General features: G+C 41.3%; 5 protein-coding genes across 5 annotated transcripts; 3 read left to right on the top strand and 2 right to left on the bottom strand.

Moving 5' to 3' along the window:
- The first annotated feature begins 947 nt into the window (after positions 1-947).
- On the top strand, positions 948-2,249 carry LOC134802635 (uncharacterized). The gene has a single exon (XM_063775270.1). The coding sequence runs from the start codon at positions 948-950 to the stop codon at positions 2,247-2,249; it is 1,302 nt and encodes a 433-aa protein (XP_063631340.1).
- A 34,163-nt stretch (positions 2,250-36,412) lies between these two features.
- LOC134802634 (collagen alpha-1(I) chain-like) lies at positions 36,413-44,202 on the bottom strand. The gene is made up of 14 exons (XM_063775269.1): positions 43,899-44,202; positions 43,025-43,236; positions 42,382-42,488; positions 41,877-42,003; positions 41,116-41,231; positions 39,834-39,936; positions 38,902-39,008; positions 38,321-38,476; positions 38,049-38,165; positions 37,777-37,893; positions 37,505-37,621; positions 37,233-37,349; positions 36,961-37,077; positions 36,413-36,805 (listed from the first exon to the last, which is right to left on the bottom strand). Exons 1-14 carry the CDS (start codon positions 44,033-44,035, stop codon positions 36,413-36,415), a joined length of 2,043 nt encoding a protein of 680 aa, XP_063631339.1. The 5' UTR covers positions 44,036-44,202.
- A 531-nt stretch (positions 44,203-44,733) lies between these two features.
- Positions 44,734-75,198, top strand: LOC134802867 (protein ERGIC-53). The gene is made up of 12 exons (XM_063775602.1): positions 44,734-44,948; positions 59,193-59,347; positions 60,135-60,307; positions 60,559-60,674; positions 63,264-63,428; positions 66,564-66,676; positions 67,237-67,365; positions 69,739-69,837; positions 70,711-70,802; positions 71,396-71,539; positions 71,943-72,068; positions 72,429-75,198. The coding sequence occupies exons 1-12, from the start codon at positions 44,789-44,791 to the stop codon at positions 72,463-72,465; spliced, it is 1,509 nt and encodes a 502-aa protein (XP_063631672.1). The 5' UTR covers positions 44,734-44,788; the 3' UTR covers positions 72,466-75,198.
- On the bottom strand, positions 74,444-91,217 carry LOC134802633 (aldo-keto reductase AKR2E4-like). Its single transcript, XM_063775268.1, has 9 exons — positions 91,155-91,217; positions 88,552-88,647; positions 87,207-87,383; positions 86,234-86,341; positions 78,212-78,328; positions 77,607-77,774; positions 77,292-77,489; positions 76,844-77,233; positions 74,444-76,266 (listed from the first exon to the last, which is right to left on the bottom strand). The coding sequence occupies exons 1-9, from the start codon at positions 91,194-91,196 to the stop codon at positions 75,946-75,948; spliced, it is 1,617 nt and encodes a 538-aa protein (XP_063631338.1). The 5' UTR covers positions 91,197-91,217; the 3' UTR covers positions 74,444-75,945.
- A 1,589-nt stretch (positions 91,218-92,806) lies between these two features.
- LOC134802782 (aldo-keto reductase AKR2E4-like) lies at positions 92,807-101,831 on the top strand. Its single transcript, XM_063775489.1, has 8 exons — positions 92,807-92,966; positions 94,141-94,248; positions 94,765-94,872; positions 95,119-95,190; positions 95,422-95,538; positions 99,949-100,116; positions 100,777-100,980; positions 101,602-101,831. Exons 1-8 carry the CDS (start codon positions 92,922-92,924, stop codon positions 101,788-101,790), a joined length of 1,011 nt encoding a protein of 336 aa, XP_063631559.1. The 5' UTR covers positions 92,807-92,921; the 3' UTR covers positions 101,791-101,831.
- Positions 101,832-106,804: the final 4,973 nt, after the last annotated feature.

The raw sequence follows: 106,804 nt of genomic DNA, 5'->3' as shown, positions 1-106,804 counted from the left end.
TAGGCATTTTCGTCCCATTAGTAATAACCAAGCTGCTGCTACTAGGTATAGGAAAAACAGCTTCATATGCAGGGCAGGCATGAGTTTAAATAAAGTTCTTACAAATTGTGATATTGACATATATAGTCATAGCATACCAGTAATAAAAAATAAATTAATTAGATACTTCATGGGTGACAATAATTCTGGCGCAGGTCAGGGCTCGGTACATTATTAAATGTGTACTATCCGTAAAAGGTTTTCTTCTCTTTATTTATTTTTGTAAACATAGATCATATACATATAGATCATCTGTTCTTGTGCTTTGTGAACTTGTATGTGTAACTAAGTTGGGCAAAAACTTTCTATAATTTATTATATTTCTATAAGTGAGAACCTATAATTGGCTCTGTGATTCTATTGTAATTTCTGGATATATATAGCGCTGTTGGTTTTCCATGTACTAAAATAAAATAAATAAAATAAAATAAATAAATAAATAAATAAAACAACGCCATTTAGGGTTGACTAATTTGAACGCCTCAGCTAACGCGGACAATAGCTGTAGCAGCGGTAACGGTAATGACAATCCTAAGAGCGCGCGGAATAGGGCAGTTCTCCCTAAAGTCAAACTTCCTACCTTTGCGGGACAGGTGGAAGAGTTTGTTCCCTTTATGGAATTGTTCCAATCTTTGGTGGGCAATGATACCACTTTGTCGGATACTGAAAAAATGTATTATTTGGCGGGGTCGCTTTTAGGTGAACCAAAGTCCCAGCATTTGTCGGTCACAGGGGACAATTTTTCGGTTGCGATAGATTTGTTAAATGCACGGTATAACAACAAAAGGTTGTTGGCGGATCGTTTGTTGCACAATTTGTTAAGTGCACCTCATGTCACCACTAAGGGGGCAAGTGGTTTAAAAATGTTTTTAAATACTTTGATTGAAAACACAAAAGCCTTGGAAAAGATGCAGTTTCCTGTTGATTCGTGGTGCTATTTGCTGTTTTATATTAATTTTCAAAAGTTAGACGGCAACTTGAAGAAACATTTTGAAGACAAGCACGCCGATAAAGAGTTACCCACATTCTCGGACCTTATAAAGTTTTTGGAAACCGAAATACGGATTTTGGAATCCAGTGCGGAGCCACAGGCCGGTACGTCAGCGGGAAGGCGTAGTGGAAGTGGACAGAGCCATGCGGTAAAGGCTCATGCGGCATTTGAGGGTGCGGGTTCGACGTCGTCGTGTCGACTGTGCGGAAAAAGCGGACACTTCATTGCTAGGTGTGAAAAATTCTTGGAAATGAAACCTGCGGCTAGGAAGCGTGAGGTGGTATCTCTTAGATTGTGCTTCAAGTGCTTGAATGGTCACAACATTAACCAGTGCACTTATAACAAGAACTGTTACAAGTGTAATTCGGCTAAACACCATTATTTATTACATTTCGATCTTCCGGCAACTGGTTCAGATCGTGAGCAACGTTTGACTTCAAACAATGTTGCTACAAGTGGGAAGGCTCACAGTGCTACCTCGTCCTCTCCGAGTGCTCCTATTGTGAGTGCACCTTTGGCCAGCGACAATCCAGGAAGTGCGGTCCCTAGAGTCACCGTACTAGTGGCATCACAGGTCAACAAACCTGATATGTATCAGCGGAAGGTGCTACTTGCGACGGCAGTAATAAGAGTACTGGACAGCAGCGGAAACTTCCAGGAGGCGCGGGCCTTACTGGATGGAGGAAGCGAGAGCACATTTATATCGGAGTCTTGCGTGCAGAAGTTGGGCTTAAAACGGTTTAAGTCTGACGTCTCAATCGCAGGACTGAACTGTACTCCTATAAGCGGTTGTAGGGGGGCAGTTAATTTAACCATGGCACCTAGGTTGACGGATCAGCCTGTGCTAGTGACCACGGCTACAGTCTTAAATGAAGTTACCTATAACTTGCCTGGATATTCGTTGCCGGCCCAATTAGCGGATAATTATCGAGGACTGAATCTTGCGGATGAACACTTCTTTGTCAGTCGACAGATTGATATTTTAATAGGCGAAGATCTACTTGGTGATATTGTACTCAGCGGACGCATTAAAATCAACGATCACATTCCACGGGTGACGAAAACGGTGTTCGGCTACGTGCTGTCAGGTCCAGCCACTATAACGGCTTCTTTATCGGATGCCCCGGAGAATGTAAATACTGTACCATTAGCCACGAAGCGGTTCTTGGCTATGGAAATGCGATTCCTCGCGAAGGGGAATCGAGTTCACCAATTGTGAATTGCGGTTTAGATAGCCTGGAGACATTTACCTTCAGAAATGAACCCTGCTGATGTCGCGAATTGCAGTTGTCATGCATCAGTGCTCCTTGAGCACCCTTTATGTTGGGGTCTTCATTGGTTGTCAGGTGATGCGGAGACCTGGCCCAGGAATAAAATGGATAATGCGCAAGATCCATTGCCTGGATTGCGGAAGATAAAGGTAAATGTTCGGGCCTTAGCTGGAATTGTTGACGAGGATAATATTTTTACGCGGTTTAGTCGGTTGAATATGTTATAGGCGGTCGTAGCATATTGTTTCCGGTTTGTCAGCAATGCCAGGAATTTGTCTGAAAGTCTGATATTGACAGAGCGACGGTTCGCTTTGCAGCGATTAATTAAATTGGTTCAGCAGGAGGACTTTGCGGATGACATCCACTGCTTGACCAAGAATAAGGTTTTCTCGCGGCTTTGACGCGATTCACATTTCGACGCGGTTTGCTGAGTGTGATACGTTCAGATTGCGGAAGTAATTATTTGGGTGCAAATAAGTATTTGGATTATGTGCAGAGATACAAATATCTCCTGAGAAGCCAAAGCTTCTCAGGAAGTACAGCAAGAGCTTAGCGACGGCGCCGCCAAGCTGTCTCATTTCGGTGGTCTATTTGAGGCGACCGTAAAATCGGCTACCTATATCATTATTGCGGCGTGTCATAGGTCACAGGTTTTGACGTTCTACGAATTGGTAACGGTATTTACCAGGTTGAGAAGCGGTTCTTAATTTTTTTGTCGTCCGTTATGCCCGTTGTCCCAAGATCCTCATGAACTTGAGGTGTTGACGCTTGCTCATCTATTTATAGGTAGACCTTTGCTTTCGGTTCCGGAGTACAATTTGAGGATATTCCAAACTCGCGGTTGAGTCGTTTTAATGTCTCAACGCCTGTGAAGAAAATGGAGTAAACAATATCTACATTCTCATCAAAGGCGTATAAAATGGACATCTCCAACTGATCCGCCTAAGCTGGGCGATCTAGATTTAGATTTAGATTTCATTTATTTGCAAAAAGACTTGGTACAGTGGTTCTTATGCTATTGTTATTAGGTAACACATGATTAACTACATAGTAGAATGCAAATTTACACTTTAAACTCTAGGACATACAACACATTAATCAAAATAGACAGGTATATACAACACAATTCAAATGTCAATTCTAAAGCTAAGAGATTTTATTAATTAAAGGAACCGTCAATTTAAAATTTCATTAATATTATACAAGGTTTATCCATGTAGCCATTTATAGAGCCTTGGTTTTAGTGCTTTGGCATTCAACTCTTTAAGGTGATCAGGCAATTTGTTAAAAAGCTTAACACACATTTTGAGACAGATTTTACTGTAGAGTGCTAGTTTTGGAGTAACATCTAATACGAGCCTGTTAGGGTCTCTACGAGGACGCTGGTTCAGGTCAGCTGCCTTTTTAAAGAGATGCTTATTTTTGCTGACTAACATACATATTTCGTACATATATACTGCGGGTAGCGGTAGTAAGCCAAGTTGATTAAAAATAGGTTTACAACTTTCCCAAGGTGGGAGGCCGCAAATTGCTCGAACACATTTTTTTTGGGCGATAAATAGCCTATCCTTATCGGTGCTATTGCCCCAGGCTAGGACACCATATCGTAGCGTGGATTCTACGTATGCTCGGTATGTTGAAATTGCGGTAGCGACGGTTGTAACTTTCCGTACCTGTTTAAGTGCGTAAACAAACTTATTGATTTTGCTACATACGATTTGTACATGTGCCTTCTAGTTCAAGCTTTCATCTATTGTTACACCTAAAAATTTTGTTTTTCTCTATTCGTGTAACATTCAGATGAGGTATATTTTTGTTGAACATGATATATTTTGATTTACTCAAATTGATAATGATGTCTAAGTTGTTAATATAGAGCCATTTAATAATTACTTCTATCGTTCTGTTAATGTCAGATTCATGTTCTTCTATTGTATTACTATTAACTATACTATTTTGGGATGTCACAATTACAGATATGTCGTCAGCAAATAAGATAAATTGATGATGAGTTATTTCAGTTATGTCATTTACGTATAACAGGAAGAGTATAGGGCCCAATATACTCCCCTGTGGTACGCCGTGCTTATTTAATTTGTATTCGGAGTTGTAGTTCCTTTTTTCATTATTTTCGTCATCTTTAGATATTTCAACACATTGCAATCTGTTACTCAGATTTGAGGATATCCACTGGAGTGGCAGCCCTCTTAATCCATATTTTTCTAATTTTTTTAAGAGCAGGTCCTGAGAAACGAGATCGAAGGCTTTCGATAAATCAAAGAAAAGCCCTGTGGTTATTCTGTTATTATTTATACTATTTAATATCGACTTGATCAGGGAATAGATTGCCAGTGTTGTTGACTTATCTTTCTGAAAGCCAAATTGATGTTTATTGATGATTTCAAACTTTGTACAAAAGTCTAAAAGTCGTTTATACATACATTTTTCTAATATTTTAGACAATATAGGTATTAGAGTGATAGGACGGTAGTTATTTATACTATCTTTCTCATTTTTTTTAAACAATGGCTTTACAATTGATAATTTTAATACATCTGAAAAGGTTCCAGAGGCGAATGAAAAATTGATTAAATAGGTTAATATTGGAACTATTTCATTGATGCATGACTTTATAATTTTTGTGTTGATAGTTCTTATAAAGGAGGAAAACTTACCTCCTCTTAAATCGAAGTTAGGGAGAATAGAGGAGTTGCTACCCGGCAAAGACGGCATTGTTAGGGTAGTACGTTTAAAAACTCCAACAGGTAGCCTCACGCGGCCGGTTGTTAAAATTTGTAGGCTTCCTTTGGAAGATTAAGCGGAGGTAGCGATACCAAACTGTTTTAGTTTAGTTGTAGTTAGAGTTTAATTTTGTTTGTTGATAAAGGCTTTCTCGGGCGGGGGAATGTTTAGTTTTTAATACCACCATTATCACCTCATTTCATTCCCACCTTTTTATATATATATATTGTCATTTGGGGAAAAAAGAACAATATGTGTCAATGGAAAGAAAACGATCGGTGCGGACAATTTTACACGAAAACTTATTTATTTCGGAAGAACTGCGGAATACATTGATTGCGGAGGACCTGCACCACGGCACAGGGGGGTGAGTGTAGGGTTCTAATTTATTTATCTTATATTTTGTGTTTTTTCCGCCCTTCATATGAAACGAGTGTCGATTCGGCGAGGCCATTGAACCAGCGCAAGGCATAAGTCAAAATCCACGCCGAATCATTAATAATAATCAAACTAAAAAAATAACATTTATTCTTATTAATTCAGAAAGATCCCTAACTTCATTAGTTAAGTTTTCGAATCATCAGTTTTATTTGTTGCTTTAAAACCATGCAATAGATCTCAAATGTGAAATAGGTCATTAATAATCCTAAAAGTTTATTATTTTACTTTTGATTAATAAAAAACATGGTTTAAATACGAATAATTCTTATAAAACTAATTCCCGTGCCAGAAAAATCCAATTCCCATGGACAGAAAAATTCCCGTGCTCTGATAAATTTTCAAACTGAAATATTTTTCAAAATTTCATGAATATGTGTACCCTGAAAGTAATATTGGCTTTATTTTATTTTTCTACGAATTATCACACCACATTTTGTTATATCTTATCAATATTTCAAAATTCCATGGAAATTAGATAAAAATGCTCGTTTGGTGAAATTGACCCATTTCCACCGTAAGGGATGCTGATTAAGGACACAAAGGACATCAAATCCTGCTAATACACATTTCGCTCACATCACCTTTACCGGTGAACGGCACACCGCGATCTCTTACCCACAGCGCACTCTTACCCCGAATGACTCTATATGGCTCCTATACAATAGCAATATCACTTGCCCCTCTAATGCATAAATGCGTCCCTTGGATTGGCCGGCGTTGGCCATTCGTGTAGAGGAGCCAATACATGTTTTGTGTAGTGCCAACCCTTGCATTTCATTTAAAATTTTACCACTGATAACGGGGTCTGCTGATAAGCAATAATGTGTCAAACCACATCCATATTGCAATAGGATGTTAACTCAAAAAAATTACGCTTAAAGTTAACATTTTCTTGAAAAATTAAAGTGGGTTGACACATTTCTGCTAAACGGTATCCAGTTTCAATGATGGTGAACCTTAAAATAAAATTAATTTAATGAATACTTACTTCCGTTTCCAGATTTTACTAATACTCTCGGATTTAGCATCCGTATACGACACATTTGGGTGGTATAAACATATGTTGTGGAGGTCCACCTACAATAAAAGCATTAGGGAAGCGTATCCGTCGGCGTGGCCCGAGTGCCCCACCACGACGACCACCACCGAGACACCCTCACGCTCCTTGGCGCCACACAACCTGACCGGACAAACTATAGCCAAGGTAATGGCTCCTCTACACGATGGGCCAGCGCCGGCCACTCCAAGGGACGCAGCCATGCGGTAGAATGAGATAGCAATATCACTTGCTCCCTCTAACGCATAAATGCGTCCCTTGGAGTGGCCGGCGCTGGCCCATCGTGTAGAGGAGCCATAACATGTTGCACAAATCCCGAGTTCCACTAGGTACTGCCAGGGTTCAGCAACAGCTCTGTATTGGGTACTACTCTCCCAAGTGCGCATCAAGATGAGTTGGATGACTAAAACATCGTATGCCTATGTTGCACCAAACCTGAGTTCCACTAGGTACCTACAGCCAGGTTGAATAGACAGCCAGTCAGCCATGCAGATTGAATGTTCACTTATCATATAACATATAACCAAACCTGTGATAACTCGGGGCACATTCTAGGGATTTGATATCGATAATAAAAACTTTTTACAAAAAAAATGAAACCGACTTCAAAAAGAATGAAATAAAATATCATCTTTTTTTATGTCTATGCGTTACCAACTGATATGTTTGAAGTCGGTGCCAAGCCAAATTTTGAAGCATACCATGACTTTGGTGCGATTCGATAAGGATTTACCTACGTTAGATTGCCTTACACGACGACAATGAACGTACTTTCTGTAGGTACAGTCGACGTTAAAAATGTTTACACTTTTCGCCTTATTACAAAGGAGTAAGGTGCAAAAGTGTAAACATATCATTGACGTCGACTGGACCTAAGAACACACCTCAGAACACACGATCAAACCTTCTTGGCGCAGTCCGTACCATGTTTGTCGGCACATTAATGTAAATATAAATGCATTTTTTTGCCGTCGTATTTTTTAAAGAGCATTTCTTACTAATGCTCGAACAGTCTATAGCACGCAAGTGTGGGATTGGGACTAAGTTATTTCCCGTCCCTTATCCAGAGGACTACATTTCAAAATATAAAACAATTCAAGGAATTTACCTTCTTGCCAAATTTCACCTAAAGCGGTTCAGTTGTTTAGCCATGAAAAGGCGACAAAGAGGCAGACAGAATTCTTTACACATTTATAATAGTTATCAGTACAGTTCTAATGGGATTTATAGCCATAAAGCTGATTATTTTTGACTGGTATTGTTACTACTTGGCTTGGCACCGACTTCAAACATATCAGTTGGTAACGAATAGACATAAAAAAGGATAATATTTTATTACGTCCTTTTTGAAGTCGGTTTCATTTTTTTTTTGTAAAAAGTTTTTATTTTACCATTTTTAGTTTTAACGCATTGTTAAGAGCGCGACGCATGAATGAAAAACAAGATCATGTTTAACACTAAATTCGTGTACCTATTACTTTAGTAAATATGTAATCAGGAATTTTCTCGAGTCCGTCTGGGAAATTATAATTCCTGTCAACTAAATCCATCCGCCCGCCCCGCCACTGACCCAATCCCTCAGCCCCCCGATCACTCAACCTCACAGCACATCAACCCCTGATCCAGGAACTCCTCGATCCTAACCCTTCAACCGCCATTACCCGACCCCTTAATCCCTGACCCCTTAACTCCAAACCCTAACCCCCGATCAGTAGCCTTACCAGCTTACCACGAGTTTGACATTGATATATTCGCTAGCATGTGTGTAACTTACTTCCTATGCATCTCGCTCGTACTAACCTTAGTGTAAGCGAGATGCATAAAAAGTTACATTTAGATGCATAAGACGTTAGCGAATATGTCAATGTCAAACTCGTGGTAAGGCTACAGTTGCAATACATCAAATTGGTGGTTTTCGGAAGCAAATGCTCGAGTTACTTTAGAAAACCCCGAAACCACATAACACGTGCCTTTAAAAATTGAGGAGTTCCCTCAATTCCTCGTGGATTCTATCATCAGACCAGAACCAAAAATAATACGGAAACATCTTGGAGGTAACTTCTTCCAAACAAAAAAAGAATTACTCAAATCGGATCACAGGTGCCGGAGTAATCGCTGAACATACTTACATTTAGAGAAATCATCATCATTATCATCAAAATAATCATCATCACCTGATTCATCAAATTGATGGTTTTCGGGAGAAAATACTCGAGTTGCTTAAGAAAACGCCCAAAACACCATGCATGTGCCTTTAAAAATTGAGGAGTTCCCTCAATTCCTCATGGGGGATCCATGATCATCAGAACAGAACCAAATTAAAATGGGACCAACTCGGAGGTAGCTTCATTCAAACAAAAAAAGAATTACTTAAATCGGACTACGGATGTCGGAGTAATCGGTGAACGTACATAGAAAAAAAATAGCCACAACCGAATACAGAACCTCCTCCTTCTATGAAATTGAAGTCGGTTAAAAATGATGTCTAACTATACTCGATATGGAATAATACATGTGAAAATTCTCGATTACTATAATAAAAACTTTTACAAAAAAAAAGGAAACCGACTTCAAAAAGGATGAAATAAAATATTATCCGTTTTTAAGTATATGCGTTACCAACTGATATGTTTGAAGTCGGTGACTCGATAAGAATGTACGTATAAGAATGTATGTGTGTATGTACGTTGGATTACTTACCTTACACCACACGACAGCAATGATCATACTTTCTGTAGATACCTAAGAACACACCGTCAAGCCACCTTGGCGCAGTCCGTACCATGTTTGTCGGTACTAGTATAAAACCAATGCGATTGCCGATATGTTTTTTAAAGAGCAATTTTTACAAATTTTCGAACTGTCCATAGTACTCTGGTGTGGGATTGGGACTGAGTTATTTCCCGCCTCTTATCCAGAAAACTGAGGAGTGCGGCAAGGAGACCCCCTGTCCCCAACAATCTTTATAGCCATATTAGAAAACATCATTGGTAAACTAGAATGGTAAAACCAAGGCTTATTTATCCAAGGCAAATATCTAAGCCACCTCAGGTTTGCAGATGATCTGGTGATACTAGCAGAATCAGCCCGCAGTCTACAATACATGATCAAAACTCTCCACAATAGTAGCAAACAAGTAGGCCTTGAGGTAAACATAAATAAGACAAAAACCATGTCAAATTATAAAAAAATTAATATAACATTAGATAGCAGACCATTAGAATATGTTGATCATTATATATATTTGGGGAAACAGATCGGTTTCAATAGCACAAACAACGAACTAGAAATAGAGAGGAGAGTCAAAAGTACATGGAACAAATACTGGAACTATAAAGAAATATTCAAAAGTGAAATGCCAACTACATTAAAAAAGAAAGTTATGGACACATGCATTATACCAAGTTTAATATACGCATGCCAAACATGGAATTTTACCGAAAAGGTAAAAAATAAAATAATCACATGCCAGCGAGGAATGGAACGCAGCATGCTGAATGTGAAAAAGATATATAAAATAAGACACAGCACAATAAGAGCAAAATTAAAAACAATTGATTCTCTTGCTCAAGCAAGGAAATTAAAATGGAGATGGGCTAGACATGTCGCGCGTCTGAAGGACCGCAGATGGACAAAAACAGTCACGTCATGGAAAGGGCCTGATGGCAAACGCTGAAAAGGAAAACCAACTGCACGCTGGGATGACGACATTAAAAAAATTGCCGGGCAGAACTGGCAGAAAACTGCTCAGGACCGAGAAAAATGGCTAGCTTTGGAAGAGGCCTTCACCGGAGGGGTTCCTGCTTATTAGACTAAGAGTAAAAATACTAACAAAAATCAATTTTAACTAAAAAACAAATAAGTACTAACCAAATCTAACTAACCAAACAAATCATGTACCTATCAAATAGCAGGCCCCAATTTCACATCGGTGACAGGTGCGACGAATTGTAAAATCACTGTTGCTGACGTCACAGGCATCCATGGGCTACGATTACCACTTACCATCGGGCGGGCCGTACTCCTGTTTGCCACCATCATTGTATTATTTAAAAAAACTTTATTATATCGGATAAAAACAGATATTTCTCTTGCGAGGTTTCTGACAATTGTCAAAGATTTAGAAGAATTGTAGGTAATTCTTGACAGGTAATGAGTTATATGTCGGAATTTCGTGACAATTGTAGTGTTTCTTGTGACAATTGTCAGAAACCTCGCAGGAGAAATATCTGTTTTTATCCGATATAATAAAGTTTTTTTTAATAATACAATGATGGTGGCATACAGGAATACGGCCCGCCCGATGGTAAGCGGTAACCGTAGCCCATGGATGCCTGTGACGTCAGCAACAGTGATTTTACAATTCGTCGCACCTGTCACGTTGGTGAAACAGGGGCCAGAAATAAAAGGCTTTTTATTTTTATTTTATTTTTTATTATATTATTTATCCAGAAAACTTGATTTCAAAATATAAAACAATCAGAGGACCATCTACAACAGGGCTTTAACTTTTTACCTGCATGGCAAATTTCACCAGTTTACATGGCAGTTGTTTAGCCGAAAAGGTGACAAAGAGACAGACAGAATTACTTTCACCATTATAATATTAGTAAAGTTGTAATGTGAATTATAGACATAAACCTGATTATTTTTGACCGGTATTGTTACTATTTGTCGTGGCACCGACTTCAAACATATCAGTTGGTAACGCATATACTTAAAAACGGATAATATTTTATTTCATCCTTTTTGAAGTCGGTTTTCTTTTTTTTTTGTAAAAGTTTTTATTTTTCAATTTTTAGTTTTAAGTCATTGTTAAAAGCTTATGAGTGACGTGTGACGCATGAATGAAAAGCATAATAATGCGTATCACTAAATTCGAAATTATTCCTGTCACTACACAAACACAAAATCCATCCTCCGCCCCGCCACTGACCCAATCCCTCAACCCCCCAATCCCTCAACCCCCCGATCACTCAACCCCTGATCACGGAACCCCTCGACCCTGAGCTACCAACCTTTCAACCGCCATTTCCCGACTCCTCAGTAGCCTTACCATAAGTCTTACACTGACATATTCGCTAGCGTGTGCGTAACTTACTTTCTATGCGTCGTGCTATACGTCTACCATCAGTTTTGACATTGACATATACTCTCACGTTTACGTAACTTACTTTCTATGCATCTCGCTCGTACTCGCATATTAGTGCAAGCGAGATGTACAGAAAGTAAATTACGTAGACGTGAGCGTTATGTCAATGTAAAAACTGATGGTAGACCTACTGGCATCCTATTAGTGCGAACGAGATAGTTACGAAGACGTTAGCGAATATGTAGTAGTGTCAAACTCTTGGTAGGGCTACAGTTGTACTTCATCAAATTGGTGATTTTCGGGGGGAAATGCTTAAGTTACTATAGAAAACAACGATGTCGCCATACTCGTGCCTTTAAAAATTGAGGAGTTCCCTCATTTCCTTATGAATTCCGTCATCAGATTAGAACCAACAATGTTATGGAAACACCTTAGAGGTAACTTCGTTCAAACGAAAAAAGAATTACTCAAATCAGACCACGGGTTTCGGAGTAATCTACATTTATAAACTCATCATTATTATCATCAACAATCATCATCATCAGGTCCACTCTATCAAATTAGTGATTTTCAAGAGGGAATGCTTGATTTGCTTAAGACAATACCCAAATTACCATACATGTGCCTTTAACAATTGAGGAGTTCCCTCAATTCTTCATGGATCCCATCATCAGAACAGCACCAGATTAATGTGGGACCACCTTGGAAGTACCTTCTTTCGAACAAAAAAAGAATTGCTCAAATCGGACCACGGGTCTCGGAGTAATCGCTGAACGTCCTACATTTTAAGAAATCGTCATGATTATCATCAAAACAATCATCATCATCAGGTCCACTTCATCAAATTGGTGCTTTTCGAGAGAAAATGCTCGAGTTGCTTAAAGAAAACACCCAAATCACCATACATGTGCTTTGAAAAATTTAGGAGTTCCCTCATTTCCTCATGGATCCCATCATCAGAACAGCACCAGATTAATGTGGGACCACCTTGGAAGTACCTTCTTTCGAACAAAAAAATAATTACTCAAATCGATCCACGGGTCTCGGAGTAATCGGTGAACATACATAAAAAAAATATATATATATAGCCACAACCGAATACAGAACCTCCTCCTTCTATGAAATTGAAGTCGGTTAAAAAGGTTCGATGTCACACCTGATATCAAGTCTCTTAAGATAATAAATGTATGCAGAAGTCATTTCAAACAAAATTACAATTTATTACTGTCAGTGGCTCATATGCTAGAGTAGAATAATAGCTCTCAGTGTCAGTGTGGCTGGGGTCATTTTTGGAAGGTAATTTTCTATGGAGAGCGATGTCTATATATATTCCGTCGCTGGTCCAAACATAATAGCTTCCGGTGATTATGAATGTGTGTATGAATCCTCGAACATAATAGCTTCCAGTGATGATGAATGTGTGTATGAATTAGTGATGTGCCGTTACCGGTAAAATACCCAAGGTGGTAAAATACCCAGTAATGTTACCGGTAAGATTACCCAGAATCAGTAATTTACGGTAATATTCATATTAAGTAAATGTCAACATAAGTTGTTTTACATTAAATCATTACTTGTCAACAAATGCATCATACGAAGTGCAAAAAATCAACATAGGTTTACTTTTCTAGTAAATTCCCAAAACTACTGGTAATTTTCCCAATGTTACTCGGTATTTTACCAATATTACTAGGAAGTATTCTACTTGTCTGGGCAAGTGGGCATAGTCAAAACCAGTTCCAGTCAAAACCACTCAATGAATAATACTAGAATTTTAGTAAAACTAAAACGAGAATGTAAAAATCACATTGATTTAATAATAATCATCACATCTTTATGAGTAGGTATAGTTGAATTATCGAGAAGATGGAATTGCATTTGTAGTGGTTGTATGCTGATAGTACAAGAAAATAGAAAATTCAAATATGCCTGTAAACAAACAATACTACTACATATGCAATTCCACGCTCTCGATGATTCAACTATAAGGTGTAGTACAATGACATTGTTATTATACGTAAGTGGTAATTTTTTATAGCTTAATTGATATAATTATATTCTTATTTTGAGCGTGTATTTTTTTATATTTATTTTATTTATTTTATTTATTTTATTTATTTTATTTATTTTATTTATTTTATTTATTTTATTTATTTTATTTATTTTATTTATTTTATTTATTTTATTTATTTTATTTATTTTATTTATTTTATTTATTTTATTTATTTTATTTATTTTATTTATTTTATTTATTTTATTTATTTTATTTATTTTATTTATTTTATTTATTTTATTTATTTTATTTATTTTATTTATTTTATTTATTTTATTTATTTTATTTATTTTATTTATTTTATTTATTTTATTTATTTTATTTATTTTATTTATTTTATTTATTTTATTTATTTTATTTATTTTATTTATTTTATTTATTTTATTTATTTTATTTATTTTATTTATTTTATTTATTTTATTTATTTTATTTATTTTATTTATTTTATTTATTTTATTTATTTTATTTATTTTATTTATTTTATTTATTTTATTTATTTTATTTATTTTATTTATTTTATTTATTTTATTTATTTTATTTATTTTATTTATTTTATTTATTTTATTTATTTTATTTATTTTATTTATTTTATTTATTTTATTTATTTTATTTATTTTATTTATTTTATTTATTTTATTTATTTTATTTATTTTATTTATTTTATTTATTTTATTTATTTTATTTATTTTATTTATTTTATTTATTTTATTTATTTTATTTATTTTATTTATTTTATTTATTTTATTTATTTTATTTATTTTATTTATTTTATTTATTTTATTTATTTTATTTATTTTATTTATTTTATTTATTTTATTTATTTTATTTATTTTATTTATTTTATTTATTTTATTTATTTTATTTATTTTATTTATTTTATTTATTTTATTTATTTTATTTATTTTATTTATTTTATTTATTTTATTTATTTTATTTATTTTATTTATTTTATTTATTTTATTTATTTTATTTATTTAGTGACATAATTAAGCCATTTCTACATGTTTTAAATTAAATTAATTCATTTATAACGTAAGCGTTCAAGTACGAGTATATTACCCGCTTTTGGGAATATTACCGGGAAGAATGGTAATTTACTGGTAATATTCCCAAATGGTAAAATACCGGTAATGGTATTTTACTCTCGGCACATCACTAGTATGAATCCTCGAACATAATATCTTCCAGTGATTATGAATGTGTGTATGAATCCTCGAACATAATAGCTTCCAGTGATGATGAATGTGTGTATGAATCCTCGAACATAATATCTTCCAGTGATTATGAATGTGTGTATGAATCCTCGAACATAATAGCTTCCAGTGATTATGAATGTGTGTATGAATCCTCGAACATAATAGCTTCCAGTGATTATGAATGTGTGTATGAATCCACGAACAAAATAGCTTCCAGTGATTATGAATGTGTCTATGAATCCTCGAATAAGTATAAAGGTGATGGAGTATTTTTGTTTTCTTCTCATTGTAAACAATTTTAAATTGATAACTTGCTGCTAATGTATAAATCAGGGATGTTGCGGATGCAGATTTTTTGACATACGCGGATGTGGATGCGGATGCGGATATTTAAAGCCTCACATCCGCGGATGCGGATGCGGATGTCAAGATTTGGTACTTAAAAAACGTCAAATATGACATTTTTAGCATTATTTATTTAAGCAAGAATATAGGTGCGTTTTATTTAATAAAGGCACGTATTTAACCGGTCAACTAATTAATCGAAATTGGGTAGTTTAAAAAAATAGATATGGGTACTAAAATTAATAGATTGGCAACAAAAACGGAGCCTTAAAATATATCAATATGAGTTGTATTTTAATGCCGTTACAGCTTCTGATTATTTTTAGGCAGATACCAAGTATTTATTTGGCAACTGAATTATTATATTGGAGACCATTTATGAAGCACATTTTAAAAAGGAAACGGCAATCTATTAATTAAAAAATTAAGTTCTTTTAAAATATTTTGTTTGGTCACTACACGGTCAACCTAACACGCTCCTCCTCGCTTCGCTCGTCGTCGCACCTATCTTTTGACTCTGGCAGAACACAGTGGTAACTACTGAAATTAGTAATTAAAAATTAACTTGGCCGATTTTTCGGGATCTAGACGATTTCGTTATATATAATGACGAAATTACCTAGCACTTACGCCGCCGGCGCCGCAGCTAATACGTTCCTGTTACCGACTTAGTCGACATCCGCATCATGCGGATGCTCCGCATCGATTTTATGCGGATGCGGATGCAGATGCGGATGTTGAAAATAATACGGATGTTCCGCGGATGCGGATGCGGATGCGAATATTCGCAACATCCCTGATGGTATAAATATAATATATTTTATTCTACACGTATACTACATAATTAATAATAAATATATAATATTACTGAATATCAAAGAAATATTGTGAATGCTACGATATATTTTGATTTTTAGTTATACCGGTAACGGTCCCTGGTTTAAATATGAATTAGTCTCATCTACCGGCCAAATGTACAAAATTACCTATTGATGGCATTTTATTGACACATATTCGTGACCATGGTATAATAATATACTCCGCCTGGTCTCTCTTCCCGTCTTTTCGTGGTCACGTGACTGACAAAAGCCTACGTCATCATGCGACAGCGCTATATGATAATATATGATAGCGCTATATAAAGTGGCAATGTTATTGTGACGTAGGCTTGTGTCACTCTGGGAAGAGAAGACCATGTTTTATTAGACTATGCTCGTGACTATTTTTTCTTTGCTATTCCTCGTATAATTTTATCTGTCAAATCTCATGTCAGTTCGCGAGATTCTGGAGGAAAGTTTATTTTCACATCACCTATTCTAAAAAGGCCTTTTTCTTCCCCGCTAGGAGGGATCAAAGTGGCACTTTTCTTCCCTGCTAGGAGGGATCAAAAAGTTGTACTTTCCTGTTCTAGGACACGATTTTTTCTTTTTTGCATACTATTTTTTTTTGGTCAAATAATACATATTTTGGAACATAACAATTTCCTCATAGTTGATGTGAAAAGCAGTATGTGTCACACGGTATCAAAATTATTTCGTCTTGATCGTTAACACTTCAATACCTCATTACGCTCAGGATTTTACTTGTACTTGTAGAATCCATCGCTTCATTCAGGATTCAATGTACGCCCTTGACGGAAATATATCATTTTATCCCTTGTAACACAAACTACTATTAACCAGTATTTGTCATAAAATTCAACATGTCTCATCATCCCAAATGTCGGCAGTGTTTCGTGTGCGGAATGCTTGATGATGGCATCCCGGACAACGACCACATTTGCGCAGACTCTTTCCTGTCCCACGCCTACAGGAAGCACTGCAAGTTCCTCAACAGGCAAGTGAAGTGTACTCGTATTGTACTGTGCTGTCGTCAGAGTCTCGTGTGCGTGTGCGAGCTACCTGTCTCACTCCGACAGGAAGCACTGCAAGTTCCTCAACAGGCAAGTGTACTCGTATTGTACTGTGCTGTCGTCAGAGTCTCGTGTGCGTGTGCGAGCTACCTGTCTCACTCGGACATGAAGCACTGCAAGTTCCTCAACAGGCAAGTGTACTCGTATTGTACTGTGCTGTCGTCAGTCTCGTGTGCGTGTGCGAGCTACCTGTCTCACTCCGACAGGAAGCACTGCAAGTTCCTCAACAGGCAAGTGTACTCGTATTGTACTGTGCTGTCGTCATAGTCTCGTGTGCGTGTGCGAGCTACCTGTCCCACTCCGACATGAAGCACTGCAAGTTCCTCAACAGGCAAGTGTACTCGTATTGTACTATTGTACTGTGCTGTCGTCAGAGTCTCGTGTGCGTGTGCGAGCTACCTGTCTCACTCCGACATGAATTACTGCAAGTTCCTCAACAGGCAAGTGTACTCGTATTGTACTGTGCTGTCATCAGAGTCTCCTGTGCGTGTGCGAGCTACCTGTCTCACTCCGACAGGAAGCACTGCAAGTTCCTCAACAGGCAAGTGTACTCGTAAACTTCATACGCCCGTGCTGTCATCAGTGTCTCGTGTACAATTCCTATCAATGATGTTGAGTAGGACCTCGGCGAGTTCTCTCGGAGATCCGATATTTGCTGAATGGTCCATGACCGGTTATTACCATTCTTAATCTTGTTGCTAGCCATTATACATTTCAATGTTTGGGTGTATTTTCAACGCATTGCTAATTCATATAAGTATAAAGAAACGAAACCGAAATAAGGTTTTTTTTTATGGCTGTTTCAGGGATGGATGGCACGTAAATGGTTCTGGAGACTTCTACATGTGGGGCCGCTGGACGGGCGGCTGCTCGCTCCGATACGTCGATATCAGCAGTCAGTATACTACAGCCTTTGATCCGTTTTTTTCATTGTTTTTCTTTAAAATTTCCCTTAATTTGTCCTAAGTCAACATAAAACTTATAGTTTTATATAAGTACTTTATAAAGCCGGTGTTTTCGTAGCGTGACCATTTAAGGGTTAATTTATTAGAGTTAATGTTATCAGCATTATTTCTGCTTTGGGAAAACTTGGATACCTTTAGATCAGGCACCGCAGTTTCCTAGCACGACCGTACCAATACTTTTGTACAATGCCTACGTACGTAGTAAGCTCGAATTCAGTTCTATAATATGGGACCCTGTTGAACTGAATTATAAGCTCCTACTTGAACGGGTTCAGAAAAAATTTGCTCGACATCTCTACAAAAGGCAGTACGGATATTATCCTTTCCTATATCCGTCACTTTTTGTAGGAGATATGGTCGGACTCGAGACCCTCAGTTTTAGACGCAAGCTGCATCTTGCCGTTCACTACAGCCTTCTGATAAGAGGGAAAATAGACAACCCTGTGGCGTTGGAAGGTATCCGTCTCTTTGTGCCCGAGCAATACGGACGAGCGGGACGCCGCCGCCGGGCGCTGTTCGGGGCGCCGACGACGGGGCCTCGCACGCGCCGTGCCGGCAACGCGCCCGGCGCTCGTGCGCCAGCGCTGCTCAACCAACTCGTTTTAAGCCAGGATGCCGACGTGTTCGCCGATGGCTGGCACACTTTGATTAGTAAAATACACTCATTATGTAATGAATTCATTTAAAATTTAAATATGCACTAATGTTACATTAAATGTGTTGTTAAATACTGTTGTTAGCATTATAGGCGCTTTGGTATTACTGTAAGCTTATAATTGTAATTGAATAAATAAATAAATAACCACTTTTAACTTCTTTTAGTTCACTGTTAATTTTGACTCTAATGATGGAAAAACACATCATAAAAAAGTCTTGATAAGTCATATGTAGATGGTTCATTATTTTGTAAGTGGGTAGTTTTTGGACAGTGTAGTTTTTCCTCAGTCGCCCGTTGACCACGAACACGGCAGCCATAGCAGACGGGTCACAGTATAATGATCTTATGATGGCAGTATTTTAACTAAGGTAAACGCAGCTATCAACGCCCCACCAAAAATCTGCAGGTATTGCCGACCTATTGAACTAATTAGATATGTTTTCGTTGCCTGAACTATTTCAAAGGTAGGTAGGTAAACTTCCACAAGCGTTTGTTCCTTGAGTATCGGGTGCATTTACGTTAGTTTGAGTGGTAGTCCGAAAAAAAGATAAAATACGCCAATCAAGCCGCGGGAGGCATGTACGCAAGTCTTGTCATACTGGCGCTTGTACCTTCAAGTAAGTACGTGACTTTTCTGTTTAAGACATTTGTTTTAACAATTGACTTCTGTAATTTACCTTTTATTACTAAATGTGTTCTTTCTATTGTAAATTCTTGATTTTGTATAATAATTTATTTAAAAATAGTCATTTACAACCTTAAAACATTAAATTTTAATTGGACGGTAATAGCTTCATTACTTTTAGTTGTAGCAGCTATCAACGACCCGTAAGTCGGTAATGACCATAACATAAGGTTTAGTTTTTCTTCCTTTTATATTATTATATCACAACAAAACAATTATTTTAATTGACCCGTTCAAATCTAAATAATTATTCATTTTAAAAATCTATTACCGACATACACGTTATTATATCTAGTTTTCTTCTTTCAACGTTGTAAAATTACGCAAAGATATGATATTTTTGGAGGACCGATGTTGTGTAGTAACAAGATTCATTAATAACTTTTTATTGCTTAAAACTGCATGTTAGTGCTTATATTTTTTAAGTCACATAATCACAAAGTGTTTTGTTGTCACAAGGTCAATTAAATAAAAAATATTAAAAAAAATTGGGTCGGTACCTAATACATTTTATATTCGTACTTACATATTTTATCACCGACTCATAGGAATCGGTAATAGCAACCATAAGAAAAGGTATTACCGATCATCGATATTACTATACCTACTTAATTCAGACTCTGCAAGAGAGACTGATAGTTAAACGTCGAATCTTTTATAGCAGTGAGTCTGAAGATGAATATATTTTTTAAGTAACTTTAGTTTTTAGATTCGGAGAGGAAGTTGCAATTTATAAATTATAAGAGGTGAACCCAATTATAAATAGTAAAGTAAGTCTGGAAATTCATTTATTATTTATTGAGATCATAATAAATTCATGTTGATTATTTCTTAAAAGTAAAATAATAGAATGATATATAGAAGCAAATATTTGCATTTTTATTTTGTTTCACCACACCAGCCTAGGTATGTGTCTCACTGCTGGGTACATAATACCTTCTCTTATACACGATCGGAATTAGCAGCTTAAAAATCGTTAATAACTTCACAGCCATTTTTATGGGTCGGTAATAGTAACAATCGACTCAGTAAGTTTATAAATTACTTTTTACATTTTAATCCTTTATTTATGTACAGGCAACTTAGTAATTACCTTTTACAAACACGATATTAGCATATAAAAATGGAAAAGTGAATTTGAGGGCAACCTGTATACTTAAAAACTATGGTCGAATTTAAAACTGCCTTAAGGGGTGCGTTAATACCTTCATTTACCTTAGACCGTTCATCATGCGTACTTTTACCCAATAGCTTGCGGAATTTTACCCGCACGGCGGGAGAGTGAGTGCCAACCCTAGCATTTCAATAAAATTTCACCACTGATAACGGGGTCTGTTTATAAAGCTATTAAAGCGGGAAAGTTAAATAATGTGTAGAATTGATTATAATTAACTAACCCCCTTTACTGTGATCAACAGGGTAAAAACCGGTAGTGACCACCGAATCGTAAGAGGCTCACTGAATATCAATATTAAACTTGAGAGGTCCAGCCTGATGAAGTCTACGCGCCGACCTACTCGAGCCCATGTTCACAACCCCGAAAGCTTTCAACTCGAGCTCACTAACCGCTTTGCTTGCCTAGAGAACTTGGCTTCAGTGGACGAAATCAACGACGGGCTAGTGAAAACTGTCCACACAGTAGGGTCTAAGTTTTTTAGACCTCAGAAATTGACCTAGCAAACCTTAAACCTCATCGCTGAACGACGCTTGGTACAGGTGCAGTCTCCCGATGACGCGAAGTCATATAGGCAGCTCAATAGACGTATATCTAAGTTCTTGCGACATGATTTGCGTCTGAATACGGTTAGTATTAAAGAGACTCTTGAGCGAAACCAAGGCTCCAAAGTGTTCGCAAAGGACAAGTCTATTGGGAAAAGCCAGCTGACAAAGCTGAAACGGGAAGATGGCAGCATAGTGTCGAGCAAAGCGAGGTTTTAGGCGAGATCGAGAGGTTCTATGTACAGTTATACACTTCGATCGCAAAGCCCGTTGACAGCTTGGTAGGAGATCCAAGAGCCAAGCTGTCCCGACATTATACCGAAGATATCCCGGACATCAGTCTGTACGAGATTAGGATGGCCCTGAAGCAGCTTAAGAACAACAAGGCGCCGGGCAAAGACGGAATCACTTCAGAGTCAGAGCTTCTGAGAGCGGGTGGAACACCGGTACTTTAAGTCCTCCAGAAGCTCTTTAATTCCGTCTTGTCCGAGGGCAAAACGCCTGAAACATGGAATAGAGGCGAGGTGGTGCTGTTTTTCAAAAAAGGTGATAACAGCCTATTGAAGAACTACAGACCCATCACGCTTCTGAGCAATGTATATCTGCTGTTTTCAAGGGTCATCACGAACCGTCTCGAAAACAAACTTGATGACTTCCAGCCTCCCGAACAAGCCGGTTTCCGAAAAGGCTATAATACCATAGACCACATCCATACGCTGCGGCAAGTTATACAGAAGACCGAAGAGTATAACTTGCCATTATGCTTAGCGTTTGTGGACTATGAGAAAGCCTTCGATTCGGTGGAAACATGGGCGGTGCTTGAGTCTCTTCAGCGATGCCATATTGACTATCGGTACATCGAAGTGTTGAAGTGTTGGTATAGTAACGCCACCATGTCGGTCCGAGTACAGGAGCAGAGCACGAAGGCGATTCCATTGCGAAGAGGCGTAAGGCAGGGAGACGTTGTCTCTCCGAAACTGTTTACTGCCGTAATGGAAGACGCCTTCAAGCTCCTGGAATGGCAAGGACTTGGCATCAACATCAACGGCGAATACATCAGTACCTTCGGTTTGCCGACGATATCGTAGTCATGGCAAAGTCGATGGAGGAACTCAGCATGATGCTCGATGACCTCAACCGAGTTTCACAACGGGTGGGCTTGAAAATGAACAATGGACAAGACAAAACTTATGTCAAATGCCAATGTTGTGCCCATCGGACTAGCAAGCGCAGCGTAGGACGTCCACCCACAAGATGGACCACGGAAGAAAGAATGAGCGCGCCGCGCTCTGACGGGAAACGGCATGTGCCTGGATTAGTATGGAAACCTATGTCGCCAAAACGCTGTCACAAAAATTGGCCATATTTTTCTTATTTCGAAAAGGATTCTGAGCCCTCGCCCATCTCAATAATTTGAACTTTACAGCAAAGAAAATTATGTCGAAAATGCACTACGATTTTTATTTTTGTAAATTGACATTTATGCTCTTTTGCTTTTACACTTGCATGGCTTTTCCAAGAGTGAATGCGATAGGATAAAATATTCGACTATGAGGTTGACACATGCGATAGGGATGTGCATGATTCGGTGTGATATCGATAAACGCTTATTAAAGATTAGTGTACACGTAAACTACTCAGGTTTTTTATACATATGTATTACTATATTTTCTGGCGACGATTAGGTACCTACTTACTTTTTAATAAAAAAAATGCTCGTATTGAAAGTAATCAAGCCACCAACCACGCATATAACTGTAAGCGAGTATATAATAAAAACTGTTACTCCTTAGCACACTCCGCGTGATGTCCGCGTCCTCAGTTACGTGCTACATGTCGGGCAACCATCATCTTCCTTCTTCCTAGCGTTGTTCCGGCTATTTGCCACGGCCCGTGAGCCGGCCCGCGTCAGGCACGGAGCCTGGGGTCTGCTTGGAAACTTATCACAAGAATTGGCTTATGCACTCTTTTGTACAAAAGAGACTGTCATCTGACCGTCCAACTCCGAAAGGAGACTTTACAGCCGTATTCGAACAATGAGATACGTCAAATACTAAATATTGAAACGATATGGGTCAAACAAGTGTCAAAAGTCTAGTCAAAGGTCGAATGTGAAGACCGCTTTAAGATTTGTCCAAGAGTGTGGAGCGGGCTTTAGACTGGCCAGCAAATACCCGGCAGTAAAATTATGTGACAGCTTAAAACTGACACCTTACCTACTCGTATTTAATATACAAAATTGACAAATATGTATCCATGGATGCAATACTATAAGAAAAACTTTAAATCAAATAATCCATTGAATAGCAATAAATAGGTAAGTAAGAACATATTTTGTACATAATATAAAATGTGCATAAGCGACGACTTTTTCAGAGGCAAAACAAAAATAAATTATTAAGAACATGTATGAACATAAACAAATCGAACTGTGTATTTATACGAACATCGACATCGATAACATTTTTGATATGGTCCTCGCACTGTGGCTGAATAGCGCACCCGTACATGACTTTGACGCTAAGTAGATATCAACCTTATCTCATTTACATAAATTTGATTTTTGCACTAAACAATCCAAAAATCCTTGCGGAAACCGAAAATGTAAAAAATATTGAAATATTACTTGAAATAATACTTACCGGTGATATGAAATGCCTCCATATCTAACATTTATTGTTCGGCTAGCGTTTTTACACTCCAATATGGAGCAGCGCGGCATATTTGTAATTATTTCTAATTTTTCCTGGAATCGTTTTCACATCTGACATCTCAAAAGCGCCATACTGAATTGACACACGACTGACAATAGTCTGTGGTGAAACTGAGTACAATAAGGCTTAATCATGCCACACGCTATAGATGTACGTTTCACTTCTATTACTTCTTTGTTTTGTGAGATGGACAGATGACCTTGTTAAGGCCGCCGGAAGACGCTGGATGCGGGTCGCTTCCAACCGGTACGAATGGAGGTCCAAGGGGGAGGCCTATGTTCAGCAGTGGACGTCTTATGGCTGAGATGATGATGATGATGAACCCCCTTTAAAACCTCATTAAATATTGATCGTAGCGAAAAAGTGTACAGAACCTTTTTTGTGGACAGTTTTATGTTCAATATTTATGTATGATATTTTTTTGCAACGGGCCACCGTTTGCGAGTTATTTACGAAAAACTAAAAAAAGTGACCTCTGAACTGATTGTAATTAACTTTTTTCCTTTTATGTACCTAGATTATTTATTCATAAAACCTATTTTGCTATGGGACACCGTTTTCGAGTTATTTACAAAAAAATAAATTGGGACTTTAAAATTGATTATAATTAACTTACCCGCTGCTTTGTCTTTTTAAATGTTGATCCTAGCTAAAAGTTTTCTTCATGTTTCTTGTAGGAAATTTTATGTTTATTATTTATGTATAAGATTAATTTTGCTATGAGTCATACTTTTCAAAATATTAACGAAAAAATAAAAACAAGGAACCATAGAATTTATTATAATTAACTTTCCTTCTTTATTATCTTTTTAAATATTGATCCCTGCGATAAGTGTACTGAATCTTTTTTGTACAAAATTTTGTGTAGATTATTAACGTTTAACAACCAACAAAAAAGGGCCCTTATAAGTGATTATAATTAAACTTCCCGCTTTAATATCTCTTTTAATATTGATCCTAGCTAAAAATTGTACTGAATCTTTCTTGTAGGCAATTTTATGCAAATTACTTATGTAATTGAACAGTTTTTGCTATGCGCCACCGTTTAAGAGTTATTTACAAAAAACTAAAAAAGGGACCTTTAATATCAAATATCTCACTTCCGGTCAAGATTTCGATCGGATAACCGGCAAATTCGGATACAGCGGTGTTTAATTAGGTTAAAAACCCCGGTTGTCAAAAAGTAATATGATTTGCCAGTCGCATCAAGAAGGAGAGCTATTTTGAATTTTTTAGGGTACGGAACCCTATTACTAAGACTCCGGTGTCCGTCCGTCCGTCTGTCCGTCTGTCACCAGACTGTATCTCACGAACCATGATAGCTAGACAGTTGAAATTTTCACAGATGATGTTGCCGCTATAACAACAAATACTAAAAAGTACGGAACCCTCGGTGGGCGAGTCCGACTCGCACTTGTCCGGTTTTTTTTGTCTAGTCTAATATAAACGTTCTTGACTTCGGTTGGCCGAAATGGGAGTTTTACGATTTTTCCTCATTTTACCTCCAAGATGAGGTTGATCGTTAGCGCTGGAAAGCTGTAATTTGGTATGGATATATAAATCAATCAATCCGACAAGGTGGTAAATAAAATCTCTAATCTTTAAAAAATATATCTAAGGTAGAAGCTTTATTATAACTTCTACATTACCTATACTATATAGCCCAGAGGCCTAAAATAACGGTCCAAACTCCAAGATCCCAGAGCTACCAGACATTACTTATTTCGTCGTGAAATAAATGTATGGGATAAATTAGTATTAGTATCCAAACTTAAAACCGCCTAGGGATGCGTGGTACGGACGGTGCTCTGAACACCGTAGCCTTGACTTCGTTTTTATTATATACTATCTTGGGGTATTACAATCCTTAATGTATTTTCATTCAGCCGTGTACCACCAGCGCACGTGTCGGGACAACATCGTCCCGGCCCTGGGGAGCCACTACGTCAGTCGACGGATGGCCAAGCTGGAGTACGCTCTCAAAGTAAGTCTTCAGCGGGGTACCACCAGCGCACGTGTCGGGACAACGTCGTCCCGGCCCTGGGGAGCCACTACGTCAGTCGACGGATGGCCAAGCTGGAGTACGCTCTCAAAGTAAGTCTTCAGCGGGGTACCACCTGCGCACGTGTCGGGACAACGTCGTCCCGGCCCTGGGGAGCCACTACGTCATTTGACGGATGGCCAAGCTGGAGTATGCTCTCAAAGTAAGTCTTCAGCGGGGTACCACCAGCGCACGTGTCGGGACAACGTCGTCCCGGCCCTGGGGAGCCACTACGTCAGTCGACGGATGGCCAAGCTGGAGTACGCTCTCACAGTAAGTCTTCAGCGGTGTACCACCAGCGCACGTGTCGGGACAACGTCGTCCTGGCCCTGGGGAGCCACTACGTCAGTCGACGGATGGCCAAGCTGGAGTACGCTCTCAAAGTAAGTCTTCAGCGGTGTACCACCAGCGCACGTGTCGGGACAGCGTCGTCTCGGCCCTGGGGAGCCACTACGTCAGTCGACGGATGGCCAAGCTGGAGTACGCTCTCAAAGTAAGTCTTCAGCGGTGTACCACCAGCGCACGTGTCGGGACAACGTCGTCCCGGCCCTGGGGAGCCACTACGTCAGTCGACGGATGGCCAAGCTGGAGTACGCTCTCAAAGTAAGTCTTCAGCGGTGTACCACCAGCGCACGTGTCGGGACAACGTCGTCCCGGCCCTGGGGAGCCACTACGTCAGTCGACGGATGGCCATGCTGGAGTACGCTCTCAAAGTAAGTCTTCAGCCGTGTACCACCAGCGCACGTGTCGGGACAACGTCGTCCCGGCCCTGGGGAGCCACTACGTCAGTCGACGGATGGCCAAGCTGGAGTACGCTCTCAAAGTAAGTCTTCAGCGGTGTACCACCAGCGCACGTGTCGGGACAACGTCGTCCCGGCCCTGGGGAGCCACTACGTCAGTCGGCGGATGGCCAAGCTGGAGTACGCTCTCAAAGTAAGTCTTCAGCCGTGTACCACCAGCGCACGTGTCGCCCAACTGTAAGGAGTTAGTTCATAAGTCAGCAATAATGCAACCTTGCTGTTTTTACTAGCTTTTATTTAGTTTCACCTGACCGTTGTCTGTCTGTAATCAAATCTTGCAAGTTAAATTTTCCGATTGAGCTGAAATTTTGCATGCATGTATAAATCAGATGACAATATAATATTATGGTACCATCGAGCTGATCTGATGATGGAGACAGGAGGTGGCCATAGGAACTCTGTGATGAAACAACGCAACCTAATTATGTTAGGGGTTTTTAGAATTGTCTCGATGAGTATTAGTTGTCTGTCGTTAAGAAAAGTACAGTCAGCGATAAAAAGCTTGTACCAAAAATTACATTTTTGCCAAAAACTTATTGTAGCTATAAATTACGTGTTTATTGAATAAAACTAGTCTTTAATCTGCATTCACTTGTTTAATTGCTCCTCCAACTTCCCGCACCACATGGCGACCCTTTTCACACCGAACACTTTTCTTATATCGACAGAAAGAGGACGACGCCTGTATCTCCTCCCCGACGGCATCTCTCGTCCCTCTCTCTCGTGGCATCTCGCTCTATTCACGTTTCCATGTATGCGTGTGCTCAAAGAACTACTGCAATCGTGCCGAGCGACTTTATACCGTGTTTCAGTGGAATACGGTCGCTTGTGCATTGATAATACTGATTTATGGTGAATTAAGAAAATTAAGTAATTGACAAAGAAAAGGCAAAGAAAATTAAGTATTTGACTTGGTTGATAATGTTATATATTAGCTTCGATGATACTGAAATATTAATATGTACGTTTACCTTGCATTCGAATAGGTATTAATTAATGTTGTAATATATTGTACCGAATTTAGTTTTATATTATGATAAGTACCTATTGTTAATTTTAATATATTTACTTATACTCGTAGCAATGTTTTTTATTACCTGACAGTGTCAGGTTCAGGTACCTACTTAAGTCACATTTTATGTTTTGTCTCTATTTATAGATTTAGATACTTATTCTCATAATAAAGAGCGCTGGTGGCCTAGCGGTAAGAGCGTGCTGCTTTCAATCCGGAGGTCGCGGGGAAACCGGACTAATCCCAATAAGGCCTAGTTTACCCTCTGGGTTGGAAGGTCAGATGGCAGTCGCTTTCGTAAAAACTAGTGCCTTCGCCAATTCTTGGGATTAGTTGCCAAGCGGACCCCAGGCTGCCATGAGCCGTGGCAAAATGCCGGGACAACGCGAGGAAGATGATGATGATACTTATTCTCATTATATAAAATTATAATATAAAATAAATGATCCTAATCTACTTACACGGATTGAAATTATGATCGTCAATACATATTTTAATTTACATTATTTAATAAATTCATAAATATCTAAATCTACCAACATAGAACGGTTAATACAGGTACTTAAAATAGTTTACGTACTATATAAAATCAGGGTTGCCCACTAAAAGTGCGAGATTACGAAGAAATGAAGGCAAATTGGTTTGTTTACATTGTTTTCTTTTTTATTCCACTCCACTTTACACTTCGGGACTTTTGGGTCACGAAATACCGCAGAAGCGTTGAATGTTAAATCGATAAAATTCAAAATGGCTGCCGGCGCGCCCACCTGTCGGATCCTGCTTGTTATTAAACGACCTAACATAATCGCTCTTTGTATGCAGTTACGATATTTTAGAATGCCCTAATGCAGCTACTACTGTTTGTAAAGGTCGTATCGTCTTTGCTTCTGTGAATGGAGTTAAGTCATTTTGGAGTGGTGAATAAGAGTGGGTCGCCATTGGCGCGCGCACCTGAATTTTATATTACCTATGTGTTAAACTATATAACCGCGTAGGTATACAGAGTGGGGGCTGAACTAATAGTACATTATTGTCGAGGCTCGGAAGTAGCTACTTGCAGGCTGAGGATTCGTTTTAAACGGACGACCTTGGGAGTCCGTTTAATTGAATCCGAAGCCAGCAAGTAGCCTTCCAGCCGAGTCATATATAGTGCTTTTCTCAAAAATGGTGCAAGAAATATAAATATCATAGAAATATTTTACAAAAGCAACTTTCTTACGTATATATTTTCACAGAAAAAAGTAGAAACAATTGAAAAAATTAGCTTTGCCGCCTTTTTATTTTTTTAATAAAAAAATAGATGTGTATTTTTCTGCCGAAAATACGCCAACCTATTTGAGACAGCTAAATAGTCGCGGTACTAATCATCTGTTTGGCTGTTTAATGGGCCTGTGCCTTCATTTGATATGGCCATTTCAACTTTTAAAAAGTTTGGAACTCGACAAATAATGGAATTTGTATGCAACATTGCAGTCCCAAAATCGAGACTGCAATGTTTTTAACTTTTTAATTTTTTGACTGACCATAAACTACGCGCTTCGCAACCTATTTTTTAAACGGCAAAGTCGACTTTGCCGTCCATTTTTGAGAAATAGTACATTATTGTCGAGGCTCGGAAGTAGCTACTTGCAGGCTGAGGATTCGTATTAAACGGACGACCTTGGGAGTCCGTTTAATTGAATCCGAAGCCAGCAAGTAGCCTTCCAGCCGAGTCATATATAGTGCTTTTCTCAAAAATGGTGCAAGAAATATAAATATAATAGAAATATTTTACAAAAGCAACGTTCTTACGTATATATTTTCACAGAAAAAAGGTGAAAGAATTAGCTTTACCGCCTTTTTATTTTTTTAATTAAAAATTAGAAGTGTATTTTTCTGCCGAAAAAACGCCAACCTATTTGAGACAGCTAAATAGTCGCGGTACCAACATTATAATTATATTAAGTACTAATCATCTGTTTGGCTGTTAAATGGGCCTGTGCCTTCATTTGATATGGTCATTTCAATTTTTAAAAAGTTTGTAACACGACAAATAATGGAATTTGTATGCAACATTGCAGTCCCAAAATCGAGACTGCAATGTTTTTAACTTTTTAATTTTTGACTGACCATAAACTACGCGCTTCGCGACCAATTTTTTCAACGGCAAAGTCGACTTTGCCGTCCATTTTTGAGAAAAATATTTTCCACAGGCAGGGCGAATATCTATGTGTTTCAGAAGATTGAGATATCTATTTTAGCATATTGGGAAACTACTCGTACTGACTGATTGAAACTTTAATGATTTTATGCCTAATTACTAATTAAAGTAAAACGGGACGGGATGACAATAGTAGTTTGTGTTACAAGGGATCAAAATGGTATATTTCCGTCCAGGGCGTACATTGAATCCTGAATGAAGCGATGGATTCTAAAGTAGAATCCTGAGCGTAATGAGGGATTCTAGTGTTAACGCCCAAGACGAAATATTTTTGATACCGTTGTGATACATACTGCTATGAGGAAATTGTTATGTTCCAACATATGTATTATTTGACCAAAAAAAATAGTATGCAAGAAAGAAAAAATCGTGTCCTAGAACAGAAAAGTACAACTTTGATCCCTCCTACCAGAGAAGAAAAGTGCCACATTGATCCCTCCTAGCGGGGAAAAAAACCCTTTTTCGAATAGGTGATGTGAAAAGACAATTGTTGATCTCGAAACTTAATTCTTAATCTTTATCTTTACATACGCGTTAATAATACCTAATTTGGGAGAAAATCATAATTATACCCGCTTCATTATACAGTGAATCCTAGACAACTGGGACTTCAAGGGTCCTGCAAATGCCCATGCACTGCCCGCTGCGCTACAGACAGAGTAGCGGTTACAGAGCCCTCTACTGGACATAACGATATACCCAAAGATATTTATAACTCCGTATAAGATAAAATATCTGGGAGACCGAGCTTTGCTCGGAAAACATAAAAAAACCCAAAATTCGTGTTTTCCAGAGATAAGACCTAGCTAGATCGATTTATCGCCACCGAAAACCCCCATATAGCAAATTTCATCGAAATCGTTAGAGCCGTTTCCGAGATCCCCGAAATATATATATAAATATACATATAAATAAATAAAGAATTGCTCTTAAATTAAGGTGTCAAATAAATTAAATTTATTTGACACCTCTCACACCCACCGCTGAACAGCAGCCAGGCGCCCGGGTTAATGATTAATGATAGTATGGCACACTAACTACAGGGATTTCGTTGCTCTATAAATTGCAAACCTATTTCCGTAGCTAGCTCTTAGACCAGTGGAGGCTGGGGACGCCACCAGCGTTGACACGCTCGCGCCGTCCCGCCTACATACAGGCGACCTCCGTCAAGGCGGGAGCGGCGGCTACAACCGCTGAGCAGAACAAGCGGCGCAAATATGTTGTCCTCGGCGAGGGCTACATATTTGCGCCCTTTGGCGTAGACGTTGGGACCTTGGGGACCTAGCGCAAAAGCCTTTTTCAAGGAAATGTCCCAGCGCCTTACTGACACCTCAGGTGACCGGAGGGGCCGGACCAGCTACCTCTTCCAAGGGATTAGCCTGACATCCAAAAAGGTAACGCTGCCAGCCTTCTGGGCACCATAACGCATGAAGGTGACCGGGAGCATTATTTATTAATAAGTTTAGTTTAATATTTGTAGTAGATAGTTTCGTTTTATTTTAATGTTTAACATATCCGTGAAAGAACAAGGATCAAAGTCAAATGGCGTTCTAAAAGTCTTGTGTCGAAAGATGGCAGTAAATTTACTGTGACTACAATTTACTTTGACAATACCTACACCTCTATTCGGTTTGCCTTGCCTATTAAACGACCTCTATATTTAAGGGCATCAACTACAAAGTGTTTGTAGACAATACAAAATAGTTCACCCTCCTGCGTGAAGATGTCGCTACTCTTCAGCGACATCTAGCAATGTTTGGCGGCACTATAGAGACCGCGCGTGTTGGAGGGGCGGCCTTATACAGCTGCAGGTTATGTTATATTGTTATAATGACTATAGGGGCCGTGCGCGTTGGAGGGTCTGACATCTTGTGGCCTGAATCGGAAACATATGTGCTCATGTACATTGCCAAAGCAAGTGCTACCATCTACCGTTCTCGTCGGTACGTTTCCTTCTGCATAGTAGATTCTGCCATCTTGTGGGCTACATCGGACGCATAAACGACACATTTACGCTTCGCGCCAAAAATCTGACGGCTCCTATGCTGTCCCCTATATAGTTCATGCACGGGGCCTTTACCCAATGAATAGTTAATTTAGAACATATAAATATGTATTACCAAAGATATAGGTACATCAAGATAAATGTATGGCAGTAAATTTACTGCGACTACAAAATTTACTTTGACAATACGCCTCTATAGCCTACTAAATTCTGTTTGGCATAACGGAACAGATTAACATACATACATAAATAAATACCGTTCAAAGACGAAAACACCATACAATCTTGGTATGATCCAACTGGTGGACCACAGTGAACTTCAGCGTGCTATTCAATCCACTGGTGGATCGAGATAGTGAATCCTACTGGATAGATGGGTAATGCGACATGCAACGTTCACCCCACTTGTAACATCTGATGACAGCGTCTATGCACCTCAAATGTCCTCCTTTATAAAACATATGGCAGAAACTATATCTCAACGGTGGAACCGTTCTCTAAGCACCATACTGGGCTGGCTGAGATGCAGGATCAGTATCGCCGTTATACGCGCCACCAGCATGTGTATCCGAGGCACACGCCACCGGTTTAAGTCCACTGCCAGGTGGCTTGGGTTCGACGGCGGTGCCGCCCTTCGACACATCGATTGAAACCCCTTTTCTACCCTACCTATTTATTACCTAATCCTTTATATGTATGTTTCTATGTATTACTTATGATTGTTATAATAAATGCTTGATATATCATTCAAATTCATAACCCTCCTTTTGCTTAGGTATTGAAATCGGGTAATAAAAGCCACAAGAGTTTTTCAGATCCATTTTTATTCATATTTTTATAGCAATCAGTCTGTTAGTATCTAAAATACAGATACCCAACCCATACACTCGGTCCGTACTGGTCACAATAGAATAATTTGAGGTAGATCACATAATAAGTAATAGTACTACCTTACAGAAAATAAACTTCATACAAAACCGAAGTTTGACAGCGATTCAGGGACGATGCGACGAATCATGCTGTCCCTGTGTATTTTGCCTTCATAACTAGGAATGAGAAAATAACGATTCGTAAACTATAATTGTATATAATTAAAAAAACTTAATACTAACATTTTGAACACATTTAGGAACCAACGTTTGGCATTATATTTAATTATAGCACTTAAGGTCACCTAGGGCATTCACATTTCACAGCATAACATATGGCATTATTATGAACATCAGGAGGACATCAGGAGTTATCAATAAATGGCGATGTTTTAAAATACTTATAAGGTTTAATGTCAATGTGGGGAGACCGTCTGTGTTATACTATGCACCCCACCACCCTGATGCTCACCATTACCAAAGATAATTGTTTGTAATAGAGACGTAAAGTCTAAGAAAAAAACGTTCCCCTTTAGTTTGACATCCAAAACAGATGGCGCTGGACTGCGCCATTTGTTTGGCGGTCACTAAATTGTCAAACGTCAACTTTTGACAGTTAGAGTTACCGCAAAATGTACGGAGCTGTACAGCGCCATCTCGTCAAATTCGAAACGAAATTGTCCTAGATTTTACGCATTTTACTCAATCAATATCTTTGCTTACACTAAATATTTAGTTATAAATTTCTCAAGTTAGGTTTGTACAAGTTTCAAAATAATTCTATCAGATTCGTATTAACGCGGTTGCTTTTTAAGCCTAAACAACGATTTACAAAAAGCACAGCTATTATAATAATACATTAATCTCGCAACGAGTGGCGATAAATTAAAACACGACCGAAGGGAGTGTTTTAAATCGACGCGAGTTGCGTCATACCTATTCGCACATGTATCGTACAACGTTTTACAGTCACATAATATACGGCCCTTTAAATTTTCGACATAGTTACCTAATGTGCTAATTATCGCACTAGTCCTTACTTGGGACAAAAATTTACAATTTTCCGTCGGGTTAAGAAAATACCATACGTATTCGTAACTCATGGGAAGGACATACTTTAAGGGCATACGTTGAAATTGCGCTTATTATGTACAGGATGTGGAACTCTATCTGCTGAATTTTATCTAAATCTGACGATATAAAAATAGTATTTTATACAATCGTGATATAATAGAGAGTTTTTCAGTCGAGCACCGTGTTTAGGGAACGAAGCTTGCCGAGTTGCCTAAGTGTGGTACGAAATTTAAAAGCTTGATTATATCACTATTGTATACAATACTTTTTCTATGAGTCAACAAAAATAATACTTGTAGAATCATACAAACAAACCAAACCAAAAGTATACAGCTAAGATTCGCGAGCAGCCGCGATACCTTCATACTGGTACGCGCCCCGGCCGCCGCATTGGTCAACGACACCTTCTCGTAACTCATGAGGCCCTGGTACTTGCTCCGCGCTAAATTCAATTTTTAGACAGTTGTTTTTATCGATTTTGGCCACCGTAGCCTATGGAGACTAACAAGCAACACTAAGTGGTTTTCGTAGTCTATGGATGTAGCTATATTAAGGGTGTCACATGCGCGTTTCTGACATATGAACCAATTGTTTCTACTATACAACCTAAAATAAATAATTAATTTGAGCTATGGTTTTGTTTCGTCCTCTTGATCGCGGCGAGCTGTGATTGATTAATTTCATTATAGTTGACTAAACTGTATCGAAATGAATATTATAGTTGAGTTGGGAGCCCATACATTAGAAATACCCAATTGCAGTTTGGTATAAGAAATCTTAATTCAAGAATTACAGTCGACGAGTAGAAAATAGTTATTTACGATACAAGTGCGAAAAATATGAAATTCGCAACGAGTGGCAAATTTTAAAACACGACCGAAGAAAGTGTTTTAATTCGACACGAGTTGCGAATTAGCTATTTGCACGTGTATCGTACGACATGGCACTTTAAATTTTCGAAGCAGTCACGTAATGAGCTTACTTAGCACAGGGTGTCGTAATGGAGCACGGGATGTACTGTAAGCCAATATTCACAACCTGCAGGGGCGCCCCATGCGGACCCCGACCCGAAGCCGCCCGCGCCCCCGCCCCACCTCACTTTGCCCCTGAAATAAAAAAATATATATATTATATTAGTGATGTAGCGACTATTGATTTGGCCGACTAGCCGACTAATCGGCGCTCGAATTGCCGATTAGTCGGCCGACTAGTCGGCTAGTCGGCCAGATCATTAGTTTCGTATAAGTTCTGGTGAAAAACAATCGTTTTGCTCCTTTGGTTGCGCTATTCATCATATTAGCTTGGCTAAAAGGTGTTCTCTACAGGTTCAAAGACCTATCACAAGAATACTCGTTCAATTTCTGTCTTTCTTTTATTTTGAGATCCTGAGCAGACCGTCAGTACAGCTTGAAGGAGGTATTTCCAATGTTCTATTTCCCGTACGTAGTCGCCATTTAAGAACCTATCCCCTATGGTTAGCGTCTTTACGAGCAACATACCCTGTCCAAATTTTGCAATAAGATTAATAATAGTTCCCCATGGCTCCACCATAAAAAACTGAATAATAATAAAATTATTTTACTATCGAACTTGCCCATGAAATTACACGAGAATCAGCTGAGATCGACCTGTAGAGGAAAACACCAGCCCACCAACATATTATAACGATCAAACGATCAATTATATGAACAAAAGTTTTTGTTTGCACCCTGAATAGGCATTTTAGTCATAAAACATATGGTAAATATTGACTGTTGATTTCTTTTTTTCGGTTTTTTTTTTCACTAATAAAGTGCCGACTAATCGGCCATTTTTGCCGACTAGTCGCCGACTAATCGCCGACTACAAATGTGGCCGGATAGTCGGCTTTCCCGACTAGTCGGCGACTAGTCGGAACATCCCTAATATATATAAAGCGGTGGTGGCCGAGTGGATATGACGTCCGACTTTCAATCCGGAGGTCGCGGGTTCAAACCCCGGCTCGTACCAATGAGTGTTTCGGAAATTATGTACGAAATATCATTTGATATTTACCACTAGCTTTTCGGTGAAGGAAAACATCGTGAGGAAACCTGCATACATCTGCGAAGAAATTCAAAGGTGTATGTGAAGTCCCCAATCCGCATTGGGCTAGCGTGGGGACTTCAGCCCAAACCCTCTGGTGCTTGAGAGGAGGCCTGTGCCCAGCAGTGGGACGTATATAGACTAAATTATTATATTATTAAAATATTCTGTAGTAGGCGACGAGACAGGCCGAGCGGGTATAGTGACCCTGCCTATGAAGCCCCGATCGATCGGGGCACCCGCAGCCGTCTCGCCCACCCTCAGCGAGAGTGAGAGAAGAACACTAACCTACGGGGCCTTAAGCTAACAGAATGTATCCAAAGTACATATTATACCTGTCCAGCTTGCCCCGTCTGCCCCTGCAAGTCCGCGGTGGTCCGGTACGAGCCGGCCACGATGGGGTCGTTGAAGCGCAGGGGAAGGTGGTACTGCGAGGGCCCGGGGTCGCGGATCTGTGGTGCAACATGTTACCTGTCCAGCTTGCCCCGTCTGCCCCTGCAAGTCCGGGGTGTTCCGGTACGAGCCGGCCACGATGGGGTCGTTGAAGCGCAGGGGAAGGTGATACTGCGAGGGCCCAGGGTCGCGGATCTGTGGTGCAACATGTTACCTGTCCAGCTTGCCCCGTCTGCCCCTGCAAGTCCGGGGTGTTCCGGCACGAGCCGGCCACGATGGGGTCGTTGTAGCGCAGGGGAAGGTGATACTGCGAGGGCCCAGGGTCGCGGATCTGTGGTGCAACATGTTACCTGTCCAGCTTGCCCCGTCTGCCCCTGCAAGTCCGGGGTGTTCCGGTACGAGCTGGCCACGATGGGGTCGTTGTAGCGCAGGGGAAGGTGATACTGCGAGGGCCCAGGGTCCCGGATCTGTGGTGCAACATGTTACCTGTCCAGCTTGCCCCGTCTGCCCCTGCAAGTCCGGGGTGTTCCGGTACGAGCTGGCCACGATGGGGTCGTTGTAGCGCAGGGGAAGGTGGTACTGGGTGGGTCCGGGGTCGCGGATCTGTGGTGCAACATGTTACCTGTCCAGCTTGCCCCGTCTGCCCCTGCAAGTCCGGGGTGGTCCGGTACGAGCCGGCCACGATGGGGTCGTTGTAGCGCAGGGGAATGTGGTACTGGGTGGGCCCGGGGTCGCGGATCTGTGGTGCAACATGTTACCTGTCCAGCTTGCCCCGTCTGCCCCTGCAAGTCCGGGGTGTTCCGGTACGAGCCGGCCACGATGGGGTTGTTGTAGCGCAGGGGAAGGTGGTACTGGGTGGGTCCGGGGTCGCGGATCTGTGGTGCAACATGTTACCTGTCCAGCTTGCCCCGTCTGCCCCTGCAAGTCCGGGGTGGTCCGGTACGAGCCGGCCACGATGGGGTCGTTGTAGCTCAGGGGAAGGTGGTACTGGGTGGGCCCGGGGTCGCGGACCTGTGGTGAAACATGTTACCTGTCCAGCTTGCCCTGTCTGGCCCTGCAAGTCCGGGGTGTTCCGGTACGAGCCGGCCACGATGGGGTCGTTGTAGCGTAGGGGAAGGTGGTACTGGGTGGGTCCGGGGTCGCGGATCTGTGGTGCAACATGTTACCTGTCCAGCTTGCCCCGTCTGCCCCTGCAAGTCCGGGGTGTTCCGGTACGAGCCGGCCACGATGGGGTCGTTGTAGCGTAGGGGAAGGTGGTACTGGGTGGGTCCGGGGTCGCGGATCTGTGGTGCAACATGTTACCTGTCTAGCTTGCCCCGTCTGCCCCTGCAAGTCCGGGGTGGTCCGGTACGAGCCGGCCACGATGGGGTCGTTGTAGCGCAGGGGAAGGTGATACTGCGAGGGCCCAGGGTCCCGGATCTGTGGTGCAACATGTTACCTGTCCAGCTTGCCCCGTCTGCCCCTGCAAGTCCGGGGTGGTCCGGTACGAGCCGGCCACGATGGGGTCGTTGTAGCGCAGGGGAAGGTGATACTGCGAGGGCCCAGGGTCCCGGATCTGTGGTGCAACATGTTACCTGTCCAGCTTTCCCCGTCTGCCCCTGCAAGTCCGGGGTGTTCCGGTACGAGCCGACCACGATGGGGTCGTTGTAGCGTAAGGGAAGGTGGTACTGGGTGGGTCCGGGGTCGCGGATCTGTGGTGCAACATGTTACCTGTCTAGCTTGCCCCGTCTGCCCCTGCAAGTCCGGGGTGGTCCGGTACGAGCCGGCCACGATGGGGTCGTTGAAGCGCAGGGGAAGGTGGTACTGGGTGGGTCCGGGGTCGCAGATCTGTGGTGCAACATGTTACCTGTCCAGCTTGCCCCGTCTGCCCCTGCAAGTCCGGGGTGGTCCGGTACGAGCCGGCCACGATGGGGTCGTTGAAGCGCAGGGGAAGGTGATACTGCGAGGGCCCAGGGTCCCGGATCTGTGGTGCAACATGTTACCTGTCCAGCTTGCCCCGTCTGCCCCTGCAAGTCCGGGGTGGTCCGGTACGAGCCGGCCACGATGGGGTCGTTGAAGCGCAGGGGAAGGTGGTACTGGGTGGGCCCGGGGTCGCGGACCGGGATTTCGTCGTAGGTCGGCGCTTCCTTTGAAGGTATCTGTGCGGTGAAAAATGTAATTTAGCAGCAAAACATGGCGAAGCTTAATAATTATAGATGAGTAAGTACTAAGGGTCAATATCACGGGCGCTTCAACCGCTTAATTTCTTTGGATACATTTTTGTCGAAGAGTCTTTTCTGGTGGTCAGGGATGATGAATAGTAGTCAAAAATGTCAAAAATATCATTAAAATAGCAACTTGTCAAATGGATGCTTCCCCTACTTTTCCCCATTTTGATGTCCCATTTTCCGGTTTTTCATTGTTATTAGAAAAACGGTTGAAGTTATACATAAGTTCGTACCCTCATACTGTAGGGGCACGATGAGACTATATGCATATTTGCCGCTGTGTACCTGTTGCCGGCGGTGTGCCCTCACACTGTAGGGGCACGATGAGAGCAGTATGACGAGGTGGGTAAGTGTACCTGTTGCCGGCGTTGTGCCTCGTGCAGTAGCTCGCGGAGGGCAGCAGTGTGTCGAGCCACAGCCGCGGCCAGCGCGGGGCCTGTTAATGCGGTCGCTGGTTCTGGGCCTGCAAGGTAATAAGTGGTTAAGGATACTACTAGGGAACTAATCAATTATTTAGCATAAGTGCCGATCACCATAAGGTACCTTTACCCGTGGAACGCAACGTATATACATATATAAATTCTAAACTGAACTCATAGGCTTTCGACTGCGTGACTCACAAAATTTAACTGAGCTGGATCACATTGGGATACGGGGAGTTGCCTTAAGATAATAGAAACCTATCTTGATAAAAGAGCTCAAGTCACCGTATTAGATTCATATGACAGGACTACTAAAACAGTAAAAAGAGTACAGTCAAATTGTGAAATAAATCGACAAGGGGTACATCAAGGCAGTGTGCTGGGACCACTATTATTTCTGGTATATGTAAATGAATTCCCCTTGATGATGTCACTATCTTTGTCTCTGAAGAGAACGGGTCAGATATAGCCAACGAACTACATAATACCTTAACTCATGTAATTGATTGGTTGTCGACTTTAAATCTAAGTGTAAACCTAGAAAAACCGGCCAAGTGCGAGTCGGACTCGCACAAGAAGGGTTCCGTACCATTATCTATAAAAACGGTCACCCATCCAATTACTGACCCCGCCCGACGTTGCTTAACTTCGGTCAAAAATCACGTTTGTTGTATGAGAGCCCCACTTAAATCTTTATTTTATTCTATTTTTATATGTATTTGTTGTTATAGCGGCAACAGAAATACATCATCTGTGAAAATTTCAGCTGTCTAGCTATCACAGATCACGAGATACAGCCTGGTGACAGACGGACGGTTTTACCCTTTGGGTACGGAACCCTAAAAAACGAAAATGGTCTGACTCACCGAGCAACAGGTCGATCTGTGTAGAATGCGGGGCGAGCGCGGCGCCGCGAATGAATTCGCTGCTCGCCACCGAAGGCAGGCTGTCGCAGCGAGACACCGAGCTCTAACACAATAACAATATTCATTCATTTACAAAGGTAGGGATTTCTATTAAGTTTCATATTTTTAATACGCAAGTGTGTCGAAACATTGGAAACTCGACTAAACAAACTTACATGGGTAATTCACTCCAGCTAACACTGAATATAGTTGAATTATCGAGAAGATGGAATTGCATTTGTAGTGGTTGTATGCTGATAGTACAAGAAAATAGAAAATTCAAATATAGAATGCCTGTAAACAAACAATACTACTAGATATGCAATTCCACGCTCTCGATGATTCAACTATACTAATTAACGTTCAAAATATCCTGACTCGGTCACAGAATAAATAATAGTACTAGGTACAGAGGGTTCACTCTCTAACAAAACGCGTCTGTTACGACAGACATGACCGCAAGGTGGCGCAAGCGCGAGCAGGCGTCCGTTCCGTAGAGGTGCGCGGCAAAATTGGTGTGGACCGCATGCACTTGTAGCGACACGACGAAATCGTGGAGTGAGTCACGCCCGACACAGTTCACCGCCCTTTCCCCAGGGCCGTCTTAAACTATGCTGGGGCCCTCGGGCACATAAGAATTTGGGGCCCTTTTGGAAAGTAAAGAAAGCTAATTAAACTAACATTTTTTCACATCACCTATTCGGAAACGGGCTTTTTCTTCCCCGCTAGGAGGGATCTAAGTGGCACTTTTCTGTTCTAGGACATTGTTTTTGTTATTTTTTGCATTCTTATTTTAGCTTGAATAATATTTTGAAACATAATAATTTGTGTCATCACTAAGATTTTTTTATTTTCCTCATAGTTGATGTGAAAAGCAGTATGTGGCACACGGTATCAAAATTATTTTGTCTTGGGCGTTAACACTTAAATCCCTCATTACGCTCAGGATTCTACTTTAGAATCCCTCACTACGTTCGGGATTCTATTGTAGAATCCATCGCTTCATTCAGGATTCAATGTACGCCCTTGACGGAAATATACCATTTTGATCCCTTGTAACACAAAACTACTATTCTACTATGATCTTCTATTTATAATGGGTAATCAAATATATTGTTATTGTGTCCTTCGGGGCCCCGTGAGGATGGGGGCCCTGGGCACGGGCCCCGTGTGTTCTTATGGTAAAGACGGTACTGACTTTCCCTCTCCCCTACCATTCGCTCGGTGACCGGTGTGGACTCACCAGGTCGCGCCGCCAGTCCCCGTCCACGGCGTCCTCCCCGCCCGGCCCGCCCCCTCCTCCCCCTCCCCGGCACACACCCCCTCCCACACCACCGCACACACCCAGCGCCGCCGCCTCTGCACACAACACAACGATTCAGTTAGGGTTCATCCATTAATTACGTCACACGATTTTCTAGGTTTTTTTAAAGTTTGTGACTCCCTCCTCCCCCTTGTCACAACATGTCACATTTTCTTAACCCCCCCCTAAACGTGTGATGTAATTAATGGACGACCCCCTTACTCACTATAACAACCGACTTCATATTTGTATAAAAATAATATTTATTTATATGTATGTATAAATATGACGACCATAATGATCATTATATTCACTTTCTTTTATTTCAATATAATGAAAATACCTACAGACAATATCGGTTCAAAAGTCCTAAAACCAGAAAATATTAAAACAATTGACTGGCCTGTACTTTTTCTAAATGTCGTTTCAAAAATAGCAGAAAAATCCATTGTTAATATGAAAATGAATTTAACGAAATCAACCAAAACTAGCACTAAACAAACATTACAAACAAGCTATAGATGGTCAAGCAAATCTTGTCAGTAGAAAAAGGCGCGAAATTCAAATTTTCTATGAGACGATATCCCTTCGCGCCTACATTTTTCAAATTTGCCGCTTTTTTCTGCTAACAAGATCTGCTTGACCAACTATAATAATAATATTATTATTTAGTTAGAATATAATGATTGTTATAGCCGTACCTGCCAGCCACCCCGGCTCGCTCCACGCCGCGCCCTCCCCCGCGCACCACTCCCGGTCATCCCACTCCTTCCCCACATTCATCTCATCATTCTGGGGCACAAATGCCTCATTGTGCCCTCTATGGGGCTGGGGCACATCGAGGTCTTGGTAGCACGAGTTATAGTAAACCACACTTGCATATTTTGGGTCGAATTCTGTATGTTTTGTGTATGTGGGGTAATTTGAGTCATAAGTAGGGTAGTGTTGAAAGTTTTGATTCGAGTATAAGTCTTGCTGTATTTTATTGTAGTTGTTATCAAAGATAGGACAATTAGCGTCTTGAAGGTTTTTTTGAGGGTATGTTGGAGAGTTAATGCCTAGATTTTGTAAAGGATGTATTGGATCATGTGTAAGACAATTGCGAGTGGGGCATGGTGGATCAAACGTGGGACATGATGGATTAAAAGTGGGGCACGGTGGATCAAACGTGGGGCACGATGGATTAAAAGTGGGGCATGGTGGAACTTGGGTAGGTTCAGTGTTCCAGAGGCGGTGGCGCTCCGCCCAGCGTTGGATGGACCAGCGTGGCGAATAGGGGCTCCAGGGGGGCTCCGATTGAGATGAAGGCTTTCCTGTGGAGGATAATAAATGAATTTTGTATTAAGCAGAAACATCTGTGAACAGGCCTCCATAGGTGAGTAGCAGCGGGGAGACACTCTTGACTTCGGGCAAACTCGGCTCCAGTCGGCTTAGCATTGCTCCGAGCAATTATCAGGGTTGACACCACTTGACGTCCTTTTGCGTGCACAACTACAGATAAGATAATGACTTGAATTTTGACAACCCTTAATAGCCAAAAGGGATAGTGCCATATATTAGAAAGGGATAGCATGATTCGTCCCTAAATTGCTGTCAAACTTTGGTTTTGTAGGTAGTGACTTTTCTGTACCATAGTACCATTATTTATTCTGTGTCAGTAGGTAGCAGCGATCGGACCGGTGTCCTGAATGGTCGCCAGTTTGAGTCTTGCAGTTCATGGTGAATTTTTTCTATTAATATAAAAAAATAATTTAAATTAAATTTGCTAGTAGTAGCGCTCTAGTAGTGCGAAAAAACATAATGAATTAAAAATAAAAACTCTTCCATATTCATAGCCACTTAAGTATACCTGTCTCAGTTTTAAGGACATCTTTCAAGATATCCTGCCCCTCCACCGGGGGCTCGTCCGACTCCGAGGCTGTCCCAGTCTCCGCCTCCACAAACGCTTCATTCAGGTTCTGCTGTTCCTCGGGCTCTGCAGGTTCTGGTGCTGCTGGGACTGGTTCCGCTTCTGGCTTCTTCGGTGCCGGTGCAATGTTGTAGGTCTGGTTCAGTTTTGCACTGAAATGGGGTTGATACTTGTCAAATATTTTATAGATCAGGGGTCACCAATTAGTTACTTCAGGGGTCCGGTTCTTAAAATAAAATGACTATCGCAATCCGTTTCTCCTTTGAGTTTGTTAAATAAATTAGGTCTGCAGTCCAGATGCGGACTGCGGTCTGCCATTTCGTGACCCCTGTTATAGATAGTGTCAGCATAGGTTTTGATTGTTTCTATGAGATTTGGCTTAACCCTTCATGTGCCAGGATTTTTTCACTTAGTTTCCTCGTATATGACCTTGGCATATGAGGGCTTAAAGGGCTAGCATCTCGGCCATAAAGAGAAAATAAAACATAATGTGACACCAGCACTCTTGGTAGGAGGGGTAGCCCTATGCCCTTTGCCCCCCCTACTCCCAACACCCTCTCCAAATCGACTGTCCATATAGGCTAGGGGTTATAATTGTTATAGGGGTTATGTTTCAGTTCATGTTGTACATGTGCTGTAGGTGCATGGACATTTCGAGGAAATCTAAGTTTTGGACCCAGGATATAAGGAATAGAATTCGCTGGCCCAATCTAGTATGAAACTATGTTACGCAGCATTTCATAGCCAAAGTTTATGCTATTTATGTATTTAAATGTAACTAGACCTATTTATGACTCTCAGTCTAACCACTTACTTGGTACTTTTACTACGTTTCTTATTAGAATCCTTCGCTTCACGTTTCTGGGAGCAAAACTTCCAGTTTTTCTGTTTCCTGTAAAATTCAAGTTTACAAATAGCCACCAACTCGGTTTTGGGCTTTTTTGAGGTCATTTTGTGAAAAAATAACTCTTAGAGTTGTAACAGAACACGCTAAATCTAGATATCCTATTAGAAGTTGTGGGTTTCGTGACTTTGCGTGTAAATTTTGTTTATTTTTGCCGGTAGATTTTTTCATTTATTGACAATGCTGAATCGAACCACAGATGATAAAAAAGACGGTGAAAGGCATGGTGAAGGCATGTGAAAGGTGACCAAGGTGACGTTCAAGAAAATCCTTATTTGTGGGAAAAAAACTATTTTTTATTATCTGCCTGTCTCAGAAGGAAGTACAATAGAGAGGCTGATAATAAAATTTTGATTTACATTTTTCGCGATAGACCCTCAGTACATAAAAAAATATATTTGATTAAACTCGCAGTTGGAACCCGTTTTAGACCACTCTATTTTTAGGGTTTCGTACCCAAAGGGTAAAAACGGGACCCTATTACTAAGACTCCACTGTTCGTCTGTCCGTCCGTCTGTCTGTCACCACAGATGATTTACTTGTGTTGCCGCTATGTTGTGTTTTTGCGTTAATAAATAAATTGAAAATTGAAATTGAACCCCATTTAAGTGGGGGCTCCCAATACAACAAACGTGATTTTTTTGCGTAATGGTACCGAACCCTTCGTGCGCGAGGCCGACTCGCACTTGGCCGGTTTTTTTTTTCTGACAACACTGTACTTCCACGTTCTCTTGACAATGTCACGACAAACTTCACTCGGTTCAGTTTTGACGTGACACGAACTGGGTTGGTCGACGAAAATGTTCTCAATAAAACTATTGTTCTGTGCGTTATTACTATGCTTCACAGTGCGTGCCAACAGCCAGACGGTGCATAGACGATTCGAGTACAAATACTCATTCAAACCACCTTATTTGGCCCAGAAAGATGGATCTGTTCCCTTCTGGGAGTATGGAGGCAGTGAGTATTCGACCTTTCTCATCATTTTTACTGTTGCATGAGGATATTTAGCCTTTAAAGTGAATGTAACTTGTAGTCCAATCATATTTCTAGCTTTTACTTAAATATTTTGTGTCACAAAAGCGTTTAAATAAACATTTTTCGTTTATTGTTACGCTTGTTATCAGATCAGTTAGACACGTCAGTAATATCTGTCAGTGATGACAAGGACGGTCATATACGGGCAGTGCAAAGTGCGAGGGAGATAGCGGACTGTCAAAAATCGTGTTTTTTGCCTTCCAACTCGACAAAGCGGCAGGGTGTGAAATTACCCGCTTCTTGTATGAAAATGAGGCTCATTTACTAAAATACAGTGTTTCTAAACGCGTACGGAACATGGTAATACTAGCCGTCACGAAAATGTGCAAACATTTCTGTACTTTCACATTTAAATTTGAATACTTTGGTGATTTATTTATATTACTCCTGATTAAATGCTAGATTGGACTATTATTAATTATAATTAACAATAATTATCATTATTGTTAATTTTCAATAATGATAATTCAAGCGAGATCATATGAATACACTGCATCTATTTATCCTATGCACAACCCCATGGGGGCTCACAAAGCTCCTATAGCTATTACACTTCTTAAATAGCTACAGGAGTTCCTAGTCATATTGGAAATTCACCAGTATCAGCTACCCCATACTTAGTCGTCGAAAAAAATGATGAGGAGGACTATACAAAATATGTTTCTGCTTAACCCTTTGAGAGGCAAAGACAGCCAAAGAGGCTTCATTCATGATCGAGTTAGCATTTTTGAGACTGAATGCCGCAGTGAGCTTGTCAAAAAACGAGATGAGCTTAAGGCTCGGTCGGCCGCCAACCTCAATTTCCTACAACTATATTGGTACTATTAGAAGTATTTGAACAGATTAAATTATTTTTCAGAAAAATATTTTAATTTGTTTTTATCAAGTAGAAACACTACTATATAAATTATAAACTATATAGGTGGTGTGCTGACGTGCCCAAAATGCGCTCGAGTATTTAGCAAGAAGATAGTTGGTCAGGAGAGCATCATCATAATAGGCATGGCGTCCTAGGATTAATGCAAAAACTTCGTATCTTCAGCTGTACATTGTTTAATTAAAAGTTTTAAGTTTAAACATCTTAGCAGCCAACCATGAGTAATTGATTTTCTTTGCAAGTTCATAACTTCATAATTTAAAACAATGCAGTCTGTAAAAGTGGGTTATTCATGGTTTTATATGTAGTTGGAGTAACGTAAGAACTAAGTTAAGTTTAATGAACCAACTGCCAACTGAATAGGCCAGCAACCGAACTGGCTAAGGTCACTCACGAGCATTCCTGCACAAGTGTAGATGGATAGAGTCTCCAAAGGACGATTGCAGGGCTCCTGTGCAGGACATCGAGTACATCATTCAGTACTGCCCAATTAGCAAATACGACGGAAACCCTGCAGACTTGTTTACCCTCAACAGTGACATAATCCCATGAATAGTATGGATACAGAACGATTAGAACATCTTTATAAACAACAGAACAATTAAGCCATACGAATAAACAAATAAAAGTTTAATGAAACAATGATACAAAAATAACCCTTTAATGACAGACAATATCATCAAATGATTTATTCAGCATAAAGTTTAGAATTTTAGTTGAATAAATAACGATTATGCAAGAAAGTCATAAAGGGCTTGTGTAACTATAAATTCATTGATTTGACTTTCCGTCACAAATTTTAAATATCAAATACATTCTCATGTGATGCCAAATACTTCAGAATCTTTTGTCTTGCTATTTTCGTTTTTAGTGCACCTTCAGAACTCCACTAGAGCAAAGTCAATAGGCTACAGTGTCTGCTTTACACCAAGTGCTTGTTTGCCACCATTATGGTATAAAAAAACCTTGAGTAGTCTACACCAGGGCTCGGACCCCTTTTTTTTTTAAACCCCGAAATAGCCCAATATTTTGAATTATTTTATGCTCTGTACGCAGGACTGGATCATGTATTTAGGTAAAAACTTCGTATTATTAGATTGTCCCATTAAAAATGAAATAATAAACCAAAGAACGAAAACGAACGTAATAATACCGGTATTTTTGTATGGAGCAAATACCGGTTTCCGAGCCCAGCCCTAGTAGCACGGTCGCATTTTTATCATTTGTCACCATGCCTGTCACGTTCTAACAAGTATGTAAGTACGAAAGTGACGGGCATAGTGATAGTCGATAAAAATGGAACCATGCTGAGCCCGCTGGTCTATACAATGCATGCAAAGTTAATTATCATAAGAAATTACGCATTTTGGCCAAGCGTATAAGAAAAAACTCCACAGCAGAAAGTAATCAAACTAAATTGAACATTGTCCAAACATGCATTTCTTAATAGGTTATTAAAACTGATGCCGTTGCAAAATAAGCTTTATTGATTAAAATCAGTGTGAAATTTTCTTTGTAAGCATACAGTATGTGAAATAAATGGTAATTGAGGCCTGACACCAAAACCGACGTGCATTTTACGCCATCATAGCACTTTGGCGTGTCCTCATTAAATACAGTTGTTGACGAAGCATAATGTACAGTCTTTTGGCTCTTGGTTCTATCATAGTTACCTACTCTTCGAAAGCCGCAAAAATATGTGGCACGCTCTTATGGCTCTACAAATAAGATCGTGTCAGATATTTTTGCAGCCTTCGTTGTGTAATATATTATTCCAGGTGACTGTACACTTGTACAGTGCGACATAAAATAGTAGAAATTAAATGAGGGCGCCACTTTCTACGTAACTGTCACATTTTTGATGTAAAAATGCTTAAACATGGCAATAATTTAGTATGGAAATATTTTGTTCCATTTTATTCAATTTCTACTATTTTATGTCGCACTTTAGGTTGTGTTACATTTATATTCGAATCAAACATCATTTATTTTTTGATAACTAAGGCCCATAGATAGACCTTACAGACATGATATAGGTACTTAAAGTCTAATTGTTATTCGAAATGATTATTTATTTATTAGGTACATTTGATTATTGATGAGGAAATGGATATTCCGATGTAATACTATCTACTTCTTTTGTTACTTATGCTTTTTTTTGACATTTAGATTTTATTCTAGAAATTCTAGACTAGTATTTTTTTATACAATCTTTTTAATGTTTGACGATTCTTTTGTGAAATTCTTAGTGTTAAATTTGATATGTATAATAATCCAATTTTATTATGGAATAATATTAACATCAATAAATTGCTCTGATAATTAGATTAAGATTAATTACGATTCATAAGAGCTTGTTGCTAGGCCTACATGAATAAAGTATATTTTTGATTTTTTGATTTTGATAATGTCAAAAATTTTCAAATGAATGCCTGCAAAAAAAAAACTAGAAAATTTACTATGTGATACTAATAAAAATTAAGTAAGCATGTGCTTCATACTATCTTTACTGTACACTTGTATTAAACTAAATGTATTTGAGACTGTATCTCCATGACAATAAAGTTTAAATCAGGATGTCAACATATTTCATAGTTATTCCATGTTTCGGCAGTAGCCTTCATTTCATTTATGGCCACGATTAGACACACACTGTAAAATGATTACTTTGATAAAGGTTATAAAGATTGAATACTAACTTAGTTATCTTTTTTAGGGTTCCGTACCCAAAAGGTAAAACGTCCGTCCGTCTGTCTGTCACCAGGCTGTATCTCACGAACCGTGATAGCTAGACAGTTGAAATTTTCACAGATGATGTATTTCTGTTGCCGCTATAACAACAAATACTAAAAACAGAATAAAATAAAGATTTAAATGGGGCTCCCATACAACAAACGTGATTTTTGACCAAAGTTAAGCAACGTCGGGCGTGGTCAGTACTTGTACTAGTACGTGGTGACCGTTTTTTTTTTGCATTTTGTTTTTCGTTTTTTTTTTTCATTATGGTACGGAACCCTTCGTGCGCGAGTCCGACTCGCACTTGCCCGTTTTTTTACTGAATTTTAGACCTTACTACATGATAATAAGAACTAACAATAGGTGTTATAGTAGTTACGTTGGCACTATCGATATAGGTTTTTTCTATTTAATATTGTATACTCATCTATTTGATTACATTTAAAATTTTGCACTGCTCAGCTAAGATGTCAACAGGCCTCATGGCTACCAGCGCAAAAAATATTACAGGCAGCGCTCGGTAATCCGGCACCCGATTTTTTCCCACTTTGCCGAATTACTGGAACTGCCGGATTATTGGATTTGTAATCCTGCACACACTTATATTTTGGAAAACCAACACTTATATTTTTTAATTAATGTTACAAACCCTTGCTATACTCAGGATCTTATTCGCCAACTACTTTATTATATCCCACACAAAATGACAGTTTGATAGGCGATAGCAATTCGTCAAAAATCAGGGTTGGTAAAAGTCTATAGTCTGTATCTTTACTTTAGGTATTTAAATAAACCATTTTTACATTTTTGGGTAGTTATAACATTTATTGGTTCTCTCTCCAGAACCAAACTCACAGATTCCCTTCAGCATGCATTGAGACTCAAATGGAAATGGGCAGGCCACATTGCTCGATTTAATGACAAAAGATGGACACTTAAAACAACAACATGGTCAGGGCCTATAGCACAAGGAAAAAGGAAACCAGGCAAGCCACGAAGGCGTTGGGCAGAAGATATTCATAAGGTCGCAGGTGCAAGCTGGATGGAGTCAGCCAAAGACCGTGAAAAATGGCATGGGTTGGAGGAGGCTTTTACCCAAACGGGGTCCATATAAAACTATCATCAAATAATATATTTATAAAACTGTTAAAACTATGGAAGTAATAAAGCTTTATAATAATAATAATAATAAATGTCAAAAAAAAAAAAAAAAAAAAAAAAAAAAAAAAAAAAAAAAAAAAAAAAAAACTTGACGCCGTCAACGTCAGACGCGTTTTTTACTAAATTTTCCTTTTATATGCGATCAAATATGTTTTTACTGGCTTTTATTACATTTTAGTTGATTTTTTTTTGTGGAAATGTTACCTTCACAATAATGCGACACTTCGCAAAAGGATACGTGACCGCAAAAAATGTAACTGTACGAAACTAGCCGACAAACAATGGTTGAATGACAAAGGAAAATGATTACACGAAGTAAAGCGCGTTCACAAGCGTCTACCACAGCCAACGCACGCCCACCACCCTCGCCCGTCTCGTCCGTCTCCTCACAATCATCGGGCGATGAATTCGCCACTGCGCCCGATACCAGCGAGTCGAGCGACGAGTGCGGGCCGCCGCCGCCGCCGCCACGACCACCAGCGCGACGCGGGCGGCCACCGCTGCCGGCACGCTTGGGGCCTGCGGGACATCTTGCTCCGCCCACGGCTCCCGCTGCCGGTGGTGTAGTGCGTCGCATGAGATGGTCTCAAACCATGAATGAGAACGTCATGCGCGCCTACTATGGGGCTACAGAGGGGGGAACCGACTTATGCGCGTACCGTGTCCGAATGCTTCCACTGTTTCAGACCCTCGAACCAACCATCGACGTGACTGCGCAACGGCTATCGGATCAGGTGCGAGTCATCCAGCGGCTAAAGCGGTTGGATGACTCGACACTTGATCGGCTTCGCCTGGAGGCTCTCTCTGCTCGCGCAGCCTCCACCTCGGTGCGAGACCCGCCCGCCACATCGCCGGATCCGGTGCCGGCACCCGACCAGGCACCGGAGGCGCCGCGGGTAGATCTCTGTGCCGACGAGGAGGAGTTCGCGCAGAGTGTGAGTAGTACAGCCAATGAGCAACTGAGGAGGACTTTGGATGAGGCGATTACGCAGTATCGCTCCACACCCAATACTAGGCCACGATTACCACGTTTGCCTATGAATAGACACAATCTAGCGCTAATGGGAGCCCTAAACGCTTTACTAGAGCCATATTTGCGGACTAGTAAAGATTTAGATGATACGCACGCGATCATGTATTGCGGAGCCATCGCGGCGTGCCGTGTTGCACGAGTCAAGTTTCCGGACTCTGAACGTGCACCTAGGACCGCCGGGGGTGCCCCCGCATGGCAAATACGGATCGAGCGACGTATCAGCTCTTTTAGGACTCTTATCGCAAAGCTGATCTGCTTCAGGGGGGGCAACAATCGCCCCCGAGTAATGCGCTTTGTAAACCAGGCATTCGCGGGGACGGATATTAGGCCCCGCGACTACATGGCCAACATTACGGAGCGCATCGACTTTCTAAAGCAGAAAGTCTATGCATGGGCAAACCGTATTCGCCGCTACAGAGAGCGTGTGGACCGATTCCAGCAGAACCGTCTTTTCCAGAGTGACCAAAGGAAGATGTACCGAAAGTGGGAGGAAACCAACCCTCGTGCGTCCGACTCGCAGCCACCGGATGCTACTGTCATGAATGACTTCTGGCGTAGCATCTGGTCAGTGCCTGTCGGACACACCGAGGGGAGTTGGATGAGTGTTGTCGAGCGTGAGTGCGAGTCCATCGAACCTATGGGGGCAGTCACCATCAGCCCCGATGACGTAAGTTGTGCCATTCGCACGGCCCAGAACTGGAAAAGTCCTGGGCCGGATGGATTGCACAACTTCTGGCTAAAATGGTTCCGATGCTCACACTCCTGCTTGGCAGCACAATTTCAACAAGCCCTCGAGCTTGGTTTTCCCCCACCTTCCTTAACAACTGGTGTCACCTTCCTGCTCTATAAGTCCGGTAGTACCACGGAAGCGAAGAACTACAGACCCATCACATGCTTGCCTACACTCTACAAGCTCCTTACATCCATTTTGAGAGCAAAAATCAACGCGCACATTGTCGCAAACAATATTTTGGCCTCTGCTCAAAATGGATGTAGGGTTGGGTCCCGTGGTACTAAAGAGCTCCTCCTCATAGACATGACCATCTGCCAACAAATCCGGCGGAACAGGGGGGCCCTCTCAGCAGCCTGGATTGACTACAAGAAGGCCTATGATTCGGTGCCTCACTCATGGCTGGAGAGGGTCTTAGAGCTGTATAAAGTTGATACAGCTTTAAGAGCCTTTCTAAGCGCGTGTATGAGGCAATGGACCACAGTCCTTCGTCAACCAGGAGGCGGGGATGAGAGCCCTGGCCCGCAGGATTTTATAAGGATTGAGCGAGGAATATTTCAGGGTGATAGTCTGAGTCCTCTGTGGTTCTGCCTAGCTCTGAATCCTCTCAGTACCTTGCTGAAGGATTTAGAACTAGGTTGCCGGCTTCGGAGAGGGGGTGAAGTCATTTCTCACCTTCTGTACATGGATGATCTCAAATTATTTGCACCAAATAGCCAAGACTTGGTGGATCTACTGAAAACTACCGAAGTCTTCAGTAATGCCATCAACATGGAGTTTGGTGTCGATAAATGTGCGGTTATGCATGTACAGCGGGGGAAAGTTGTAAATTCAACAAATTTACAACTTTCTGAGACAATGTCTTTCAGATCCATCTCTGAATCAGAAACCTATAAATACCTTGGCATGTCACAGTCGTTGGGTATTGAGGAAGAAGGTATTAGACGGTCGGTGAAGGAGCGCTTTTTCAGTCGGCTCACAAAAGTCCTTAACAGTCTTTTGTCAGGAGGCAACAAAGTGCGCGCCTTCAACGCCTGGGTAATGCCCCTACTCACATACTCCTTTGGCATACTAAGGTGGACTCAGACCGAGCTGGACGCCCTGGATCGGAGGGTCCGGTCACTGCTTACCACACATCGCATGCTACACCCACGCTCGTCAGTTATGAGATTGTACATCCCACGGAAGTGTGGAGGCCGAGGCTTCCTAAACGCCAAGGATCTCCACAACCGCGAGGTGTACAATCTCAGGAATTATTTCCTTAGCAACGAGTGTGGGATGCATCGTGATGTGGTGGCAGTAGACAGGAACCTCACGCCGCTCTCCTTGGCAAACGAGAACTGGCGCAAACCTGTGGTACTAAGTACTGCGGATCGCAAGGCGGCATGGGAGAGTAAGGTGCTACACGGGCGGTTCTACAAGGCCCTCACGGGACCCGATGTGGACCTGCTCGCGTCGGTGAACTGGTTACGATTCGGGGACCTCTTCGGAGAAACCGAGGGTTTTGCCTGTGCAATTGCGGACGAAGTGATGATGACGAACAACTATCGGAAATATATCCTGAAGGACGGTACGGTCGACATTTGTCGGGCATGCCGCCGTCCCGGAGAGTCACTCAGGCATATTATCTCCGGTTGTTCTCATCTTGCTAACGGCGAGTACTTGCACAGACATAACCTCGTAGCCAGAATTATTCACCAGCAGCTTGCCCTCCTATACGGCCTTGTGGACCGCGAAGTGCCGTACTACAAGTACTCACCTGCGCCAGTTCTCGAAAATGGTCGTGCCACGCTCTATTGGGATCGATCTATCATCACTGACAGGACTATTGTAGCCAATAAGCCTGACATCGTGCTGATAGATCGATCGCAGCGCCGGACCGTGCTCGTCGACGTCACCATCCCCCATGATGAGAATCTCGTGAAGGCCGAGAAGGACAAGTCCAGCAAGTACCTAGACTTAGCCCACGAGATAACCGCTATGTGGGATGTTGACTCGACGATCATTGTTCCTATAGTCGTGTCAGCGAACGGTCTCATAGCGAAGAGTCTCGACCAACACCTAGAGAGACTCTCGCTGGGTGGTTGGATCAAGGGTCAGATGCAGAAGGCGGTAATTTTGGACACGGCGCGTATAGTACGTCGATTCCTCACTCTGCGGCCCTGACCACCGGCAGCTTGGACCCTGCCCCGCTGCCGGCGGCACCCTAGGTTAGGTTTTTTATAATGTGTTTATATATTTTTGTTATGTTTTGTAAGTGTTTTTATATTTTACTTTTATACTCACATTGTAAAACCCTAACCTAAGACCCTAATTGAATAAAGAGAATAAATGTCACAGTCGTTGGGTATTGAGGACGAGGGTATTAGACGGTCGGTGAAGGAGCGCTTTTTCAGTCGGCTCACAAAAGTCCTTAACAGTCTTTTGTCAGGAGGCAACAAAGTGCGCGCCTTCAACGCCTGGGTAATGCCTCTTCTCACATACTCCTTTGGCATACTAAGGTGGACTCAGACCGAGCTGGACGCCCTGGATCGGAGGGTCCGGTCACTGCTCACCACACATCGCATGCTACACCCACGCTCGTCAGTTATGAGATTGTACATCCCACGGAAGTGTGGAGGCCGAGGCTTCCTAAACGCCAAGGATCTCCACAACCGCGAGGTGTACAATCTCAGGAATTATTTCCTTAACAACGAGTGTGGGATGCATCGTGATGTGGTGGCAGTAGACAGGAACCTCACGCCGCTCTCCTTGGCAAACGAGAACTGGCGCAAACCTGTGGTACTTAGTACTGCGGATCGCAAGGCGGCATGGGAGAGTAAGGCGCTACACGGGCGGTTCTACAAGGCCCTCACGGGACCCGATGTGGACCTGCTCGCGTCGGTGAACTGGTTACGATTCGGGGACCTCTTCGGAGAAACCGAGGGTTTTGCCTGTGCAATTGCGGACGAAGTGATGATGACGAACAACTATCGGAAATATATCCTGAAGGACGGTACGGTCGACATTTGTCGGGCATGCCGCCGTCCCGGAGAGTCACTCAGGCATATCATTTCCGGTTGTTCTCATCTTGCTAACGGTGAGTACTTGCACAGACATAATCTCGTAGCCAGGATTATTCACCAGCAACTTGCTCTTCTATACGGCCTTGTGGACCGCGAAGTACCGTACTACAAGTACTTACCTGCGCCTGTTCTCGAGAATGGTCGTGCCACGCTCTATTGGGATCGATCTATCATCACCGACAGGACTATTGTCGCCAATAAGCCTGACATCGTGCTGATAGACCGATCGCAGCGCCGGGCCGTGCTCGCCGACGTCACCATCCCCCATGATGAGAATCTCGTGAAGGCCGAGAAGGACAAGTCCAGCAAGTACCTAGACTTAGCTCACGAGATTACCGCCATGTGGGATGTTGACTCGACGATCATTGTTCCGATAGTTGTGTCAGCGAACGGTCTCATAGCGAAGAGTCTCGACCATCACCTAGAGAGACTCTCGCTGGGTGGTTGGATCAAGGGTCAGATGCAGAAGGCGGTAATATTGGACACGGCGCGTATAGTACGTCGGTTCCTCACTCTGCGGCCCTGACCACCGGCAGCTTGGGCCAAGCCCCGCTGCCGGCGGCACCCTAGGTTAGGTTTTTTATAATGTGTTTATATGTATTTTTTATTGTTTTGTAAGTGTTTTTATATTTTACTTTTATATTCATATTATAACAAACCTAACGTAAGACGAAAAATAAATAAAGGAAATAATAATAAGAGGCGATTACGCAGTATCGCGTCACAACCAACTCTAGGCCCCGATTACCACGTCTGCCTATGAATAGACGCAATCTAGCGCTAATGGGAGCCCTAAACGCTTTACTAGAACCACATTTGCGGACTAGTAAAGATTTAGATGATACGCACTCGATCATGTACTGCGGAGCCATCGCGGCGTGCCGTGTTGCTCGCGTCAAGTTCCCGGACACTGAACGTGCACCTAGGACCGTCGGAGGTGTCCCTGCATGGCAAGCGCGGATCGAGCGACGTATCGGCTCGTTTAGGACTCTCATCGCAAAACTAATCTGCTTCAGGGGGGGCAACAATCGCCCCCGAGTAATGCGCTTTGTGAACCAGGCGTTCGCGGGGACGGATATCAGGCCCCGCGACTACATGGCCAATGTCACAGAGCGCATCGACTTTCTAAAGCAGAAAGTCTATGCATGGGCAAACCGTATTCGCCGCTACAGAGAGCGTGTGGATCGATTTCAGCAGAATCGCCTTTTTCAAAGTGACCAAAGGAAGGTGTACCGAAAGTGGGAGGAAGCCAACCTTCGTGCGCCCGACACGCAGCCGCCGGATGCTACTGCCATGACCGACTTCTGGCGTAGCATCTGGTCGGTGCCTGTCGGACACACCGAGGGGGGTTGGATGAGTGTTGTCGAGCGTGAGTGCGAGTCCATCGAACCTATGGGGGCAGTCACCATCAGCCCCGATGACGTCAGTTGTGCCATCCGCACGGCCCAGAACTGGAAAAGTCCTGGGCCGGATGGATTGCACAACTTCTGGCTAAAGTGGTTCCGATGCTCTCACTCGCGCTTGGCAGTACAATTTCAACAAGCCCTCGAGCTTGGTTCTCTCCCACCTTCCTTAACAACTGGTGTCACCTTCCTGCTCTATAAGTCCGGTAGTACCACGGAAGCGAAGAACTACAGACCCATCACATGCTTGCCTACACTCTACAAGCTCCTTACATCCATTTTGAGAGCAAAAATCAACGCGCACATTGTCGCAAACAATATTCTGGCTTCCGCTCAAAATGGATGTAGGGTTGGGTCCCGTGGTACTAAAGAGCTCCTCCTCATAGACATGACCATTTGCCAACAAATCCGGCGGAACAAGCGTGCCCTCTCAGCCGCTTGGATTGACTACAAGAAGGCCTATGATTCGGTGCCTCATTCATGGTTGGGGAGGGTCTTAGAGTTGTATAAAGTTGATGCAGCTTTGAGAGCCTTCCTAAGCGCGTGTATGAGACAGTGGACCACAGTCCTTCGTCAACCAGGAGGCGGGGGTGACCGCTCTGGCCCGCAGGATTTTATAAGGATTGAGCGAGGAATCTTTCAGGGCGACAGTCTGAGTCCCCTGTGGATCTGCCTAGCTTTGAATCCCCTCAGCACCCTGCTGAAGGATTTGGGACTAGGTTGCCGGCTTCGGAGAGAGGGTGAAGTCATTTCTCACCTTCTGTACATGGATGACCTCAAATTATTTGCACCAAATAGCCAAGACTTGTTGGAGCTACTGAAAACCACCGAAGTCTTCAGTAGTGCCATCCACATGGAGTTTGGTGTCGATAAATGTGCGGTTATGCATGTACAGCGGGGGAGGGTTGTAAATTCAACAAATTTACAACTTTCTGAGACAATGTCTTTCAGATCTATCTCTGAATCAGAAACCTATAAATACCTTGGTATGTCACAGTCGTTGGGTATTGAGGACGAGGGTATTAGACGGTCGGTGAAGGAGCGCTTTTTCAGTCGGCTCACAAAAGTCCTTAACAGTCTTTTGTCAGGAGGCAACAAAGTGCGCGCCTTCAACGCCTGGGTAATGCCCCTACTCACATACTCCTTTGGCATACTAAGGTGGACTCAAACCGAGCTGGACGCCCTGGATCGGAGGGTCCGATCACTGCTCACCGCACATCGCATGCTACACCCACGCTCGTCAGTTATGAGATTGTACATCCCACGGAAGTGTGGAGGCCGAGGCTTCCTAAACGCCAAGGATCTCCACAACCACGAGGTGTACAATCTCAGGAACTATTTCCTTAACAACGAGTGTGGGATGCATCGTGATGTGGTGGCAGTAGATAGGAACCTCACGCCGCTTTCCTTGGCAAACGAGAACTGGCGCAAACCTGTGGTACTAAGTACTGCGGATCGCAAGGCGGCATGGGAGAGTAAGGTGCTACACGGGCGGTTCTACAAGGCCCTCACGGGACCCGATGTGGACCTGCTCGCGTCGGTGAACTGGTTACGATTCGGGGACCTCTTCGGAGAAACCGAGGGTTTTGCCTGTGCAATTGCGGACGAAGTGATGATGACGAACAACTATCGGAAATATATCCTGAAGGACGGTACGGTCGACATCTGTCGGGCATGCCGCCGTCCCGGAGAGTCACTCAGGCATATCATTTCCGGTTGCTCTCATCTTGCTAACGGCGAGTACTTGCACAGACACAATCTCGTAGCCAGGATTATTCACCAGCAACTTGCTCTTCTATATGACCTTGTGGACCGCGAAGTACCGTACTACAAGTACTTACCTGCGCCTGTTCTCGAGAATGGTCGTGCCACGCTCTATTGGGATCGATCTATCATCACTGACAGGACTATTGTAGCCAATAAGCCTGATATTGTGATAATAGATCGATCGCAACGTCGGGCCGTGCTCGTTGACATCACCATCCCCCATGATGAGAATCTCGTGAAGGCCGAGAAGGACAAGTCCAGTAAGTACCTAGACTTGGCTCACGAGATAACCGCCATGTGGGATGTTGATTCGACGATCATTGTCCCGATAGTCGTTTCAGTAAACGGTCTAATAGCGAAGAGTCTCGACCAACACCTTGAGAGACTCTCGCTAGGTGGTTGGATCAAGGGTCAGATGCAGAAGGCGGTGATCTTGGACACGGCGCGGATAGTCCGCCGGTTCCTCTCTCTGCAGCCCTGACCACCGGTAGCTTGGGCCTTGCCCCGCTGCTGGCGGCACCCTAGGTTAGGTTTTTTATAATGTGTTTATATTAATTTTTATGGTTTTGTAAGTGTTTTTATATTTTACTTTTATATTCATATTATAAAATAACCTAACTTAAGATGAGAAATGAATAAAGATAATAATAACATTTATTGGTCAACCAACCAAACACAAAACCGCCAGGTTCAGTCACTGAACGACCTGACTTTAACCTACATTATTTGATCATGTAATGTTTTCATCTACCCTCAACTGGCTTAAGGAGCCATTTGAGGGTAGATTTTGTTTACTTTTATTTAAATACCTAAAGATACAGAGTATACCTTAGGGAAGGGAGATCGCTGCAGACTTTTCTTGGTCTAACTCTAATATGTAATCCAAATCCTATATGTTGAATATGCTCGTGTCTCCCTTGATCTAATTTATAGCGGAATTATGATTCAATGCTAGTTATTAAGGCGAAGTTATGTATGTATTAAAGAGAATTTAGGGTAGGTATTGCCTACCCTTATTTTTAATTAAATGCAACATTGAAAACGGGGTTTGGCCTCGGGGAATGCTCTTGCAGAGATATTACTCTACTGACCTACTAAATCCTTAGAGCATTTAATAACCTGAGTCGCCTTTAAGGGTAAGCTCTTAAAGCTTCTCTCTCTGCCGAAAAGCTTGCACAATTGTGCAAACTTTTGTATGGACTGACGTTTATCTGACATGGCTATTTGTACGTTACGTAGAAATCATGTAGAAATAGCCATACATTTGACGTGCCCCTCCCCCGCAAAAATCGGCAGACTGTTTTGTACAGAAAATGACAGCCAAGGCGTCTCCAGTTACTAAATGCTCTAAGACTAAACCACTCAACCTCTAAAACTTATTCTGTCCCTTTCAGATGCGATAGCGTCAGGCGAGAGCGTGCGGTTGGCGCCGTCGCTCCGAAGCCAAAAGGGCGCCATCTGGACGAAGCAGCCCATAAACTTCGACTGGTGGGAGGTCGATGTCATGTTCAAGGTCACCGGCAGAGGGCGTATCGGTGCTGATGGTCTGGTGAGTGGGTACTTTACTGTAGTAGTCGATTTTGAGGTTTTCGGGGGTAAAACGGTTAGATGGCAACATTGAATAAAAAAATACATGGCCGCCGTCTTGTTTATCAAAATGTATGTCTTAGTGTTTACAAGGTCTCTATATCTGAAAATAAAAACGACTCCTAAGAAAATCGCATGGTGTGTATATATATGTTCGCGATAAACTCAAAAACTACTGAACGGATTATCATACGGTTTTCACCGATCGATAGAGTGATTCTTGAAGGTTTTGTGTAACCCGTGCTAAGTCGGGGCGGGTCGCTAGTATAATTACATACCGTAGGATAATAAATGTGAGAATAAGACACATTACTTATATTAAATATATTGAAACGGTATTCTTTTATTACTAGAAATTTTTTCGACATGTCTGCCCATAACATTCTCATGGGAATTACCTACTTGTAATTGAACGAAACATGTTGAGCAATAGCAATTTCCAACATAAAAAACTACACCGAACGACCGGTCCCGGCCTAGTGGGTAGTGACCCTGCCTGTGAAGCTGATGGTCCTGGGTTCGAATCCCAGTAAGGGCATTTATTTGTGTGATGACACAGATATTCGTTCCTGAGTCATGGTTGTTTTCTATGTATTTAAGTATACAGTATATCGTTGTGTGGGTACCCACAACACAAGCCTTCTTGAGCTTACTGTGGGACTTGGTCCATCTGTGTAAGAGTGTCCTATAATATTTATTTATTTAAAAACATGGGTGGTCCGATTGAACCCGTTTGTCTGTCTGTCCAGGCGTTCTGGTACACGTCGGCACGCGGCGACTACACCGGCGAGGTGTTCGGTTCGTCGGACCGATGGAACGGTCTGGCCGTCATCTTCGACAGTTTCGACAACGACAACAAACACAACAACCCGTACATCATGGCGGTGCTGAACGATGGCACCAAGGTGTTCGACCATAAGAGGTGAGTAAGACATTTTCTTTATCTGCCTCTCTATCGTTCTATCAATCGAATAAGCAAGAGTGATAGTGAGGCAGAAACCGAACTTTCGACAGTCGTGTTTCACGGTAGGCCATGTGATTGACCTAGTGACGCATGATGTGTCATTGATGATGTCAATGAGGTTTGTTTACTGTATGTGCTAGTGGCGCCACCTACGCAGAGCTTTGCCTAATATTCCCTATTATTTATTCAAGTACCTTGTTATGTTACAGTGACGGCACGACGCAGATGTTATCCGGCTGTCTCCGCGACTTCAGGAACAAGCCGTTCCCGACGCGCGCGCGCATCGAGTACTACCAGAACACATTAACTGTGCACTTCCACAACGGTAACTATCCCTCTCGCACACTATGCAGGAGACAAGGCGAACATATATGGTGTCGACTTCAGGAACAAGCCGTTACCGACGCGTGCGCGCATCGAGTACTACCAGAACACATTAACTGTGCACTTCCACAACGGTAACTATCTCTCTCACACACTATTCAACAGACAAGGCGAGCATACCTATATGATGTCCACTTCGACAACGGTAACTATTATATGTCTCCTTACCAATAACAAAATAAATAAATGTACTAAAGGACACTTCCTACAAAACCGAAGTTTGACAACGATTCAGGGACGAATCATGCTGTCCCTTTCTGATGTATGGCACTATCACTTTCGGCTATTTAGGGTTGTCAAAATTCAAGTCATTATCTTATCTGTGGTCGTGCATAGTGATTGCAATCCGGATTATTCGAAGTTCAAAAATCCGGATTTCGGAGCGTTTGAAAATCCGTTTTAAAATTCGGATTTTGAAAAGAAAAAACCGGTTTTTCGGATTTTTTCCCACCAGTACTAATTTGCTCAAAATTAATGCTTATGCGAAATAAAAAGCGGTGCACATGAAGCGGTAACGCGGGAGAGCTATTGCCAGCCGGGTATTGCGCGTCGCGCACTCGCTCGCACCTGTATGCTTGCCCCGCGTCCGCTTTTTTTATTGGCGTAGCAGCCCAAGTAACAAAATTTGGTACTATAAAAGTCCTGAGAACGTTTTGGAGCGTGCTAATTAGTGTTCATGATTAGCACTATAATGGTGTTGTAAACGTTTACAAAACCTCAGATAGGTCCTAGTTTTATCACTGATTTATTCTATAAACATTACATAAAAGCTCTCACAGTGATAAATCAGCTCTATGGTTGAAATGTAAAAGTGACGAGAAACGCTCTTTAGTACTAAAATAGTGCTGTCTGCAACGTTTATGTCGCAATTTGGAATTATAAAAGTAACCAATGAAACATGTTTATAGTGCTATTTTGCACCGTAAACGATCCCAGTGATCTTTTTTATCATACTTGCGTCGGGGGTGCCTAAAATATTAAATAAGTTCATTCGCCATTGTTTCTTAAAGTGACATATTTGTATTTAGGTAATAAAAAGGATGTAAGTACTAAAAAGCATTTGTGGACCGTTACTGCCGGTACATTGTACATGCGAAAATAATTGTATCGATAGAATCATTATGCTGATTTCAAATTTAACAATGCGCTCTTTAATTTTATATTATATTTAATTTAATAATTTTCATGTTTTAATTAAATTAAAATTAATAAAATAAGGACTTGTTCCAACTGTGGCTGCTATAGTACACATAGGCTCCAGCCGTGCCGCTAATGTGCTATTATGGCAGAAAACAGCAGCCATTTTTTTTAAGTTACGATTTAAGTTATTTAGCAACGTACCAGGTAACTTTTATGGTACTATATAGCACTATACTTAGAAAAACTTTCATGACTTTTAGAGAACTCTTCTAGCCTTATAGCGATGTTAAGAGAGCTTTTAAAAAGCTAAAACGTTACGTAATGGTCGTGCAAAGTCCTTTTATAGTGCAGATTGATCCTCTAATAGTGTTTACGATACTGCTACAATACAATACAAGACGCATTATTAGTGCAAAATAGGTACATAAAAGCATCAGTAAAGTCGTCTATAGTATTAAATAGTACCATAATCGCTTTTTGCATATCTATTACATTGCAGCACTTTAAAGATTCTTTTGTATGATCCTATAAGCGTTCTAAGAGCTAAATTATAGTACTTAAAAGGTCTTTAACCTTATAGAAACAAGACGCTTTGTTAAAAACCTTTATAGTACAAGCAGTCACACTGGTTACCATTATAGGCCTACTATATCACTGTTTGGTGATAAAATGCCTTAGTTATAGAACCTTTTGTTACTTGGGAGTGTACGTATGTATTTTGTTTTTATGATTTTTTAAAGATTTTGTTATTGGCGTAGCAGTGTACGCATTCTGTTTTTTTATTTTTAATAAAAACAACTTAGTTTGATTGTTTGTTTCACTTTGCCTTTAAGCCACATATTCCTTTCTTAAAATCCGGATTGAATCCGAACTTCGGATTTCGGTCAAACCAAAATCCGAAAATCCGGATTTGAAAAATGTTCACGGATTTGCAATCGCTAGTCGTGCACGCAAAGGGACGTTATGTTGTGCCAACCCTAATAATTGCTCGGAGCAATGTTGAGCCAAACGAAGCCGAGAATGCCCGAAAGGAGGAGTGACGCACCACTGCCAATAATAAAAGTGCTGTTGACGGGTGTGTTGTGAGTTATCATAATCACTCACTTGCTTTTTAGAACATGACAGCCACGGTGACTATGAAAGAAAAGAGCGACCATCTGCTGTAGTTTTTGGTTTTATGAATCTTCTAGTGGTATACATATTTTATGACAGAATACCATCGTATACATATTTTATGACAGAATTCGTATTCGCAAAATCCATAAAATATTTTTCTAGATTGACTGACTGTCATTAACATAGATATTTATAACCTAAGTAATGTTTTTAATACGTCGACTAAGGCTAAAATAAATATTAAAATACGATTAAATTGTATCGTTTTGTGCAGGTATGACGAACAACGAGGCGGACTACGAGCTGTGCTTCCGCGCCGAGAACGTCGTGCTGCCCCGAGGCGGGTACTTCGGCCTCTCGGCCGCCACGGGAGGCCTGGCCGACGACCACGACGTCGTACATCTACTCACGTCTTCTCTACACAGCACGCAACAGGCTGGTAAGAAGATGAGATATTTATTTCAGAGAAATTAACATATACAAGTAGAAGAAATGAGTTTGAGTCCAATTGTGGTGCCGTGACCAGGATTTTAGCAGATATCAGAACACGTGCTACCCAGAGGTGGATACTTCGGCCTCTCGGCCGCTACGGGAGGCCTGGCCGACGACCACGACGTCGTACATCTACTCACGTCTTCTCTACACAGCACGCAACAGGCTGGTAAGAAGATGAGATATTTATTTCAGAGAAATTAACATATACAAGTAGAAGAAATGAGTTTGAGTCCAATTGTGGTGCCGTGACCAGGATTTTAGCAGATATCAGAACACGTGCTACCCAGAGGTGGATACTTCGGCCTCTCGGCCGCCACGGGAGGCCTGGCCGACGACCACGACGTCGTACATCTACTCACGTCTTCTCTACACAGCACGCAACAGGCTGGTAAGAATAAGAGATATTTATTTCAGAGAAATTAACATATACAAGTAGAAGAAATGAGTTTGAGTCAAATTGTGGTGCCGTGACCAGGATTTTAGTAGATATTAGAACACGTGCTACCCAGAGGTGGATACTTCGGCCTCTCGGCCGCCACGGGAGGCCTGGCCGACGACCACGACGTCGTACATCTACTCACGTCTTCTCTACACAGCACGCAACAGGCTGGTAAGAAGATGAGATATTTATTTCAGAGAAATTAACATATACAAGTAGAAGAAATGAGTTTGAGTCCAATTGTGGTGCCGTGACCAGGATTTTAGCAGATATCAGAACACGTGCTACCCAGAGGTGGATACTTCGGCCTCTCGGCCGCCACGGGAGGCCTGGCCGACGACCACAACGTCGTACATCTACTCACGTCTTCTCTACACAGCACGCCACAGGCTGGTAAGAATAAGAGATATTTATTTCAGAGAAATTAACATATACAAGTAGAAGAAATGAGTTTGAGTCAAATTGTGGTGCCGTGACCAGGATTTTAGTAGATATTAGAACACGTGCTACCCAGAGGTGGATACTTCGGCCTCTCGGCCGCCACGGGAGGCCTGGCCGACGACCACGACGTCGTACATCTACTCACGTCTTCTCTACACAGCACGCAACAGGCTGGTAAGAAGATGAGATATTTATTTCAGAGAAATTAACATATACAAGTAGAAGAAATGAGTTTGAGTCAAATTGTGGTGCCGTGACCAGGATTTTAGCAGATATCAGAACACGTGCTACCCAGAGGTGGATACTTCGGCCTCTCGGCCGCCACGGGAGGCCTGGCCGACGACCACGACGTCGTACATCTACTCACGTCTTCTCTACACAGCACGCAACAGGCTGGTAAGAAGATGAGATATTTATTTCAGAGAAATTAACATATACAAGTAGAAGAAATGAGTTTGAGTCAAATTGTGGTGCCGTGACCAGGATTTTAGCAGATATCAGAACACGTGCTACCCAGAGGTGGATACTTCGGCCTCTCGGCCGCCACGGGAGGCCTGGCCGACGACCACGACGTCGTACATCTACTCACGTCTTCTCTACACAGCACGCAACAGGCTGGTAAGAATAAGAGATATTTATTTCAGAGAAATTAACATATACAAGTAGAAGAAATGAGTTTGAGTCAAATTGTGGTGCCGTGACCAGGATTTTAGTAGATATTAGAACACGTGCTACCCAGAGGTGGATACATCGGCCTCTCGGCCGCCACGGGAGGCCTGGCCGACGACCACGACGTCGTACATCTACTCACGTCTTCTCTGCACAGCACGCAACAGGCTGGTAAGAAGATGAGATATTTATTTCAGAGAAATTAACATATACAAGTAGAAGAAATGAGTTTGAGTCAAATTGTGGTGCCGTGACCAGGATTTTAGCAGTTATTAGAACACGTGCTACCCAGAGGCGGATACTTCGGCCTCTCGGCTGCCACGGGAGGCCTGGCCGACGTCTTCTCTACACAGCACGCATCAGGCTGGTAAGAAGATGAGATATGTAACAGAATCTCTTTAATACGATTTCCAGTGTATATACCATTTCACACTGGTCATGCATTTTTTCACGGTTGGCACACTATTCGCTAAAGATCAGTTTTTGGCCGCTTCAGAAACTTCTTAAGCGGGTTTCACTGTCAGTAGAATAATCGTATGTGTTACATATTTGGTGCGTGTGACCAGGATTTTAGCAAGATACAGTTGTAGTGCATAATTATTTTCCATCGTATTTTCACGGAAACATACGAATGTGTCTTGCTATTTCAGTCAGTCTCGGTACAAAAAGTACTGACATTGACTGAAGTAGCATGACAAATACGAACATTTCCGAGAAAGTACGATGGAAAACAATTATGCACTACATCTGTATTAGAATACGGGCTACCCAGAGGCGGGTACTTCGGTTCCGCGATCTCGTATCATAAAATAATAATAGTATAGTTAGAAAAATATAATCCCAGCACAAAAGGTTAATCACTATTTAAAACTATACAGGTTGTTTTTATAGTCACCTGCTCTAATTTACGGGGTGAATATATAGGCCATATTGAGCAACTTACCAACCCCAAAATCGCAAAAAAATTGGCTGTTTCATACATTTTGGCTGGTCTGATGTTGTATGGGAGATTAATTTTTTTTTTATGATTAGGGTTGGTCTTACGTGAAATAGTCTCAACTCAAGAATAGGGAGTATTACTGCAATGTCCTGCCGCCAGAGTGCAGCACTAATTTGTTTAGTAAACCATAGAGTAACTTATACATACTAGGCCTTAAACAGTTTTTTGACAAGTTTTCACTATGTATTTGATGCACCAAGGCGGTTTATTTACAGGTGGCCTACCGCGAAATGCGATAATCGTAATTTCTTTATCTGCCTCTCTATCGATCGAATAAGCAAGAGTGATAGAGAGGCAGAAACCGAACTTTCGATTGTCGTGTTTCACAGTAGGCCATGTGATTGACCTAGTGACGTATGATGTGTCATTGATGATGTCAATGAGGTTTATTTACTGTATGTGCTAGTGGTGCCACCTACGCAGAGCTTTGCCTAATATTCCCTATTGTATTAAAAAGTTCGTTACATTTTGGTGCCGTGACCAGGATATCGATTATTTTGTGATGATAAGTTTGAACGACATTGTTGCAGGTGGGCAGCAAATCAGCAACGATGAGCAACAGAAGCTGTCGCAGGAGTACCAGGAGTACCAGCGCAAGCTGGACCAGCAGAAGGAGGACTATAGGAAGGAACACCCGGATGAGGTACTATACACTCTAGTTACTGAATCACTATACGAATGAGCATTCCACGGGCTGTCCCATACAAACGCATTTTATTTCCTGTGTTGCGACTTTTTTTTCGGCATTTAAAACAGGCGATTATTTTTCTGTGCATATTTTTGACCATTTGCCACAGAAAAGGAAACTCTTTTACCTGCAAATCTTCAAAAAATTCGCGTTTGTACGGGACAAACGGTAGACAATTTCATGGAATGCTCCGAAATAAGAGCCGAGAACTCTATAAAGTAAATTCGTTTTTTTTTAAAGTATCTATTGAACCATTAGAAGTACAACATATGTGCAAAAATTTGAAAAAAGTATACACGGATGCTTAAGAGAAAAGGGGATAGACGCTTCTTTATACAAACGTAGTCCCCATTGGATATTGACATTATGGAAAATATTTTTACATAATTTGATATATATTAACCATATGCCCCTACGTTTGACTTTTTTCGATTTTTTGATTATTGTAAAAATTTGGAGCGACTTTACTACGCAAATTTAATACAGTTGTTATTTTTTTCTCTGTCTGTCTCTAGGTGCGCGACAAGGAGGGCGAGTTCGAGGACTGGTTCGAGTCGGACGGGCAGCGGGAGCTTAGACAGATCTTCCAGGGACAAGGACAGATCCATGACGTGCTGAGAGAACTGAACAAGAAGGTCGACGAGGTGAGTGTTGTGTTGTCTCTGTCAGTCTCTAGGTGCGGGACAAGGAGGGTGAGTTCGAGGACTGGTTCGAGTCGGACGGGCAGCGGGAGCTTAGACAGATCTTCCAGGGACAAGGACAGATCCATGACGTGCTGAGAGAACTGAACAAGAAGGTCGACGAGGTGAGTGTTGTGTTGTCTCTGTCAGTCTCTAGGTGCGCGACAAGGAGGGCGAGTTCGAGGACTGGTTCGAGTCGGACGGGCAGCGGGAGCTTAGACAGATCTTCCAGGGACAAGGACAGATCCATGACGTGCTGAGAGAACTGAACAAGAAGGTCGACGAGGTGAGTGTTGTGTTGTCTCTGTCTGTCTCTAGGTGCGCGACAAGGAGACAGATCTTCCAGGGACAAGGACAGATCCATGACGTGCTGAGAGAACTCAACAAGAAGGTCGACGAGGTGAGTGTTATGTTGTCTCTGTCAGTCTCTAGGTGCGCGACAAGGAGGGCGAGCTCGAGGACTGGTTCGAGTCGGACGGTTAGCGGGAGCTTAGACAAATCTTTCAAGGGCAGGGAGACTAGGTACAGATTCATGACGTTCTTAGAGAACTCAATAAGGAAGTCGATGAGGTGAAATTGAATCGATAGGAAGAAATTTAGCTTCCAAGATTTGCCCCACACTAACTAACATACATACTAACAGGGACAGTTATATAAAAGCTTGTAAAAAATGAGAATCATATGACTTTTTTTTCCCTAGCCTATTTGAGTGTCCCACTGCTGGGCAAAGGCCTCTCCCCCTGAATTTCCACGACTCCCGATCTGGTGTTTCCTCCGGCCAGTTGTTCAGGAAGCTATCCAGGTCATCCCGCCATCTCCGTTTGGGCCTGCCCAGGGACAGGAACCGGTTACCTTAACCGGGGTTTTTCATAGGGTTATTTTAGAGGTGTTTATAAAAACCCCTACCATAACGGTAACCGCATAATAAGGTAACACTTTGATTCGGTAACCGTATCAGATCGAGTTAACCTCTGTTACCGGTAACCGAAATAAAAACCCAGTCTATTCAGTTACCTCCAGGGACAGGAACCGGTTACCTTAACCGGGGTTTTTCATAGGGTTATTTTAGAGGTGTTTATAAAAACCCCTACCATAACGGTAACCGCTTAATAAGGTAACACTTTGATTCGGTAACCGTATCAGATCGAGTTAACCTCTGTTACCGGTAACCGAAATAAAAACCCAGTCTATTCAGTTACCTCATTATGAGGTTTTTGACCAGTTCAAACGATTGTAATCTTTACGCACACTTAAATTCAACTTATTATTGAATAACCGAGGTTGGCATGGGCGGTCTATGAAGCCTCCAGCACAAACAAGTTTTTTTGCCTTTCCTTTGTTTATCTTTATACCTACCTGTGTGGTGTGTTCTTATTATAAATATTATTATATTATAACTAAAACAATTAAAATAAATAAATTAATAATTTAAATAAATTAAATAAATTAAATAAATTATATAAATTAAATAAATTAAATAAATTAAATAAATTAAATAAATTAAATAAATTAAATAAATTAAATAAATTAAATAAATTAAATAAATTAAATAAATTCAATGAATTCAATGAATTCAATGAATGCAATAAATGCAATAAATTCAATAAATTCAATAAATTCACTAAATTCACTAAATTCAATACATTCAATACATTCAATAAATTCAATAAATTCAATAAATTCAATACATTCAATACATTAAATAAATTAAATAAATTAAATAAATTAAATAAATTAAATAAATTAATTAAATTAAATAAATTAAATAAATTAAATAAATTAAATAAATTAATTAAATTAAATTAATAAATTAAATTAAATAAATAAATTTAATAAATAAAGTCAACAAAATCAACAAAATATAAATAAAGTAAATAAAATAAACTATTTTTTTAGTATTTTTTTTAGTTCTGACGGCACATCACTAAAACTACTTTAATGTTGCAAACCAGTAAGCAACCGATAATAAAGATTACCATAACTGAATGAAAACCTGTTAAAAACCCTTAACAAAAACCCTATCGCGATGGGGTTTTGAGATTAACTCGGTTAAAGGTTAGGGTTACCGTTTCAATAAGGTTACCATTACAATCAGGTAACAGTATGATAGGGTTACCGAATGATAAGGTAACCGAATCGATTGGGTTACCGAATTGATAGGATTAAGCGTAAAGAGGGGTTTTCCGGTCCTTGGGCCTGCCGCGTCCACGTCCCTCTACCGGCTTACACTTGGTGGCTAAGCTAGCCCACCTCTCCGGATGCATGCGGTAGACGTGACCGGCCCAGTCCCATTTGAGCATATGACATTTATAACCCGTTAATGTTTGTATGTGACAGGTGATCGGCAAGCAGATGAACTCCCTGTCGATGTTGTCGGCCGTGTACTCGCACGCGCAGGGCCAGCCCATCGCGGCGCAGCAGGCGGGACAGGCGCCAGTGAGTACATTACTCTTGCTTCTACACTCTACCTAGCGCAGCGTACTACGTGCTAATGCTACGTATAATGGCTAAGGGTGGTATTCCACCTATCCAAATTCTTTGTCCAATGTCAGTGCGTCGCATTAAAGCAAAATGTGAGATGCAATACACATTGGACAAAAAAATGGATAGGTGGTATACCACCCTAATATCGACACTTAGAGATGCACCGGATATTCGGTTACTATCCCGTATCCGGCCTATACGGCCACTATTTTAATATCCGGCCGGATACTGGATAGTGACCTACTATCCGGTATCTCGGGACGTTCCCTAGGAAACAGGTCAAAACCTGCACAATGCGCACCTGAAAAACCGAAATGTAGGTATAATTTCGTCAGCCTAATATTCGTCGGCCGGATACCGAACATTCGGCCGATGGTCAGGCCGAATATCCGGTATCCGGCCAAACAACTATCCGTTGCATCTCTAATCGACACGGATAAAGTAGCTAAAATATGCAAACACTACATTTATGGGCAATAAGGTTGTGTTCACATGTTTTTGGCACTTTGTCCGTCTCGTATATAATACATTGATTGTACTAGAGTTAGACCAAGAAAAGTCTGCAACGGTTTTGGTAGCACACGCAGTGCAAGTGTTATTTTAAACGTTTATCTTCTATGAAATTATGACGTATGAATTACACTTGCACCGCGTGTGCTATCAAAATCGCTGTAGACTTTTCTTGGTCTAACTCTATGACTATGTTTACTGTTATAGTTTCAACTATTTCAAGAAAAGCACCAAAAGTTTCGCGTTAACGAGGTTTCGTTTTATGAACGTTCGAGTTGTGGAGGCTCCACTGAATGTATTGTGTTTGTATGACAGATGCAAACGGGCGGGCTGCCGGTGGCGCGGCACGACTGGGACGCGCTGGTGGCCAACAACCAGATCATCATCAACACCATCGCGGAGCTCAAGTCAGTACCTACACATACTCAACATTCTTTATTACATGTAAACTTCATTCTAGTATTTTCCTAGTAGGGTAATTCGCCAGCAACTGGCCACTTTTAGTAACTGGCCGCCCTAAACTAAAAATGAATTCTATATTCACCTATAAACAGAATTCATTTTAGTATAAGGTTTCAATAACTGGCCACCTTATACTAAAATGAATTTATAGGTGAATATAATTCATTTTTAGTTTAGGGCGGCCAGTTACTAAAAGTGGCCAGTTACTGGCGAATTACCCTACTTGAATAAATATTTTTTTAAAGTTTGTAAGGAAAAGGAATGGTGGCTCAGGATTTCACTTTTTGAGCCACTTGTTACACTCTATTATGTCAATTTTTGAATATTTTTCCTCATTTCAATATATCTTTCTATATTATTTGTGTAATGAGCCCGAATTCTTTTTATTTGTTTATAAATATTTTTATTATTGTATCTGTGTTGTCTAAGTACCAAGCCTTACTAAGATTACTGTGAGACTTAGTCAATTTGTGAAATAATGTCCTATAATATTTCAAAATTATATTATTATTTAATATGAACCTTATTTATTCGCCAGAGGGTTCATAATCGAAGTGTCCCGCAAGGCGGACGGGATCGCGGCCGCCGGCGGCGGCGGGACGGCCATCAACCCGCAGTTCCTGTCAGAAATGAGAGACAGTCTCCAACAAGTGCAACAGACTGTCAATGGAGTCGCACAGAGGTATGTATATACTTACTGGAACAATGGTTTCTAAGGTTGGCTGGCAGATAACGCCTCATGGCATTAAGTGTGCCTTTTGTACGATAGGTTTTTATTTTTGTGCAACAATGTTTTAATAAATAAACAATGAAGGTCCCAAACCACTTCCTTGGGGCATCCAGAGATCAACCCTACGTCTCCTTTGTTCTACGTTAACTACTGGAAATATACCATTATCTGGTTATAGGGCAGATCTAGATAATTTTATATAACATTATGTTTTGTATAGTTTGAGACCAATACGGATAATTCCAGTTTTTAAAAGTATTCTTAATGATCAACGTAGTCAAAGGCTTTAGACTAATCTTAAAGAAAACATAAACCAAACCTAAGTTTTTCAACAATGTTGTCTCTTCCGTTGCAGGATATCCTCCCCGGCGCACGCGTCGGCCCAGACGTCGTGTCCGACGCCCAACTGCGTGGGGCTCACCGCCCTAGTAATGGTGGTGACGTCACAACTCGTCGTTATGTTCCTTTACAACCTCTACAAGTAAGTACAGGACAATAGGGATGTTGTAAAAATTATTTCACACCATTCATAAAAGTACCAGAAAAATATTACATAAACCTAGACCGCAGTTATTTTCAGACACCATTTCTATTTAATAAATTTGACAGAACTATAAAGAGTAAGTAACTTGGCCGTGGCGTCTGAAAGAGATTCCATAGCGGCTAATCGTTTTGACTGTTGAAAAAAAAACTGATTTGACCAGTCAGTTCTACCCTATTATTCTTGACTCGTACCAAAAAGTTTTTAAGTGTAAAAAACAGACTTATTTCCGACAATCATTTTTGGTATTTCGTTGACCTGAGATCATTTAATGACAACTTTTTTTTTAATCTTTTTCAGAGAAAGAAAAGAAGCTCAAGCGAAGAAATTCTTCTAAGGTAGTTCCATACCCCTTCCCCTCCCGCACCCTCTCACCATATATCGATATTGCAAATTGTAATAAATTAACAATTAATACTCATATGTCTAAGAGCGAAGATCTCTAAAATATCTACACATTGGCCTACAAAAATACATACACAATACTTACATAATATATCTACATAATACATATACAATGTTAGAGATTTTTAATGAATAATTTCTAATATTAATCAAATATATTTTTATATGACATAAGTCTCAAATCCTAGTTATACTATTTATCGCAGTCAAAACACTAGCTTTTGCCCGCGACTTTACGTGGAATGATGATGTAGATTGATAAAAAATATTCTATGTCCTTCCCCAGGCTTCAAACTATCTCCATACTAAATGTTCAGATGTTTTTGAGTTCTTCATCTGTGTACATGTACTCTCAACAAATGTACCGAAGCATATTAGAATTACCTAAGACCTCAAAGTACAACAATTTGTCACTTTTTCCGAAATTGTGTAATTTTTTTGGACATAGGCAATTTTGATGTGCATATACATACTTACACAAATATCCGTATGTAGTGTTTCCTGTATTCATTAGGTTTTTAAATAATTATAAATATTATAAAAGTCTACACTATAGCGCCAATACTCCTAATGAGATTATGAGTATTATGACATACATTAATGTCGTACTCAAATTATTATAACTTCAGTTACTATACTATTTTCTATATTATTTCAAGGGCTAAAATACGCGGACAAAGTCTCAAAAAAATGTGTACACCTTGTTGTAAACATTAAGGTATTGTATAGAATAGATTTTATTGGACCTTTATCCCTATCGATGTTTTAGACCTTGAGTGTTATTGTCTATCTATTATCTTATAACTTCTTGGTGGACATGCTTTCAAAATTAAATACACAAAACCTAGATATAATAGTGGTTCAACACAACTATCAGAATTTGTACACATTTCTTTTTACACGTTTTTAAATGTACCTATCCGTGCGGCGTGCACGAAATTAAAGAAATCAAATAATGTTATAATACTTATAATTATAAAAATATCTTTGATTTTCATTTCGCGTATGTAGGCCGCCATTTAAAACTAACCGAATATGTCACAACACAAATATCTTAACATCTTATTTTATATCAATAGAAATTACTTCATGATGATATTCTAAAACAACTTCTTACTTAGGAATTAGAATAGCGCAAAATTATAGATACATACAGTCAGCACAACTACTAGCTTAGTATACATAAATATGTATGCAGGAATGCTAAACTAAGAGTTTGCAGACTGTACCTATTTATAAGAAGTTTTAAAAACAGGAACGATTTTAGATATCACAGTATTATTTAACGAGCGGGTGCGGGCCCGGTCTTGTCAGTGTAATGACATATGTCACGTGTATATGACATACGGAGATACACGAAGGCATACAGGTTGATTCACGAAGGCTGGCACGGATGGAATGAACGAAACTTTCATTGCATGAGTGTGCATTTTATTGGTTAATGTGATACACACACACATGGATATTATCATTCACTCATGTATTCAATTCGTGCCAGATCCTGTGAATCGACCATATACAAATGATCATACCGAGGTGAGATTCTGAACTTTTTCGGTCAGTGTAAAGAGTTATTGATGGGAGAAGAGTTGTAAACTCTCAGTAAAAACCGTGTAAAAATTTAACAGCTTAACTAGATGGCGCTGTACCTCGCCATATTTTTTTGTAAGAACTAAATTGTTAAACGTCAACTTTTGACAACCAGAGTTACCGCTTAATGTACGTATGATGTAATCTTTAGTAAAAAGTTATTATACGCAAAGTCATATATTTATGACATTGTCATTACATTGACTATTCGACTGTTATAACGTAGAAGTTCATTTTCTACCACGTCTCGAGAGTAAGGAATAAATAATTTGTAAATAATATTTATATTTTTGTGTCCTGTAATAGTTTTATTTTTCTCAATTTTTTTTCTACGAAATTTTATTGGACTACGAAACTTAAGTGAGGTTGTATTTTTTTAGATAAATGAAGACTTGGTTGGCATTTATTCTACTTGGTTGTTAAGGAGGATTCTCGTGCCGACTCGGGGAATTTTAGAGATAATTCTCGGACGTTCTCGACTTTTCTTAAGAATTAATGAAGTTTGTCATTAGACACATAAGTAGTCTAATATTTAAGATTGTTTTAATTATATTTGTTACATTTTAGGTATACTTATAGTTTGTGATTGATAGATAGTGAAGATACATTTGATTTTCTATTTTATTAATATGTCTGTGATATGGCAGACAATTAGAGCATAAAACCAAATGTACTTATAAAATTATTTTACATACATATTGTCTTATTTTCCCGCACTAGTGCGTAAAATAGCACTTTTCGTGCGAGGTCAAAAGTTTAAAGGGCCATATGTACTGTAAAACGTTGTATACGATACACGTGCAAATAGGTAATTTCCTCTTTTCCGCACTTGTATCGTAAATAACTATTTTCAATCACAAAATAGGTGTCATATTCCTGTGTTTTTATTTATTTTGAGTTACCATTTGAGTTCTTTAGTTCTAGAAAGTTCTCGAGTCGTCTCGAGAATTCTCCGCTTGTCTTGAAGGTTCTCGTTTGCACACGCAACTTCTGGTATCGAATTTACTAGAAAGAGAATAAAATTGTAATAAAAAAATACATTGTTTATTGTTCAACAATAAAAATGTGCCAAATATTATGTGTTTTATTTATTTCTAACAAGCTTTTCAGTGGACATAAAAAATGTATTTCTTCCGAAACGTTTTTATATTTATTACAGAAAATATCATATCTTGGTAATAATTTATCTGAAGAATCTACACATACCTATCATAAACCTAAATTTAATTTGACCTCTTTTCAAGTATCAGGCGGAATGACGTTTCATTGAATGTGTCAAGTGCCGCAATAGCGGTCGATTCCTGAACACATTATATAGAGACCTTATTATACTATATTTATTTATTTATATGAGCCTAGATTGTCCCACTGCTGGGCAAATGCCTCCCTCCTCCCTTTCCACGTATCCCGGTCTTGGCCCGTCTCCCACCAGTTCCTGCCAAAGGCGTCGAGGTCATCTCGCCAACGCCTTCGAGGTTTGTCGCGACCCCGGGTGTGATGTGGGACCTGGTTGTTGTTGCCCAACAGCTTGGCGGCTGTTTCAGCCACATCAGCTATTTGGGTATTGGAGCGTACAGTGTTTCTGATGCGAACGGTCAACTTCACGCCGAGAATACTACGCTACATGGCGCATTATTATACTATAAAGCAGTGTAAAGCAATATATGTATTATGTACGTAATTGCATTGCGTATTGCTGTATGCCCGCAAGAGTTTTCCACAAATAAAATAAAAATAAAACACTCGTGATGCACTCGTGTCATGTTTTTATGAAATTCTCTTTCAGTTCGATAAATCAATGTTTAATATACATAGGTATTTATTATATCTTTATATCCCTAAAACTCATTCTAGCAGTTTTATCGTTAATATCAACTTCGGAAATCACTTGTTGCTTACTTGCCTCCGTGTTTACAGTACTTATACTTGCGGCAGTGGTGGTGGTACTGTTTTCTGGCATTTTCTCGAATGGGTAGAAGGGGTGGTCCCTCCACTTGAGCTGGGGCACGGTTCTGTAGCCGCGGTCGAAGCCCCGGAGCGTCCGTTTGTCGCTCTCGTCGAGATGGAAGTCGAAAATGTCGATGTTCTCGAAAATTCGACTGCTGGTTATGGACTTTGGGATCGGGGTTACCCCCATTTCGACCTAAAAAATAGAATTAGATTTATTTGCGTGAAATTAATTACGAAATACTTAAGTTGTATTTTAGTTAAGGCGAAGAAGTACCAACATTGATGATGATGAACTGCAACATTGATAAAATTTGATTATAAACTATTAACCCTTCAAATGGCGTCAACGAAAACGCGAAAAGTACTCAAGTGCGCGGATTTGCGCAAAAACAGTCAAGTGGCACCCGATGGGTGGTCAGCGCAGGATTTTACGAAACGACGCTTTAAACTTATCTTTGTATGAAATTATATAGTAAATCATATATCGCTGGGATCAGCTCTTGCTGCTATTCGATCCAACACCTGAAGGGCTAACTAAACACTCACAGCGTATCGTAGTAATATCTGCGGCACATTCTTCCCATACTTGGCAGCCATCTTGGTCAGCTGTGGCTCGTCGATGCGAGTGAGGGAGTCGGCGCGCTGCTTGTTCATGAGCGCGCCGAACGGCGTGTAGCCCGTCACGGAGATGGTGTGCTGACGGCACAGTAGACTACCAGCCCTGGATGCTGCACGATCCACTGAAAATATGGATTTATAAACTAACTCACAGCGTATCGCAGTAGGATCTGCGGCACATTCTTGCCATACTTGGCAGCCATCTTGGTCAGCTGTGGATCGTCGATGCGAGTGGGGGAGTCGGCGCGCTGCTTGTTCATGAGCGCGCCGAACGGCGTGTAGCCCGTCACGGAGATGGTGTGCTGACGGCACAGTAGACTACCAGCCCTGGATGCTGCACGATCCACTGAAAATATGGATTTATAAACTAACTCACAGCGTATAGCAGTAGGATCTGCGGCACATTCTTGCCATACTTGGCAGCCATCTTGGTCAGCTGTGGATCGTCGATGCGAGTGGGGGAGTCGGCGCGCTGCTTGTTCATGAGCGCGCCGAACGGCGTGTAGCCCGTCACGGAGATGGTGTGCTGACGGCACAGTAGACTACCAGCCCTGGATGCTGCACGATCCACTGAAAATATGGATTTATAAACTAACTCACAGCGTATCGCAGTAGGATCTGCGGCACATTCTTGCCATACTTGGCAGCCATCTTGGTCAGCTGTGGATCGTCGATGCGAGTGGGGGAGTCGGCGCGCTGCTTGTTCATGAGCGCGCCGAACGGCGTGTAACCCATCACGGAGATGTTATGCTGGCGGCAGTAGGCCAGCAGCTCGGGTTGCTGCAGGTTGATGTTCCACTGAAAAGGATTTTTGAGTAATCTGGTGATTATGTTTGATGCTTGTCAGAATGCACGAAGGTCAAAGTCAAAGGGTTAAAGAACTTCCAATGTCTATCTATGTTTAGCTCTAAGTACCTCGATCTGCAGTACAGCTGGCGTGGTCAGCTGGTGCATCCTGATGTTCTCCAGCATGTCCTGGTTGAAGTTGCTGACGCCGATGGACCGCGTCAGGTTGCGCGCCCGCGCGGCCATCATGCCTTGCCAGGTTTCCACGTAGTGTGTGGAGTCGTACGACCCGTTTGCCTGAAATTATATTTAAATTGGTTGTAATATTAGGAAATTAGAAGGAAACAAAGACATGGCGCCCCTTGTGAAATTTGCGACGGAAAATAAAGCCATCGCACGGGGCTTAAAGTTTTACCTCTAGAAAACGGTAATTGAAACTTAAATGATGTATCATGATGTATGGAAGTAGAGACCAAGAAAATAATTTCATATCCCACGCAGTGCAAGTGTTATTTTAAACATCAAACTTCTATGAAATCATGACGTATAAATAACACGTGCACTACGTGGGCTATCAAATCCGCTGCAGACTTTTCTTGGTCCGACTCTAGTAACGTGAGTTTTCGTAGCATCATCCCGATACATTTTCTCTTTTCGTTTGGCGATGTACGATGGTTATTGGTCATGTTGGCTACGCCCCCAATGTTTTATGAGCGTAATTGTTAGTTACTTACAAACTGTCCTAATGGCCAATGCATGAGGTAAAGATCGACGTAGCTGAGCCGGAGCTGCGCGAGCGACGCTCTGAGCGCGCGCACCACCGCGCGGCGCGCGTGCGCGTCGTTCCACAGCTAACAGACAAACAACATAATTATAATCAGAGAGGAAAGTAAAAAAAAGCGCTGGTGGCCTAGCGGTAAGAGCGTGTGACTTGCAATCTGGAGGTCGCGGGTTCAAACGCCGGCTCGTACCAATGAATTTTTCGAAACTTATGTACGAAATATCATTTGATATTTACCAGACGCTTTTCGGTGAAGGAAAACATCGTGAGGAAACCGGACTAATCCCAATAAGGCCTAGTTTACCCTCTGGGTTGGAAGGTCAGATCGCAGTCGCTTTCGTAAAAACTAGTGCCTATGCCAACAATAGGGAATATTAGGCAAAGCTCTGCGTAGGTTTGTGGCACATACAGTAAACAAACCACATTGACACATCACACGTCACGTCAATCACATGGCCTACCGCGAAACAAGAAAATCGAAATTACGTTATCTAATCTCTCTATCACTCTTGCATATTCGAGCGATAAAGAGGCAGATAACTAAATTTCGATTTTCGCGTTTACCGGTAGGCCCTTGTTAACAAACCGCCTTGATGCATCAATGTCATATTTTATTGTCTGTGAAAACTTGTCAAAAAACACTTTATGGCACAGTATGTATAAGTTCTTCGAGCAATACCGGCTTCCGACACATCGGAAGGGAGGGGCCCAAGCGATATCTCACCGTACAAATCTTTCTGCCATTTTTCGCGGGGGGAAAGGTGCACACAGTCGCACTTCTCACACACTTACATACAAAATCCAATCTGTAATAACGACACAAATCTTCGAGCAACACCGGCTTCCGACACATCGGAAGGGAGGGGCCCAAGCGATATCTCACCGTACAAATCTTTCTGCCATTTTTCGCGGGGGGAAAGGTGCACACAGTCGCACTTCTCACACACTTACATACAAAATCCAATCTGTAATGACGACACAGAGACATAGAAAATGACACACGTCAAAGACAAATCTTGCAAACCTCGATCTCTTTTTATGTACGGACGAGTTACAAGTGTCACAACACGCACACTAACACATTTTCGTTGAAGTATGTTATTGTATTCTGAGAGATGAGAAGTCGGATTTGTCGCTCGACCGATCCGCAATTTGTACTGAGCGAGCAAAATCGATAAATCCAACAATTACATGAGACTAAAATATAATAATTGTGTTTGAATGTAATTAAACGTATGATATGTAAAAAAGAATATTACATGTGAAATGTAACACTTTCTTTTTGTAAATTTGATGTCCCCGACCTCTTTTTATAACAAAAAACCGAGCAAACAGGCATTTTTGTGCAGCAGTGTTCACGCGCGCGTCTGGACTCGGTCTAGTGAAAAATCCAAGTGCAACTAGTTTTATTACCCGCGCTAGATTAGATTGACGCGCTAATCTTGTACCTCGGCAGAGGGGAAATAGTGCGAATGCCGCCTCCCTTCCGTGTTGCTCGAAGACACAAATACATAGAAAATGACACACGTTAAAGACAAATCTTGCAAACCTCGATCTCTTTTTGTGTACGGACGAGTGACAAGTGTCACAACACGCACACTAATACATTTTCTTTGAAGTATGTTATTGTATTCTGAGAGATGAGAAGTCGGATTTGTCGCTCGACCGATCCGCAATTTGTACTGAGCGAGCAAAATCGATAAATCCAACAATTACATGAGACTAAAATATAATAATTGTGTTTGAATGTAATTAAACATATGATATGTAAAAAAAAATATTACATGTGAAATGTAACACTTTCTGTTTGTAAATTTGATGTCCCCGACCTCTTTTTATAACAAAAAACCGAGCAAACAGGCATTTTTGTGCAGCAGTGTTCACGCGCGCGTCTGGACTCGGTCTAGTGAAAAATCCAAGTGCAACTAGTTTTATTACCCGCGCTAGATTAGATTGACGCGCTAATCTTGTACCTCGGCAGAGGGGAAATAGTGCGAATGCCGCCTCCCTTCCGTGTTGCTCGAAGTATAAGTTAGTCTAAGATGCATTTACTGAGTCGGTGATGCTGCACTCTGGCGGCAGAACATTGCAGTAATATCCCCTATTGCACATGCAATTCTTGGGATTAGTTGTCAATCGGACCCCAGGCTCGCATGAGCTGTGGCAAAATGCCGGGATAACGCGACGCGAATAAGAAGAAGTAAAGTAAGAAAAAATAGGTAAAACAGAGGTACGAAAGCTTCATTTGATGTCTAGTTATTTACTAGACCGTTTGCCAACCGAAGGTTAATTATTCTTTTCATTTCTCCATGCTCTGAAAGAGGGCCATTGTTGTTTTAAAAGGTGTGCAGAAAATGATACGTTTCTGAACTAGAGCAAACTAGAGGATTTTAGGTTCTAAATACGTTTTTTTTACGACAAGCAATTGAAATTTGGATATAAATGGATTAGGTTCCCCTCATCTGGCATAATATTGTTTGTCAGAAATACATTTCGCATAACATGTTTCGCAGAAACACTTTTAGTCGAATGATAAGTTTGCATAACTATTACTTGGCATTACGACGATGACATTACTACGCATACAATACATTTTGCAGCATATCATTAAGCAGAAGATTACTGTTGCCGACTTTCATTTAGCATAATTTTATGAACCATAATCATCCTGCAGCATTCTTATTATGGCATAATGATTTTTTCTGCTAGCAGAAAAGTGGGTTAAGTTAAGTAAGAACTGCGACCCCAACAAAATTGGACGTGTGCCAAAAAATAGGTTAGGTTAGAGCTGCGATCTCCTTGAAAAACGAATGGCTGTCAGAAAAATAGGTTAGGTTAGAATTGCGACCTCCTACAAAAACGAATGGCTGCCAAAAAAATTGGTTAGGTTAGGTTAGAGCTGCGACCTCCTACAAAAACGAATGGCTGTCAGAAAAATAGGTTAGGTTAGGTTAGAGCTGCGACCTCCTACAAAAACGAATGGCTGTCAGAATAATAGGTTAGGTTAGAGCTGAGATCTCCTACAAAAAACGAATGGCTGTCAGAAAAATAAGTTAGGTTAGGTTACTAGAGTCGGACCAAAAAAAGTCGTCAATATACGTCATAATTTCATAGAAGTTTGACGTTAAAAATAACACTTTCACTGCGTGGGCTATCACATCCGCTGCAGACTATTCTTGGTCTGACTCTAGCTGCAACCTCTTACAAAAACGAACAGCTACCAGAAAAGTAAGATCAACTGCCATAAAAACAGATTATGTTAGAGCATACTAGGTACAGCAGCACATTGGTAAGTCAATCAAAACCATTTATAAAATCACCTTTAATTAAACTTAATAGCTTTATGCCACCAAAATAGTATGCAATACATGTATCTGCGAAATCAATATTCGTTTAAAATACTATTATGATCATCAACAGTATGCCGAAATATGGTTCTGGATTATAAAACTCTGCGAAGTGATTGTATGCTAAATGATACTATGCGAAAGGTAATTCTGCCAAACGACATTTCTGCCAAGTAGGGTAGACCGGGGACAATAGAAACACGTTATGATTGAAACAAGTCAAATTTCTCAAAAACTATAACACCTACGCGTCTGACTCAACACTCGGTACACGCGGTCGGCCATGTTTGAATCCTTGACCGGGCTCGAGCGACGGTGCGAGACAGGGGTGTCCACTGTCCACGAGCTAAACAAGTTTTTCGCGGTAAAAAGTAAGAACTTGCGCTCTCGTATATTTTCTTATAACTTCGTTTACTCTTGTATTTTGACTAATCTAATTATTTTGGTGTTCGAGTTAGGAATAAACGAATGTTTTTAATGGCCATTGATCAGCGTTCGAGTCTTTTTTATATATAATATTTGACCTTGAAGTGAAAAACGAGGTGTGGGGACGATAGAAACAATTTGCTTGTGGACGATTGAAACGTTTCAATCGTCCTCGCGTTTTAATCGTCCCCAAAAGTAACCGACTTCAAAATATAAGGAGGTTCTGTATTCGATGCACATGTTTGTTCTATTTATGTTCACTATTATTTATGTACCTAGTCAGGGCCGGATTAAGCATGTCGGGGCCCCTAGGCAGTGCAAGGCTCGGGGGCCCCTTACAGTCAATTCTGCATACAGCATGTTCAGTTACAGGGAAAAAAGTTTGCGTTTTTAATTTCAATCTTCAGCCGAGCCGATCCGAGTCTAGTCAGAACGATGTCTTTTTCGCACTTATTGCTTGGACATGAAGCTTTTTTCTAACACCGACCATAAGACAAAACGCCGAGCCACTTTATTAGGAGCTACATGGTAATAAAGAATTTCCATATGTTAAAATTATTAGTGTTAGACCAGGATAAGTCTGCAACGATTTTGATAGCACACGCAGTGCAAGTGTTATTTTAAATGTCAAACTTCTATGAAATTCATCATCTTCCCCGCGTTATCCCGGCATTTTTGCCACGGCTCATGGGAGCCTTGGGTCCGCTTGGCAACTAATCCCGAGTGCGTAGGCACTAGTTTTTACGAAAGCGACTGCCATCTGACCTTCCAACCCAGAGGGTGAACTAGGCCTTATTGGGATTAGTCCGGTTTCCTCACGATGTTTTCCTTCACCGAAAAGCGACTAGTAAATATCAGATGATATTTCGTACATAAGTCCCGAAAACCTCATTGGTACGAGCCGGGGTTCGAACCCGCAACCTCCGGATTGAAAGTGGCACGCTCTTACCGCTAGGCCACCAGCGCTTCAAACTTCTATGAAATTATAACGTATAAATAACACTTGCACTGCGTATCTTATCTAAATCATTGCAGACTTTTCTTGGTCTAACTGTATTAATTCATCAGTCAAGCTAACATGTAGATGATGTAGATTGAGGGCCAACCAAAAAACTTAGCAAAACGCGAGCGCAGCGAGCGCAAATTTTTTTAACAATATCGCAAATTGTGAAAGCCTGTTAAAAGGCCAGGCCGGGTACCGATCTTCACCTGGGCCTAAAAGTCCGAAGTGCCCCAGTGAGGCGAGCTTTCATGCGAACTAAAAGCCGTTCAGGCTTCGGGATAAGTAGTAGAGCACAGACACGAACCAAATTCCATTGTATTAAAAAGCGAGACCGCTGGCCGAGCTAGCCGCAGCGAGGCCAAAGGCTAAGCTGAAGTAGAGGAGATGAGAAACACATACCAATGGTAAAATGAGGTAAAAAGTGAGGCTGAAGTAAAGGTAGAGCTCAGCAATCTCCGCATTGCTCGACAAGCCCGAAGCGTTTTTTAGCGAAGTGAGCTTTCATGTGAGGCAAAAGGCCAAGCTACTGAAATCAATGTTGATATTTCTTAAAAAGCGACGCCGAAGGCCGAGATGTAAGGAAGGAGCGCTCTAACATGAACCAATCGTCGAAATAGGTCACTTTTGTGACGCATTTTTACATACATACATTTTGTATGGACCGTCACTAGTCTGACACCCAAAATTCGTACGAAAAACTGGGGACACTTTTTTTCTTTGTTTTAATCAATAGTCCCCGTGATTCTGAGTCGATATAACCCAGAAGTTGTTCGAAAAAAAGTAAATGTTAACATTTTTTCAGAAAACCTTTACAACGGGGCCCCCGTTTCTCAAAAGCTTGTAACTTGTAATACAAGCGGATGTCACTTTTTGACAGCTTTTGTTAGAAAGGGACTTCCACTTGTATTACAAGTTACGCTTTTAAGTTAAGCTTTTGAGAAACGGGCCCCAGGTACGCATATATGCCCCGCAAACTGTAACGTATTGCTTCCATTTTATTACAGTTTCATTAAATTAAAGAATGGATCGAAAAAAAAACAATAACAAAGCATACTCATTATTAATAAGAACAAAAAAATTACGCGTGAATTTTGACCCTATGAAACATTTTTTTTTTTGTGATGGTGCGCTCTGAGCCGCCGGGGCCCCCTAGCCGAGGCGGGGCCCCTAGGCAGTTGCCTACTTTGACTTAGGGTTAATCCGGCCCTGTACCTAGTCTTTGACCTAGTTGATAAATTGTGGATCTACGAAGTTTTTTTTAGAAATCTGCAGTTTTTTTCTGTGAACATTTGTTTTTAACAGACTTAATAAAAAAGGAAGTTCTCAGTTTGGCCCGTATGTTTCTATGTATGTTTGTTTGTTCGCGATATCTCGCGTTCGGCTAAACCGATTTTGATGCGGTTTTCAGAAAAGTATTTTGTTACATTCTGGATAAGGTTTTTGTGTATTAACAAATGGTTATTAACAGATTAAAAAAAAGGAGGATCTCTGTTTGACCCGTATGTTTGTAGGTACCTATACAATATAAAAAATGGTTAGTAACTCATGCAACTGCTCTCGAAAATAATCATTTGGTGATTATGACGATAAGCTGATGATGAAAGCAAAAAAAAAATTAAATAAAAAAATAATGAAACAGATGAAATCAAATTAAAAAAATAACGGCCTTAAATAAAAACTGAAAAACCAAAAATAATCCGTTCATGTAGGTACAGATTACATTTTAATCACGTTTTAAAGTCGGTGACAAACCTTACGTAATAGTTATTTGTTTTATAGAGTTTAGGATTCTTTTTTATTTGGCATATCGCCATGTTTTTTTTAATAAAACAATTTAAACTGATTATTTTATTGCGTCTATTATTTCATTTTACATCCCGACGTTTGCAACACTCGTTGTCAGAGGGTAGGTACACGGAATGGTTGTGATTGAAACATTGTTATAGTTGAAACAAGCACTTTTGTATGATACATGATTATGCTTTTTTCTGCGATTCTATATCGTTATATTTTATAATTGCATTAAAACTACTTTGGCTAAGATAAATGTATAAAGTAGCAGCAACAAAGAAAACTGAAAGTCGTATACTTATTTTGTTTTCCCGCGTGTTTTTATCGAGATGTTCAGATGCTCATAAATTGAGAAATATTTATTTTATGCTTGCGAATTTTTGATGAGCTCATTGTATACAGAGGTAGTGATGAAAAAGATTAATACAGATATAAGTACTTTCATTGTGCCGAAGATATTCGAGTGTTTCAATTGACCTTACATAGTGTTTCAATTGACAGTCATGTGAGGTCAATTGAACCATGCTGCCTCATTCTCTTTATTAAATTATTGTCAAAAAACTATGGATTATAGACCATCCAAATACATTTCATTTAGGAACCAGATAACTAACCTTGAAATATTTTGGGCGTACATCTTTCTACTCATAAAAATATAACGGTTACAGGCGGTTAAAGGAAAATTGTTTCTATTGTCCCCGGTCTCCCCTAACATTATGCAATACAAAAATATGTCAAAAAACTGTCTGAAACACATTAGTAAACCAAATGGATTCGTTATACAATTTCCATTCTGATATTTGACTCCCCATTCCATAAATAAGGATACTTTGGCCTAAATTGTTAATTGAAAGTACCCTCAAAAAATACTATAAAAAATTATACTTGGTCATGTTTTGTAATGTTTTCAAAAAAACACATGCATTTTTAATTTATTTGTTCGAAATGAAAAGTAGAGTGTCATCATCATCATCATTTCAGCCTCGGACTATTGGCGCTCTCACTGTGTTCGAGCGCCAAACTATCTCGGCAGAATTGAGTGCCATTCATCTTTCATCCCTTGGTTAACAATCTACTATTTCGAGCACGAGAATAGGTACGAAGAACTAGAATAGCTATAAAAATCTAATTAGAGCTCAAAATCTACAGCTCTCGATGAGCATAAAAGTGGCTTGTTCTGTCATACCAGGTAGCTTAGGAAGCTATATTCTGTTTCCCTAAATGGTTATGGTCAGCCCACACTAGCGTCTTTTGAGCGTCGGCGTCTAGTCAGCGCTATAGAAAATGGCGTCACTGTGCAGTTCCGCCACCGTTGCGTCGAGCAGCAGCCATAGAGTTAGTCTAAATTTACGACAACACACCCTTAACCTCTAGGGTCAGGTTAGACGAACTTTAGATAGGTAGGTACCTTGGTTGTGACGAATATCTCCTCTCGCGACACAGGAGGGACCATGCTGTTGCTCGATCTCTCTAGTTTCTTTTTGAACCTTTTCACGTAGCACTTGGCGTCACAGACCTGAGAAACACAGTCGCATAAGGTAAACGAACTGGAGCTCGACGCGGTCCCAGTACATGTCATCTTAAAACGGGTCTCTATTGTTTCCCAAATAGTTTTAAGCCATAATCTATTGTTTGTCCGAATTTTCGTTAGTCATAATTGGTTTTTCTCAGAAACGCGTAACTTTTCAGGATTGCCATAATTAAAAACAAACCTAACCCATCTATAGAATAACCTAACGAAAATCCTGAAACGTTAACGGTTTCAGTTTTATGACTAACGATAATATGACAGACAATACATTATGACTTAAAACTTTATGGGAAACAAAGGGACCCCTCTTGAAACTTTTTAATAGTCATTGTCAATAGAGGTGGCAGCAGGGTGTCATCTATATTAGGCATTAGCATGTCGAGCACTAGTACGTTTACCTTACACTAAGTAGCCAATTAAGCCATCACCAACCAATTATACAATAAAGGGGTACGAATTGATATTGCAGAATACTTCGATGTAGATTGAGTACCTATACCTACAATTTGGAACAGTTATATAAATTTAGGATTACAAAGAATCCCGCAGACTTCTTTGTGAGAAAGTATGATAGATACTATATTTAAAACTATTCTCTACTTGGGAGTGGTGGTGACCTCATGCAGCACCCAATACGCATCCACCCCGGTCTTCTCTGCTTTGACCTGGTCTTCCACATGCACAACAGTTGTTCCATCTGATGAAGGGACTGTCTCACCTTAGGGGTGGTGGTAACCTCATGCAGCAGGTTATAAGCGTCCACCACGGTCTTCACTGCGCACCCGACCTGGTCTTCCACATGGTAAGACCAGCACAACACTTGTTTTGTCTGATGAAAGGACTGTCTCACCTCGGGGGTGGTGGTGACCTCATGCAGCAGGTTATAAGCGTCCACCACGGTCTTCACTGCGCGCCCGACCTGGTCTTCCACATGGTAGGTCCAGGCGGTGTCGATGTGTCTGTAGCCTGCTTCGAACGCCCACATCACGGCTTGCTCTGTCTCGTACCCAACTGGGACGATTCGACCCTGAGGAGCAGAAGTTTCGCTTATTGGGGTAACGTGTTCTTGTTTTAAGCTAAACCTCGACGTACGTGTTTGGTGCAGTAAGGAAAACTCAGAAACTGTAAGAGGAAGGATATACTAAAGATATACCAATTTTAAAGGAATCATCTTAAAGACAAGAAAAAGGGCATTTGCGATTTTAAAACCCAGTCATATTTATCCAACCTTCAGCACCACTGGCGCCCTCCCTCTGGATAGTACAAGATATAAGGCGACTGTACCGCGCAGCTGTTACCCAGCCAGGTCCCCAACGCGAGGGTGGGCATCGTGTGGCCATCGTTCAGTACCACCAGCGGCGCCCTCCCTGGATAGTACAAGATATAAGGCGACTGTACCGTGGAGCTGTTGCCCAGCCAGGTCCCCAACGCGACCGTGGGCATCGTGTGGCCATGGTTCAGCACCAGTGGCGCCCTCCCTCTGGATAGTACAAGATATAAGGCGACTGTACCGTGGAGCTGTTACCCAGCCAGGTCCCCAACGCGAGGGTGGGCATCGTGTGGCCATCGTTCAGTACCACCAGCGGCGCCCTCCCTGGATAGTACAAGATATAAGGCGACTGTACCGTGGAGCTGTTGCCCAGCCAAGTCCCCAACGCGACCGTGGGCATCGTGCGGCCATCATTCAGTACCACCAGCGGCACCCTCCCTGGATAGTACAAGATATAAGGCGACTGTACCGTGGAGCTGTTGCCCAGCCAGGTCCCCAACGCGACCGTGGGCATCGTGTGGCTATGGTTCAGCACCAGTGGCGCCCTCCCTCTGGGTAGTACAAGATATAAGGCGACTGTACCGTGGAGCTGTTGCCCAGCCAGGTCCCCAACGCGACCGTGGGCATCGTGTGGCCATGGTTCAGCACCAGTGGCGCCCTCCCTCTGGATAGTACAAGATATAAGGCGACTGTACCGTGGAGCTTTTGCCCAGCCAGGTCCCCAACGCGAGGGTGGGCATCGTGTGGCCATCGTTCAGTACCACCAGCGGCGCCCTCCCTGGATAGTACAAGATATAATGCGACTGTACCGTAGAGCTGTTGCCCAGCCAGGTCCCCAAAGCGATCGTGGGCATCGTGTGGCCATCGTTCAGTACCACCAGCGGCGCCCTCCCTCTGGATAGTACAAGATATAATGCGACTGTACCGTGGAGCTGTTGCCCAGCCAGGTCCCCAAAGCGATCGTGGGCATCGTGTGACCATCGTTGAGTACCACCAGCGGCGCCTTCCCGGGGTCCCCGTACTGTAATCAAATAATCATACAACACAAACATCACATCATAGGTAGAGCCGGACCAAACTAACTCTGCAGTGGCAGGGTGTGGAAGGTTCACTATATATATGACGTTAATAGTGGCGCTGCCATGTTTTTTCACCGAGAAGTCGGTGCAAGTTTCGTTGAAGAACTCTATCTGCTCGAGCAGAAAAGTAATAGCAGGTAGAGAACTCCTCAATGCAGTGGAACTACAGAGGCCTACTGCCGCCAACTCTGCATAAGCGCCAGAGACACACAGTTTTCGATATTGGCGGTACACCCTCAGATAGATACAAAATTTGATGCACCGTTTACTACGTACTTATTATAGTAACAAACAAGGTATTTAAGTTTTTATATAGACGCCCATTACATGTAAATAACTCTAAAAACAAAAACGTTAAGTGGAAATTAAGTTACGATTGTGTATACACGCATAGATATAGAAATGTACTTATTTACTCATTTTAATTTCATGCCGTCTACCAGCAGTGTAATTATATAATCGGAAATTTTTCAAAGTTGATTTTAGCTTCGCTCGATGCCTAGTTTATCACATTTACATCACAATAAACCTTCAAAAATCAAACATAACAAATATTACTTAGGTACTATTTACTACTTAGGTATATGTTTGTCTCTTTTCTATGGAACTATAAAACCTAGAACGTCTATTGAACCTCAAATTCAAGTCAATAGTAGGTACCTACCAGGTACCTACTGTACATGAGGGCATTGCTCCGTCGGCCACAGAGGGTGGTGGCCCAGAGGATGGTGAGGGCCTACCGCACCACCTCTCACGCAGCAGCATGCCTCCTTGCCGGCACCCCGCCTTGGTAGCTGGACGCGGGGGTGCTGGCGGACAGGTACCGGCTGAGGGCGGAAGCCAGGGGGCGTGGGGAGCTCCCAGACGCGGAGGAGGCCGAGAGGGTGATGCGGGGAGCCACGGAGAGCCTACGAGAGAGGTGGCGGGAGGCCTTGGAGGATAGCCACTATGGAACCCGAACCATAGGGTAATGAACGAGTGGGTGGATCGGGGCAGGGGGGCCCTGACCTTTAGGGTGACGCAGGTGGTGTCCGGACACGGCTGTTTCGGACACTACCTGCACAAAATACAGAGGGAGCCGGGGCCTCAGTGCCACGAATGCGGCGCGGCGGATGATACGGCTCAGCACACTCTGGAAGAGTGTAATCGCTGGGCCGTGGAAAGAGCTTCCCTCAGGGCAGCGACGGGGGTGGCGGACCTCTCGCTACACAGCATAATAGCGGTGATGCTGGGTAGCGAGAGGAAATGGGAAGCGGTGGCCTCCTTCTGCGAAGAAGTTATGTCGCAGAAGGAGGAGGCGGAGAGGGAGCGAGAAGCGGCTGCTGATGCGCTTCCTCTCCGACGCAGGCGGCAGGGTCGAAGGCGAGGAGCGTATTTTGAGTTGTGAGGGAGCCCTGGCGATAAGCCGGGGCTGCCGGAGGGCGCCGTGGTGGAATGACCTCGATCCCAGTGCGCCCTCACGAACGGCAAAGAGGGTGAAACGCCGGAGTGGGTTTAGTGGGTAGGGCCAAATTCTCCCCCCCTCTCGCTAAGAGAGGGATAAGGAGCGGCGAGTCCCACACACTGTGCGTAAATGCATTCCCACTCCGTTCTCCACTCCACAAAAAAAAAAAAAAAAAAAAAAAAAAAAAAAAAAAAAAAAAAAAAAAAAAAAAAAAAAAAAGTACTTACTGTACATACTTAATTTTATGTTCTGAGATACTACTTGGTCAATGATATCATACATTATTTTGTGTGATGATAAGGGGTCATCCATTAATTACGTCACACGAATTTCTAGGTTTTTTTTACCCCTCCCCCCCTCCTTGTCACACTTGGTCACATTTGGCAAACCCCTCCCCCCTGGTGTGACGTCACATTTCTTCAACGAAATCGGCAAATATTTATTTAATAATTTATCAAAATATTTTTGACAAAAGAAATATTAGTAATTTTATAACCCAAAACTGATTAAGAAATAAAAATAAACGAATGAAAACGATTATCGTTTCAAAACCTTGTTATTTAAATGATAATTAGCGTATAAAATAATTTAAATACATTTTCGGTTACTGATGAAGTTAAAGTGACGTCACAAAGTTTATGACTCCCCCCTCCCCCTTGTCACAACATGTCACATTTTCTTGACCCCCTCCCTCCCCCTAAACGTGTGATGTAATTAATGAATGACCCCCTAATGATAAATATTTTAACAAAAATGATTTCACCACAGAATATTTAAATAATTTTAAAATTTTATTGAATTCGGAAATAACAGAACATAATCTACCTACTAAATAAAAATAATGATTATATTCTAACCAATTACTGGTTTTCCGTTTTATTAACGACATGTTTAAGTTAGTTAGTTATTAACTAACAAAACTTTTGATTGTGACTTCTAATTTAGATGATACACGAATAATATTTAAGCTATATAAATTGTAAAGATATATAAATGTAAACTCACTACAAAAACAATTATAGACAAAATAAACACAATAATATACATTGCGACCGCTACACGCGCCCACCGCACAGATACTAACTTTCCATTCATAAAAACCTTAATGTAATATAACCAATATGTGTTTATCTCTAGTTTAAAATGATTCCTACATTCGTTGTACATATACGCGTAAGAAGGTTATTTTTAATGGTCTGTAGTTGACGGTAGTAGGTAAATTTGTGAATAATATTTGAGATAATTAAAGAACGGAGGGATGATAACTTTGTAGAGGTTATCGTAGTTAATCTTTGGGTGATGTCTGAATATACCTGCCAAAGGAGATTGGTGTGCTTTATAATTTGTTATATTGATATAGAAGTTACATTTAAGTACATGTACATCAGCTGGAGACTAAAAAAATTAAAAAAAATACATTTCTTTAATTGGGTTCGAACACAAATGGCTACATGTTAAAAAAAATTCAATTAAAATTAACTTAACCCACTGAAACGTTTTTATAAAAAACCGGCCAAGTGCGAGTCGGACCTGCCCACCGAGGGTTCCGTACTTTTTAGTATTTGTTGTTATAGCGGCAACAGAAATACATCATCTGTGAAAATTTCAACTGTCTATCACGGTTCATGAGATCCAGCCTGGTGAGTGGTGACAGACAGACGGACAACAGACGGACGGACAGTGGAGTCTTAGTAATAGGGTCCCGTTTTTACCCTTTGGGTACGGAACCCTAAAAAACTAGTGCAATGAGCAGGTGCAAGTTATGCAAGTACCTATATGTGAAGAATGCAAGCCATGCTATTGTTGCAGTGGGTACCTACTCAATAAGCATTGTCACAGAATGCGCAATCGATTTGCGAATCGGTAGAGCAAATGGTAGAGTTTATACAGATATACATTAAAGGGTTCCATCAGTGTCGATTACCTAGAGCTAGCTACTAACTAACGCTACTCATCTTGAAGAGGACGATGATTTAAGGATGACTCACGCTAGACCGGACCGGGCCGCGGGTCGAGGCGTCCGACATGTCATTTTCTATGACGGCTGATAAGTGATCACGTGATTCACGTGGTGCTTTCTGTAGAAACCGAAGCGCCGGAAGCTCCGGCCTAGCCCCGGTCCGGTCTAGCGTGAGTTCATCATTTAAACAGCATCCGTAGAAATCCAACACTTTATAACCGCCTTAAAAAAAGTTCTCAGTTTGACCCGTATGTTTGTATGTATGTATGTATGTTTACATTGTCCGATCCCATATCGGATGTCGGATACGACCACAAAGAATCGCCTTGTTAGATTCATCCATTGTTTAATATGTTTATCATTCAAAAGATAACCAAAGAACTAGGACTTATTGATGCCATAGGACACTCTCTTTATAGCAGCTGCTTTTTTACCAAGGATCACCCGACATCGTTATCGGATCGGCCAATATGAAGTTGTGAAGACGCTCTATAAGAGGCGCTAACGTCCACTAAGCTGCCAATCGTACACACAGCAACACTCCTAACAAAGCTTGTAATAAACTGTACCTACATCGATTGACCTTATTATTACAAACGCCATAAAGTCCACCGATGTGCATCAACAGTGTGGGCGGTGGTATCGTACCATATCAATATCAAAACCATAACCGATTGTACAACCCGAAGACCGCTCTTGATGTTTTGTAAATAGAAGCCCGTCCCGACCGGCCGGTGTATGGTTGTTGGTTGCAAGCGTACGCGCTACGCGCAGTTTATGCTCGTCTGCTCGCGCACGCGCACGGCATCCACATGATTCACATGAAGCTTCTGACGATCTTTGTGTTGTTTGCGCCGGTAAGTAAATAACGTTTCTAGATAATATTTCAATATGTATATGTATACACCCTGCCGCAAAGTTGCATGGCCACTCTAGACATAAATGTATTTAGTTCATTCATTCATGTGTCCATGCATTTTAGCAGCTCGCTGTACCCATTTGCTTTATACCTAGTGTCCGACCGAAACATGTTTTTTACTTTACACATATATATATGTAGGTAGGTAGGTACTAACTTTGATTTAGACATAATGTTTTTAAAGTAAAAAATATTGGCTTCGGTCACTCGATTGGAACTGTTGGAACACATTTGCACTTTACAGTTACTAACTTATTTTTTAACCATGTTCTCTTCACCTAAGACATTTATTCTGTGCCTAAGATAAGATTCTAGTTTCTAATCTCTAATCTCAGTAATAATCAGCCAAATTAGAGCAAAAATTCATCATAACTTGAATTATATAACAAGTTGATAACTTGTTGACGCGTTGTTTTGGTAATATAACTTGAACATTAATTTTGTCTATCTCTCTGAATCACTCGCTGCGCTCGTAATACGATTAGGTTCTCGGGACTCAATAGCAGCGTGAGGAGAAAATTACTTTGTCCTAATAATGTTGAACATATAATTATTTTTACACTTACGTAATAGATATGTCAACGCGTTTTGTGGTTAATACAAAAAGCAATAATATTAGTGCAGTTACATACTTGTATTTTTAAATCTACTTTTTTTATCGCTACACCTTATTTAAAATGCGAATACAATACAAAGATGTGATCGGAAAAGCAAAAAGCTCCGAGGCATAATATAATAAGCCTCGCCAAGGCCGACCGGTCACGACTAGGATCTTGTGCCAATGACCATTGTGTTGTGTGATGTAAGTACAGATACAGACCTACCCAGATTCTTCTACTCCGAGGAACTTATAGGTAAACAATATTTAATAAATTGGACGCACTACAAAAAGGCATATAATTCATGTAGGTTTCCATTTCAATAGAATAAAGATCTCGATATAAATTAAACAAATTGTCTTGACCTGCCGCGACTAAGTTTACGTTTATAGGCGTTGTCCCTTGTCCCTATACGATTACGTTTATAGGTATATATAAACCAGTCAATATATATATTAGACAAAGGAATATACTGTAAGACACGTAAGCACAACGTGTTTGTTTTTTTCACAGATGGCGCTAGCGTTGCACAGCGGTGGTTTGGCTCCGTGGCGCCCTCTCAACGACAACAACAGTGTCCCGAGCTTAGGCCTTGGTACATGGCTCGGCTTCTCCGATAAGGTGAGCATCCTATAGATCTCATACTTCTCATCTGATTCAGCATCTAGATACAGGAGCAGCAGGAAAGATGAGATGTAATGTAAAGCAGCAATAAAATGCAAAAAGCGAGTTTTGATGTCATTTAGCACACTAGCGATTTGAACGAACTCGCCGCTAACGCGCAACGATATCGCCGCGAGCACGCAACAATTTCGCTTCCATCCCAGTATGACAATACGCAGCGAAATAGTTGCACGCTCGCGGCGAGACGTTGCGCACTCGCAATGAACTCGCTGCGCGCTCGCCTCGCGCTCGCCTCGCTTTCAACTCGCTCGCAAATCGCCATGTGTGCCAGCGGCCTTAGTGCTGAAAACGATGAAATGCTAAATACCTAATTTATGGCACTCTTAGACATTTGATAAACTTTACTTATAAGTACTTACGCTTTCACTACTAATACTTACACCTCTTTTCCTTTACACCTTTAAACCGTTGCATTTGGTAGGCATAACGTTAACATGTTTGTCTGTCTGTCAGGGGCGCGTGGAGCCTAAAGGGCACGAGGTGGAAGACGCGGTGGTGTGGGCGATCGACGCTGGATACCGACACATCGACACGGCGCATATTTACGACACGGAGACCCAGGTACGATGTCGGGGGAGGTGCCACCCTCTGTTACGATGGGGGAGGTACTTCCTGAGAATGAGGCAGGAAATGCGGTGGTGTGGGAGGTCGAGCGATGTATGTCGGCTGCAGAGATAACTCACCCCCCTATGTAGAAATTTGTTTGCAGAAGGGGGGGTTCCCTATAGCTGACTGTACATAGCTTATGTAGGCAAGAAAATAAAGTGGAAACAATTTGTCAAGTGGATGCTTCCATTGTGTTTTCAGGTCGGCAGAGCCATCAGGAAGAAGATAGAGGACGGGACGGTGAAGAGGGAAGATTTGTTCGTCACTACTAAGGTGAGTTCATAGATTTTCACCCATTACAGTAGTTTTTCCACGAATGTATTTGGTTTAGCTTAAAATTATCACTGACTGATTATTTTTTTCACATTATGCCCATGTGACGGTAGACAGATAGGTACCTATTTCATTTCATTTCTTTTAGCCTATCTTTGAACTGTATGAATTATGATGAGTCATATTCAATTATTCATATGACTCATTTACAAGAGTAAAACCTGATTTCAGCTGTGGAATGACGCGCATGCGCGCGAGGCGGTGGAGCCGGCGCTTCGTCGCTCTCTACACAAGCTGGGTCTGGACTACGTCGACCTGTACCTCATACACTGGCCTGTCGGCACGTATGTAAGTAGCTGTGGAACGAGGCGCATGCGCGCGAGGTGGTGGAGCCGGCGCTGCGTCGCTCTCTACACAAGCTGGGTCTGGACTACATCGATCTGTACCTCATACACTGGCCTGTCGGCACGTATGTAAGTAGCTGTGGAACGACGCGCATGCGCGCGAGGCGGTGGAGCCGGCGCTGCGTCGCTCTCTACACAAGCTGGGTGTGGACTACATCGACCTGTACCTCATACACTGGCCTGTCGGCACGTATGTAAGTAGCTGTGGAACGACGCGCATGCGCGCGAGGCGGTGGAGCCGGCGCTGCGTCGCTCTCTACACAAGCTGGGTCTGGACTACATCGATCTGTACCTCATACACTGGCCTGTCGGCACGTATGTAAGTAGCTGTGGAACGAGGCGCATGCGCGCGAGGCGGTGGAGCCGGCGCTGCGTCGCTCTCTACACAAGCTGGGTGTGGACTACATCGATCTGTACCTCATACACTGGCCTGTCGGCACGTATGTAAGTAACTGTGGAACGACTCGCATGCGCGCGAGGTGGTGGAGCCGGCGCTGTGTCGCTCTCTACACAAGCTGGGTGTGGACTACATCGATCTGTACCTCATACACTGGCCTGTCGGCACGTATGTAAGTAGCTGTGGAACGAGGCGCATGCGCGCGAGGCGGTGGAGCCGGCGCTGCGTCGCTCTCTACACAAGCCGGGTCTGGACTACATCGATCTGTACCTCATACACTGGCCTGTCGGCACGTATGTAAGTATCTGTGGAACGACGCGCATGCGCGCGGGGCGATGGAGCCGGCGCTGCGTCGCTCTCTACACAAGCTGGGCCTGGACTACATCGACCTGTACCTCATACACTGGCCTGTCGGCACGTATGTAAGTAGCTGTGGAACGAGGCGCATGCGCGCGAGGCGGTGGAGCCGGCGCTGCGTCGCTCTCTACACAAGCTGGGTGTGGACTACATCGATCTGTACCTCATACACTGGCCTGTCGGCACGTATGTAAGTAGCTGTGGAACGACGCGCATGCGCGCGAGGCGGTGGAGCCGGCGCTGCGTCGCTCTCTACACAAGCTGGGTCTGGACTACATCGACCTGTACCTCATACACTGGCCTGTCGGCACGTATGTAAGTAGCTGTGGAACGACGCGCAAGCCGCGCGTGGCGGCGGAGCCGGCGCTGCGTCGCTCTCTACACAAGCTGGGTCTGGACTACATCGATCTGTACCTCATACACTGGCATGTCGGCACGTATGTAAGTAGCTGTGGAACGACGCGCATGCGTGCGAGGCGGTGGAGCCGGCGCTGCGTCGCTCTCTAGTCTCTACACAAGCTGGGTCTGGACTACATCGATCTGTACCTCATACACTGGCCTGTCGGCACGTATGTAAGTACCTCTACGTCGATCTGTACCTCATACACTGGCCTGTCGGCACGTATGTAAGTAGCTGTGGAACGAGGCGCATGCGCGCGAGGCGGTGGAGCCGGCGCTGCGTCGCTCTCTACACAAGCTGGGTCTGGACTACATCGATCTGTACCTCATACACTGGCCTGTCGGCACGTATGTAAGTACCTCTACGTCGATCTGTACCTCATACACTGGCCTGTCGGCACGTATGTAAGTACATACCTACAATCTACGATATTTTGTATGGAAAAGCTGTTTTATCGACGATTTTGGGGTTAACCTGATCTAATAGTAACGAATCATAGTCGGTACCGTGTCAATGAGATACTGAAAACATTATTTTTTGTATAAGCACCTAGTACGTGCTTATACAAAAAATAATGTTTTCTCGAAGGGCTACAGTATGAGGTCATGGGGTTCTACAAAAATGTAAGTACAGGTTTTTACAGATGTAGTGCATAATCAATAATCATTTACCATCGTATTTTCACGGAAACGCACGAACTTGTTATGCTACCTTCAGTCGGTATCAGTAGGGCTACCGCCAATACCGAAAATCGTCAATAGGGAATATTACTGCATTGTTCTTCAGCCAGAGGGCATGACCGATCCATATAGTAAACAGTTTTTTGACAATTTTGACAAGTCTTTCAAAACGGGATTAAAATAAAATTGCTAAATATATTAATATAATTTGAGTTTAAAATAAGGTTAATACTTACAAGATATGTTAATACAATAATGCATCAGTGCTGCGTATTTGGCTGTAGAAATCAAGGGAATCATTCATTTCCGAAAGACCAAAGTGTATGAAAGCTGTGGGAAGCGGTAGTACGTCGTAAAGCAAAAAAAAACCTCAAAGATATGTTCAGCACATTTTAAATCCGAAGATTTCATTGCATCTCAAAACTTTTCAGGTAAGAATTTCGAAATAATAGAATAACCGTCACATTTACTACCCATTTTTATTCTGAGCATAACCTAAACCTCTTGTTATTATTTTCAGGATTATATGATACCAGGCGCGTTTTAAAGAAGGGAACCTGGGCCTTCCATCTGACAGTGGACTAAAACGGAAGTTATAATAACTAATCAAAGGCGAGAACAGGCTGAAGCGAGTGAGGCGAAATGAAAATTAATGGTTACACATGTTGAGAACTCTGATGACTTAGCTCCCTTTCTAAATGTTCATCCGAGACAGCAACATTCGATTGTGGTGTTGATTATGTTGTGGCGCAAGAAAATAGTGTATATAACCCACAGTTGCAAAACTATATGCCTGGTTTTAATACAACAACATCGCTTCGTATGAGACGGCAGCATTCGATTGTGGTGTTCATTATCTTGAAGAAGCTGTGGCCCAAGAAAGTCTATGTCCAATTGTCCTCGGCTCTGTGGGCACGACTAGTTATGACGACTCCTTTGTTTATTGATAAAGTAATAATTTGTATATAATAAAGTTTGAAATGATTCGGAAACATAACACTTATAATCATTTATTCATTTATAAGTTAACAATGTAACAGTAGCATATTATAATGGCGTTACAAAAAAAAACTAGACTAGACTAATGAGTCGACGAAAACTACTTGTTTCAAGGCTTATGAAAACAATAACTTTTGTAGTACAATAAGTGATTACACTGCAGGTCGCCAACTGGATAGTTAGACACACACAGGTTTTAACAGTAGGTATTATCTTTGTAAGGACTCTATATAAAGTGTAGGTCGTCAGTGTAAATCTGAGCTAGAATTGATGTCTTTAAATTTATCCGGCAATGGCGTGAATAAAGATTTTGAGCTGTTGCCTTCAGTGTAACCTGTGTAACCACTTTTTATGCTACCAAAGTTATTATGTTCGTCGTATAGGGTAAGCCTGGAACAAGACAAGTAAAAATTACATTCTGAAAATTGGAATTAAATAGGTTTAAATATGATTAAGTAAGTAATTAACACGCTTATGGTCGACCGTCGACCTGTATGTAACTATGTAATGGAATCTAATTTAACCATCTTCCAAGGATCGTAGCGCCATGAAAATTGGCAGCTGTATGTAGTTCTGATGACAATACAATAATATGGTACTGTCGAACTGATTTGATGATGGAGCCGGAAGATATGAACTGGAACTTCATGTTGGAACATCGTATCATAGCTGTGTTTGGATTTGTTAGAAAAGTCTTGAAATGAACTTTTACCACGATTAGGTTTCAAGGTCTGATGATAAAGCGACTGGCATTCCATGATGGAATATTATCATAGTCGTGTTTGCACTTGTGAGAACGGTCACGTAATGGACTTTGAACACGATCAGGCATCAAGCGTGTTTTTCTAGTGTTCTTTTAAACTATTAATTTATTTCCTTTTAGGTTTGCGTTCCCGAAGCAGCTTTTTAAGTTCTTCGACCTTTAAATGTCCGTAGGGCGCCATATTCACAGTAAAAGTAATTAAATATTATTATTAAAATTATGTAAGTACCTATTATAATAATTTAATTACTTTTCACTTTTACTAATTATTTGTTTATGACATGACAACATGACACCATGACATGATGTGTCATTGATGATGTCAACTAGCTTTCCATAGAGATATAGAGCTTTGTTTACTGTATGTCTAGTGGCGCCACCTACACAGAGCTTTGCCTAATATTCCCTATTGCGGGCATTTTTCTCTGTCACTCTAATTACGCCTTCATTGGAGTAAAAGAGTAAGATCCCCGCAATTTGCGAATTTCGGTTTTCGCGGTAGCCCCTCAGTACGTACAAAAAGTACCTACTGAGTTTGACTGAAGTAGCATTACAAATACGAACGATTCCGAGAAAATACGATAGAAAAAGATTATGCACAGTAACAGCTCTGGAGTTGCAGGCGTCCATAGGCGACAGTGACTGCTTACCATCAGGCAGGCCGTAAGCTTGGTTCCCACCAAAGTGGTATAAAAATAAACAATGTAACGAATACAATACAAGCTTGCAAGACTGATTGTCACTAACTTAATTTACAGGCTAACAACTCCTTGGACAACTCCGACTACCTGGACACGTGGCAGGCCATGGTGGCGGTCAAGGACAAGGGGCTGACCAAGTCTATTGGCGTCTCCAACTTCAACCAGCAACAACTCGAGAGGCTCATTAAAGCGAGCAATGTGAAGCCAGCGATGCTGCAAGTCGAGGTGTGCTTTAACGACCATTTTAATACAGCAAAAGTTTTTTAGGGTTCCGTACCCAAAGGGTAAAAACGGGACCCTATTACTAAGACTCCGCTGTCCGTCCGTCCGTCTGTCACCAGGCTGTATTTCATGAACCGTGATAGCTAGGCAGTTGAAATTTTCACAGATGATGTATTTCTGTTGCCGCTATAACAACAAATACTAAAAAGTACGGAACCCTCGGTGGGCGAGTCCGACTCGCACTTGTCCGGTTTTTTTTTTCTACTCGTCAACTTTAATGGTAGAATCTTCGTCTTCGTACGCTTTAGTCAACTGTAATGAATTTGACCAATCACGTGTCGCCGGGAATGATGGAACAGAAGACATCAACGCGCTACTATTTCATGAATAGTGAAGAAGTGCGTTGATGTCTTTTGTAGGTACTAAGTATATTTTATCTACTGAGATACTTAAGTACCTGAGTTGTTTAATTATTTAGGTTTTGTTAGAAAAAGTATTATTTTAGTTGACTGGTAGAAAAAGTATTGTATACAACAGTGATATAATCAAGCTTTTCAATCTCTTACTTACTCACCAATCTTAATGTTCTGTTTCTCTACTTTTGCTGTCTGTCATGTTTGTGATTCTCAAAAATATATCTTTTATCTTTATCTCTCGTTTCAGCTGAACCTGAACCTTCAGCAGCCCGCCCTCCTCGCGTACTGCCGCGCCCAGGGCATCCAAGTGACCGCCTACACGCCCTTCGGGTCCCTCTTCCCCAGCAAGGCCACACCCAACGCGCCCCCGCCGCGAGTTGACGACGCAGCTCTCGTCGCTATAGCGGGGAAATATAACAAGACTGTCCCGCAGATAGCGCTGAGATACTTGGTAAGATTCATTTTTATTTATAATCAATTATACTCACATCTATTCTAGCATAATTATATCCCTATAATTATGCTAGAGTAGATGTGAGTGACGCTCACGCGTGAGTGAACTATAGAGGGCCGCATGGGAGCCGTCAGATTTTTTAGCGCGAGGCGTAAATGTGAAGTTTATGCTTCCGAGGTACATAGCCCACAAAATGCCAGAACCTACTGTACACAAGTAAACGTAGGAGAACAGTAGATGGCAGCACTTTAGCAATGTACATGTTTATGTTTCCGATTCGGGCCACAAGATGGCAGACCCTCCAACGCGCACGGTCCCTATACTCGAGAATTTGCTCTATCTTCTGTGGCTGGATGCCCTGGATGGCCTGAGCTCAGGTGGCAGCTGAAGGCGTCCGTTCGATTCCGATTGGAAGGCATCACGCCGACACGCCGCGGACATTAGACAGATCTGATAGTGAACTTATTCCTTTAAAGGGATCTCTTCCACCCTTTTCCTTTATATTTTATGTGTATATAGATTAAAGGGTATAATGATAATTATTTTCCAATCAGTAGAAGCTTATTGGCATCATCCCGATCCATATTTTTTGCCATAAACTTTTCATTTTATCAACAGTGGGAGCTCGGCGTGACCCCCATCCCGAAGTCGGTGACCCGGTCCCGGGTGGAGCAGAACATTCAGGTCTTCGACTTCGAGCTCAGCGCAGAAGAGAGGCAGAAGATGGCGTCCTTCGACAGAGGATACCGCACCATCGACGTCAAGTGGTGGAGGAACTCGCCGCATTACCCTTTTGAAAAGAACTAGAATTTTTCTGTATTTTTTTTTATTAAACACTTTTAAGCAAGTTATTTCTTTTAAGCGTAACGATTGCCCTCTGCAGAAACAACTTACAGCTTCCTTTCGTTCCGTAACTCGTAGGTACGTAACTCTTGCGTTCAGTGGCGCCCTCATTATAGTGTAGTAAATAAAGGTAGTGGACCCCGCAGTAATTCCTCAGCCAGAAAAAACTTTACAGTATGATAAAGTATCAATAAATAAAAAGTATTGTATAAATTTCCAAAGAATAATAATAATATAATTAAAGTAAATACGTAAAGTCTTAAATCGTTAATATCTTTTTACGGAATAATGCTCCGTTCAAACTTTCTTCACCGGACATATTCATGTAACGTATTGCAACAATATATGAAATATCAAAAAAAATATCCCAGCAGAAATACCAATATTAATAAAATATATTTTTTTGGCGTGTCTTGGACCGGAAAATTGCTCAGTCTAATTTTTTCATTGGAATGCCATTTTATTGCCGTTATATACCTACAAAATGAAAATCTAAAAAAATGACCATGTAACTATACTATTTTCAGAAATTGCCTTTTTACTCGCTTTGGAAAATTTCTCTATCCATTTTATTTATTGAATTAAGTTCACAGTTTTCTTTCCATTCAACTATAAAAATATCCAAAAAAAGAACGAGTGTATTAAAAACTAAACATATCGGGAGCAGTGTGTAGGGAGCGGGGTGTATAAGTAAGGTGCGGGAGCGGTACCGGCCGGCCTAAATCACTGAATGACAGCGTTTTACACAAAAATAAAACGCTAATTAAATAACTTACCATATTCGGAACCTAATAATAATATTGAGAGTGGCAACACTGTAGTTGGTCGTATTGTCCTTTCCAAATCAGGCAGTTGCTTTTGACACTGACAGTTAGCCAAAGCAAATTTCCAAGTCATTGTCTCAAAATTGTACATATCGATCGATACCTTTGGGTTCAATTGACGTAAAGGACAAAATGCTATTTTTCAGGAGGCGCGAGAAAACTGCATTTTTTTTGTTTAATGTTGATATATTTTTGTTGTTTGAGGTGTATGAGAAAAGTACTCAAAATGGTAGTCTTTTTAACCTAAATTAGCGATCATATCTATAAATTTAATATGAAAGAAGCTAATGTCCTTTAAAATTGGTCAAAAACACTATGAATGTGTAGCCGCCGTGCAGGTCAGGATCTCGACGACCCAAATAAAAAGCTTCGATTTGAAGTGAACTATTATAATTTTTCCAAAGTTACTGGTTTACAAGGGTTCCTTGACTAAACGGTTAGATGTAGAAGTGGTGGTGATTGTATGGAGGCTGATGAAAGAGTGATTTCCATAATTTGAAAGTACAAAGTGGTGGTTTAGATTTAGGTGCCTCTAATTGGCCGCGATACAGGGTATGTGGAGCGCTCCTATTGGTGCTTTAGAAAAAGCTTCCAAATACTAGCCGAGCCCGACGGCTGCGTTTAGCTACTGCATTAGGATTTTATACAAATAAAGGTTGCGTTCGCAACAAATGTCCTTTACCACCATGACATTTTTGATAATTTAGTGAATCTTGTTTAGTAGGGGGTCGTACGTGACGTACTCAGACTTTTTTATTCTAAATTAGGGGTGTATTCGTTACCAACCACGGAACAAATGTTAACTGTTTTCAGCATAAGGCTTGTTCACGGAAATCAGTAGCAACCTAAAGTTGAGTCTTCTTAGGTATATAGAAACAAACAAACAAACAAACAAACAAACAAAATTTACTTTATTCATGTAGGCCTAGCAACAAGCTCTTATGAATCGTAATTAATCTTAATCTAATTATCAGAGCAATTTATTGATGTTAATATTATTCCATAATAAAATTGGATTATTATACATATCAAATTTAACACTAAAAATTTCACAAAAGGATCGTCAAACATTCAAAAGATTGAACTTTTTGCAATGCTACTACCTGACATTCCAAAATAAGTATGATCAAGTTTAAGAAAAATATATATTAGTTGTCATTGAGTAAATAAAATCAAAATGCCGAGAATAAATGAAAATATTCGTAAACTAATTATAGTCGCATATTGTACAGAAAAGGGTATTTCGATGCGGCAACTCGCAAAACGATATAAAATATCCAAAGACGGTGTGCGAAAAGTTATAAATAAGTTTGGGCACTTTAATATGCTAGGTGATCTGCTAGGTCGCGGCCGCAATAAAGGCTGCGTGAACCCAAAATTAGACGCGGCAATAGTGGACTTGTTTTGCCAAAATCCATCGGCCTCTACCCGACATGCAGCCAAAAAGCTGAAGACTTCAGCGGGAAACGTGGTAAATGCCAAAAAAGAAATAATATACAGACCCGAAAAAAACAAAAAATCCCAAAAAGGACCCCTGCCCAGCTCGAAAGAGCGAAATCTCGAGCTAAAACTTTGAACAATTTTTTATTTCAAAATCGCGACCGATGCATGTTAATGGATGACAAAACCTATGTAAAAAAGATATGAGAACCTTACCGGGGCCCAAGTTTTATACATGTGCTGCTGGCGAGGATGTTTCGGAAGAGCATAAGTGCGTGGCTTTTGAAAAATTCGCACCTAAAATCTTAGATGGCAAGCTATTTGCTCATGCGGGCTTAAAAGTTCGAGCTTTTTCACTACCGGCACAATCAACGGAGATGTCTACCGACAGGAGTGCATTAAGAAGCGAATTTTGAGGAAACATGCACGTCCACCAATATTTAGGCCTGATTTAGTTTCAGCTCATTACGCTCAAGCCACTTTAAATTTGCTTGATAATGAGAATGTTATTTATATTGCGAAAAACATGAACCCGCCAAATCGCCCAGAACTTCGCCCGATTGAAAGGTATTGGGCCAACATCAAGCGATACCTTCTCAAGAAAGGTGCAGTAGCCGACAGTGCAGGTGCAGTAGCCGGCTGATTTCATAAAAATATGGAACGCGGCCGCTCGTCAGTTCACTAACACTTCAATAAGAACACTAATGGCAGGCGTTCGAAAGAAAATAAAACAATTCGTCAAATCTTAGGGTTCCTACAATAAATGCATTGTATTTTGTTTTCTAAATGTTTACAAATATAATTATTTGTTTTTGTTCTCAGTAGCGTAAGAAGTAAAAGATTGATTTACATTTTCCTATGGCTACTTTATTTCGTGAACAAGCCTTAGTTTACTGTTACGAAGCTTAAAAATTTATGAAACGGTAGTTAATTATGCTAGGTATATCCAGATTACAGTTGTAATTAATATTTTTCTGGCAATATATTAATAATAAACAAAACAGCGGCGCGTCGAAGGTAATTCTATTGTATTATTGCGTAGGTATCAAAACGGTAGGTATTTGCGTTTTCTTTGAGAGATAAGTATCTGTTCGTAAGAACTATTATATAATCTGTGGCTTCACGGCCTTCCAGATGGAAAAACAGCAAGCCAATGACTTGGAAATTTGGTGAGAGTGTGGGAGAGAGAGGGACGTATATGCTAGAAGAGGACAATACGACCAGCTACAGTGTTGCCACTCTCAATTTTATTATTAGGTTCCGAATATCGGTACAGTTTTGTTAATGTAGTGTAAAGAATCACACACCAGTGACAACGCCAACTCCCTTCTTAAGTGCGGGCTGCGGGTCACGCGGTCGGGTCGTACTAGTAGCACAAGGACGCTAATCTGCGCTTAACTGCTAAAGCAAGACGGTACATTATTGCGTAACCGCGGGATGGATTTATCTTCGCTTCCAAAATTTCGGTGTTCTGGATGATATTTCTTTTGGATATTTTGGATTTAAGTGTATACGTGACTACTTATAGTATATATTTAAAAAGAAATCAGGCTGAGAAATTTTCCACTCTCAGTTTTTAATAGATCTATAATACAGACATTTGGGTACGCATTTTTTTTTGGATTTTCTTACCCACTACGCCAAATTATATTCTAAGATCATATAAGAAGAAAAAAATGACAGCGCAATTTTCCGATGAAAATGAGCGTCGAAAAAAGGAATTATCATAAAAAAATATTCTCATGTTTGACAAAAGTTTTAGATCTTTTTCTAGTATCACATACTGATACAAATAACTTATTTGGTAAAATAATTTTGGACTGAGGAATTACTCGGTTCAATATATAAACAGATTTGTACTTTTACGTAAAAATACCTAACTTAGGAGTGTTTCTTTTTTGGATATTTATATGTTCGTTTCGGCTCATACTATACAATAACCAAGCAAAATTTCATCGACTGAGAAATTAATGCATGGATCTCCATACAACAACTTGCTTCATTTACTACACTATTAGGGGAATTGTGTTTTCTAATAAACTAATTATTAATTTCTGTATTAAATCAGTACCAATATCGTCGATTCACAATCAGTCTTAAGCAAGCTAAGGGTTATTGGACTGGACATTCGCCGCGGTCACCGAAAAAAAACAGACATTTTTTTGAGCGAACGGACATTATAAGTAGTAAGTACTTTTTAGGGTTCCGTACCCAAAGGGTAAAACGGGACCCTAAAAAGTACTTACTACTTATAATGTCCGTTCGCTCAAAAAAATGTCTGTTTTTTTTCGGTCCGTCCGTCCGTCCGTCCGTCCGTCTGTCACCAGGCTGTATCTCCGAACCGTGATAGCTAGACAGTTGAAATTTTCACAGACGATGTATTTCTGTTGCCGCTATAACAACAAATACTAAAAACAGAATAAAATAAAGATTTAAATGGGGCTCCCATACAACAAACGTGATTTTTGACCAAAGTTAAGCAACGTCGGGAGTGGTCAGTACTTGGATGGGTGACCGTTTTTTGTTTGCTTTTTTTTCTTTTTTTTTTTGCATTATGGTACGGAACCCTTCGTGCGCGAGTCCGCTTCGCACTTGCCCGGTTTTTTATCATACGTTTAATAAAACTGTTCCAAGCTAGTGTGAAATCAATTAAATTTACTTTACAAAGGTACAACACAGGACATTACAATAATATTACGTTCACTCGCGCACCG

This window comes from Cydia splendana, chromosome 25, assembly GCF_910591565.1.
Source record: "Cydia splendana chromosome 25, ilCydSple1.2, whole genome shotgun sequence".
NCBI lineage: Eukaryota > Metazoa > Arthropoda > Insecta > Lepidoptera > Tortricidae > Cydia > Cydia splendana.
Note: the sequence above shows the minus strand (reverse complement) of the source record. Positions and strands in the feature narration are given on the sequence as shown.

Coding starts and splice junctions, on each gene's coding strand:
- LOC134802635 (XM_063775270.1), top strand. CDS start 948: ATGCAGTTTCCTGTTGATTCGTGGTGCTATTTGCTGTTTTATATTAAT.
- LOC134802634 (XM_063775269.1), bottom strand. CDS start 44,035: ATGACCTCAAAAAAGCCCAAAACCGAGTTGGTGGCTATTTGTAAACTT. Junction 41,232..41,876: donor CGAGCCGGGGTGGCTGGCAG/GTACGGCTATAA, acceptor TGTTGTGTGCAG/AGGCGGCGGCGCTGGGTGTG. Junction 39,937..41,115: donor GGGACTGGCGGCGCGACCTG/GTGAGTCCACAC, acceptor TTATTGTGTTAG/AGCTCGGTGTCTCGCTGCGA.
- LOC134802867 (XM_063775602.1), top strand. CDS start 44,789: ATGTTCTCAATAAAACTATTGTTCTGTGCGTTATTACTATGCTTCACA. Junction 60,675..63,263: donor AACTGTGCACTTCCACAACG/GTAACTATCCCT, acceptor CGTTTTGTGCAG/GTATGACGAACAACGAGGCG. Junction 63,429..66,563: donor ACACAGCACGCAACAGGCTG/GTAAGAAGATGA, acceptor ACATTGTTGCAG/GTGGGCAGCAAATCAGCAAC.
- LOC134802633 (XM_063775268.1), bottom strand. CDS start 91,196: ATGTATATTATTGTGTTTATTTTGTCTATAATTGTTTTTGTA. Junction 87,384..88,551: donor GGCTGGGCAACAGCTCCACG/GTACAGTCGCAT, acceptor TCTGCTCCTCAG/GGTCGAATCGTCCCAGTTGG. Junction 77,490..77,606: donor CAGCTGTACTGCAGATCGAG/GTACTTAGAGCT, acceptor AATCCTTTTCAG/TGGAACATCAACCTGCAGCA.
- LOC134802782 (XM_063775489.1), top strand. CDS start 92,922: ATGATTCACATGAAGCTTCTGACGATCTTTGTGTTGTTTGCGCCG. Junction 94,873..95,118: donor TTTACGACACGGAGACCCAG/GTACGATGTCGG, acceptor TTGTGTTTTCAG/GTCGGCAGAGCCATCAGGAA. Junction 100,981..101,601: donor AGATAGCGCTGAGATACTTG/GTAAGATTCATT, acceptor TTTTATCAACAG/TGGGAGCTCGGCGTGACCCC.